Source organism: Pimephales promelas, chromosome 3 (genome assembly GCF_988280905.1).
Source record: "Pimephales promelas chromosome 3, fPimPro1.hap1.1, whole genome shotgun sequence".
In the NCBI taxonomy this organism is placed as follows: Eukaryota; Metazoa; Chordata; class Actinopteri; order Cypriniformes; family Leuciscidae; genus Pimephales; species Pimephales promelas.
The window spans coordinates 17,129,592-17,244,069 of NC_142771.1; the positions used below are offsets into that span (position 1 = coordinate 17,129,592).

Sequence of the window (114,478 nt, forward strand, 5' to 3'; positions counted from 1 at the left end):
TTAATTACGGACCTTATTCAGAATCCAAAACTGCTATTCTAAAACAAGAACGGAAGCTGAGTGCTAAATGGCAGACAATACCCTATAAATGTATGAAAATATACTTTTGTACTAGGCTATAACTTACAAGAAATAGCCAACAGACTTTAAAACTAGACAAATGAATACACGGCCTAAATAAAACAGATCTGAATGACATATGACATTTGCTTAAGTGTAGTGTCCAAACAAGCTCAACCACATAACTGCAAGCCCTTAATGATCCAAATCGCGTGCAGTCACGTGACATTTTTATCTCCATGCATCACTATATTGCTGTGTCTTTAAAGGGGTCTTAAAGACACAATAACTACAAAACTCTCAAATTTAAAATATTCATCAGCAGGCTAACTTCCGATTCAATCGCACTATACCGCCTTCGTTCAGCACCTTTGAGCCTGACAGCTCCAAACGATGCACTTAAAGCAAAGATTCACCCAAAAATGAAAATGTTGTCATAATTTACTCACCCCATGTCGTTCCAAACCTGTGTGAATTTCCCTCTTCTGGGGAATAAAAATGAAGACATTGTGAAGAATATTTCAACTTGTTGCCTACATAGTTGCAAAACAACATTGGACTTCAATGATATAAAAAATCTATACTTTTTGTGCCGCAGAAGACAGAAATGCATTCAAATGTGGAACGACATGAGGACGGCTAAATGATGACAGAACTTTAATTTCTGGATGAACTATCCCTTTGAGTACGAATCAGGCGCTACTTAAAGTAAGGCATATGTGACGCTTTTTGCTTATTTTATTAATGCCAGCATATTCGGTCTGGTAACGGTGATTTTTTTATATTATAAAATTAGTATAGACCAAATAATCTTACTATTTTTCAATTAATTGTCTTCTTAAAAATGAATGCATTTTCCTCATATACTTATACGGCACTGAAACGCTTTCATCTCTATTATAAACTGTAGACCTCTGCAATTTGGGGACATAAGGATTCTAATGATTGACTTCCAAAAATACAAACATCAAACACCAAGGAACAATCAGGGTTGGCCTATCTCAACGGGGAAGCCACTGTGACAGTATGCAAAGGGAGGTCGATCTTAATTCTCCATAACAAAAAAGTACAAAGGCCGGTCGGAGACCAAAGACAATTTAACACCTCCCTCTGTCCGCGCGCCCCGGCGGCGCCTCAGCGGATAGAGCGCGTCTCTCATTAGTACACAAGATGGGACGACCTGAAAGGTGCAGAGGTGAGGGAGGGGGGTGGACAGCGACTACAAAAACAACTCATCTTTTCCTTCATAAACGAACTTGGCTCGGAAGACAAGAGTGACGAGAGAAAATTCCTTTTTTTGGCTATAGGCCCTTGTCTGGGACTGTTTTGAGGACTATGAGAAGCGTGTGAAAATCCTTTGGGGGAATATCTGGATTGCGGACGTGATATAAACGATAAAATGCGTAAGTAGCCAACAACATCCACATTTCAACAGCAAGCTGAGAGGAACATGCACAATTTTTTCCATGTCGTTTAAGCAGGCCTGCTAGGCTGCTACTGTACAAAATCAACATCGGTGTAGCGAGTTTATTTCATTAATTAACTTTGGGGCTTTACGGAAACCCCCCCTCTTTCTCCTTGTAAATAAGATGTTCGCAAAGTAAACGAATGCCTAATGTGAAGTAAATTTTCAGTAGCAGAGGGCAGGGAGTCGCCAGTGTCCACTGTTGCTCATGCTGACAGTGATCAAGGAGAGGAAGAGTGCCCTCGTATTTCACTACTGAATGGGATAGACCAGAGTCGGCGGCACCGGACTGCTTTCACGAGGGAGCAGCTGACCCGTCTTGAGCAAGAATACTGCAAAGAAAGTTACGTGTCTCGACCCAGACGATGCGAACTGGCGGCAGCGCTTAACTTGCCCGAGACCACAATAAAGGTAATTCACTGCGCAGACCTTTTCATGCCACCCAACCTCTAGCCCAACAGGCAGCATTTAAAGAGTTTGCTATTAAAAAGGGTTCATCTCAGTATACATTTTAGACTAACATCTGCAATCCACGAAAGTCTACTGAAGTAGAATTTTTCATTTAGAGTTTAAGAGAGGGTTGTTTGTGTTTTGTGAGGCTGGGGGTTACAGACAAGCCAAGAAGCCATAAAAGACACCGGATCTGATATCCCTGCTGAAACTGAAAATTTGGTTACATCTACCATTAGCTACCTAATCCCACCAACATGCTGTGTCCTTCACTAAGACCCTTCATCGCTCTATTTTATTATAGGTCTGGTTCCAGAACAGGAGGATGAAGGACAAGAGGCAGCGTCACAGTCTGCACTGGCCTAACCCACTGGACCCAAACCTGTGTGCCTTCATGGTGAGTCAGGCGGCTGCTGGACTCCCCTACCCACTGCTGCCCCGCTTACCCCTTCATCTATACTCTCATCTTGGCATGGGTAGCCTCCCTGGTTTTTCAAACCCCTACAGCGCCACCACAAGGCCAGTGGACACTTTACACCTCCCTCCTTCGACCTACCCCTGGCTAGGTGGACTTCCACAGCCGGCTCTCTATTCCCCTGTCCAGACAATGCACCATCCAGCAGGATGCCACTGTCCCCATTGCCTGCACTGGAGACCGGACCACCTGCTCAAACCTATAGTGGTGGAGCTAGGACAGGCACGCTGCCCAAAACCTTCGGCAGTGCTTCAGGATAATGGGATAGAGAGGCATTTACCATTATAAAATGGATAGTTCACGCAAAAATGAAAATTCCACATTGTTTACTAAACCTCCATGACATTTTCTACAGTGGGACACAAAAGAATATATTTTGAAGATTATTTTGCCCATTCAATGACATTTCTGTGGATGTTTTGTATTTATCGTCTTATTCAAATTCTAGATAATGTCACTCTTGAAGAACTATTTGTTGTTTATCGTATTGTAATATAAATAACAGTTTGGTTTACTTTCTTAAAATACCTGATCTTTTGAAGTTTGTTCAACATTTTTCATATTGACATTTCTGTGCCTGAACACTGTGTACATAATGCTTTCCAAAAATATATATGACAAAATTGACTATTAAAAATATTTATGGAAACATTTTACTTAATGTATTGCTGCCTTTTTCTTAATAAAAATATAATTGACACAAAACAGTTAATGCTGTACTCATTAACATCCTCAAGAATTCATAAAGCTGAATTCACACCAACAATTTTGTCATTGTTTAACACCAACCTGGTGACCAAACAGCACTGTAATCTTAAAGACTACTTATCAACTTACAGACACAAAGCTCCTGTCATTATACTCCTTGCTAGACACCAGCAAGGTGCTGAATTATGATCTTGAAAATCTAAAATCAAACAGCCTGTAACCAGACAAAACATCAACAGGTGGACAGGGGTGTCTGAGACTCTAGAGCCTCAAAGATCTTGCTCTAATATATAATGTCTGCAAGTGTGCTAGTAAAACGCCTGAATTAATGCATAAAATGACATAAAATGCAGGCAGCAAAATGGATTTGCCACACTGATTGTCTTGAATTTATGTATAATTGTATACACATGTACGGTTCAAAAGTTTTCAAAAAAACTTTTTTGAAAGAAAACACTTTTACTCAGCAAGGAAGCATTTAATTGATCAAAAGTGGCAGTAAATATATTTATAATATACAAAACCTTTTTCTTATGAACTTCCTGATCACCAAAATCACATTTCCATAAACATTAAGCCGCACAACTTTTTTCAACATTGATAATAGCAAGAAATGTTTCTTGAGCAGCATATCATCATATTAGAATGATTTCTGAAGGATCATGTGGCACTGAAGAATTATAGTAATGATGCCGAAAATTCAGATTTGATCACAGGAATAAATTACATTTTAAAATATAAAAATAGAAAACAGTTATTTTAAACTGTCATAATATTTCATAATATTACTGTCGACAAGCATAAATCCCACAAACACCAAAGTTTTGAACGGTAGTATTCATTGTTTAATCCACTGCTAATATTGTCAATGAAATTATGGCAGTCATGACTTTTAAGAAATAACACATACACACCCCAGCTTTCAACACACTCCATTGGAAATTAAGAATTAAGCAGTTTGAAGGTGAACATGTCCATATCCAGGTGTGTGGGCTTATTTTACCTCCACCTGCTACAGGTGAACTCTAGTTGAAAGGCTTCTCAATCTGTGTCTCAGCGTAAATAAACCAGCGTCTGGCTTGTGTCATGATAACCCTTACAAGAACATGAGCTGAGTGCCCTACATTCAAATTTATTTGTAGCTATATATACAAAAACAATGTTTGTGATGTAAAAACTTCAGGGTTGCTGCTTCATATGTATGAATTACTAAAGGTATTTGCAAGAAATGTCATAGCATTGCTTTAGACATGCAGAATGCATTTAAAAACATGGTTTGTAAAATGATAATAATTACACAAAATGAATAATTAATATGGATGCTTGCAACATTGTCACATCTATGCATGTTTAGAGGTGTAAAAAACAACACTTTGGATGCTTAGATCATTAGAGACATCAGCAGTACCCTTGTCTGAGTCTGACAATAACTCAATGGGTGACGTCTGCAGTAAATCCTTGGCAATAGGTGGGAAATGACAGTAAAGAAAAACAACTGTTCTTGTGAATTGCGAGTGATGTGGTAAATTGGGACAGACTGTAAAAAGAATCTGCTCTGGGGACTGTGGGTACACTGATTGAGCACACAGTAGTGGATCCTCTTTTGTCTGGAGAGCACTACCGTGTGATTTTTACAACTTCCTTCTAACACTGCCTCGGCCTTGAGGGAGTCAGAGGTGGACAGGTTGACATGATGACTGCAAGTTCTCCATAAACCTTCCTCATCCAGCCTCAGTATATAAATATATTACGTAAAAATATGCCTCTTCTTATTTCCAATATTTGAAACATTTTAAAGAACATTTTATTGGGTAGTTCTGAAGTAACAGAAGTAGTTGCAAACTATGTCAATTATGTTTGTTTGAACTTTCTATTCATCAAAGAATCCTGTTTTCAACATTGATAATAATACATTTGAATAATACAATTGATGTTTCGTGAGCAGCAAATCATTTAATGCTTTCTCAAGGATCACGTGGCAGCTTTGCCATCACATCACATTTTTATTTTACAATATTACTGGTTTACTGTATTTTTGATCAAATAAATATATAGCCTATACCCAGTGTTGGGTGTTATGCATTACTATTTCATTACTGTTATTTAATCACTATTCCCTTGAAAAACTAAGAAGGGATAACTCTTACGTTTTCTGTAATTTAATTAGAGTCACTTTATAGACTACATAACAATTCTAGATCCTATCCTACAATATATTTTATTAACATTGCAAAGAACCAACAGGAAAATAAATGTGTGCCTGAACAAGCAGCATAAAAACAATAGTGAATTTAATATAAAAATTAAACGTCTCATGATAAAATGCGTTTTTAATGTAACCTTCTCTCTTTAAAGTCCCTGTAAAGTCAAAATTAAGTATATGTTTTGAGTTTTTCACACCACAGAAAAATGTGTAATTAGTCACCCAGCCAAATTTGAATGATAAAAAAAGTCGGGAAGTACATAAAATAAGCTATCAGATCATGAAAAAATGAGAAGATTCTCTGCTCTCAAACGCTGGGGGCGTGTCCGCTGGCTGTGCTGAAACCACGCCCACTCACGGGAAAGCTGTTGACGGTGATATTAGCTGATTAGCTTTTGGAGACGGGAGGATATATGAGAACAATTAAATAGCATGATGTTACACACTCCAGTACAGTAGGCGGCGGTATGCACTTCAAAGTTGGTTGCAATCCGCCATTTTTCGAGAGAAGAAGAAGAAGAGACGGGAGGATGAACACTGAGGTGGGAGATCGTCGTTTCGGCCCCGTTCACCAGTAACAGCGGATTATCAGCGAATTATCAGTGAATCCAAGTTGTCTCTGAGGAAAGTTTATAAATCGATCCAGTGTAAAATGATCACTACAGAGGCGGGTGTTGGGGGTGATCCTTAGCTCTTCATCAAGGTAACGTTAGGCTCTCTAAAAACCTCTTCTTGATGTGATTGTTTTTAGGGGAATTTAAATGAAGATACCGATCTGTTTTGTACATGTTCGCATCCAGGTTGTAGCCCATGCATGTCCGTGTCGAAGGCATAGCTAGCTAGAAAACTGTAGGCTTAGCTGTACTAGTAACTAATAGTACTGACAGTCACTCGCGTCGCGATTGAGCGGTAATTGCGAATGTGCTCGGGGAGTGTTATTGTGTGTAAGGGGAGAGATCAGACTCTGTGCGTCATCAAATAGGGGGGTGTCCAGCAGCTCATGGGCTCCAGTGCGTCATCGAGCCCTGTTTTAGCCCCGCCCAATTAGTCCGTAAAATTTCAATGGTGAAAAACTGTTTAACGGTCTAACTCCACATTTCAGTACTTCACAGTTCACAGACTTTGTAATATGTTTTAGCAATACATATGTAACATTTATAATGTGTTTAGAACCTTTTTGTAGAATTGACTTTACAGGGACTTTAAATTCATCGGGCAGTTAAAGAACAAGGGTATGTTTACATAAAAACGATGTTCTAAAAACAGAAGACAACATTTTCAAAACGATCCCATTCACACAGATCTGCGAAAATGACTAAAAATTCTGTATGCATGCCAAGTCAGTAGGTGGCGATGGCACTTTGTCAAGAAACACCCCGCGCTCACATAATACACGTGCCCATGATATCACCATTTTCACAAAGTCAAGTTTTTGTTGTTTACGTGGAGATGGTAAAGGCATTGTTAAAAGGACGATAAAACTGTTTTCAAAAGCTTGCATTTTCAGGCCCTCAAAACGCCACTGTCATGTGTAAACGTCACATGTCTACTCTTTTGTTGTTCATTTGGTCATTAGTACAGTAAGAGAGAGTCATTAGTACAGTAATCTGATTACACTGTTGGAGATCTAATTAGTTGCCATCAATAATAATTTTTAGAACTAAGTATCCAACACTGTTTACAGCCTTGGTGAATAAAAGACTTCTTTCAAAACTTGAAAAAAAAAAAAAAACCTACCAATCCAAACTTTTAAATAGTTGTGTATACATGTTTCCACCATGCCTGAAAATGACTTAGCTTTTTCCAAGAATCTTCCAGTCCTGGACTTCCCACACTGTCACTGGCCACCCATCCTCATTTTTGCTGATTTTGCCTCCACATGAACAAAAACTCAAAGAGGCCAAAAGTGTTGAAGGTATGAATGGCACAGGTACAGTACAAGATTATCACCCAAATAAAACACAAGTAAATGTGATGCTATTTGGCTTATAAAACAGCAGCAAACATGCTCTGGCTCAAGCATTAGATTTCTTCATTCACATTCTCGTTCCCTCATGTGGAGTTTAAAATAATGTTTATAAATTCATGCTTTAAATGGGCAAACTTGCAATTGGCTGTTGCGTCACTCGCATTTGTGTGCGTGATATTTTGGGCGGAGTTACGTCACGTCTCCACCAGCAGAGTTTCACATCTCTCCTGCTGGTAAGTTGCATCAAAAAGTGCTGCGTCATTAAAAAACTGAGTTTATGTTTTAAAGTACAAGGATGGGTTTTAATACTGCACACAAGTTTATTTCATGTATCTGTCAGTCCCTAGCTCTGTCAGTCGAGTCAAATGTGTTATTTGCGATGGTGAATGACTGTGCTTGTTAATCTGCTTGTGAACTCCGATTCTCTGTTGATTCCATTTAAGATCTGTGAGCAACATTTGATGCGTGAATGCACTGCCCACTCACCAGTTTTTGGTTGTTTGTCTCAGGTATGTTTTTATATTCGAATTTGTCATGTTCTGTGTATAAATGTATTTGCTGAGTCAGTTAATTGTTAGCATTAACACAGGTGCTGTGTGCTCACAGTAACGCAGACATTTTAGGTGGCTGTTCTTGTCTTTCTGTATTCCATTTTATACCAAAAATATTATAAAATGATGGTTCCTTAAATTTATTGTCTGTCTGCAATTGTAAATTGATGAGAAATAAGAACAGAAACGGTGATAAATACTTTATTTCTTTAATGTATGTCTTATTTTGAGTTGTATTACACTATGTGATCACTTTGTAAAATGTACCAGCAGAGTTTCACATCTCTCCTGCTGATCTGTGAGCAACATTTGATGCATGAATGCACTGCCCACTAACCAGTCTTTGGTTGTTAAACCAGTCTCAGTCTGTTTGTCCCAGGCTTAGTATAGAATATTCTTGAGTGACCATCCACCTGCTCTCAGTGTGATTTCCCTCCACCCAAACACACACAGTCACACTCAGACAACATCAAGTACACACTACATTCACTTCAAGAGGCCCAAAGCAAGAAAGGGAGAGAAAGGGTGAAAAGTGATTGAAAAGAATAGTTTACTTTTTTTGGGTCACACACTTTAACTTGAAATTAAGTCAATTTTGAAGTTAATTACGGAAAATGAACTCTCAGAGACACATTAGCACCTCAGGGAAACCAGTAGTCTATCTTATCCACCTTATTCTGCTCTAAACAATGGGCGCCGCCATGACAACAACTCCGGTTGTCAACTTCCGGTTCGAGTCTAGTCTATAATTTTTTGCCATGTGTTTTAGATTGTGTCATCCTCACATCGCTAAACTAAATAGAAAAAAAAAAACTCTCGGTGAAAGGCAACTAGTGCGTGCATCCTCTTCCTTATTTACACCAGCGCTGCGGATGCGGACTGTGTGATGTCATCACTCAAGCCAATTCCATTGGCTCTTTTAATTGTACTCGAAGACGATTGGCTCCCTAGTGTGATCCCCATTCAGTCAACGTCGACTACTTCTGACGTTCTCGACTGAAAGGGAAGTCCCTTTGGAGGGACCTTGTCCTTTGGAAATTTGTAGATTTTATGACCAGATAATGCAATATTAATTTAAGTAAACTGCCTATGATGTTTCCCAAGCAAATACCAGAAAACACAGTTCATATACATCATCTCTGAATCATCCCAATCACTTGAACAAATGAAAATCTGACCTTGTCTTTTCTTAAATAATACTACAGGATAGCTTCAGTAGTGTTCTCAGTTCTGTAATCTTGTACCATTTGTGATAGCATAATTAGTCATACATGCTGAAATACTTCTAAGATAGAAAAAGCAAAGGAAAGCAAGCAAGAGAGTTAATATGACTATGTATGATGTATCTATATTGTTGCTAGGACAAAGCTTTATTGCAGCAGTAAAATCTACAGGCTTGGCCTGTGTCAACTGAAGCTATTTAAGTACTGTAAAACTCAGATATAGAGTGATGAAATCTGTCTGTGTCAAGTTGTCTGTCTTTTTTTTTTAACTGTCTTTTCAGAGTGAGTAAACATTTAAATAGTGAAGATCATTCAGACAGAACATTTCTGTCTTTTCTTAGAAGACTCTGAGAAGTCTTGTCTTCCTTATGATGTATTCAAGTGAAACAAACAAGAAAAAAATGTAGGGCCGGACTTTATTTTGTCTATAGGAAAATGATTGGATGGTTGTGTTCTGCTTATGAATTTTAAATAAACAATGATGTGCATGAATATATCTATTATAAATAATACAATGTTACATAAAAGGAACAAGAATTGTGTATTTTGGCAATTGTCATTATATTTACATTTATGCTTTTATCCAAAGCAACTTATAAATGAGAAGAGCAATAGAAGAAATCAAACTACCAATATGACAGCAATGTGCAAGTCCTGTGACCAGTCCCATTTAGTCTAGCACAATATACGTCGCAAGGTGTTTTTTTAATAGATATAGAATAATAAGTATTAGTATTAATGTGTCAAGTATTGACGGACAAGATGTGTCTTTAGCTGTTTCTTGAAGATGCTCGGGTTGAGTTGACTGAGGGAACAGTCAAGGTAAAGGTCAGTGAAAGTAATTTTGTGCCTCTTTGGGATGGTAACACAATGTCACATAGGTCTGAAATAGTGAGTTTGGGTACAGGGGTGTGGAGCCAGTGGTTGTTCTGTAGCCAAACATCAGTGCCTTGAATTTGATGTGAGCAGCGATTGGCAACCATTGCAAGTTTATGAGGAGAAGTGTGACGTGTGCTCTCTTCGGCTTGTTAAAGACCACTCTTGCTGTAGCATTCTGGATCAGTTGCAGAGGTTTGACAGAGCAAGCTGGAAGGCCTGCCAAGAGAGCATTACAATAGTCCAGTCTGGATAGAACAAGAGCTTGGACAAGGAGGAGTTGTCTAGCATGCTCCGATATGAACGGCCTAATCCTCCTAAAGTTGTATAGGGCAAATTTGCAGGACCGGTCAGTTCAAGCAAGTTCTAGTGTAGTTCAACTAATCACCAATCAAAACTCCATGGTTCCCAGGCTGTCCTGGATGTAGTTATGGATTATGAACCTAGCTGAATAGAGAAGTTGTGATTGAGTGTTGGGTTGGCCAAGACCACATTCTGTCTTTGAAGAATGTGACTACAAAGTCGTCAACTGTTAGGGTTGATGAAGGAGGACGAGGGTAAAGAAGAGATGAGAAGGTTTTAAAAAGCATGCAAGAATCAACAAAATTATGTTGATTCTTGCATGCTTTTCAAAACCTTTTTTGTGGTAGTAAGTCATTTTATCAGTAGAGACATTAGCAGAGAATGAAGTCTGACGGTTTCGGGACAAACTTGAACTATTAGCATCTAGTGATGAGAGCTGATAAGGGAGGGAAGTGTGGATGAGACCAAAGAGGACAGGCGGGAGGGTGAGATTGAGCAGTTTACGCCAAAAGATGACTTGTGGAGGTGTGTGTTGTTTTCTGCATGTGCCAGGTTTATCCCTTTTCCACCAACAAGAACCAGGTGCTGGTTCAGAGCTTGAGCTAATGCTGGTTCGGAGTTGGTTCGGCTAACGAGCTTTCAGAGAACCGGTTTGCCTTTCCACAGGCTAGAGAGCCATATCTTATGTCACTGTATACATCACGTTGCCCCGCAACACTAGCACAGCACACACAAACACACCAGGCTTGTTCGAGATGGTTCGTCACTGTGAATCTCAAACTGCGAGAGCGATTCGAAAAAACATTAGAAAAAGATTCGATTCAAAAGCAGGAGTCGTAAACTCTCCAAACACTCCCGCAGCTCCGATCAGTCCACGCCGCTCCGATGCATTTCAAACAAGCCTTCCATCAACATTGGCGGTTGTTGCGTTATTATTTATGCTCATGACTTTGCAAACCTACATCGGTATCCAAACACTGCGATCCAGCATGTCCGTGCAGCTCGCTGTAACTCGCCGCATTAACGGAGATTACAATCGAGCTGCTATTAGCATGATTAGCTGCTATTTAAAAAATGTGGGTCACAAGTTTCTATTCGTCTTGTTGGTCACGGTAACCCCGCCCCACAGATTCCACACGCTCTTGGACAAAAGACTGTTGCAGTTTTTTGGCCTTCCCCATTTTATTCCCTCAGAATTTTAGGCTCCTGAAAGTCCTCCTGACACCTACTTCGAAGAGAAAGACTGAAATGTTGCATTGATAACACCTACCTTTTCACTACTGTATCAGAACAAATAGCTATTTTAACAAGTACATATTTACACTGAACTAAACAAAGAAAGCACCAATCACTTTCTCTGCAAACTGCAATGACGTCTGCAGGCAAACACAGCTACAAAATGCCATGCTATGGCAAATATCCACAAGTCTATCAATCTAGCCTACTTGTTTGGGAAACCTGCAAACATAATGCCAAGATAGTTAATAGACTTTTTAGAAAAATTCAAAAGGTCATGGGAGAGAGATTACAACAAAAATATGAATGAGTTATTTGAGCTGGATGCTGATGGAATGCACAATGAAAAAAAAAAAACACACACAATGTAATATTTTTAGACAGTGCTTTTTTTAAAAATTAACTCATCGAGACTCATAACATGGTGAACTTTGGCAATGCTACAAATATTTTTTATATTGTGAAACATCTGCTCCGTCAGAAGAAAGAGAGACAAACACGTAGAGAGAAAACAATAAACTTGCATATACGCATACCAGGTCTTGGGGAACGATATGATGTTCTTTAGGAAAATGTTCATTCATTAAAATGTTTTGGACCAATAACATATGTCAGTCATTACAAGGAAATGGATCATCTTTAGTAGGGGTGGGCACAACATCAACACAACACCAGACACCAGTTCAATTAAAAATTTCTACTAAAGGGAGAATAAACAGGTTGTAACAATTGCAAGAAAGGGGAGGATTTGATTTGCTCAGGTTTCAGGGCAATATTAAAACTGTGGAACAAAGATGTAAACAATCAAATAAAAAAAAAATCTGCGCATCATAGAGTCCCTGCAGCTGTTTAATCAGTGAGCCGGTCATTTCACAGCTGTATTGCATAGATTATAGGAAATGTACCAGCACATTTGTGGATCCCTATCAGGTTGACTAACCTGATAGTGAATGTTAATTGAGTACCCCAGAGACAGGACAGGTTGGCCCTGAATCATTTTCATTGGTCCCATCTAGTGCTGCCTTTAGGCCATATGGTATTTTTGCACCACACTGTAGATAGATAACAGAATGGTAAAATGCATGCATGCAAATTGGAGATGTCTTATTGTCCCTTATTGTCTTCTTCACTCACTTCTCACTTCTTCACTCCTGAACTCACTCCCTTATTACACACCTGTCATTGTCTTCATCATCAATGTCACCTCGTTATTGTTCACTTGTCTCTGTATTTAAGTTCCTTCAGCCTAGTTAGTCTTTGTCAGTTATCGTCACGTAATGTTACCTAACTTGTGTGTGTACCCTCTGTCCGTTTGCCTGCCTGTATCAGTTTGAGTTCAGTAAATGTTTTTATTGGAGCCTTTTGACTTAGTCTCTCCTTCAACCTGCAGCACACCTGTGACAATAGATTTCATTTCATTTCAAAAACTTTATTTATCCCCATGGGGCAATTGCAAGACCTGTGGATTAGTACAAATAACTCTTTCATAAAAAAGATAAAGATAGCCATATAAATAAATAAACAAATGGACAGATATACTGTATATCAACATTGGCAACAAATCCAAGCAGCATTTACCAAATGATATCGGCAGGATTAATTTGATTGTAGTATAAGTAAATGGATTCAGGCATAATAAGCTCATAGTCCGATCTTGCAAATATCCATAAATCACTAAAAAAGTGAGCACGAAGTAACTAAAGTCTGAAGATTGGTTCAGAATTAAAACAATTTACCTTCTAGTTTCAACAGAATTAACTATTTGAAAATGTTGTATTAAAGTGACTCTTCAACCCTCTAAAGCCTGATCTTACTAAATAATATTGAGAAATTGTATTGAACCTTTAGACAAAAAGTATAAGATATGTCAGTCTATTGCAGCTCATATATGATATAGGATAACATGGAGCTCATACTTTGGGAGGGGGGAAAAAAACAAGTTTTTTTTCAGAGGCCCAATGCAATTTCGTGCATTTGCTGATATTTATATGGCAAAAAGTAAGATAGCTTATGTAAATCAATAAGAGCTTTATAGTAGACTCCTATAGAGCATATCTGTTGTCACTCTATCTGCCAATAATATGCCTTTAATGCTTAGTTTGATCAAAGCTCAGTGGTTTTTATTGTGGGGGGCCAAAACATATAATGCAATGCAATATAATGATGATTGAGGGATAAACAAATAAACTTTCCTCAAAAGCATTTTAACATGATTTTTCTTCAAATATGTCTGTGTAATCAAGTAAACCTTGCTTCAGTCCAATAAGTGTTCATTTGGAAATTTTATAAACAATATAAAAGTTATTCTTATACAGTTGCTTTATAAAAATCATTAAACATTTCACAGCAATTGTGTTACACACGTTGAAGGGGGTTTTTAAGAATTACACTAAAAGGCCTTTGACTTGCTGAAATAAAGTAAAAAAACTATTCATCAAAAAGCATGCAGTAGATTGTGTACAACATCTTTCTTTTTCAAAGATTTGATCATGTTGATATTTAAATATGCCAGAATTAAAGCTTTATAGGGTTAATCTACAGAAAGTATGTTATTAATAATAAGTCCTAAATGTTAGTTTACATGCGTCTAGTTTCACGCTGAGCTGATTAACGGTTGGGAGACCGTTCATTCATGTCTTTGTTAATATAGCTTGTTAACTGCTTGCATCCTTTTACTGTGGGTTAATGTGCATACAGAGTTGTGGTTGTGTCCTGTGGTTGACGACACATGCCTCAAAACTACATCTGACTTCTGTCAACCTGTTAAGTTCAGCCACAACCTTATCTGTTAAATGTCCATGATCGCATATAAATGGCAAGAAATGCATGCCAGTGGGAATATTTGCAGTCTGGAATGCTATAGGCCAACTGATGTGGTTGTATACTACAGTTGTTGTTGTGTGTTAAAAAGCAATGGCTTCCGTGTTATCAGTGTGTGCTACGAACTGGTGAGCTGGATCAAACACACCAGTAACTGAATCTAGAGCCTGCTTGTACACTGAGCCTGCATGAGGCATGCCACAATTTTATGGGCCTTCAGAGTCTATGGCCTTCACAGAACATGAGGATCTCCCAGGGTCCTAGAGTCCCCACCGACATGAATACAATACTTTTGGATAAATTCAGTTTCATTAAAGAGAAGGCAATTTTAACATTGAGCCTAATTTTTGTACATTTGGAGTGCTGTCAGTACAGACAAAAACGACAAAAATCGGTGTTGCCTACACCGTGTTATCCTCTTTTTTTAAAATTCGCACCCTGTTGACTTCAATGGGGCAAGTTCTAAACCTGCTTTTAGCCTCTTAACATCCTTGATCTGTCATTACGTGCACAGCCATATGAGTGGTGTTATTAAGAGTGACCACGGTCAATCTGACTGCAGTAGATGTGAAAGATATTAATAAAAAGGACGTTAATTCAGCCTGCTCACATACCTGTATTTACTTCCTGTTTTCGGTCGGAGTCTATGGTAGTCAATTGTCGAGTTCGCGCGTGCGATCACAGTTAACTAAGCAACAGTGGAGACTCAGACTGTCATCTGTCAGCCGATGACGGTGCTGTGTGGTGTTCTAAGGCTATCAGCTCAAATGGATAGTTCATTCGAATCAGATGTTGAAACATCATTTAGTTACCAGTGATCGCGTGCACAATTGTCTTATACTGTCTTACATTGTATCTCCCCTTTTTGTTTATTTTTTCCTTTTCTTTTTCTTTCTTTCTTTCGTTGTTGTTGTTGCCTTTTAGTGTTGTGTCTGATATTATTTATTGTATTTGAAAAAAGCAAAATTCCCAACCCCCCCAAATAAAAAATATACTAACACTAAAAATACAAAATATTGTGACATTATAATATAAGAACAAAGAGGATAACAGAACATAACTGAACGGAACCGGAAACTATAGTGACCGTTTGATGACCATGTTTTAGGTCTTAAAATACAATTTTAGGCTTTCCACTTCAGAATTTCACGTTTAATTCAATTTGAGAAATTTATTATAGCCTATAAATTTGTTTCAGTCTAGATTGTTCCACGAATATAGCCTTCGTCACTTTCGGAATTATACCTTATATAGCCTATTATTTGTATCAAGTATAGCTCCTTTATTCCTTTAATTCAGATTCGGGCATGGGCCCGGGGGTTGGTAAAACAAACATATATCCCATGAATTCTTGTTCAATTTAAATAGGCGAACCACCATATCAAATAAAATGTACGGTTGCTTGTTTTCTTTAGTTCCGATAGTTACCTCCTTGGCGCATCGCCATTGAAAGGCGCGATAATGCCGCTTTGGACATGGCGTGAAATCATGTGTAGATTAATTCGCAATGTTTTATGGGAAAGAATAGTACTTGGCTAACACTAGGCTCTCTCTTTTCAAATATTTTCAAAAAATTTGTTGTACTATTATACTATGTATTACTATTTAATATTGGAGTTGGTTAATTCAAGACCTTAAACACTTTATTGAAGAATTTCCAGCAATATCTGCAGAACGTTAATGGGATAATTTAACTACTCCCGGAAGCCAGGCCTTAGGGCGATCACGATTGTTTTGTAGCCTAGGCTACAGCCAATATTTCTGGTATTTTCAGGGATTCAAAAATAAAACACTTTTTTCTTCATTACGATTTAAGATATCGACAGAGGCATTCTTATATCTACCTATATCTACAGAGCCCATGTCTTAAACAGTTTATGTTTTCGATTAAATTAATTTAAGTTTTAATTTAAGTTTATTAAATTGCTGAGACAAATCCTCCACCAGACACCTGCATTTCATTTCAGATTGTTTAGTCGTTTTTTGTTAAATATTTGTCTTCTGATTATTACAGTAAATGAGAAAGCTCTGGCACCCTATTTTGTCTGTATTTTTGACTCTTTTTCTAGACATGGACTTGTATTTGTCTCATAAAGTGAATACAGCCTACATTCAGCAAGGTCATATTTGATTAGAAATTAATAAACACATGTACGTTGATTTTTACTTTCATTTTTCATATAGCAGTCAGAACATGTTATGATAGGCTATGTGTTAGTGGAATCTGCCTGTTTAGTGCTTCATGCATTTGCTGATGTTCTCTTTTGAACTTTTAGCAACAGACCAACTATTAAATAATAATACTATACAATGTGATTGAAATGTGACAAGGATATCTTCAATATCATTAAAAGCTCAATGCCTTTTCTTTTAGTGCAGATCAAAGATACCGTAAGTGCTGCTTTTTAAACAGTTTTTTAAACAATATATTCTGCTGCCTAAAACTCGTTTGAATTCGCTGGTGTATATGATGCTGCTTTGAAAACCAGTAAAGAAGCCCTGTCTATTATCCAGAGTGTCTCTCATGCCATCTACTGGTCAACAGCACACATGGAATCAGATTCTTCCTTTGCCTTTGCAAGCATATATTTAAATGATTGACACCATTGTCAAAATGCATCAATATTATACACTGAGACTGGAGCATTGGTGTCTTTGGTTTGATTCCATGCCTTTGGTATCTTAGAAATTGTAACATTCAGTACAGCACAATAGATGCCTATTGGGCTGGAAATGGAGGTTCTTGCGCGTCAACATTCTTTCACCAATGGAACAAATACTGTTGCTCCGATGACATCAGACTATAAAACCTTTTTGGTTCTAAATGGAACCTGTAATTTTTAGAAGTGCAAGGCAAAAAGAATTGTGTTTTAAATAGATAGTTCAGTCAAAAATTAAAATTCTGTCATCATTTACTCATCCTCGTGTCTTTACAAACCTGTATGACTTATCTGTGGAACACATCAGAAGATATTTTGAAAAATGTTGGTAACCAAACAGTTTTGGTAATGATTGACTTCCATGGAAAAAAATCAACAGACATTTCTCAAATTATCTGCTTTTATATTCCACAAAAGAAAGTCATGTTGGTGTTTTGAATTTAGTCATTTCTTCTGTAAAGTCTTCACCAGTGATGTCGACACAATATATAATTTCCATATTTTTGGGTGCACTACCCCTTTAATGCTTTTTATCTCTCTCTATTATATAATTTATTTAATCTGCATTTCACTTCAGCTTTGCTTGTACTTGAGACTTGTTTTGTGCACTGCAAATATTGTTGGGTTTGATGACAAGTTTGTGCTGTTCCTCAATGAACATTGCTTTGAAACACTAAAATAATACAAAGACAATTATGCAACATAATGTGTTGACCTCACTGGTGAAGATCTTACAGAATAAATGAATAAATTCAAAACACCAACATGACTTTCTTTAAACAATTAATCCTGCTATGCTTTCCTAAAACTGTCAAAATAAAGGAGGCAGGATTAAATTGAATTGTGATTGGCCCGCCTGTAAAAATCATACACCCTGATAGTAATTAAGCAAGAGGGCGATCTGACTTTCTGCGGTAGGGGAAGAGTCTTAAAAAAGGCTCAGCTCTTGTAAACAGCATCAGAGGGGGCTCATTCAGACCAACCTGCATCATTCACATGCCACTTATTACTCGTTCCCCAACCGTTAAGCCTTCTCTCTGCGTTGTAAAAAAAGGTGTGCACCAGCATGCAGTAAAGAAATCTGCAATAAACAGCCTTCACTGGAACTACACAAGAGCCCGATCTTTAACTCCACTGGCTCTGAGTCCTTCAGCAGCCTCTTGAATGTCATGGGGAATGTGAGATATTTTAACAGGGCTTGAGCTGGTGCACTGGGTACAAAGGGATGATCTTAACCCTTAGGAGACAAACATGCAACTGTGATTACATTGCACAGAGTAGCCTGTAGCTTCTGTTTAGAACTGCTTATAACTGATGGCTGTACAGTATGATGACATTAGATATAATTTCTGAAAGGAACATTATATCCAAATAATTCACTTCTAATAGCTGAGCTACTGACCAGGCCTTGAACGTCAAATAGATAAATGCACACTCACAAAAAAAAAAAAAACAGAGCTATTGTAATGGTGAGTGATGTGTTTAAAGGGCCCTCCCGTGAGTTAAAGTATCTCTGTGCAAATTTCCATGCACCACCCAGGCGCAACTCATCCGTATTTGGGTGCGTGCACCCCTTAACCAGGAGCAGACATCAAACGAGGGCTCATAAACAGGCCAGGTTTGTAGAGACTGCAACCTAAGACATGGCTTTCATCGTTCATACTATTTGGGGGGAACCCTGGGGGGTCTGGAAGGAGAGGGATGCTGGACACGGGAGTGGTTTTTATAGACAGGTACTGTAACCGGAGAGCACTGCTCCTGCCTGCTTCAGTGTCACCCGCTTTCTTTACAGACAGGCAGCTGGCCATAACCAGTGCCTGCCTCCGGGCATCACGTCACACCACCCTCTGCTCTCAACCTCCCTCGTTCACGCACTCACTCTCCCTCTGCTTGGTAAGCAGGAATAGAAATGACCACGAGACCGATACACTGTAAATCTGAATTAGCTAGCATCATATCACAATTTCTTAATCAAAAGTAATTCAAAGTAGCAGAACTGTCAGATTTTTATTTTTAAAACTAGCTAACTTGAAATATTTGAGTACGCTAAAGGCACTCACACTATACGCGATAACCAGGCTGATTTTGGGCCCAATTGAACCCTTCCAAAAATCAAAGTCCCGATTGTCTTGATGGTTCTACAAGTCATCTTAATGTTCCTGTGGTGTGAGGTGTGTTGGGCCAGCCTCATACGTTTAGCTTAAAATTATCATGTAATCTTAAATTCTCAACTTTACTATTTTTTAGAAGCTGAAACATTACTAGCTTCAGTAATCAATCAATACATTGATTAGCATAGCATTGCTGAATGAGTCAGGCAATATAGAACGTTTAACATTAAGATCATACTGAATTAAGCTCATACTCGTCATAATGATGTTTTGGTTTTTTTTTTCCTCCTGTCTCCTATGCTCACTAAGGCTTTTCTTGATCAAATATTTCATTATCACAGTTAAAAGTTGTTGCTTAATATATTTTTGTGGAAACCATTGTTCTTTTTTCTGGATTTATTTGAATATTTTTATATATAAATGTCTGTATTCTAATTTTCAATCAGTTGAATGCATCCTTGATGAATAAAAGTATACATTTTCTTAAAAAAAAAAAAACCTTTTGAACATAATCTATTTTCTTTTTTTAAGCCATTATAGGGACCTCCGGTTAAAATTGATCACTATTAGGCCTATGTGTAATCTTTATGGGTGTTTTAGCTATATGATTATGTGTTTTGTACTCATAATTATAATAAAAATGTATTTCAACAACCAGTCGCACCAAGTTTTATGTTGTTATGAATTGATGAACCAATTAGTCCTTAAAGGGATAGTTCACTTTGAAATTAATTTTTGATGTTTTAGCTTACCTCAAGGGCATCCAAGATGTAGGTGTCTTTGTTTCCACAGTATTTTCAATTTTGATATTTTTAGGTCAAACCGTTCTTGTCTGTCAGATAATGCAGGTTTATGGTCACCACCTCAAAGAGCATGCACAGAGAAGTCCAAATTAAACATGTTGATTTAATGCCAGTAAATGTAAGTACACATTGATGGCCTAAGACACAAAACAAGCGGTTTGTGTGAGAAAACGAACAGTATTTATATCGTTTTACCTCTTGTAACCACAGCCACGTCCAAGTGATCTAAGAGCGCGGACGCTTTCGGTCTGTGCATGTGCCCGAAGTGATCTCTCACGCGTGTACGTCACTCATTGTTTACACAGAGATTTCTGAAGTTTACCCTTTAACTGTGAAGATCTAAACATATTTAGATATACATGAAACCACAACGGAAGACAATTTCTATACATCAACAGACAACGTTGAATTTTTTTCCGCAACCGCGTATACGTCACTTCCGTCACTTCACTACGTCACTTCAACTTCCGGCTGATGGACTTCCCCTTGATTGTTGATTCCAACAATGCCGGTGCTGGATAAACAGCCAGCATGCGTGTGACAGCAGGCTGCAGTAGGCTAAATTATTTACGACATCAGTAATGGACAATTCAGCTTTCAACCTGTAGGGGGACCGAAGAGGAAAAGTTCCTTGGTGTTGCTTTAACTTGCCTCTTCACATTGTCTGTATTCAGACAGCTAGATATGGCAATATGGATTCACTAATGTTTCCTTTATGGAGTAGAAGTTAATGTTATCAACAGATCAAAACCTTTATTCGTCAACAAGAGTTGGGTAAATTAATTGCATAATTTATAACAAAAAGAAAACAAAACCCACTTTTATTGGTTAATCTTGTACAAATCTTGAAATCAATAAGCTCTAAAAGTTAATTCATTATATCAATATGTATTCTGGATTTCTTTGAAAAAATGTGTTTTCTATAAACCATATTTATTAATTTACTTCTTTGCTGATCTATTATTGGTGATGGTTGAGGACATTCCCCATATAAAGCCCTTTAAATGTAAATGTACTGAATTATTATTATTATTAAATATTTTACATTTTTAATATATTTGTATTTATTTATCTACATAATAAATTGGAAAGATAATGCAATTAAGGCATTAAAGAAATGAGATATAAATGTAGTGATAACTAGCAGTGGCAAACATATGAGACTCTTAGTAACACATAGACACCACGGGGGGCAGTATTGAGTAACTAACTAAATAAAATTCAAAACAGCTCTCCTGTGTTTTTTCAGATGGTATATCTGGTCAGCATTGGCCTCAGTGTGCAAATTTTACTGCAAATGATAGGAACATTAAAGGGAGGAATATAATAAGAATAAAGACCAAATTATGATTGTATGAGTGGTATTAGAGTGGACCATATAGTGATTTTTTTTTTCCTAGCATTATTTTGTTTGTTTAAATACTGCCATGGAATCTACATCCTGTAGTGTTGGATGAGATTACTAACACTAGACCAATGATTGTGAAAGTGTCAGCCAACCTGAAACCACGTCATCATGTCTGCAGGAGCAAGGTGGCCATTTTCTCTCCCTCTTCTTCTTCTGAGTGAGACCTATAAATCAATACACAGCCCGCACCTTCCCTCCTCCCACCCAGTGCTTTCAATTAATCCAAATGATTTCTACAGGAAATCCGAAGGGCCAATCAATTCACCTGCACATTTCAATACTCTGCCCAATCCGTCCGTGGCTCACGCACGCCTCCATTGCTCTTGTAAAAACATTATTAATTGCTGCTCCAGCGAGCCATCCATCTTCCACGACCTCAGCAAGGGGGCCAAGCAGGCAGTGCGCAGCCCAGGAGTGTAATAATACTTTGAATGACTGCTCAGGCTCTTCACATCCCTCTCAGCCCATTAAAAAAACAGCAGCAGCTCCTCGGGAAAGCACTTGCTCACTGCGCTGACAGGGAAGAAGCTGATGTCTGTGAGAAAAGCTTTGTGGGGGATGGTTATGAAAAGAATCGGAGGCATTAGTTCTATTGATTATGTGGCTTTTCTGTATTATTTTTGTGCTGTTATGGAGTGGCTGAATACTTCCTGAGCGCAGCAGTTGGGAGGTTTTAAGGTGTTTGATCCCCAACAAACCTTTAACTTGAGTCTGACATAAGATATTGGTTCATGTAAGTGAGTGTATCTAATGTTCAGATGTGTGTGTGTGAATGTGTAACATCAAAAGGACGAGATGAGCCTTATTTACAAGAAGCTGTAACCAAGTTTTTCCCTCCCCCATCTGTCTCTTTTTCTCTCTCCCTCTCAAGCCAAAAATGAACAGCTGGTCTGTGGACTCAAAAGGTTTTCTTTTTCTAAAGCCAAAAAACAAAACAACACATAGACACACTCACACACACACACACACACACAGCTAGTCGTTGTCTGCACTGTTATCCATAAGGAGACTATGCAACAACAGAACAATCATAAATCTGATCTATCAAATTAAACATGTGTACAAGTCGATTACTAGAAGTACAACTAGACCACATCTGTATACAAAACACTTTCATTGTTCCTTCAAGGAAATAAAGGCCTGGGACGACGGACGGATAGATAGATGTTGATTCAAAGAACTGAAATGATTTTTTTCATAAAACCTCAGCAAAGTTTAGACACGTCCATTCAGTGACAACTCCTTTTGCATGCAACATGTTCGTGTTACAGTGAAAGATTCACGTGACTATAGACTTGTACTAAAATTAGCCTGTGCATATCACTCCGTCACCAACTACTCTGTCATAGTGATCTACCTCCCACATACTATCTTCTGTATCGACAGTTTGTCCCATGAAGATGATTCATGGACATGATTTGATGTGCTAAGAGCTGGCTCAGTGCAGCAGATGCAGTGATCAACCCTACATGCTCACAGGCCGTGTTAAAAGATGGTTTGTACATAGTATCATGCAGAGAACATTGTGAAGGCTGTGCCAATCAATTAGCACACTGCCTCGTTTGTCAAGGTTGAGGCCCGGGAAATAAGCCTAGCTGGCCTGTTAAGAGCCTATTGATTTTACCCTGCCTATACATTCAGAGGATACTGGGAATAGTCCAAGACCAGATGTATAAGAGAACGTACAGTGTTGAATGAATTAGCATTTGCAGCAGATTTGTGACCAGTCTTGCACTTTATGTGACAAACAATTGAGTGTAAAAGTACTAAGTAGTGCTGGTCATAGTAGATTAGCACAAAATGAATGGGCGTCACATTTCATAGATGTACAACATTATCTTTCTAAGGCCACCACAATCCATCTGTACCTTAAAAAAAGTGCTCTTTGACCTTGCACGACAAATTCTCCCTACCAAATGTTTAGTGATACTTCCTCATGTAATCATTTTTACTCTGTTTCTTATTTGAGATGCAATATGCATGTATTTGTATTGAATTATTTTTATTGAATTACTATGTATTTATCACAACACTATATAAATTTACATATGTATACTGTATGTATGTATAACTAGTATTTTTTTCTTGTTTTCCAGTTTGCAAAAGACCTTCAAGTATATGATAAATGTAATTGATAAATGTACTTGAGAGGCAACACAGCATAAATAACACAATAAGATCATTGACATCTAAACTATAAAGAAGTCATTTTTTGTAGTGAAACGGGCCACTTTTTTAAAATCTTCGAGTCTATATAAATATATTTAAATGTATACATACAAAATACTGTAGATCTTTTATATGAAAACAAAAACATTTATTAGCCATTCTACATTTGGTTTGTTTTGCCACAAGTCACAAATGGGTGATTCGGTCGTATCATGTTTAAGATGGTGCATGGGAGAAGTATTATAATTATGTGACAAAGTTAAGTATTCAATAAAATAAGAATATCCTTTGTATGTATTTGATGCATGGATGCAGCTCCAGTTGCTGTCAGGGTGGACTGAAGGGAACCTTTCCTTTTGGTTCACTGGAATGTCCTGTTTGTGTCAGCTGTCAGTCATTCATAAACAGATCCACAAGCATGAAGTCAAACTCATTATCATTCTGTGAGCATAATTATAGTTAATTAGTGAAGCTTTTTGTTGGAAGTTGATAAAGTGATTTAGTTTAATACAGGAAAGGCAAACAGGGATTGAGTCTCTTCCTCAAGGACAACATTTTGCTAGATAGGGTCTCTGATCTTAGGGAGACAAATTCTGCAATGTTTGTGTTCAGTACCTCTTCAAAATCACATTGTTATAGAAATCTACCAGTGTGGAAAACAGTATATGAAATACCTAACGCATTTTCACCAAAGGCGTCACCTTTTGACCATGCTTCAATATTTGACGCTTTAGGCGCCCTTTAGCGTCAGTTACATGAAGCGATCCTACGGCGTCAAAGCTGACGTGGGTAGGTTTAGGTCTGGGGTAGCAGCCCATTCTCACCCCCAAGGCGTCACTTAACTGACGCCTTGGGAAGCATTTGGACATGCTTCAATATGTGACGCTTTAGGCGCCTTTTAGCGTCAGTTAGATGACGCCCTAGGATCGCGTGTACCCTACCCCCACCCCACGCCTAAACCTAACCGCGTCCTCTAACAGACGCTTTCCTTTAGCGTCAGTTAGATGACGCCGTAGGATCGCGTCATGTAAGTGACGCTAAAGGGCGCCTAAAACGTCAAATATTGAAGCATGGTCAAAGGTGACGCCTTGGGGTGAGAATGCGTTGTCAGTTAGATGACGCCCTAGGATCGCGTGTACCCTACCCCCACCCCATACCTAAACCTAACCGCGTCCTCTAACAGACGCTTTCCTTAACGCGTCAGTTAGATGACGCCGTAGGATCGCGTCATGTAAGTGACGCTAAAGGGCGCCTAAAACGTCAAATATTGAAGCATGGTCAAAGGTGACGCCTTGGGGTGAGAATGCGTTGGGGGTAGGGGTAGGGGTAGGGTTACACGCGATCCTAGGGCATCATCTGGCTGTATGAAGGGCGCCTAAAGCGTCAGATATTGACAACGCATTCTCACCCCAAGGCGTCACCTTTGACCATGCTTCAATATTTGACGTTTTAGGCGCCCTTTAGCGTCACTTACATGACGCGATCCTACGGCGTCATCTAACTGACGCTAAAGGAAAGCGTCAGTTAGAGGACGCGGTTAGGTTTAGGTGTGGGGTGGGGGTAGGGTACACGCGATCCTAGGGCGTCATCTAACTGACGCTAAAGGGCGCCTAAAGCGTCAGATATTGAAGCATGTCCAAATGCTTCCCAAGGCGTCAGTTAGGTGACGCCTTGGGAGTGAGAATGGGCTGATATTGAAGCATGGTCAAAATGCTTCCCAATGCGTCAGTTAGCCTTGGGGGTGAGAATGGGCTACCACCTTAAAATGTTTAGGCATCCAAGCTACTGCCCTTGATATATTAAAAACAATCACTGGACACATTTCTCAATACATAGGTTGCTTTTTAAACTCTTCACACAGTTCTCCTAGAGCAGTTAATTCCACATTTAAAACACACTAAAACAAAACACTTCATACATGTCTCAAATAAACTAAATTTTCCGTAACGTTGTCGCTCAACAAACACACTTTGTCAATCATAAAAACACTAACATCAGGTATAGCATTGTACAAGTTTTTTTCTTTTGAAAACAATCTTCACAACACAAGAATGAAACTACTGTTCACTGCAGGATGTTCCATGGCCCTTGTTTGCACTACAGTACACTATTAATTGTTCCTCTTTTGAATGGGTAAACTGAAAGACTACTTGTCTAGGCGTTCAGTTACATCTAATTGTTTAGTGTTTAATTTTTTTAGATTCGGAATATATTATGGTAGGCTATTTTTACTGTAGAAAGTATGGTGTTTGTGTTTATAAGAAAATAATTCAAATGTCATTGCTGAATAGAATGGAATTCTATTCACTGTTTATGGAATTCACTGTTTATCCCTAGACTGCTGTTGTGATCACTGTGTGAAGAAGAGTTCTGAAAAGTGATTTAAGTCATGAGAGGTGTGTTCTAGCGATTGTAAAAAAAAAAAAAAAAAAAAAAAAAAAAAAAAAAAACTGTTTGTCGAGCCTATAGCAAAGTGCATCACTCAACAATCATTTGGTATTGCAGATGCGCCCCTTACTGGCAGAAGTATGGAACTGTCTCCTAAAACTTACTGTGGAAAACCCTGAAATGGTCTGTTATAAATAAATACTATTTATATTATATTTATATATGGTGAATGTCGCGGGTTTTGCTTATTTTGCTGTAGTAGGCTATCGGGCATTTGAAAATACTTTAGCTGTGCGTTTCCTGAAGGAAAAAAAATGCACACCTTCGTCACTGGACTATCGTCAACCAATCAGAATCAAGCATGTAACAGTCCGTATAAATAAGCAATATCACACGAGTAAAGAAGTCCCATGAGGCTCTTAGCAAGACTTTGAGCTCTGAACATGTCTAAACAACTTTTCAAATAGGCTCTATGTTTATAAGAGAAATGCTGTGGAAATGCTAAACAAAAGCAAGCGAAATGATACAAATTGTGAAACGGTTTCCGTGTGATAAGCCTACGAGTAATATCAGGCACGGCTGAAAAAGGCTCTCAGCCTATAGGCAACGGTCCAAAGTCCTTCTATTCACACAGTGAGACTATTTTCATTTTTAAAATGTGTACACGTATTGATATGTTTGTTGATAAAGCACTTGACACATGTAGTGTGTAATTACAATCACAATGGATATCATTCTGAATGTGCCCATAAGTCTATGCTTCATGCAGTTGTGGCTCTTTGTGGAAAACCTCGCCAGCTTTAGCTTGTAAAGTTCAGTAATTTATTCCCCCTGTCATCTGTAAAACTTATCAAATCTACCTCCTGCTGAGAGAGCGGCTAAACTCTTAGAAAGGCTCTGTTTCTGGAATATTCGTTATACATATTTAAATTCCAATAGGATGCAACATTAAAAGAGTATCAGAGTAAATTCGACGTGCTCATAAAAATTAAGGCTTTTATGAAATAACACTTTCTGTTTAAATCCTCAGAGGAAATCCTTTTAGAATCCATTGTTTTATCTCACGCCGCACACCTTTGATGAATTGCAAACTGTATCTAATGTCTTAAAAACAAGCTAAAAATCTGTGGAAGCTTTGGATGAATTATTGTGCAGTGAAACACATATACTTGATGGATGTGTTCTGCTTCATTTTCTGTTTAATCAATGACACAAGGGCTGCTTTGTGTGAGTGGAATCTAAGGCTATTTCAGTTATTAACATACGCACAACACATGCACATAATGGAAATCAGAGAAATTTGATATAACTTGTCAGCTATAACTAAACCTGAAATGAATGACAGCAGTAATAAAAAAATGATATGCATGAACATCTATGCATTAAATATTTAGATATCAGATAGGCTAATAAACCATATTCATTTTCTTCTGTCATTCATTCAACATCATAATCAGTTCTAAATGATGTGATTGTGAACCATAAACATGTTTCCAATGTTTCCAAGAATTCACAATTCAGCCTTTAGAGTTTCGTACAGTGGTTTCATACATATATCCGGACACCAGATGAAAAATGTTAGAGAAAATTTTTTGTTTTCTTTTCCAAAAGATGAAGGAAAGATTTCGATTTGATTTATCATGCCCATAATCCATAAAAAGTCATGTTCAGACAGGCAGTTAAAATGATATAGACGCACAGGTAGAGTATAAAGGAAAGTTATATAGAGAAAGGTGAAGTTCACACCAGACAGAGGTATGCAAGTCTCAAACACTAAAAGAAGCTGTCAGATATAATACTGCACATCACATGAATGAATAAAGACTCAAACGTATGGGACATGGCCAGGTTACATCTGAATCTTTCTCTAGTCAGCTGTAATAGAATACATTATTGTAACAGGCGTGAATTTGCCAATATAAATTGAATGTTAAAAAATATACATTAAATGTATTATTTTAGCCTTACTAAGTATCTTGACTGTATATATTTAATGCAAATTTTGTTGATTTTACTTTTAAATGTTTTACAGCCATCACATGATAAATACATCATTTTACGCAGTTAACTCTTTTAAAACTTGAATTTTTGGGGAGGGGTTTTAGGGCCCAATTTAGTACCAAAAAATATTGTTCTAAAATATTAAAAATGGTATTGATTGCTGATCACAAAATTTGGAATAGCTTCTGAATTCAGTGGGAAATGAATTGATGTTCTTAATAAGATGGTTTAATGATAATCGACTTTTACATATCTAAAAAAAGTTCATAATATTTAGCAATCAGCAAAGTAATAATAAAGCTAAAAATATTATTAATAATGAGGAAATAGAAAGAGTAGGCCTATATCATTATTCATTTTTGGGTGTTATAATAGATCATTAATTATGCTGGAAACCACATATAAATAATGTAAAAACAGAAAATGTCTAAACCCATTGCAATATTAAATAGAATAAAACATATTTTGAATCATTCTATGTATTGTATTGTTCGCTCATTCCATTCATTACTTATTGTGTGGAGGTCCGGGGTCATACATTTCATACTAATATAAATTCAATATATATGTTACAAAATAGAGCAATAAGTATTGTAAAACGGGCTGACTATTGTGTACCATCAAATATATAATTTATTAATTTACAAGCTTTAAAAATTGTTGACGTTTTAGTTTTACACTGCACAGATAATGTATAAAGTATATAATGATTTACTTCCAAATTGTATTCAGAGACTGTTCGAAATAAGAGACAGTCAGTATAAAGTAAGAGAAATAGCCTATGTATAAATAAATAAATAATTAAATAAGGGCAGGAACTAATACAAAAATAGATTTTTTTAAAAAAGAGAAAATTTGCTATAAGGAATTAAAATTGTGTATTTATTTCACTCTGTAAAGTTAAAACAATGTGATGAATAATTATACAACTCAATATGAATTATTTGTGTATGTAATATTAAATAAATTGTAATAATAGCCTTATAATAACCTTTATGTATACATTTTTGAAATGGTCTTGTTTTTTTTTTGTTTTTTGTATCAAATCCAGAGAGAAAAGTGACACTCATTAGATAAATATGTAAGGGTAGGGCATAATAAGCAAATACTTCGACCTTTTATGGTTATTATGTAAAAAATATTCTTTATTAGCTATGGAAAATTATCTGTGAGGACAGAAATACATTTTTGTTTAATTGAAATACAATAGCAGGGCTAAAGACTATATCACTTTGAAACAAAATCTGGTCCGTAATGGGGGGAGAGAGAGAAAAACAGATGCAGCCAACTACAGTTGTATCAGCATGATCCAGTGTGAATCTGTAGAGAGAGCTGAGGAGGACATCTTTACACCAGAGGGGGCAGCATACAACTACTGTTACCTGTAACATATTCTTTAAGTGACTGGAATATTACATTTAGAGAGAAATTCAGAATAGATCAACATAAGACCTTCGTGATCATGGTTATAGAGATGGCTTGTCTCTATAATCATGACAAAACCATTTCTCAAAAATAAAAAACGTAGATTTATACAAAATATGCTTATTATTCCATATTAAACACCTGTTTGGTGAGTAGCTAGTTTTGTTCCAAGAAGCATCTGTTTATGAAAATTAGATCGTTTAAAAGTAAATTTGGTAGAGCAAAAGGGACTGAAGACCACCAACCTGGTGGAAAAGTAAGGGTTATAAAAACTCTTAATGTAAAAATGTGCAAAGTTATCCTGCTCAGCCCTGCTACTTTTACACATATTTCACTCAGGAAAGATTGGTACAGATCGCCCTCTAGAGATATCCAACGGCTATTGAAATTCAATTATTTTTTCTTCTTCTTCTAGGGTTTATTGGTGGTTAGCAAAAAACGAACTGGTGCACCACCGCCTTCAACTGTTATGGCGTGTGGACCTATTGTGTCTAGGCTATTTAAAAATAACGATATCCTCTCACTTAAATAAATTTCTTTAAGAAATTGAAACTATAAATTATAACACCGATCTTTTGACTATTTTCCCAGAAGACCAATTAAATCAAAGCTTATTTTCATCTCTCCTAATATTTGGATCAAATTTCTTCTTTCTCTTTCATATTTCTGACAGGATATCATGACATGTTCTACTGCGTATTCCTGCACACAGAACTCACATTTCCCTGAGTTATGTTTACATACGGTATTTAATACAGTGTTACAGTTCACCCCATAGACATATTATGTCTATGGTTCACCCCATAGATGTATATATTATGTATATGGTTCACCCCGTCCTCTAAAATCTAAAAGGCGGGATTTCCACCCAAAGCATCCAATAGAAACATGGGACACGGGATGCGATTCCTGACCTTCCCGGTGTTCTTCCTTAAATAATTTAAACCAATCACAGAGAAGCCGTCTTCTTGTCAAAGCACATCATTGGGTATGTATATGTATTGACGTCCCTCGTCGCCAATCAGAGGAGGACATTGTGACGCTCTGCCCAATCACAAACGAGGACGTAGTTCCGAAGCTTATAAATTACAAGGTGACAAGTTTCACGGCGTACTACTCATTGCCTTTAGCTGTAAGCTTGTCCCTGTTACCCCGGGCCCTTGTGTGCTGGATCTAATCGGTGAGTCAGGTTATCTCTACATTCATCTAAATTCACATAGTGGGGAACTTAGCTTATTAAAATAGGAGAATTTCCGGAAGTTTCTGATCCGGCTAAAATAATTGCGGTGCCGTTCAGTGAAGCGCGTTGCTAATGCTTCGCTAGCCGCTTGTCAAAGTCATTTCGAATGAATGAATGAATGAGTCAGTCTGCGATCAAGTCTGAAGGACTTAACCAGAAGAGCAACTGGCAAATAACGCTTAAGCTCATTCGCGTCACGATTTACTATTGCTTTTTCAATGCACGGAGGTTTAATTCTCCTATTGCTCGTGACACTTGCAAAATGTCTGACTCGCGCTGGGCCCGTATCAGCCTGAAAGCTCGCACTGCTCCTCAGCCTTTCAAGCGCAAGCGTTTTAATACTTTAATGACATTTAGTTACAGTTTGTCTGCTGCCATGTTTAAATGCCATTTATATGCGTTTGTTTCAAGTAAGTTACCATTCAAAGCTATTGGTGACCTTCACTATCCAGCTTGTCCGCGGGAGCTTTCTGCGGCTTAGAACTCAAATTAACCTTAGACCCAAATTAACCATAGATTATTAGTCATTTTGTACTTGATTATGTGTTTTTAGGCAAGTAGCTTGGCCCTTGTGCTCAGGCTGTTCAAACGGTTGTCCAAAGGTGACCTGAAATAAGTCTAAATAGTCAACCAAAGTAAATATGAATATTTAATGCAAACGTGCATTAACTTCCACTCAACAGACATAAGTTACATACTTTCTTGATGGAGTTAGTGCTGTTGTCACAATGTTGACCGTTTTATCAGGCTCTAATAACTTCAGATTTAATGGCTGACTCTATCCCTCAAAGCTTGTGTTGGCTGTTTTCAGTACAGTAGTACAACATGACCTTTTTGCTGTCATCTGTATGACCACTGACTTAAAGGGGGTGTGCTCTCGGCATAAGGAAGTTTTGCACCCACTGTGGCTGGAGGTTTTTTTGTCAAAGCAGGTTTGGGTCCCTTATATGCATAAAGGCCATCTGTCATTTGGGTGCTACAGAAAGGATGAAACGGTTATAAACTGTTTGTGGGGTGGTGGAAATGCACTGATGGCTTGGCTTAATTAAATCAGAAGTCACTTCAGTTGCTGGAAGAGTTGTAATCATATTTATCTCCAGTATTGATGCCACAAACTGCTCTTGGTGCATCAGGTTCTTGTTGCCCACTGTGATTCACTATGCTTAAATTTTAGGATCAGGTGATGCATGGCATGAAATCGTATGTTGATGACACTGATGTTCTTTTCTTTCACCTGTCTAACATCTGTCTTCTCCACAGGCTTCAAACATGTACGCATGTGCTAAGTTTGTCACCTCACCTGCTGTGGTATGTATTCAAGCTCTAATGTCACATTCTTTTGGCTGTTTCAAAAAATTACTTTAATGACATTTTTAGAGTCTTCTATTTTCTTACTTCCAAGGAAACGATTGTCTATGTGTTCGAACCGCATTTATCATGCATTTAAAAGCTTCAATTAAATGTTCACTTTTACTCAAAACAACTTAAAACAGAAGACCATATTCATTGTGATACCAAGTTTATTCGAAAGCTAGATTAGAAGACAAGATAGAGCAGAGGAAAATTAGATGACTTTTTCTTTGTGTGCATTGATTTGAGATCGATTTCAGTTAAATTGATCAAATTAATGTGAATTTGAAACATGGTTTGGTAATAGAAAGCATATGCCATCATAGATGTTAAATAAGTTAGTGTGAAATTTAGTTCTTTCTTCCTTTTTAGGTCCGTGGAGGATCCAGGGTTTTGGCCCGGCCTGTTTCAGTCGTGTTCAACAGACCTGAAGCAAGAACTGAACAGGTAAAAAATAAAAAAGTGCCATCTGAGTACTTTGCCTGCTTCTCTTGCACATGCTTAAATTGTTTGCCCTCCCTTTCAGGCAGCACTGTTGCCAGTCAGCGAAGCAAGCCTTCTCAACCTAACCCGGGGTTTCCAGACCAGCGCTGTATCCAGAGATATCGACACAGCGGCCAAGTTCATTGGTGCTGGTGCTGCCACGGTGGGTGTGGCCGGATCTGGAGCTGGAATCGGGACGGTGTTCGGCAGTCTTATTATTGGCTATGCCAGGTAATCAAACTTTAAAATTAGCCTCTTAAAATTGATTTGTTATATGTAGCTTGTGGCTAATCACATTTTCTTTTACAGGAATCCCTCCCTGAAACAGCAGCTCTTTTCCTACGCCATTTTGGGCTTCGCTCTGTCCGAGGCCATGGGTCTGTTCTGTCTGATGGTGGCATTCCTCATCCTTTTCGCCATGTAATTTGGATGTCTTTTCTTCAAAGCAGTTCGACTCCCTTGATCTGGAGATTGGAACTGACATGCAGCTTAGGCCGTGGCACCGCCATTCCAACAAAACTACAAGAAACTCTCCCTTTTTGTGTTCCCCTGTACCGGTTTTCTCTATCTGAACGTTTTATGTAAGAACTCCCTTCACATAAGACCATCTGAATAAATGGTTGAAATCTGTTTGCTTTTGTTTGTTTTTTCTTCTATGAGAATGTAGAGTCTGAGAGAAGGTAGACTAGCCTGGTGTTTTTTGTAAACCATATTGGATTTGGGTTGACTGACTTTAAAAGTCAATCTAAATCATCTGACTCTTTGTAGAGATTTGCATTGCACTCTTAACATTTATTTAAATGTATCAAATTAAATTTACTAGCTCACTATGAACCTCCTGATTATATGCAATATTGAGACGTGTGCACAAATAGGCAAGTGTTTAACAATGTTCTGCAGAATCTCAAAAGTTCTGCTTCTGAGAAAGTTTGACAACCTAACTGAAGATGCTTCAAACTTTTTTTTCCCCAGTACAGTTAGTGGAGCTAAGATGGTGAAATCTGTAATTGTGTTATGCATAGTTACTACTTCTGTAATGTTTCTTTGATCAATGGTTTTAGTCATATTTTTTCATCAAATTTAGTTGATCTGACAACCATTGCATTATACATGTAAATATTGATTAACTTGTTTTTCATGAGCGCACCACAAACTAAGAACTAGTTAGAATATGCATACCAATTGAAGGTCCCATTTGTCCACTGTGGGTGGTGCTCCATCCATAACCCTTACAAAAATTATCCATAGTTTTCTTATAGGAAAAGTGTAGTAACCATAGTTTTTTTTTTTTTTTTGGCAGATTGATTACTATTTGTACCACAGTTTTACTAAATGCTGTGGTAAATGTGTAGTTACCAAAGCCGTGGTTAATTTTCGTGGAGCTGGGCAAGGTCAAGCTCAACCAATGCCGTCCAGAGATGTTGGTGCTGGATTTTACTTGGCTCTCTGCATTGAGCACCTTTTTTAGAAGTCAGGCTTCTGATCGCATATTGACTCGGTTCTGGGCCAGCTCTTATTTAGTGAATCAAAAACATGCAACTTGACCATAGGAACGTACGTGACCCATGAGCGTGACCGATGTAGTCCGATTCCACAACGAATGACTCTTATGAAATGATTCATTTTAGCGAATCATTGCGACCAAAAATGTCCGATTCCCAGGTCTACTACTCGCTTACTTAACATTTCAAACACATTTTGAGTTTTCTTATAACCAAATATAATTAAATATGAATTAAAATTTATATTATCCAAATTCGTATTCAATAAATGTACATAAATAGTGTTTAATGGAACCAGAATCGTTTAACTTTCTTACAACTCCCATTGAATCTCCTCAAGGAGTGCACCGCTAGATGGCGCTGCTTCCTTCTTGAATGAGAAGGAAGTGAACATAGTGAAGAGAAATGAAACAACATTGGTAAACAGGCCAGGCCGAGCGAGGGGAATCTACGTTTACGTGCGTTTAGACCTTAAACTCAGTTATTCATTAATGTGAATGTTAAATGCGCAGCTATTTCGACTGATACATTAAAACCAGAGCTGCTTTCGACACAGGGTGTTATAGTTGAGATCGGTAACGTTAGAGGGAAACGGGAAAATATGTAGGAGTCATTTCTCTCTTCCTGCCCTCCTCCACTTGCCTCCGAGCGAGGAGAAACAGAAACCGCAGAAGAAACTGACTGATCTGACAGCTGATCAAACAGTTCGCGGCTGCTTCGCTCTCATCGACGATGGCGGATAGCGTTGGGGAGGAGAAGGCCAACGGTTCGGTGGGGTCGGTGCAGGGCCACGGAGCGCAGTTCTCCGCGAGTTTGGGTAATTCTGGACCTGGGCATTCATCAGCGTCCCCCCCGCCTCTGGCAGAGACCGGCCTGTCCGTGATCGCTCCCGGGATCCCGCACACCATCAGCCCGGCCGTGGAGAGCGGACTCGGTCTGCTGACCCATGCGCTCGACTCCACGCTCCCCGGGGCCCTTCCTCCATCCCTGCCGCCCGGTATCGGATCAGGAGTCCCGGCCGGAGCGGGCCTCCTATCCCAAATTCACGCCACCTCCTGGGATCCCACGTTAAGCACCGACTGGGACAACGAGAAGGCGTCTCAGCAGTGTATACTCCGCATAAAAAGGTACTTTTGCACTATCCTATAGGATCTGTATTTGTTTGGGGAAGTGTAAGACAACTTTTTAAAGTTATCCTGCGTGTAAACGGTTGAATTTACTTTCTAATCCAAACATGGTGAAAGGAATGAGCCGATTTATATTTACGGGTTATTTACATTTTTGTAGTCTAATTAATATTTAACATTGAACCGAAAACAACATGTTCATTTCATAAATGGAAAGTTGTTTAATTTGTTTTCATCTTAGGTATGCAATACTTGCATGAGAATTAATTATACAAAGTTTAGTTTGCAATGCACTTACTTTACTCGCTTGTGAGCATTATTATTGAGCATTATAATTTTCTGATGAATGCACTTATAATTGTGTAGTTGGGTATCAGACATCCACCAAATTGTGGTGTTTCCTGTCAGTACATTCAACCAGTCCTGTCAAAATTTTTTAGTTATTAATTATTGGTAATAAATATATTTATAGCCTTAATGTTGTTCAAACTAATGACCAGTCAATCTCTACTAGCCTGGCATTCTCAAACCTTTTCCAGCCAAATGTTACAATTGTGTCTGCAGATTAACCTGTCATAGGCGCGACTGCCTTTTTATAAGGTGCAACAATGTTGCTACTCTCGGGAATTGCAGTGACTTTGGCATTGATCAGACGTCCCCAGCGGACTAATAATGAAAATGTGGACACGAAAATGGAAACGCTCAGTTACAATGAGTCAGTTGTGTTTGTGTAGTTTGGCTCTGTAGTACAGGCATCTGATGATTTTCTTGGCAGGGTGTGTGTACTGTGTGTGGCTTCTGCTTCCTCCTTGAGCTTTGACAAAAATGGCGCACACTGCCAGCCACAGATATTTCTTCATGTATGAGTGATCCCTCTGTTTTTAACGATTCTAAACACACTTTTTTTTTCATTTAGAGACATCATGTCCATCTATAAAGAACCTCCTCCGGGTATGTTTGTCGTTCCTGATCCTCACGACATGACCAAGGTAATCATCAGCAACAGAGGTCGCTGAAATATCACCATGAAAAGTCCCTCACAATTATGGTTATATTTCTGCAACATCTGTGTTCCCTCCCGCTATCCTTCCTTAGTGCATTAGGTTTCATGAAATAACAAAGCACAATACTTCTACAGCATTTATTATTCTAGATTAATGTTCATTTTTATAAACTAGTGTTCAAACTGTTTTTTTTTTTCACACTTTTATTCGTCAAAGATTAAGCATTAAAGTAAATTCTTCTACATTGTCGCAAAAGAAATATATTCCAAATAAATTATGTTCTTATGAACTTTATATTCATCAAACCATTTCCGCAAAAATGGGAATCAGCACAACTGTATTCAGCATTGATAATAATAAGAATCATATTATAATGCTATTATAAAAAAATGATAATATTATATAATCATATTATAATGATTTCTGAAGGATGTGCGTAAGGATGCTAAAAATTCAGCTTTGACCTCACAGGAATAAATTAGTTTAAATTATATTCAAATTGAAAAAAAAAATTAATTTGTAATAACATTTATAAATATTACTGTATTTTTGATCACATAAATGAAGCTTTTATGAGCCCAACAGAAACTTCAAGAAACATTTTAAAAACTTTACAGACCCCTAATGTAAATTTGTACTGTACAATGTAATGTAATGTATATGTGTATATACATTTGTTAAAGTATTATTTACAGCAGTAGTATATTTCGAAATTGTCCTAAATTATTTAATGCTGTAAAAAATGATGGAAATTGCTGTAGTTGAAAGCATGTCTGTGGTTATTCTCCCATATAAAGCCTCCTCCTGTCTCCACAGATTCACGCCCTCATCACCGGCCCCTTCGACACACCATATGAGGGTGGCTTCTTCCTCTTCCTGTTCCGCTGTCCCCCTGACTATCCCATCCACCCTCCACGTGTCAAACTAATCACTACAGGGCACAACACCGTTCGTTTCAACCCCAACTTCTACCGCAACGGCAAAGTTTGCCTGAGCATCCTCGGGTAAGAGTCATTTCTTGTTTAGGCTTTGATTGATTCTCACAGATATCTTACTTCACTCTGAAACTTAAGTGTTCACACCAAGGACGATAACTATAAAGTTTTGGTTATCATTCTAATTCTTTGAGTATAAGAAAGTCCACACCATAACTATAACAATAATGTCACAGAGGATCAATATCATTGAAATCACTGGAGTTATTTATTTATTTTTTTCAGTTGATAAACGATAAAGACATTAAAGGAGTAGTTCACTTTTCAAAAAACTTTTGCTGATAATTTACTCACCCCCATGTCATCCAAGATGTACATGTCTTTCTTTCTTAGGTCGAAAAGAAATTAAGGTTTTTGATGAAAACATTCCAGCATTTTTCTCCATATAATGGACTTCAGTGGTAACCAAAGGGTTCAAGGTCCAAAAGACAGTTTCAGTGCAAACTGTTCAAAGGGTTTTAAACGATTCCAGACGATGAATAAGGGTCTTATCAAGCGAAACGATCGCTCATTTAAAAAAAAAAAATGGACCTTGAACCGTTTGGTTCCCACTGAAGTGCATTATATGGAGAAAAATGCTGGAATGTTTTCATCAAAAGCCTTAATTTCTTTTCGACTGAAGAATGAATGACATGGACATCTTGGATGACACGGGGGTAAGTAAATTATCAGCAAAGTTTTTTTCAAAAGTGAACTGATCAAAAATCCACCCGACCGACAGAGTTGAAGCATTTAAAGCGGTAGACCGCAGCATGGTGTGGACGCTTGTATAGTTATCATTGGAATCAATTTTAGGAGAATATCTTTATAGTTTAAATCGTTTTGTCTCAATACGATCTGATATTGATTCTCTTAACCAGGGATGCATATTTGCAGATACACCAAAAAATTCTGCAATAGATTACACAACAACAACAAAAATACACTTTAGTTTTTTGAAATAGTTGTATAATTAAAGAAAGAAAATCAAGTCACACATGAGCTCAATAATCTGATAACCGCTTATGACATGCAACAGTCAAGAAAGACTATATAAAGGTGTCTCTTACAAATATATGGGTGTTGTTGTTTTTTTAAATAACTAACATGTATATAAATGTGTGTGTGTGTATATATATAATGTGTATGTTAGTCATTTTTCCAATATCAATCCATATCAATGTATTGTTACCCTTAGTAGATGCTAATATAGTTAGCTTTATAGTTATCGTTCTTGGTATGAATGAGCTTTTACTCAGATCCTAGCTGTTTCTTTCTACAGCACTTGGACTGGTCCCGCGTGGAGTCCCGCCCAGAGCATCTCCTCTGTTCTCATATCCATACAGTCCCTAATGACGGAGAACCCTTACCACAATGAGCCAGGCTTTGAGCAGGTACGACTGCTCCCACTTTCTTGCTTTAGAAGGTCCCTGTGCTGTGCTTTATTTGGTTCACAGTGAATGCGATTGTTTATTTGTCTGTTTGCTAGGAAAGGCACCCAGGAGACAGCAAAAACTACAACGAGTGTATCCGTCACGAGACCATGCGAGTTGCTGTGTGCGATATGCTAGAGGGTAAAGTGCCGTGTCCCGAGGCCTTGTGGTGAGTGATGATACCTCAGCCATTTTGCATAATCATGGTCCTTTTTAAAAGGCGTGTTGGCCGGAGTGTACTATTTATTAGTATTGCAATTTATTAATTTTCTTAGGAAATGATATAACTCAACAAAAAAAACATGACTTTTTTAATAGTCAGGCCTGAATCCATTTTAGAGTTTTTATCTAAAGCATATTTTTTAAACTTATTGTTTTTTTTAATATATTGCTTTTTTAATAACTTAGTCGCCATGAAAATAGCCAAGGAAGCTTGCATGGCGTTAAAACACAGACCGATCAACAATTTATTAAATGCACTGTTTTTCTGCTCCTAGGAGCGTGATGGAGAAGTCATTCCTGGAGTACTATGATTTCTATGAGGGGGTCTGCAAAGAACGTCTGCACCTCCAAGGGCAGAACATGCAGGTGATGACTGTTTGTAAATGTACTTTGCTACATTTTCATGTTGTGGATTTGTCACTTCGATTGTCATCATAACATTAGAAATACAACCTTATGCAAACATGTATGCACGTGTTATGATATTACACATGTTCCTATTTGCTGTGGTGAGTCATTCATGTCAGCATTTACAGAAGACCAACAAGAACAAAGAATCTGAGGTACTGCCACAACTCCTAGTAAAGAGTACTTGAGTTTAGCTGAATCACTGACTGCAGCTTCCATTCGCCTGCAGCCATTTCTGTGGGATTTCCAGAGTTGTTATTGTCCTCAAGTGAATTGTCCTCCTATGAATCAGTATTCAGGCATTTGTAGTCGTGTCACATACGACTGTTTTGGAACTGTTATACAGACGTGGTTAAATTGTATTGTCTTTTGTTTGATTTGGACTTACTTTTTCTATAGTGTTGTGGTTTTGTGCTGATATATATATATAGCAGGTCAAAAAACGACTACTGTTTTATATATATATATATATATATATGAAGAGTTCAGATACAAAAGCCTCTAAATGCCATTTGAAATTTTCTTCTTTAATGATGATTTTTATCAAACTTGTTTTGTTTAAGTTCAGTAATTTCTCTTAAATAACAACTAATAGGTAATTATCATTGCCATTTAAGTGAAATCACTGAACTTAAATATGCAAGCTTGATAAAAATTATCATTCTAGAAGAAAATTTCAAATGGCACTTAGAGGCTTTTGCATCTGAACTCTTCATATATATATATATATATATATATATATATATATTATCATGATTAATATTTTTGTGCAAACCATAAGGATTCTTTGATGAATTGAAAGAAATAAAAACAACATTTATTTGAACTAGAATGTATTTGTAAAATTATAAATGCCTTTACTGGCACTTTTGATCACTTTAATGCATCCTTGATAAATAAAAGTATTTATTTCTTTCCCAAAAATAAGAGCATTGACCCCAAACTTTTGAATTATGGTGTATACCGTGTTATACAGTGGGGAGAACAAGTATTTGACACTGCCGATTTTGCAGGTTTTCCCACTTTACAAAGCATGTAGAAGTCTGTGATTTTGATCATAGGTCTTCAACTGTGAGTGACGGAATCTAAAACAAAAATCCAGAAAATCGCATTGGTTAGGTCGAACCGTTCGTGCCTGTCAGTCAGATAATGCAGGTCTATGGTCACCACCTCAAAGAGCATGCACAGAGAAGTCTTACGTAAACATGATTTAATGACTCATAAATGTAAGCAAGAACGGTTTGACCTAAAAATATCAAAATTGAATCTACTGCGGAAACAAAGACACCTACATCTTGGATGCCTTTGAGGTAAGCTAAAACATACCAAACATTTATTTCAAAGTGAACTATCCCTTTAAGGTCCGCTTTTCTGATGTATCAAATACTTATTTCATGCAGTAAAAGGCAAATTAATTATTTAAATCATATAATGTGATTTTCTGGATTTGTTTTTAGATTCCGTCATTCACAGTTGAAGAGTACCTATGATAAAAATTACAGACTTCTACATGCTTTATAAGTGGGAAAACCTGCAAAATTGGCAGTATCAAATACTTGTTCTCCGCACTGTGTATATAACATTTTTTGCTGTTTTGCAACTTTATAGTTGGCTCCTGAGTGTAGTTTAATATCCTAAACGTGTTTTGTTCCTTCACTTTTGTTCCCCCGTCAAATGTTTGTATTTCTTGCAGGATCCTTTTGGGGAGAAGAGAGGACGTTTTGACTACCAGGGTCTGTTGACTCGTCTCAGAGCCATCCAGAGGCGATTGCGGGAAAAGTGCCCGCCAGAGGACAACGACGGCGACTCTGACTCGGACACCAGCTCGTCCGGCACCGACCCGGACAGTCAGGGCAGCTCACAGCCTTAGAGTGCCCTCTAGGGGTGCACAGCGAGCAAAGGTTAGATCGTTTCCCTTTACCTGCAGCTCCGGACTCCTCAAGCGAGCACAGATCCAAGAAGAGCCGGAAAAAAAAAAAACTGGAGAATCTGCTCACGGAGAACAGAGATTCTGTTTCTTCTGATTGGTTAATATTTTTGCTCTTGCTCCTTGTGTGCTGGCCAATGACTGCCATTTTGTTTTGCTGTTAATTTTTTTTCCCTGATGGACAAGAGGTTCAGGCAGGGCAGGAGGGGGAATGAGGGCCTTGCATATAGATGTATGTGTGCGTGTGTACATTTGTAAGTGACAGAGATGTATACGCCGGCTTCTCAGCAGGCCAACACAGCCTCTATCTTTCGAGTCCATGTTTCTCTGTCTCTTGCTGCATCCATTGTAGAGCTAAACAGGAAAAAAAGAAGTTGTATGAAGACAGATAATTCATTATGATAATAAAATCACTCTTTAAACGAACCAGTTTATTTGCAAATGCACACATTTCTTTTTTTTTTTTTTGCTCCACTGTTTCTTTATAGTCTAATCAAAATGTTTGTTTTTCACTTATGGAATCATTCAAATAAATCTTAAATTGGGATACAAATTCATAATGAATAGAACACCACAGTTTAAGAGCAAGAAAAACGGATGCAACTTTAAAGAAATGTACATATGACTATATAGAGAACTTTTATTTTAATGTTCAATGTTCTTAAAATGCTATTGAACTGGTTAAAGTAACAGCAGCCTGCCAAGCACTCGTGGGAAAGGTTGCCTTTTGAGTGTCGGTTTCGTTTGGTGAACTCAAGTCTGTCTAATTGTGAAGCTGTTGAGTGTAAAAAGAGACATCTGTTCTGTAATTGTTCTGGGAATACTCCTGCATTTTCAATAAGACAGAAACACACTTTTACAAGCTTTTTGTTGTAATTTCACAGCAGTTTCCACCCCAGCCTCTGATCAAAGTGTCCCTCGATACTGCTACAAATGTCCTTCTCTTTACCGGGGATACTGTGGTCACTTGTGTCATCATATGCAAAGGGATGAAGCTCCCTAGTTCAGATTTGGAGAAAAGGAATGGGATCATATCCAACCATTAATTGACACCATGGTTCTACCTATGCTCCGATTAGTTTTCATGAGAGTCCACCGAAATATTTTGCAACAATCTTTTGAAATCCATCCCTTTAAATAGCAGGCATTTAATTTCCCACAGCATGCTAAACACAACCAAAATGGCAGCTTTTACTTTTCTTTGTACATGTACATTTTTAACGCGTTCTATCCATGGAAAAGCAGACTATATTTAAGACCTATACTGAGTGATTAACCATACACACACACACACACACACACAAAACTACTTTAGCAAAGTTATACTTTTTTCATTCGGGCTAAGTATAGTTCTGGGGTTTTTGCATGTGCTATCATTCTGATTTCTCTTGAGTGAGAGAATATATTCTGGTCTAGGACATCATATGTTGATTAAACAGCACTGTTAGGTTGCTTGACTCTTAAGTCTATTTTTCTCTTCTAGAACGCCCTGCAACAGGAAACAGTTCCTTAACTGTGAGTTTGACTTTGTGATGTATTAATGCTTTTCCCTTGTTAGCGAAATAAGAATGAATTATGTAAATAATTAATGTATCGATCAATTGCAACTATAAGGAAAAATATATATAAAATTGATTCTGATTACCTCTCTTTGATTGCTTTTGTTTGTTTGACATACTATTTTAATCATTCATAATGGCAGTGGGAATGTATATTATATTTCACACGTAATATTTCACTCATAATTCTCTTAATTTTATATGTTGAGGTTTTTTTTCTTTAATTATAAAAGTTATAAAATAAATGCATTCTATGGTCAAAGTGATTCATGACTGTGGGATTTTCATAGTAATTAAAAAAAAAGAAAAAATACTACTCTAATTACAGTGCCTTTACATTTTTTTTTTTTTTTTTTGTGAATTTAAAATTAAATAAGAATATATTCTTTACCATTTAAAAGTGTGGGGTCACAAAAAAATGTATTACGGTTTCCACAAAAATATTAAGTAGCACAACTGTTTTCAACACTGATAATAATCAGAAATGTTTCCTGAGCAGCAAATCATATTAGAACGTTTTCTGAAGGGTTAATGTGACACTGAAGGCTGTAGTAATGATGCGGAAAATTGAGCTTTTCCATTAGGTTACAGGAATAAATTACATTTTACAATATAATGAAACAATACAATATATTATTGTTTTACAATATTTCTGGTTAAATAAATACATCTTTAATAAACATAATATATAATATAATAATAACTCAAAGAATGACTGTGACTAATTTGGACAATTAGGATTTTAATTTAAATGTCTTGAGGTGATCTGTTTAGTCCACATCAGATCAACACAAAAAAAATGAGTTATATTTTAGTTTCAGGGCACCAGAAAATATTCCTAATGTTTTTTTAAAATCTCAGCAATCTGACTATATAAAAAAAGTATCCCATAAATGAGCACTTTACTGTAAGTACAATCGCTCTCGTCTTAGGTCCACTGCTACAGTATTGTTGAGAGGTCATTAGGGGGCAGTCGTGCGTCGTGTTTGTCACCACAGAGCACAATCCAACTGGATCGTATTGAAAAACCTGTTGATCGTCACACGTGTGAAAGATTGGGATTACTGCCAAAAAATCTGAATTCTTGATTATGTTTGGCTAAATTGTTAGATGTGCTTTTATAGAGGCAACTTTATATGAATCCTGAAGTTATGTCCACAACTTATATCTCTGTAGTATGTGATGTGCAATGTAATATAGCCCAATGCATTAAAACATTTTTTTTATATATATATATAATTGAGAAATACTGTCTCTATTGTGGTTTGAAATGCCAGCAAGCAGTTTATATCCTCTCCCCTTATACATCAGAAGACATTAAACTCTTAATAAGAGCAGCTGTTCGTTAGGTTAAAATTGTCTTGGTCACTGTAAAAAATATTGTTGGTTTGACTTTAAAATTTTAAGTTTGTTGAAATAAAAAAATAGTTAATGAAATTAAGATTTGTTTAATCAACAGAAACTCAATGTTATCTGAATCACATAAATTATCTTAGTTGATTTGACAAAATACATTTTTTGACAAATCATGAAAATTATTTTTTACAGTGTGGACATGTTCAGCTCTTAAATATCTTCAACATCTCCTGAGTAATCACTTAAAAACTCTTAAAAAATATAATTTTCCATTCTTAATTTGCTGTGCCCTCCTAGGTAAAAAATCTCTAGTCAACTGTGAAAGTGAAGATTGAAGAAGTTGTTCTCCAACATGAATACATTGTAATGCACATAACTTGTTGTGTAGTAAGTGTGATTACTACTTGGGTATCTGTTGCTAAATAATTGAGCTTATTAGTTCTCAAAAGATCTTTGGTAAACAGAAACACAAGATTCAGCCCTCAATCGAATGATAGATTCCTTCGGTTTTAAATTTGTTTCCTTTCAAAAGGAGACCCATCTGCTTTCGTAATGAAGTCACTCATATTAATTATAGGCAATATTTAATCTTTCATCTATATATCATAAGTGTATGTGTGTATGGCAAGCCGTTTTAACTTTTATTCATTTCCAGGATATACATTTTTGATATCAACAATTAAATTTTTTTGAATATCAACAATTTAATTGCTGATATCTGTAATTGTATTTTCAATAGTGAAATGTCATTCAAAATACATTTTTGATATCAAGAATTGATTTTTTACTAGCAGAAATATCATTTTTGATATCAATAATTACATTGTTACTAGTAAAAATGTGAATTCCTGTTATCAATAATTAAATTGTCACTAGTTGAAATATCTATTCTTGATATCAACAATTCAGTTGCTACTAGTACATTTTTTTTATTTTGAAAATGTATTTCTGATATCAATATAATTTCAGATACCTAAAATGGCTTTCTTACTAGTAACAGTCACATTCATGATATCAGAAATTAACATTATCACTAGTGAAAATTGAATTATTGATATCAAAAATGAACATTGTTACTAGTAGCAATTAAATTGTTGATGTCAAGAATAGACATTTCAACTAGTAACAATTTAATTCTTGATATCAAAAATAAAGGTTTTTACTAGTAAGAATTGCATTTCTGATGTGTGAAATCGGTATTTCAACTAGTAAGAAATGAATTGTTGATATGAACAAGTGGTTTTGATTGGCAGCCTATGGTGACATTTCACTAGCGAAAATACAATTACAGATATCAACAATAATAATTTTTACTAGTTTAAAGTCAATTGTTGATAACAAGAATTATAATTTTAACTATAGTGAAAATGTAATTGTTGATATCAAGAATTAGCATTGTTACTAGTGGAAATGTTATTCCTGACATCCAAAATTTTCATTGTTACTAGGAGAAATCTAATTCCTTATATCAATTAGTATCATTTTAACTAGTGAAAATGTAGTTGTTGATATCAAGAATTCATATCCTGCGAATGATTAAAAGTCAGAACGGCTTGCCTTTTGCCATTCCCAGGATATAGATTGTTAATATCAAGAATTATAGCTTTTACTAGTTGAAATTCAACTGTTATTATAGTTTTTATAAGTTAAAATTGAATTGTTGAAATCAAGAATGGCAATTTTTACTAGTAGAAATGTAGTTCCTGATATCAAAAATTGACATTGTTACTAGAAGAAATGTAATTCCTGATATCAATAACTTTTATTTTTACTAGTGAAAATGTAATTGTTGAAATCAGGCGAATGATTAAAAGTTAAAACGGCTTGCCACAATGTGTGTGTCTTTGGTTTTTTGGCACATCATCAGCTACTGCCTCATGAATTGTGACTAACTTTTTTTCCCACGACAACATATGAAATTTTTTCACCAATACATCATAAGTGTAGTTTATTGTGTGTGTCTTTGGTTTTGCCACATTCACTGCCTCGTGAATAGTGACTAACTTTTCTTTTCCCACGACAACATTGGAACTAAATGGGGAGGGGCAATGGAAGTTAACGTTTCATGACGTCACGTCACTATCAGCAGTAGCAATCAGAAATTCTCAGCAAACGAACCAATAGGCTACAACAACACACGCATGCGACATACCAACACGAAAGTTAAACATGACAACAAAAGGCCCCGCGATGGGCGGTAAACCACAATTTTATGGCACACAACTACAAAACAGCAGTTCCGTTATAAAGGAAGTTAGCAGAGGAAGTCGTGAGGTTAGATATTGGGGGTGTCTGTGTTTTTTATGCTGCGTACATGTAAAGAATTGTGGCAATTATTGTTTGTGCGATAACAAGGCGTTATTTGAATCATAACATGTATTGCTCTGAAAACGCCCTGTGAACGGTTGAGTTTTACACTTATTCGTTCATTTAGCCTATGAAAACGCTTTATTTTCTAAAATGAATTATTCACTTTAGAAAACTTATTTAACATGCATCAAATTCTATTTGACTAATTTTTCGTTATAGCAAACTGTTTATTTAATTCCTACAATTATTATAAAGAGGTAAATGTTTTGATTGTTGTAACTGATTGACTTTGCACCTCCAAAACATTTGATTAGCTCGTTAAATACGCAGAACACAAATAAACAATTTGATTGGTCTTGTTTACGGTCTGGGTTAAGATAATCCAACGTGACTTTTATTTAACTCACAATGTAGCCTATATACCTATTATTAAATATGCCATAGGCTACTCATCCCTTTTTAGTCTTTGTTATTTGTTGTCTTTAAACATGTGCCTCGAGCAGCCCAAATAACAAACAAGCAATAGTGAAAAGATTAAGAATCTAATGTTTAGCTGTGCTCGAAAATAACAATTAAGCTCACAACAGTAGCCTATAACACAATATTTCGTTTTACTTCGTTGGCTCGGTTATTTTTCTGTTTTCTCGCGTTGAAAATCGCTATGTAAATTTTCTTTAAATCGCTATGTCTTTGTCAGTTATCATTTGTACACGTGACTATATAAATAAATTCAATACAGCCTACACGAACTTTGAGCATCAGTTATGTGTAACTCTTGTGCAACACAACTGTCGTATCCAAGTGACTTTTTATGAATGAAATGTGTGGTAAACAACATCGTTTTAACATGACAAGTAACATCAGCCTGGCAAAAAAATCAAGTCAACGAAATTCACTATGATTCGTTACCTAAGGCGTATACAGTATTTATCAGTCACTTGGGATTTCTCCCATAATGTTGCTAAAGAAAAAGTCACTGTTGTTCGCAGGAAATCTGATTACATGAATTGCCTCATCATAAATTAATTCAGTTAATGGAGCTTCATGTGGTCATGTAAACAAATGCAAGAAATAAATGATAATGTGTACTTTAAATAAACACGTATAACACCTATAATGTTCAATTCTCTTAGAGGCTCAGTTTTTTGGAATTGCATTATCTCAAAATGCCCACTTGGTGGAAGCAGCCACGTGCAAGTCATTGCCTTAGTGGGCATAACATAACCTGCTTCAAACAGCAAAATCGTATAGCTGTATCGGTCTATTTACGGTTTTGAGCGTTAAACAAACTTTGTTTTGTTTTTTGACAAATTTATATGGAAAACTGTCGATACAACAGTTGGTAGACTATATTACATCTCTGATATGAGAGCCAACCACCGTTGAAAGCTTTTTTTGTCCAACGCTCGCGCTACATGTAAATCGGTCTTATTTGACATTTCTTAAAGAAGCAAAATTGTTTTATTGTCTTCATATGCTCAGTACTGTATAATTTCTTCAGATTTGTTGACAAAAACATACTTTGATAAACGTGAATCGAATGATATAGCTTGGACGAGGGAAATGCAACAACTGGTGTTGAGTGTAATTCTTCACGTTGCACGCGTGCAGGGGTGTGTTTTGCACGTCACCAGCTTAGAGGACAAGCACTGTTCTGATTGGACACACCCTCCACCCTCTCCATTTTGTGGAAAATCGCATGTATCTTCAAGTTGCTGATCATTAAAACTATTACTTTGTCGTTACAAAACGGATATCGAATATTCAATGTAATATCTTCGAGAAGTTAAACACAGTTGAGGAACTGATGATATGAATCAGTCAGGTACTTCAACAACAGCGCGTGCATTGAACATTCTTTCTTTCTTTCTTTCTTTCTTTCTTTCTTTCTTTCTTTCTTTCTTTCTTTCTTTCTTTCTTTCTTTCTTTCTTTCTTTCTTTCTTTCTTTCTTTCTTTCTTTCTTTCTTTCTTTCTTGTAAGTCAAATTCACTCCGTTTTTAAACCTGTTATGAAAACTTTATTTTCAAAAAAAGCTTGCATGATTAAACTTGCAGTGGTATTTTTTATTGTGCTAATTTTTTATTTTAAATGTGCTTGTATTGTGCGTGTTAATTAGCCTACATATTTAAATAGTTAAAATTGCTTATATATTGTGCTATAAACTACTTTGTTGTAGTTAGAAATTACTTTTCCTATAGGCTTCAAATATGTTGTTATACTGTTAACTTGCACCGTATTTGTAAGAAAAATATATGTCTTATTTGATTAAACTTTAGTGATTTCATTGTGAGATTAGATTAGAACTTAAATATTTATTAGAATAAAATAAACTAGAAACTTTTTTGTCAGGGGTTGGATTAGGCTATATTAATACTACTTCCATTTTTTAACATTTAAATTGCATGTAACATGAAACTGCTTGTAATATAATGTAAATAAATAGTATTTATTTATTTACACTCAGCTTTCTCAATCAAACATATTTTTATAAATCCACAAGTCTCTTTGTGGTTTGGATAGGCTATACATTTGTTTACTGTTTAAGAGACATTTCCTTTTTTTTTTAATGTCTTTAGATGAGCTAAAACTGGGAACATTTTTAGATTTATACATATTTTAGAAATGAAATTGAAGACCGTTTGAAACAATTAATTCTAAATTCACAGTGTATAGATATGCTACAAAACTGTTTTAGGAGTTGGAAACAACACCTAATCGTATTTCTTCATTGTGGCTTACTGCTTAGATTAATAAAGCTGGATTTACTGGGTTTTACAAATCCAGATTATATTGTGTTATTGCTAAGACAGCAAAGAGGGTCTCACATCATTTGAGTGGCATCATGGGAAATGAAAGAGAACTGCCAATCAATCTCTTATCATTCACTTCCTCCAAGAGGGCAGAAATTACATCACTCTTATCAAGTGTTTAAATAATCCAATCTTCTTTCTAAGAAGTTGTTAAATATAAAACATTATTTGTAGTATTCCAAGAGAGAGAAAACCTAATTTTAAACTTTGAAAACTTTCAATCAGCTTTGATGCTGTTGTTATTTTTGTGCAGTCATGACTGCTTAAACTAAGACTGAAATCTTCGTTTTGATTACTTTTTGTAACATTTTTATTCAAATTTGTAAAGCATGCATGAATTTTAACTACAATTTCAGATATTTAAAATAGATAAAACTATCTATTTTTAAAGGCTTAATTTGAAGTATAGGTTTAATCTGGCTATATTTCACACCAAAAAAATATTTATTATCCACATGTGTTATTTTTCCAAAATTTAATTAGACTGTTTATTTACAATTTACAAATTTTAGATCAATTTAAATTATTTATGTTAAGCAACTAGCTACTTCTTCAATCAATGTATTATTACATTTAATCTATTTAATAATTGATAAAAAGTTAATAATGATCTATAATCTTTTTTTTCCATAAGGAGAAATAGACAGATGCAAGCATGGATAACAAAAGAGGCAAGCAAACAGTTTTGAAAAAATTCAGGAAACCAGAAGTAATGAAGTCTCAAACTTCTCTCACTGTTAGACCTTCTTCTGCAAAAGTCTTCAGCTGATCATGAGTTGAACAAATATGACCTTCCTGTGATATGACCTTTCTGTGTTGTAGAAAAACTTTGAGACAAATTTTGTTCTATAAAAATTTTACAATAAAATGGAAGTAGGTTACATGCAATAATGTATTTCTGCCTTCCATTGGTTATAGGCTACCTTTTTTTATAGTTAGTAACATTTCTTACTTTTTTCTTTCCGTAAAAATGCTGATTACAGTTCTACTGATAACGTAAATAATAATGAACTAAGTTTTCCAGCTATAGTCTTCCTTTTACATGTTTCCTTATAGGCATGTAAGCCAATCAGACAACCAATACTAAGTTCTTTATATATATATATATATATATATATATATATATATATATATATATTTGTATATGTATTATTTTGTGTCTTTCTGAAATTAAGTTACAATGCTCATTTCTTTCTCCTAAAAGTAACATAAAGTTACTGAAATTAGTTGAATAACATGTAGATGGTAAATAAACATACTTCACACTATTCTTAGTTATACTTCTTTTCAGAACTTCCTTCCCACCATGCTTTGTTTTTTTCCTCAGAGCGAGACCTTAAATCATACCTGATCATACCTTAAAAACAGCTGTTATAAATAAAACAATTATTTTTGTCAAATAAACTGCATTTTGTAAAGAATATCAAGAGACAGTTTTCATTGATGCACCATTAAACTCGAAAGTCCTTGTTGTCCTGGATGAGCTCCATGCCTGTGGTCCCCCTCACCCAGTAAAGAGATGCCCTACCCCCACATCAGCCATCCTGCACCCCCCTCACAGTGTGTGGTCAGGTCACAATCTCAAATCACACCAATTCTTTCACAGGACCACAAACTACACCCCCTTGCAACAGTTTCTCTTTACAGAATGTAACACACAGGAATATAAAAAGAAATTAATATGCAATGCAAGATACTATAACTGCAGTATTGCTTAGCCACTGTTGCAATTAAAAGAATATGGCCAACACATGGTTTTGACTTAATATCTTTAAAGCTAACTCAGTCTGTACAACCATTAAAAAAAGCAGCTTCTAGCTGAGTTTAGACAGAGGCCATCAAAAGAGTGACCCCTTTATTTATTAATAGTTCTACCTTGTATGTCAGATGTGTTACAACAGAGACATCAGCATGATATGTAGCTGAATGCTTAGTCCGTATATTCGTATAGCCTACGTTTGCTGATAGACGGAAGTATGGCCCTATGCACGACAAAGCGTGTGTGTTTATGAATTGTGGTGGATGTAGGACACGTATAAAAAAGAGCATAATAATCTGGAAGAATTTTGCACGATGCAGTCTTTATTTACATTGATAACAGGAAGGGTTGTGCGAGATTCATGTGTGCGCATTAGGGAATACATTAATCCAGGCAAAAATAACGCTGATATATCACTAGTCACTACAGACGTGTTAAACAGTTCAGACACGCATACAAATTCGCCCTTTGTCAACTCATCGGAATCAACCAAGTTGTGCTTCCTTACGGAATGGCCACGCCAAACATGCGCGTAGCTCGAGGGCCATGGAGAAATGGGTTTTATGCAGAATCTGCTCCTTATTTCAATGTTGGTCAAAATACTCGTCATTATGCACCAGTTATGGACTAATTGTAGACTGCCTGCTAGACGTGAATCATTCATCATCCTTGTTGTAATGGACGGGAAGCCATTTTCTCAAAGTGAGCCGGTACTGCCGCCACGTGTACAATTTCAGAGACACGTAACCGCTTGAAATTCCCATCTGATTTGCGTTTAATTCATTTGAAAGGGGTTTTGAGGTCGGATTTTTCTGACCTGAGTATATAGCTGAGAAAAGCCTCGCAAAGAGACATCATATACAGGGGGTGTGCAGACAATAGGCAAAGCAACAGTTGCTCGCTTCCTGTTGGTAGGCGGTGTCCTCGAGTCGACTCTAGGCCCTGCTGTCTCAACAACTCCCCCATTTTGAATCAGTTGTTGTACCTTCTTCTTATGTCTTGGTTTGACGCAACATGGAGGTGAGCATGAGAACTTACGAGATCTCAGTCGAAATGAGTCTCCCTCTCTAGTTTTGGAGCTGACCTGTTAAAGTAAAACTGGATTCTGCGTTACCCGCTCGGCCAAGTTCCCAAGAGCCGAATTAAAAAGGATACAGTGTTTCAATAAAACCATCATGAATATGTTTGTCACTGCTTCGTGTTTACTCCACCTCAAAAATGTTTGCCATAAACTTTGGTTGTAAAACTACTCTAATTAAATATTTTACTTCACCGCCCTGGTCGTGACCCACAGCTAACAATGCCATGTACATATTACATAAAGGCTATTGGTTTTAGTAGTAGAAATAGCCTACGTGTTTTCGTGATCAACTTCAGTCGCGAAACTGCAGACTAGCAAGCGAGTATTACAAAGGTTAGGCTAGTAGCCTTTCAAAGCTAGCCGAGCAACATCATATATAGGGGGTTTATTTGCACATAAACTTGCACAAAATATAAAATTACACTAAATGGCCCTTTGTCCTGAAAATTGTGTCTCAGTGGAATCCGAAGAATTCAGATGAATGTAGAAACAAAAGGTTAAAAGAAAAGCAGCTCTCGTGACATAAAGCTCATAAGCAAATCTGAAGCATGTGTGGGCTCGTGTGTATGTCTGTAAGAAATGCATGCAGAGAGGATATACGGTGCAATGTACAGAGAATGTTCCTGTCTTTCCAAGCACAGCCAGCTTGAGAGAGAGCGCGCGCACGATAGAGAGAGCGGAGGACCGGCCCCTTTCTCTAGCTACTCGGAGACCACGTGGTTTCTTCTTTGCAAACAAAAAAAATTAGTAAATTCGACTCGGTTTTTAGAGGCGGTGCCATCGCCAAGCGGTAGGATCTGTGTGACAGTGCAGGGTACAGCTTTAGGTTGAGGGGCAGCGAGAGGAAAGAATTTCTCCCGATCCCGCTATATATATAGGCTACTCGCACCACTATTCCATCGTAACAAACGTCAGCTTAATTCAAACTGTTATCATTTCTACAGCGTGCTGGGAATTCGAAGGTTGCTACAGTGAAGAATATTTACCACTCGCCTGCAGGACTTAATCAGGCTACAACGTTACTGTTAGTCGAACTTTCCCCTTTTTATTTTGGATTGTCTTGCTGTTTGATTTTTTTTTCTCTCTACACGTTTTTAATTCCAACCGGTTGACATTTGCACGATTTTATATATCTGCGGGTGTCTTGGTCCTTTTTCAAAAATAAGAACGTTTTGACGGAAAGTTTTATTTTCATTTCTATTTTTGGGGGGAACATTACAGTCTTTCCACGATGAACAAGCTATATATTGGAAATCTCAATGAAAACGTGACCGCTGAAGACTTGGTTAAAACCTTTGAAGATTACAAGATTCCATACTCTGGACAGTTTCTCATGAAAACTGGCTATGCGTTTGTTGATTGCCCAGACGACCAATGGGCAATGAAAGCGATTGAAACATTTTCGGGTGAGTTAATTGAATTTAATGGGCCTTTCTTTAATGACTTGCTCTTGTTAACCTCCCATGAGCGTTTGGGATGTTTATAATTCAAATTCTACTGTTTTACTGAAGATTTCGAGAATATTGTGAAAGTGAATTGATGCTATACTTATGTTGCCATTGAAGTCAGGCCAATGTAAGGCTATATAGCGCAAAGGTGCCTGAGATAGTGAACTTTTTAAGTGCAGAGTGTTTGGAGACACTGAAAGCATTCATGCACACATCAACCACGACTTACTTTCTTTGCTCTGACCGGTTTAAAACGTGCTTTACATTTTACTCTGAAAAATAACTGTAACCCACATTTAGCGTCGTTGTGGTTGTAAGCTGTAGATCGTAGTTCTTCTAAACTCAGTCTTTAGGTTTAGTCCAGCCTACCCGGCACAGCTATAGAATCAGGTCTCACCCCTCCCCCTTTTGGCTAATAGGCCAGTGGAGCTAAAATGTAACATGTTTCCTGAAGCCCCTGTTCAGTTAACAGGCACAATACTGTGGGATATATCCGACCATATATCATTCTTGTATCTGACTTCTACAATGCAATTTCACTGTATCTGTCCTACAGACCCCAAAATATGTATCTCCTCGCTTCTCCACATATGTAGCATGTGACGTGTGCTCTATAGCACGAAGGTCGCCATGCCGATAAGGATCCAGTTAAAACTATACCAACCACAAGAAAGTCACGGTCAAGATTAATTCATCTTCAGCTGTTCTTTTAATATACCTCCTATTAGGTCTCAACTATGACAGATACTAGGCTACACATAGCCTATGGATTCTGTCATACAGTTGATGCAAATAGTTTGTGCAGCCCTGAGCAATGACCCTTGAAAGCGTCCTACGAATTCTTTCCCTTAACCAGTGCCAACCAAAAAAATAAAAATAAAAAAATAAAAAAAATAAAAACAATTTTAGTTTGATTACTTTTTAATAACACGTAGGCCTACCCTTTGCAACCTCGAACGATCATTAAGCTATTCGCAATGCAAGTAAAAAATACCGTTCTCTTCACACAGGAAAGTGTAACAGACAATAGGCTATAACGAAGCAAATATAAAAATCTTCAAGGTACACATTTAATCTTTAAATGCAACGTATTTTTACTAAAGTCGACTTTGATTATGGGGGCCTTTTAAGGAAGCTGGAGCATGGCTTCATTTGATAGTTGGTTAAAAATAGAAAAATAATAATTTGTTTCCCTTTTGCAGGTAAAGTGGAACTTCACGGCAAACGAATTGAGGTCGAACATTCTGTCCCTAAAAAGCAGAGGTATTCGTTTTCTCATTCAACAATTGTTTGCATAATGTAAAAGCTGAATGCATGTCGTGGCGGTAGTAGTACAACTATGTGTAATATTGTCACCAGGATCTCGCTTTGTGCTTAAATTGTGGATCTGTTTGATTGAAACAGTTAAGTTGCTGGTACTTTTTGGGAGCATATCTTTCTATATGAGAATATTCTTTGTTTCTCTTCACGTGATGGATGTTATAGCCTAGTGCTTGGGTGTTCAAGTGGCATATGCTCTTAGCGTTACACCACGTGCTGTTAGTTACTACAGCGCTATATAACACTCGTCTCATGCGTTTATATTTGTGAAACGTATACAATGCTGTTCTCCGTAGTCATTTCAATCACATGTTCCCTGTGTTGATTAGGCCTCGGCCTACTGCAAGGCCTAGGCCTCGGTGCTGGATTCGTTTAAACTGTTCATGCTACACAGATTTAGTTTTCTAGCCCGCTGTGGTTTAGAAGCTGCTATTACTTCGGAACACCGTCGTTGCTGTTACTTTTGTGCGGATATTTAAAGGAAAGACTTCATATGGAACGTCGCTTCAGGTCAGAGCAGGAGAAACAAAGCAGTTTTAAAGAATTGTTGCCTAAACGATCATCTATCCGCATCACTGACAATGGTTACGAGTAAATCTGAATGTCAGAGCACAATTTTTGTTGTTTTAAATTAAAAAGAACTTCAGAAATATATTTATTTGTGCTTTGGGAGCTTGCACGGCGCGCAGAAAACTGTTAATGTGGAACAAAAAGGTCTCCCCTCCTTCGTCCCCACCCAAATCAACTCTCCTTCTTCCCCCTTTACACCCTAAACGGATTTTTCTTAAACGTGCAAACTACACCTGGCGTAATTCGCGGGTATGGCGCTTTAAAATGTTGCATCATGTGAGGACGATCATTTGTGCTAAATAATAGGCTATAAATAAACAATTAGCAGGTAATGTTTAATTCGTCTTCTCATATATGTTTGGAAAATTGTGTGGGAGGTACAGTTTACAGGTACAGTTTGTCTATATTGTGAATCAGCGCTTTGTTTGTGTTCCCCATGTTAACACATTTTAGCTATGAATCTGTTTACTGCTGATAGGCGTGTTGTGAGAAAACGTATGATATGCTTTGCAACAGTTACGGAAATCCTGATATTACCCTATATGTATAAAATAGCTGTTTTTGATTTTTTTTTTTTATGTGTGTGACGCAGATGCAGAATGTGTATCAATTGTATATGCTACTGATCAAGCGCACTTTTTTAAGGTGGGTTATTGATGATTGTGTTTAAATGGACCTTGATGGCATAAGCTACGTTGTGAGCTACGTTGTGATTAGTGTTGGGAGGCCAACGTTACAATGATAGTATGACACGTGGTCGCCATTAATGTGAAGAGTAGCTAACCAACGTCAGCAATTGAGAAAATGGCGCACAATGTATCCCTCAGTCGCAGGCTCCGTTTGAAAGCAGCTGGGATATTCATATGAATGGGTGTATGTACATATCCCTTACTTGTTCATTTGATAGCGCCATGTTAAACAGTTTACTAATCCGTGAGATGATCCTGGATATAATTGGTAGGTGATATATTTTAGACAAAACACGTTTTGCTCTTAAACTCGCATATTTTGCCATTTACGTTTTTACTTAAGGGACTTTTTTCCCCTGTGTGCGTATGCTAATTTTAGAATTCGTATAGTCTGCCTTAGTGAGACGCTGTGTGGTTCTTTTGATTTTTGCAAATTCCAAGTAACCAGAACACACACACACAAAAACACTGAGTTGTGGAAAATGAATTAGAAATGTTAATTAGAGTGGAACTGTTACTCGTCGCCATCTTGATAAACCTTATTGTGGGACTGGCCTCTGAGGTGTGTGGCTTTAAAAAGCAACGCACACCCCCAAGTCAGCATATATGTTGCTTTGACCCTTTGTTTTGTATGCTTATGTCCTGGTGAAATTGCACTCTGACCAAATAAAAAAAAATTCTTGCACATTTGTGCATTCACATATTCAACTGCTATACGTTTCATTTGTTGGTTTGGGGAAATGTGAATGCAGGATAAGTAACAAGATTTGGGGAGGGGTATGGGGGTCAGAGCAGATCCTTTCCTATTGTGCACACCCCTTGCGTATGGTAACGGTGTCTGTCTTATGTAAGTGCTCATACGTAAAATCAGAAATGTATTTTGTTGATGACATCTTATTGTTGCAAATAAACATATTGCTTGTCAAAACAACAAGGCCACCAATAGCGGGTAAGGTATTAAGAGCATTTTTTTCTGGTTGTTTAAGGTGTTTGTTGGTAAAACTGAAGTTAAATGTGAGGAAAAAATACAGTGAAGACCATAGAGGTTGTATTGGTGAGTAAGCCATAATGTTTTGTGCATAGAGCTGTGTGGGCGGCTCCACGTCTCACGCCTTGAGTTTCTCCTTGCTTTATGTAATGTTGCATTGGTGTGACGGGGCCATTTGCAATGGGTTGATGGGCCACTTTTGAAGTTCTTAGGCAGGAGAGATTTTAAGACAAGGGGAAGAGCCACACCTTTATGACAATACCGGGTGTTAAAAGTGTAACAATTGCCCTCCCCCTTTTTTCAAATGCAACTCTGCACGTTCCCTTCCCCTTGTAAACGCCTATATATCAAGATCCAGAAATCAACATGGGTTTTGCTGAAAAAAAATTTCATAGTAACAAAACATGGATGCATATTGACAAATTTTGGCACCATGGTAAATATTTCGTGTACTTAACAATGCAGCAAAGAAGTAGTGCAAGAGTCCAGTATGGTGCAATTTCATAAATAGAACTGCAACTGAAATCTGTATTTTTAAAAAAAAGTGAAAAGTGAATTATTATTTTCAAAACGGCAGTCTAAAACAATGCTGCACATCTGATTTTATGTGTGTTTGAGAAGTAGGAAATAAAATGATTTACTGACGCTCATAGAGCTATAACTTTCATTAGTTTGATTAAACAGGATTGTAAAGACCTGTTGAATTATGTGTAACATTGGTAGGTTCTCTCTGTTGGGATGTTTTTGATGGTTTTTGATCTCATGAAGTTCCATATTATAACCGTTCAGTAAAACTCAGCTGATTTTTCTTTCAGGTGCTTACATTTGGAGAAAGCTAGACAATAACATTTACCATGGCCCATGTTTGCTGCCACACCTACTTTGATTCAATTACAACACAATTATAATTTTAAAGAACCAAAAATGGATTATCTTCTGTCTTTAATAATGTAATTATAAGGGAGTGCCTGTTTTATGTGGTTGTTGTTTTTCTTTAAATACAAAGGAATGCACCCAGTATCTAGCTAATTCTTTGGTTGATTCAACTGGAGGAAAAACTACAGACTTGTAGTAGGATATCTTCTCTTTGAAATAATAGCAGTTTTGAAAAAGCAGCTCCCAAGTAAGGATTTGTGCAAGAAGCTACGTCTCACCAGACCTTTGCAAAGTGGATTTAGCGGAAAAAAGAGAAAGCTTCGGATTTGAATCAAATCACAGCGTTTGGCCGGGTAAATAAAAGAGCGTGTTGCGATTGCATGCTCAGGCAGTCTGAAGCCACACTTGCCTGATCTGTCCTCTCTCTCCCTCACTCGTTCTCTCGCTGGCTCCCTCCCTCCTCTTCCCTCTGTCCTTTTCTCTCCATCTCCGCTTGTGATCGTAGTACTACAGAAGGCAGGGGGAGGGGTTTTTACGGAGAAGGAGGTGCGACCAATCGGGGCCCAGGAACACCTGTGTGCAGTTTCTCAGAAGCCGTTGACGGTGCTGCACGCGAGGCAACCTCGTTCTCATTCTTCCTCGCTTTCACTCTCAGCAGCGTGCTTGCTTGCGTGCTGTTTTTTCCCTTTTATTTTCCTGGCTTGCACTTATGCTCTGTCTGTCTCTTTCTTTTGCTCTTTCCCTCTCTTTGTCCCTCTGTGTTGCATATGCTGTCTGTCTTTAAGCTGCAAGACATGCATTTTTGATTGATTCCCACATTTGCAGGGTTGCAGATTCAGAATGTGCAGTCAAATGCTCGTCAGTTCGGTCATATGACGTCGTACTTGCAGGGCTTGCCTGAGCAGGAAGAGGGAGGAGAGGAGGAAAAAAAAGAGAGCAGATAAGAAGAGAAGAGGAGAAGAGGGGGTGGGGATTGAGGAGGGAATGCACAGCAGCACTTCCTTGTGGGCTTCCCTTTTTCTGCCGTTACGGAGAGCGATTCTCTCAAAACGCCTGTTGTTTTGAACAGATAAAAAAGAAAAGAGAGATGGAGAATGAGGGACAAAGGATAAATACTCATGGCACGTAGACATACTAAAAATGTGAAGGTTAAGTGTGTGCTGTGCCTTTAAGAGCACCCCTCCCATTTTAACCCCTTCCTAATGTGTCCTCTTCTCTCCCCCTTTCCCACTTTTGAACCATCTGTGCTGTGTTATTTGAAAAGGATCGAAGTCCCTTTACCTCATCTTTGGACTATTCATTCAGTAGTGCAAGCACACCCAATGGTTTTTTAAAAATTTAAAAATTTGATGGTTTTGTGTAATGGGGTTAAAATAGGCAATGTAAGTGAGTGTTTGTGTTGAGAGATTTCTCCCAATAAGCATTTCTTATCTGTATAAGCGCCTGTGCTGAGGAAGGATTTGGATAGAGTAAGTAAGAGCTGGTTCTTGTTCACTCAAACGTCAAGGAACCAGTAATGGAGCATACGAATATTTTATCCCTCACTTTCCATTTGACAACATTTGTTCGGAGATGAATACATTAACCGCAGAGTCTTGCTGTCATGAGGCAGCGTGAACAGGTGGATGGGACTTGGCTTGAAGTTCAAATCATTGGTTGGCGCCATTTTGCAGCATGGCTGCCCAAGTTGCTGTGGGACGGGTTTCAGGTTCTTGCCTGATTCAAAAGATTTTTTTTTTTTTTTTTTTTTTTTTTTTACAGCATGTATAAAATGTAAAATGTTAATTATGTTATATTTGGAACAGAATTTGAGCATTTACATATTTAAATTGTAATAATGGATTAAATTTGACTTCTGTAGGAGCAAACAAAAGAACCTTTTTTTGTTTTTGTCTTGTTTTGAATGTTCAGTTTGCATTTTTTTTCTTCTACAGAACGGTGCAGTGTGGCATTAGAGCAGTCTATGCATGTGGCTCTGTATTTTTGTTTTTTGGTGTGTGTGTGTGTGTGTGTGGGAGAGATGTGAGACTAGGGGTGTTTCCCAAGGGGGAAAAAAACTTCATGGTGGTTTAGCCTTCAGAAGTATGGGCCCCCCTGTTTGACCCCCCCCCCCCACACACACACACACACACACCCCGATTACTCTTTATTTCTCTGTTGAACTGGTTGTTCTGCAGGCGTAGCCATCATAAACACTGGTTGGGATCTTAAAATCCTTTACATTTTTCTTCCTTTCCTTCCCTTCCCTTCCCCCCCAAAATGGACAAATGAACCTGTATTGAATGCCTGGGGTCATAGTACATATGATGTTGACAGAATGTTGACACAAGCGCCTTAAACTGATTAATATTCATCCAAGTTCTCATTGCATATTTAAATCCTCTGCTTGTTTAAGAGCGAAATAGCCTAAGTGAAGTGTGTTCCAAATTGGTTTTGTTGCACTGTAAATAATGAAGCTATTTTGCACATTGTTCTTCTGCAGGATGTGTGTTAAAATGCTGCTGGCTTAAATTCCTGTGCTATTTGTGCTCCTGATCCTGCTTGGGTGATACAAACCCATGCGCAAGCACAGCAATTAAAATGATTGTGATTCTACATAATATTTAGTCGATATTTTTTTTTTTATATTTAACCTCTCTATATTTGAATGATTAGTGTAAAAACTAATAAAAGATACAAGCTTTGGTTTGTTTTCCTCTGTCTTTGTGTGCTTTTAAAATGTTAGTTTAACAGCACGCTTAAGAAATGTCTTCAACTTAAAAAATTTTTTTTTTTTTGTCCTGTTACTGAAACACGACCTCACATTTATAGTATCGTTTCTTTGGAATTGCGTTATGATAGAAGTAAACTGGTCATCACCATCATAGGATGGGGAAAACTATAGGCTTGTTGCATTTCTATGTGGCTTTTAATAATTTCTTGTGAAGTTGTCAGCTTCCAGCACGAAAACAACTTTTCTGTCATGCATGCTCCTATTAATAGCTTTACTCTTTTAGTGAACTGATCAAGCAAGTAATTGTTTCTTGCACCTACAAATAATTATGAACTAAATTAATATCCTAGTTAGTGTTGTCAAAAAACTCGGTACTTCGGTACCAAGTCGGTACTAAAAAAAAAAAAATGTTACGGTACCAGCTTTTCTAGGTACCGAATACCAGGTTCGTCCAGTTCTGTTCTAGACGCGATGTCTGAAACGTGCACAGTTGCGTCCTCTTCATAACGCTGATATGGCTCTCTCTCTCTGAATCCACTTGTTGAAACGAAAGGAGGAAAGAGCCACATATGGAAATATTTTGGATTAGGCTAATGTCACGTTGCCATAAGAGGCCGATTACATGCAAATTCGCAATTTCAAATATAGGCGCGATTCAAGCGCGCTCCTAATAAAAACTCGTTGGCGTTGCATAGCAACGACAGACGCCGCGTGAGAGCAAGCGCTTTGGAAAGAATAAGCACGCGCAAAAATATAATTTAAAAACACGCGCGACATGTGAACGGCCTCTAAAGTCCTTTCGGGGTAGTTTTATGAGTACATGAGCACAGTAGTATCCACCCGACACCAGAGTACTACTGGTATTAGTATTGTCATTTAATGTCAGTGCCAGTTCTAGGCGTATTCTTGCCTTTATAACTCAGCAGGTTTAAAAAGCCTTTTTAAAATTAAATATGAATGCAGTTTTAGATTAATAAAAGGACAGTCAAGTCAAATAAAACATGTTTTATGGTAATGCTACAAAGATACCATTCATAAACATTACTTAGTTATCAACACATTGAGTGAACAATATATTTTTACAACATTAATTAATGTTTGAAAATGTTATTTATTACAAACACCTGATTGTTAATGTTTGTTCACTTAATTCATTGTGCATTAAATAAATAATGGATTAAAACTTTACAAACATATTAAAAATGTGTTAGTGTATAATATTGTTTATTTTAGGTCATTTTATCTAATCTTTTTCTAAAGTGTTTATAATACAAATGTACAGTTTCCATACTTGTAACCGTGATAAACACTTAAATATATGTAAATTTAAACTAAGCTTTGGTACCGAAATTGGTACCGAGAACCGTGAATTTTAACTGGTATCGGTACCGAATACTGAAATTTTGGTACCGTGACAACACTAATCCTAGTAGGTTCCATTTGTTTTTGTACATTGCAACGTAAAAGCAACAGAAAATTTAAAAACTCTTTCTCTCACTGTTTCATTAATAATTCAAAATGAGATAAATCCCAGAAAATGTAAAAATGAGGATATGAGTCAAGTCCTACAGAATTGCATTACTTCTGTATTAAGACCACATATTAGAACAGGGAAAATGTAGCTTATTTTCTCTTTAGTGACTACCTTCCCTCTGTCTTTGTACGTATAAATAATGTATGCGTTTACATAATGTATGCATGTATATAATGTATGTTTTAGAGAGCAGTGTGCCAGTAAAACTATATTAATTTGATGCTGACCTGCCATTGCTAGCTGTTCACACCTAATAAACCGAACTCTTGAAGTCAGCGTGAAATGAAAATACACCATCTCTATTTCTTCTCCAATCATTTGGTATGCTTGAACCTTGTAGTTCCCAAAATCTCAAAATCCAATCAACATCAATGGATAGGTAGATACATAGTCCCCATCCTATTTTTTTCCTTTGCGATCAGCCGTTACACTTGTATGTACATCACAATATGGAAGAAAAGATCTGTCGCTGCTTCTTTAACCTTGCGACCTTAATGTTTGTTTGCTTTGAAATGGAATTGGCCCTAAACTCAAAGTTTTGATTTTGATGTTAATAGTATTATCAGTCCATCGTTGGCCCTCCATTAGCTCAAGAATGGTTACTGTCTGTGCAAAATTATTAGTGAGGTCCATATTCTTTTTTTTTTTTTTGGTAGTTGAATGCTATTACCAGTTTTTGAGCTAGCAGTCAAATGTTAATCTAAAAAAATGAACAAAAGTTGTGTCATTTTCTTCATTTTGCTATTCACCAAAAAAATTCGCCCTAGATGTGGAAGCATGAAAGTAGCAAAGAATCTATGGCGTGTTCACCCTTTCCCCTCCGTGAGGCCATAGAGATCAGTCATCACTGTTCTTCTCTTTTTTTTTATGCTACTTTCTCTCTATTTCTCTCCATATCCCTCCCCCTTTCTTCCTTCACATTGCAATTCCCTTCTTAGTCCAAATCACTTAAAATGGAGCCTCTAGATCACATGACCTCATAACAGGCATGTGCTGGTATGGTCATGCTATCCTTCCTACACACACACACACACACACACACACACACACGCATTTTAAAAGCATAGAGTGGGGGAAGGGCTGCCAATACCCCCCTTAGACCTACATGGAGTTATACCTTCCCCTTAATACAGAAACATGCAGCGTAGAGCGTATCCTTCTCAGGTGGAGGAGAGCAGTGTGTGTATGTATAGTTGACTAACATTTTCAGATAAGCTGGCTGATAGTGCTTCTCATTTTGGACATTGATGTGATATTCAAAGCAATATTTCAGTGGACTTTATGAAAATTGATAACTCAATGCAGTCAAACTGATAATTTCAGTGCAATCAAGCTGTCCATTCAGATACAACTTAGGATGTTGTGAAATAGAGCTGACCTGGAATTGATTTCAAATTTAAAGTCTCTTGCAAAAAATAAAAAATAAATTTGTGGATGCCATACTATTTTCTCTGTACAGTTAGTTTTAAAAAATGCTGTTCTTTGTTCTATGATACTGTTTAATATAGTTGTAAAGTGTTTAGGAAATGAATTGTGGTCACATGTTGAAATTGTTACTTTGTGTAGCTTATTGTTTAGACTTGTTTTCTTATGACAACTTTTGTTTTGATTTCCCCACAGTATCCTCTGTTTACTCATGAGGCCCCTGTTATGTCGACTGCTGAGCATTTTACTAATTTTAACCCTTTTGAAGAACACCCCCCTCAAAAAAGTTTTATACTGCAAACAGCAATTTCTATTCATGAATGAATTTAAGTAAATAGAAGAAGGGAGAAAGGAAAGATAGTGAAGACACCAGTGAGAAGAGAATGTTGTCAGTCGCTTCATTCAATTGAGGTTCACTGTCCGAGTTTGGTGAATTTAAAAGAAGCAAATGAAAAGAATGATCTCATACTTAGCAAGAAGAGGGACTTTGAAATGGAGAAGGATGCCAAAGTGTTTCATTGTTGTGACTTGTATGGGGGAAAAACAAGAAAACAATTTATTAGACTATTATTATTTATAATAGCTACAAATTGTTGCATTTTATTTAGAGTGGTAAATCATTGTTTTGATACCTTACATTTAGTATGGTAATTATCCCCCCCCCCACCCCACCCTTCTGAAAAAATGTTTTAAACTGTCTGTGTAAAGATCCTGAAAAAGTAAGTGGCAGAGAGATTTTGGATTTTAAGTGGCAGAGAGGTTTTTGGATTTTTAGCTCTTGTTTTTAAACTGCATTAATAAAATAAACTTTAAGACAACATTTCAGAGTCCTTAGTTTCTTTTTTATTAACATTGGTTTATTGGCTATTTTGTTTGGTTTTATTTCATTTTCCTTAAGTTTAACGTTTCATTATTTTGTTTGCTTTAATTGAACAAATCTGTTAAATTAATTTACATTCAAAACAAAACTGTTGCTACCATGCATTGCAGTTGCAAAGTGCACACTTGTAATTTAACATCTTGTTTCTAACAGTGCAACAAATGAAATGATTATGAGCAATGAAAATTGTGAATATTTTTTTAATTTGTTAGACAATGTTAGATTAATTGTGAATTAGGACATTTTGAAAAGGCTTAGTTTAAATAAAGGGGATTGGAAGATTAACAAAATAACCATATGAATTTGATAGTTACATATTTATTTAAAGAAACATATTTTCTGTCTTTCTTTGGTCTTATTTCTTTTAATTCAAATAATTCAGAGACTTTGGAACGAACGTAAATGTGCAAAGTCTCTGTCTATAATAAATGATGCAGGGTTTGTTTGTTCAGTTTATAAAGATGAAGTGGGAATATTTTTTTTTTTTTTTGGTCTTCATACTAAGATTCAGTTTTATATATGATGGCGACATTTCCATAAACAATGCTGATTTTCGTTCATGTTTATAATAGCCTAGCAAATGTGGGATCAAGAAAAACTTCTAGAGGTGTGAGGACACATGTTGATGTTTGTTTGACTTTTTACAAAATATATGACCATGAAAAACCAAAAAGGGAAAAGAAAATGTAAACGCTGCTTTATTCAGGTTGAAAATGAGTAGGCCTTGGGAAATGGAAATGTATGTAACCTATAAGATAATATCAGACTTTTCCATACACAGGGCATGTTCTTTCACATTTTGCAATCTTTTAGATAAGTAGACTTTTCACTCCAGTGAGTCAAATTATCTAACTTTTCACAAGAATGTGAAATAGTTATCATATGACAGCTTGCAACTCTATAGATAGCCTACTGAACGAATAAATTATTTAGTCTTAGTCTAGATGCAAATAATCATGTTGATTACATAATCATAACGAAATCATTTATTGTAAATTATTGCCGTGCTTTTTATAGCGTGTTTTATGACCAGAACGCGATGGAAACTAATCATTTGCGAATCTTTATGGTAGAGCACGGTAAATCCATAGGCTACTTTAATAACAAGCATGCGTGCTCTTAAAGAGGACAGCACTGGAAGCAATGCCAATCGTGACAAAATCGTTATTAAACCGTGCTGAGTCAGGTGCACTGCATTGTGGCACTTATAGCGTGGATGCACAGCTCGGATCTGTAAGAGACAGTTTCTGTTCCGTTACACACACCCCATTTCCTCGTCAACGTGCAGCAGCTCTGCTCTTCTCGACCAACCCCCTCCGTTGCTACGGGGTGGGCGGTACGGTGACTGAGCGCACCGCCTCTTTCACGACGCTGTAGTACTCTCGAGTAGCCCGGTGACTTTATGAATGAAGGCAGGTCTCCCCCTCACTGCCTGCGAGAAGCTGAAGCCACCGTAAAGGCGAGTGATCAAGAAGCGCGAGCGTTTGCTTCTGCTGCACTGCAGGCAGGCAGGCAAATTCACATCGCCAATAAATTCGCTGCTCATTGCCGTTTAACGCGGAATAGTGCACTTTATTGTTGCATGAACTGTAATGCAATTCATATGCACGTTGATCTCCCATTGCATTTACATAACAGCGGACACTACAACGGTACAATGTAGTTTCAAATGAGAGTATGATTTCATTAAATGAAATGGCAACATTAGCTACTCAGCCCTTTTTTATTTATTTGCTATTTGCACATGCACCTTGGTGTTTATGGATTTTTTGCAATAGCATTACGACACACCACATTTCGCTCTGTGCTGACATGAATGGCAATCCGGCTCCTATATGTTAGGCTTCCTATAGTTTTCTAGCACATTCTGCGCCTGCCCATGTGACTGAGTTTCACATTGTGGTAAATTGGGCGTTGTCAGTGGAAGCTAGATGGCTGAACGTAGATACACATGGTTGAGATATATCCAGGCCCACGTTATTCTCAGATAAAATGTCCATCTGGTTTTGTAGCCTGCTGTGATGAGAGAATCGAATTAGCTGTGTTGCTTGACTTAAACGTCTCGTAGGCTACCTGTGCGCATTGGGTGCTTAAACATTAGCCTACAAAAGAACTCGTCTTAAAAGGCGGGTATGCTTTCGTGTATTATGGTAAAGCCTACTACGTGCTTGATTCACATTTAAGTAATTTGTGTATAGCCTATTATACAGTTAAAGGTTGGTTTGTTATGGCACCTCATTTTGACTTTATTTAGCTAAACCATTTTTATTTTATTAATTAAAGCCGTCTGGTAAAAAAAAAAAATAATAATAATACATTTTGTTGAAACACGCTCTTCAAGCAAAATCCGACACATTAAGCTAATAAATCTGCATATCCATTCCGTAAATTCGTAGGCGCCTACGGTGTAAAATATTTTAACAATTATGCTGTTTTTTTTATTATTATTTGACATTTTTTAACACTTTAAAATGTAAGTCACATAGTGTATAATTAAATATGACCCATATAAATTGCTATAGATTGAGAGAACTGCTTTATTGACTTAAAAGCTGTTTTTTTTCCAAGTTATTTTTCCGCCACCGCGAGTGAGTGACAGTAGGTTAACTTAAACGAAACAGCATGAGACAGACACATTTTGAAAATCCATTAACAAATGTGATTATTTGATTAAATTGAGCATGTGTATTTTCCAAAAGCAGCTCTTTTGAGGCTGAACAAGCGTGTTTCACCCTGTGTTCACTTGGCTCTCATGAAACCGCGAACACACGAGACGAGGAGAGGGAGGAATAATTATACAGATTTTAGGTAAACTGTATTCAACACTGGAGTGTCAGGATAATTTATATCGTTTACAAAATCGATTAAAGTAGCCCACAGAAGTCATTTGCAGCCTGTTGTGATGTTTGTCAGATTATGCCTCGGTAGTTAAGCGTCATCATTTTTAGGCTATCTACTTATATCTTGCTAATGTTCTTTGTAAAATAACTTTAAACGTCTAATTAATATAGGCTAAACAATACAAATGTATTATTTGGTCATAATGAGTTCAATTTATGTCTGTTCCTTCAGTTTCGTCAGTCATGCTGTCCCATGCTCTCTAGCAAGGCTACTCATGAGTCACAAAATGGAGGCGCTCAAACGCTTCATCCATCTTCTGCACGCCGAGTAGGACACAGCAGAGCCAAGCGTGAACTTTGACCCAAAACTAAGGGCATATTGCCTTTGTAAACTAAACGGAGTTGTAACGGTCTACAGTTGTTTCTCACTTTTACCACCCCCAAACCAACCCCACCTTATAGGGGGGAAATGCATAGGCTAGCCTATGGAGTTTTCAGGAAGACGCACTCTTGTGCGTATTTTCTCTGAATAGTCGAGGCTATGCCACGCACACTTTACGTAAATAGTAGGCCTATCGTTCAAGTTGAGTGAGGATTGTTTGCAACAATTACGTGTGTTCAACTAATAAAACATTTAGACAGTGCCTTCTGTCATTGCTGCTGATGAGTTATGATTCAGGCAACGCCCCTTTTTCAACAAGCCTGCTTACTTGCCCGTTCTGTGCTAATTTAAAAAAAAATATTTTGATCTCCAAGTTTGTCAATTTCAATGCATCACAATTTAATAAAGATTTTAATCTTTTCTTTTTTATGTTTTGTCCCCCCCCCCCCACCTTTTAAAAGAGCCGCTATACCTCAGCATAATCTGCGGCCTCTTTGAAAAGTTCAATTGTTTGCTAGTAACCTCAGTCCTCTGCCCTACCCTGCCCTATGGCTCTTTTTTAAAGTCCCGGCCAAAGCGTTCCTCATCCACATTGGGGTCAAAGGTTGAGATGCAAGGTTGAGAACAACTTGCAGAAAAAAACTCTTTGTCGATGAGATGAAATCTCTCTCTGTTTCTCTCTCTCTCTCTTGCTCTCCATTCCCCATGGTTCCTCATCTCACTCAAATGGCCGAGAGAGAGAGGATGACGGATGAGAGGGAGGGGTGTTTCACATGATAATGTGCAGGAAAGGACCTCAGGTTCTCTTCGCTTCACCCCCACCGGCTGCCGTTTCAGAGGCATTGCATTCCTCAGCTGAGCATGTCGCTCCTTGCATACTTTGACATGCTTACAAGTTTGCAGCAGAAAGCAGAGTGGTTTCCCTATATAATCTATCCTGTTAAGCTCATGCAAGTAAAAAATAATTTAAGTACTACATTCTAAATACATTTTCATATCATTTGGATTTACTTTCAGTGATTTTATATTTGCCTAATAATTCTGAACTTTTTAAAAAAAAAATTAATCATCTTTCAACAATTTGGTTTATAGATAATTCACACAAAATGTGAAAATGGTATGGTAATTCATGCATTTTTATCAGATTTGAATCATTTTCCACTATAGCATTCAAATGCTTTTTTTTCTCATGACAAATAAGTGAAGTCTTAAGTGGTTTATATATCATATTTTTTTTTATTGCACAGGATTTAATAAAAAAAAAAAAAAAATTAGTCCTTGAGCCGAGTAGAACATGCCGAAAACTATGACTCTTCAATTTCATTTGAGAAGCATCTAAGCTTCAGACTAAACTTTGCAAAGGTTTTAAACTGTTTGTGTCATCACATTTAGTTCATTTCTCTCCTCTTTTGTTTTTTTAAACATCATTTGCACCTTATTATTACCACAGCCTGGTATATGTGGAGAATGGCAATCTTGTGAGGTTCTGATGAAAGCAGTACAGTCTCTTTCTTTTTTTCCTTCCTCATTGCTTCATTGCAATAATATTTGTACAATTCTGATTAAAATTGTACATCTAATAGCAAAACATGTCTGTCTGCTTGTTTAGATGTCTGTGTGTCCATGAAGGTTTGAACTAAACATACCTTGCAGCTTCTCAAATCTTTGTGTTTGTCAAAAAGACACTAAACAGTCACTTTTGCATGGACCGTGAAAATTGTACATACTCCACTCTATTGCGTCCATGAGAGTACGTATTTGTCTTAGATCAATTTAGCCAACGTCCTCTTCTCTCCTGTTACATTTTAATGGTTTGAATGGCAACAGATACATCTCTATTCTTAGTAAATGTGCCACCAAATTGTGCAGTTGCAGCATTGTCACTGTTTTCAGACGGCATTTATTTGCATTCATGTATTTATGTATCTCTTATAATTTGATGCATTTGTAGTTTAATATGAATACACTTTCTCCTCATATTTCCTGATTTTAAAAACAAAACTTTTAGAGGATTTTTTTATTCTTTTTGAGCAGCTATTTAATTGAGAGGAAACATTAAAATGCATTTTCACGCACACACACAAAAAACATTAGGGACTTTGTCTTTTCAGTATGAGGCTCAAGTCTCAGTTTTGGTTAAAGACAGACTGTGTCCACCCCTGCCATGCTATTGGCCATCACCCATGTTCAATGGCTTAAGGCGGGGGATTTATTTTTATGGCTTTCATTGTTATACGACTGTTTTGCTGGGGCCGTCAGTAAGCAATATATCCCCCCTTTTGCTTTCTTCTTCTGGTATGTTACGGGTTGCATCAGCATGTGTTGATTGCTAAGCTTCGGGAGTGACCTTTCACCTCTCGGAGGAATAGGGCAAGGGGAAAAAAAGCAGAACGGGGAGGGGGTGGGAAGGCCTATCAGGTAATGCAGAGCAGAAAGCTCCACAGGGAGGAGTGTAGAAAGAGAAACAGAGTGAGAAGAAAGCAGGAAAAAGGGGGGATGGGATGTCTGTTATTTCTGGTAAAGTTGTCTAACCATCTCTGCTACTCTCTACACCACTTTGATTTATTGCTTAACCCTTGCTGTTCCATTCAAAGCCTGGAACCACCGCCTCTGACTCCCCCCCCCCCCCCCCAGACGAGAGGGTATCTCCAATGGCTCTCTACACAGCCTACAGACTGAACCCTGATCCTTGTCCTTAACTTTATTACGAGGATGTTTTTGTTGACTTGAGGAACCTCCATGTCCATCTAGACCTTAAGCAGCTTACAACGTCCCTCCACGGACTGGTTGTTACGCAAAGAGCGGGAAAGGGAGGTGTGTATCTTGGGATCCGCCCCTTCCCCTCCCACACTTACCCGCCATTTTCAGTGTTGGCTGCAAAGGCCTTGCTGTATGAAGCTTCACTGGCAGTTTACTGACTGAAGATCTGTTTCATGTCCTACCTCTGTAAAACCACAGTGTGTCATGTATGTTGAAGAAAAAAGGTTTAGCATTTTGTAATTTCAGTTATGGCTGTATATCATTTTTTTTTACATGCAATTTCATTATCTTCAGTATAGAATTTTTTTGTTGTTGTTGTTGCTGTCAGGAGAATGCATGTTACATGTAACTAATTCGTACTATAGTTATTTAGAGTAAAATAAGATTTGCTTATTAAAATAAAAAAAAAATGTTTCAGCTGAAAAAAGTAAGCTACTTTTATTTACACCAATTTAATTAGCCTTAAAATAACACTTTTGTGTGTGTGTGTGTGTAGCAAACTTTTTTTTTCTTTGCAAAACCATATCAACTTTCCTGTTGAAACGCTTAGTTTTTACCATATAAAAAAAAAAAACAATATATATAATTTGGTGCAGTGTGACTGTTTTCAGACCAGCAGTGTTTTTAGCCCAAATTGGAGGTTTAAGTCTTTTAGTTTTATGTTTAATAAAGTTCTAGCAAAAACTTTTTGAAAGAATCTGGGATGCCATAGTATTTCATGCAAGTTGATATTTTGCTACTTGAATATGTGGACAGTTTAGCTGGTAAGTTTGGTTGATTTTACTGGTCAACAATGCATGTGTAGTTTTTTTTTTTTTACTCCTTAGATGCCTTAAAAACTTACCTTGAAGACTGTGTTTGTGTGTGTTTGTGTGTGTGTGGTGAATGAATGAATGAATGAATGATGGAGGAGGGGTTAAGAATGTGAGTGATTAAGTTTCTATGTGCATATTGTTTCTTTCTTTCTTTTTTGTCTCTTTCTTTCTGTCTCTGCTTCTGCTTATCTTCTCCCGTTTGTTTTCTATCAACTTCACATCTGATTGGCTGAGGTGGAAATGTGAGGTGGAAATGGCTGAAAGCTCAAAGAGGCTTTTGACTTCTAAGGGGTGTTTTTTTTTTTTTTTTTTTTTTGACTTCCTGTGTGCTTGGTTTCCTGTTGGACCTCTCATAGAGTGGGTCTGGAATTGGTTTATTAATTTCTGTTAGATCACTACATTTTTGTAGCCTTGAGTTCAATAATTAAATGTCAATTCTGTTCTTGCACTATGATATGGATAAATATACCTAAGTAAATTTACAAGTATGTGAATATTGTAAACTACAATTTAACCTCATGTTTTTGTCTCTATTAAATCTCCAAAGTTGTTAGTTTAAAAAAAAAAAGTACTTCGTCAATGCTCCTTCCTCAAACTAGTGTTCCTTTGTTTAAAAAATCCCTCACACACAGTTGACAGAAAAAGATTCCTAGTGTCTAAAGCTTTTGAGATGATTGCATGGTAAGGTTTGTAGAGCAGACACAATTCAGTTTTTTAAAAGCAACATATCTGTTGAGACTAAATGGAGTGCAATGTTTTGGGAAGCATGTTTATTATCCTCGACAACATGCATTTGTCTTCCAGATTTGTGTCTTCTTCTTTGACAGGCCATATGCTCATCAAAAGTGGTTTGGTGGATTGTAGCGCTTTTCACACGCACCTGTGTAGTGCTTACAGTGTAGGAGTCTGCCTGCGTGTTTAATGTCAGCGAAACATTTGTTCTCTGCACTTTAGTGTTGTTTGTTTTAAATGTTGAGTGTTGTGAGTGTGTTTTGTATATGTACACACTTATCGCTTCATGATTTTTATGTATAAAAATGTATAGGCTAACAAATTTTAACGTGGTATGTAAAAGTTTTGGATACCACAGTAAAATATGTTATACATTTTGTTGATTTATCAAATAAGACAAACTAGTCCTAAGGTGCATGTAAAAGAGTGTCAGCAGGCAGGTGAGTTTAGTGTGTGTGTGTGTGTGATATTCCAGGGATTCGGACTCTGGGAGTGTGTTTTTGAATCTAAGATAAGATGTGTCTCCATCTGATGAAGATGGCCCTGCTGATTCCTCCAAGCCAACTGAGAGACTGGTCCATTATGCATCTGGATATGCTGGAGGTCTTATTAATGTTTTGTGAAGAGGGTGGTGGTGCACCTGCTTTATATGTGTGGGGGTTTACTTGGCTATAGTTGTTAGCTTAACAAACACACAAAAAATCCACATCAGTTAGTATAATGTATATGTCTATATATATACAAATAATTGATGTGAAAATTAGACTAAACTTGTATATTTTTAAATGAGCAATTATGAAATTACATTTTTATACATTTATAATACAATATGCAGCTCTAATATTTAAATGTACAATTATTTTTTAATATTATTGCTATAATCGAATATAAATTAATTTCACTAGCATTCAAACATTTGGAATTTTCAGATTTTTAAATGTTTTAAAAGAAGTCTCTAATGTTCATCAAGGCTGCATTTATTTGAAAAAAAAAAACAAAACAATTTAAAGTAACTTTTCTTTGTTAGTAAAATTTTCAGCATCATTACTCCAGTTTTCAGTGTCGCATAAATCTTTTTAATATGCTGATTGGATACTTAAACATTTATCTATTATTATTACAGCCCATTCTCACCCCCAAGGCGTCACTTAACTGACGCCTTGGGAAGCATTTGGACATGCTTCAATATCTGACGCTTTAGGCGCCCTTTAGCGTCAGTAAGATGACGCCCTAGGATCGCGTGTACCCTACCCCCACCCCACACCTAAACCTAACCGCGTCCTCTAACAGACGCTTTCCTTTAGCGTCAGTTAGATGACGCTGTAGGATCGCGTCATGTAAGTGACGCTAAAGGGCGCCTAAAACGTCAAATATTGAAGCATGGTCAAAGGTGACGCCTTGGGGTGAGAATGCGTTGATTATTAATATTGAAAACAGTTGTGCTGCTTTTTTTTTAATAATATTTTTATGAAATCTTTTTTTTTCTACGGAATAATTATTTCTCAAGAGTCTTTGAATATAAAGTTCAAGAGAACAGCTTTTATTTTAAATAAATATTTTCAAATAAATAAATAAATAAATAAATATATATATATATATATAGATCACTTTTGATCAATTTAATGCATCTTTGGTGAATAAAAGTATTAATTTCTGAAAAAGTCTTACTGATCCCAAACTTTAGAATAGAAGTGCATGGTATGGCCTCATTTAGAATGTGAAGTAAATGTGTTTGTGTGGTATGGAGGAACTGAATGTGCTTAACTGTGTCAAGACGTATAGTTCTTTCCCCTTTAAGTTTTTTTTTTTCATGTGCTACCGTGTGTGTGTGTGGAACGGAAAGAGTTTTGCTAGATGCTCCAGCTAGTATGAATTTAAGATCTCTTTACTGAAAGACCAAACAATTGTGGATTTTTTTTAAATGATAATAATAATAATATATGATTATTGATTAAACTTCTGCTATAGTCTCTGGTGAATCTTGTCTCAAGAAAAGCCAGAAACTCACCTTACCTTAATTGTCCAAATGAGTCTAATTAGGGAAATGCTTCAAAAAAGGCTGCACACTAACAATGGAGGGAAACCATTTGCAAGATAAAACACTGCTTTAATGAATATGTAGCATATACGTTTTGGTTACATGTAACCTCTCTCAATGCTTAGTTGAGAAAGGTCACGTGACTGAAATTTTTAACACCCCCCCCCCCCATATTCGATTAGAATATTATCTCAAGCCATGGACATCCATCCATCCATCGATCTTCTTCTGCTAGCCATAGACATGTCTATACTTTTTGTAAACTTCATATTTGCACTGCTGACGCTCTCGGACATACCAACCCTTACACACACACACACACACACTCCCCCTAATGCTAATCGCTTGCATACTGTGCCCTCACCTTTGACCCTTGTAGGGGGTGAATCTCTCTCTTTTTTTTCTTCCATTCTTTTCTATCCTTGTTCTTGTTATTGGTCTTTTTATTCGCATTTTGATCGTCTTTGTAGTGCTGTGTGAGTTTGAAATTTCTGTTTCAATGCGTGTTGAGATTCCTGTTTTAACTTAAGCCAAATCTAAACATAGCTTTTATTTGCCACGCCATAAAATACAGAAAAATCCCATGCAACTCTTTCTGGAGAATTTGAGCATGTTAACAGATTTGTGGTTAGTGTCCCATCATCCACTGCTCCGTGGCTGGCCGTGAGGCCTGAAGCACTACAGGTCAAGTCAGAAATGTTTTGGTCTCTAAACAATGGAAAAGAGACTGAAAGGGGTGTCAGTCCTCCTCGCCTCTTTCATGTGGCCGTGATTTCCATTCCGTTGACCATACAGATTGATCAGATTGGTCAGAGACTTGGTGGGATGTGACATGATGGGTTTAAATGGATTCAAAGGTGTCAAACAAGAAGGATGTTTTTCAGCAGTGGGGGTGGGGATGAAAAAGTCTGTTGCGGGTATGTGGTGACTGTGGGTGGGATGCGGAAGCATCGGTTTGGGGGATGGGTTCGGGAACGAGGTGATTGATCAGTGGGAGAGCGAACAGATTGGTGGTGTTTGTGTGGCCTTTGCCTTTTGTTAAAATTTGTTGTATCTTTAGGTGCTTTTCTGCTCTTAATTTACTTGAAACACACTGGAAGGCATGTTGCTTTCATCTTGAACTGTGAATGATATTGGAAGACAACAAAAGAAGAAAGCACATTCTCTAATATCTTAAGCACATGCTCCAAGGAATGGCTTTTATTTATTTATTTATTTTTTAACAAATTGGAAAATACACGATTCAATTTGGTTTCGTGTGGCCTGGCCACGCTCACATTGCTGGTCTCTGTGGTGTGAAACACCCTCGCAGGATTCTTTTTCCCTTGATTGGCTGTTTTGCCCGCCATTTGCATGAAGGGAGGTAGAAAGTGAGCAAACAGCGCCATTTTCTTTGCTTGTCAACCATTGGACGTCAACCTTGCAGAGTTCAGAGGTCTTTAGGGTTCTGGTCTCAGTCACCAGAACAGAGTTTCAGGCCCCTCCCAAATAACCCACCCCTGACACTCATTTCCCTCCTTCATCCTAAACGCATACATTGCATCAGAAGGTTGCTGCTACGCCCCCTAGAGGTTCCAGAGTGCTCTGGTATGTGTAGGTTAACTGGATAACAGTCTCCTCTTAATTGTGCCATTGTTATGGTGGAGCAGTGCTGTGCTGCACTTCTCAATTGGACTTTATAGTTGATCACTTTTTCCTTTTTTTATCCCTCATTTTATTCATTGCTTTGACATTGCTTTAGTTACTTGCTCTTCTTTTTCTCACACTCTCTTTCTCGACCAATGATTTTGGAAGCTTCCGGGGCAGCTGTCATTGAACTACATCAGTGTCTAGTTTCAATATACACATTCAGTCTCTTCTCTCTCTCTTTTCTCTGCTCATTCAGCCTCATTTCCACAAACGCCGAGCAGGACAGATGCCTCCCAAGCATTTATGTTCCCAACTATAAATAAGAGATTCCCGAATCATATCACTTTGAGATATTTTCATTGACCTTACATGTTCTGCCCTTGGTTTTGAGATGATGCTAATGTTTTAAATGAGAATGTCCTTTTCTTCGATTAATGCATCTAAAGTTAATCAATACCTTCAAATGAAAACACTTTTTTAAGCACAAAATTTGCAATGTTAAAAAAAGTACTTGATTTATATCTGCTCACTCTTGTGGCATGTGAAAGAATAAAAGTGTTAATGTCAGAGCTAAATTTAAGTACCCTTTATGATGGAAGTTACTGTTCAGATGGATTTATCCCTGTTCTGACTTTGACTTTCACCTTTCCATGCTTTCTCTTGCCACATCATTTAGATGTAGACAAGACCGGGACCTTTCTGAACGGTGGTCGCCAGCGTAAATCAGAATTTGGATGACGTTGAATCACCAGATGTCATTAGTGTAATTAGTTTTAATGTGATTGTGGGTGTAAACTTGAGAGCAGTTTTTGTTGAAAATGTCTGCGGCTGTGACCGCTTCTGACAATTTGTATTGGATATATTGATGGCACTTGTTTCATCTAGCAAAGTTTGCGAGGGGGGAACCTTTTCTAAACCTCGTTTTCTCTTCATTTCTTTCTCTGCAGGACCAGAAAACTCCAGATCAGAAACATTCCACCACACCTACAGTGGGAGGTGAGTGTGTGTCCATGTCTGTTCTGACCGTAAGACCGTCTCAGTTTTTCTTAATCGACACGATGCTCTTCGCCCAAATTTAGACAGGGTGGCTCTTTTCCAGACATGGCTTAATCCTTGAAAAAAAATTGTGCTTTTCTCCGTTCATACTTTCACACAGTATCTTAAGTTTGACCTAAAAAAAAACATGTACAACAAGGTAAATGCATACCGGTAGTCGTTTCTGCAACACTCACGTCACCGAACAGAAATTTCAACATTGTATTTTACATTGGTCAGACAAACATAATCTCACCACAAACCAATTATGCCGTTTTGTGCTGGTTGGGATGCTCAAACAAATCAATGCCAACTGGGTTGTAAAATGTGAGGGAATTTTGTTTTATATAATGAAATTAGTCCTGTTATCAATATCATATACAAAATACATGACTGTTAATTTAGTCTGAGACTACTTTTAATCTGAGGTTTTTACTGAGTTACCAAAAAGTTTTCAGAGATTTGTGGAAAATTAAGCTACAAATGGCTTACTTAAAGGAGTTGTTCACTTTTTAAAAAACTTTTGCTGATAATTTACTCACCCCCATGTTATCCAAGATGTCCATGTCTTTCTTTCTTCAGTCGAAAAGAAATTAAGGTTTTTGATGAAAATATTCCAGGATTTTTCACCATATAATGCACATTAATGGGAACCAAATCAAGGTCCAAAAGACAGTTTCAGTGCAAACTGCAAACTGTTCAAAGGGCTTTAAACGATTCAAAAAGACGAATAAGGGTCTTATCAAGTGAAACGATCGCTCATTTAAAAAAAACAAAAACAAAGTTTAAGTTTTATAAGCTCAAATGGTCGCCTTGCTCTGTTCTGTGTGAGACTCCCGTTTGAACTCGTTCATCAAAATGAACTAATATTTTCCCAAATCAATTCGTTCATTTCGTTCGTTGAATGAACCAAATGACATGAAAAAAAGATTCGTTTATTTTGATAAACGAGTTTGAACAGGAGTCACGGATGCGTATCACAGAACAGAGCAAGGCGAGCATTTGAGCTTATAAAACTTAAACTTTGTGTTTTTTTAATGATTGATCGTTTCACTTGATAAGACCCTTATTGGTTGTAAGAGATTGTTTAAAGCCCTTTGAACAGTTTGCGCTGAAACTGTCTTTTGGACCTTGAACCGTTTGGTTTCCAGTAAAGTGCATTATATGGAGAAAATCCTGGAATGTTTTCATCAAAAACCTTAATTTCTTTTCGACTGAAAAAAGAAAGACGTGGATATCTTGGATGACATGGGGGTGAGTAAATTATCAGCAAAAGTTTTTTTTTAAAAGTGAACTACTCCTTTAAACCTGTCTGCATATACTGCCAGAATACGAGAATGCATGTTAAGATTTTGTACATTTACTTGGTAAGGTAAATGACTTAAGATGTTCAGTTTTGTTTTCTGCAAAAAATTAATAATGTCAAATTAAGTGAGTTTATGCTTAAAACAAGAAAGTCGCTGTCTCTGCACATTCTGTTGGATTACGTGAAATTGTAAAAGACAAATTTTTTTCAGCCTCTTCCAAAATGAAACCTGAAACAGCCTTTTTATTTAAATGTAAATGTTCTAATACTTATGTGGACAAAACTGCATCTTAATAATTATATCATCTGTGCAATTCTGTCACTTTGGTGCAAATTTCTGACTCTGAATAGTGACATTTGAACTTTCCCTTTACATGTTCTGGCAAGGGCAGTGCCCTGTGTTGGTTTAAACTCAGAGTTTTACCCATGTCATTCAGGTTAGGTGATCTGCGCGTGATTATGAGATTACACCATCAACATACAGAGTGTGGGTGTGGCACAGTGCGTGTTTTATCCATGGTTGTTGTACTGCCTGACTTTTGTTCTTGCGGGGCGGGGTCTTTCTTGGCACGTCTCCAGCAAGCCCCACTTCTGCCAGCCACTTGTGCCAATGTCAGCCACTAGGAGGCTAAACCCCGGTGGCAAAAAACAATCTGATGCCAATTGGGTTTGGTGTAGTCCTGTTTGACAGATGTTAAGTTCTGTATGGAACTTAAGCCTGTTATTATCATACACAGAATCACATACCTGATTATTTTCGTTTGGGATGAGACAAGTTTTGATATGAGTCTGAGAATTCTGGGAGGTCCTGATAGTTTAAAAACGTTTTAAACTACAGATGACTTGTCCTCTTGGCTACACTCATTAAAATTATAGGCTACAAAAGGGGGTTTCCATAGAGATACCATAGAAGAACCTATTTTGATTCCCCAAACAAACTGTCAAAGAACAGTTCTTAAAAGAATAATTTTTTTCTTTTAATAATCTAAAGAACTTTTTCAATTGTTCTTCATGTCACCAGATGTCATTAAATGACCTTTTGTTTTTAAGAGTGTAGCTTCATTAAACAAATTATACACTGGGAGAAAACTGCTGATGTAAGTAATTTGAGTCTCTATTTCTTTTGTGAAACCAAACAGTTGGAGCCTTCCTGAAAACCATTACAAAAATCTATTTTTTAAAATCAAGATACATTTACTTGAGAAGGAAAAATGTGCACAAAATAATTGAATTATTTTTCTTATCTCATTGACCGATAGTTTTTCTTGTTTTAAGCATAAACTCACTGAACATCTCGGGGCTTCTTTTCTGAAAAATGTATCATCAAGTAATTTTGCTTCCAAAATAAATGTCTTTTTTTTTTTTTACTGGAAAACAAGACAAAAATACAGTAATTTTTCCTTGTGTTCATTTCATCCTTTTTTATCCATTGCAGGTTCTTGATGGTCTGCTTGCCCAGTATGGAACTGTAGAGAACTGTGAACAAGGTAAAATAATACCTGGAGAGTCATTTGTTTTGAATGGACATTGAAGGAAATTATTGACAGACTAATTCATAATGAACACTTGGACATGTTACTAATTATTTTACAGTATCAGTAAGTAGTTTACACTCTGCTTCTCTCTCTGTTCCTATTTTTCCCCATAGTGAATACAGAGAGTGAGACTGCAGTTGTGAACGTCACATATGGGACACGGGAGCATGCTAGACAGTGAGTGTACTTTGCCCTGCAACCTTAATTTAAAGCAAGTGTTTAATTTTTCCACTAGTGTGTGTCACCAAATAGATTTCCCTGTCTTCCATTGGTCAAACAGATAGCCCCTCCCCCAAATCACACCATTGGTTGAGAGAATGTCACTGTGCTGGGTTGGTCTGGATTTTCAGTGTTTTGAAAGCACCACTGTTTTCAATTTTTAGAACACCCCCCAAAAAATATTTGACAAATGACTTTTTGCATTTTAAGATGGGATAAAGTTTTTTAGCACAAAAGTTTCTGATTTAAGCTTTATAAATGACTGTTTAATGTTTGTTTAATATCTACTTAAACCACCACACGCCTTCTCATTGAGAGATTTTGTTGTTTGAGGGTGACACCTACTGGCTAAATATGAGATGTGTCAGACTGGATTCTTCATCGGATCAATTCATGATGTTTCTTAACCTTTAAGGCAAATCACTTCTATTGAACTATGAATTATCCATATGTTTTAATCTCTGTGCATTAAATCAGTTAGCATTCATCCACACCACAGTGACATTTTCACCAAAAAGACTGTTACTATAAACCCTGCATTCATGCATATTATTTATGTATTTCGTCCCAAAGAGCTATTCAGAAGCTCAACGGTTACCAATTTGAGAACAACGCCCTGCGTGTGTCATACATCCCCGACGAGAACTCTGAGGTCGACTCTCAACGTGGCCCAGACAATGGCCGTCGCCCTGGATACGGTCCACGAGGAAACCGCCAGATGTCCCCTGGTTCAGGAATCCCCTCCAAACATCAGCACGCTGACATCCCTCTCAGGCTTCTGGTTCCCACGCAATACGTGGGTGCCATCATTGGCAAGGAGGGCGCCACCATCCGTAACATCACCAAGCAAACGCAGAGCAAGTGAGTGATTGACTCGAAGTGTGATTTTATGGTAAATGTTTAATGGAATGGAACAGACACTAATTTAATTTAAAAGAAGAGTTCACTCATGGCGCTCCACACCTGTGTGATTTTTAAGATGTGTTTTGTTTTTGCTTGTGCCTTTTGTAGGTTTTATTCACTGTCTGATGCGTAACATTTACAACACATCCCTCTCTTCTCCTCTCATCTCTTAGGATTGATGTGCATCGTAAAGAGAACGCAGGTGCCGCAGAAAAGCCCATAAGTATCCATTCTACCCCAGAGGGCTGTTCATCTGCCTGCCGCATGATCCTGGAAATCATGAACCAGGAGGCCAAGGACACCAAAACGTGAGTGATGAATGATAGGTTTACACACTTAGTCAAGTCCAGAACAGTGATTCCTTACACCTTTCATTGCAAGTACAATATACACTACCTTTCACAAGTTTGGGGTCTTAATTCAAATAAAAATTAACTGATTACAACTGACTGTAAAGACCTTTATATATTGCTACAAAATATTTATTTTTCAAATAAATGCTGTTCTTTTGAACTTTCTATTCATCAAAGAACCCTGAAAAATGTTAAACAGCATGACTCTTTTCAACATTGATAATATACAGTAGATGTTTCTTGATCAGCAAATCATCATATTAGAATCATGTGACACTGAAGACTGGAGACATGATGCTGGAGAAAACAGCATTGCCTTCAGAGGAATACATTACATTTTTTTTTGTTATTTTAAATTGTAACATTTCACCAAATTACTGTTTTCACTGTACTTTTGATCAAATAAATGGTGAGCGTAGGAGACTTTCAAAAACATTTATGTTCCCCCATGTGGTCAATAATTTTATCCCTTAAAACTCATCTTTTTGATCACCAAAATTACACATTTAAATGTTTTTTCCCGAGAAAACCGAAAATCCATGCCTTAAAATAGCTTGAATATAACTACTACACCCTTGCTTTATTTAGTATATGTTAATCAATGAACATGCAAATGAGCCCTGCCTCCACTCGATGTATCAGAATGATAAAGCGTTTTCAACAACGTTGGACAACTAACACTAAATAATACTATTAGACTTGCTTGACTGTGTTATCAAACAGCTAATAATGTTTTGCTAATGTTACACAAACCATGTATCCGTTCCCCATCTCAGAGTCAGGCAGCTGCCTTCAAACAATCAGCATTCGTAGAAATGCTTAGAACAACTCAGAATGTCAGTGGAGAAAGCCATCATAACATTGTAACATCATATACATAACAGTATATGTTTATATTCATATTAGATTCATATCAACAGAAAAAATATACAATGATAATCTGGCTTCTTGAGACTCCCCAGCTAAACTATACATAGTTATATATGCTAAAGCCCACCCATATGTTGATGTGTTTGGTTACAAATTAGTCTGTGACGTCAGAAACACCAGCGATGTCAAACCGCGCCTTTAGATCATAGTTTTAAAGAGAAAATACTCAGCAATGGTGTTTACTTATGAATTTACACATGGTTTGTCTTCAAGCATATTGAAAACACCCCATCTAGACATATAAAAACATTTACAGTATTTTAAAATGTTTAATTTTCCTCAAAACCCATAGTTGTCAGTGTTTGTTCATGTCTACTCTCAGATCTTTATTAACAATCTTAATTCGTTTCTGGTAGTGCTGATGAGGTGCCTCTGAAGGTTCTTGCTCACAACAACTTTGTTGGCCGTTTGATCGGCAAAGAGGGACGCAACCTGAAGAAAGTGGAACAAGACACTGATACCAAGATCACAATTTCACCGTAAGCTATGAAAGGACACAATAAAAATAATGGAAGGAACCAACCAGCGGCCTAATTTTGTACTGAGCTGCTTTAACACGATTGGTAGCATTTATATATTGAATGTCTCTCACTGCAGACTGCAGGATCTGACCCTTTATAACCCAGAGAGGACCATTACAGTGAAGGGCTCGATCGAAGCCTGCTGCCTGGCGGAACAGGAGATCATGAAGAAAGTGCGAGAGGCATACGACAATGACATCGCTGCAATGAATGTGAGTTTTCGTAAGATAAAAAAAAAAGTGTATTTCTTTGTAAGTGTAACTTACTTGGCCACGAAACATTAATTTGAAGCCTAATCTGAATCTACATTGCCTTTTCATCCAGCAACAGACTCACCTGATCCCTGGACTAAACCTGGGAGCCATTGGCCTCTTCCCGCCGTCCTCTGCCATGCCGCCCCCTTCCCTCGGAAACTCTGTGCCTGGTCCTCCCTATGGCCCTATGGGGGTAAGACCAATTTTCTCATTATTCATTACTTAGTTTTAAAAATCATAGATACTGGTGTCACATAAAGTTCACACTACAGGATTTTAAGCCCGATTTGAATCGTTGAGCTCGCCGACAGGTCAGGGTGTTATCGCGTGCAAATTGCGGGGGATTAGCGGGCGATGAACATTTGCCAATCTGTTAGTATGAAAGAGCCAACAACGCAGCGAAAACGCTCGCAGACGCCTCACAGACGCGACGCCGAGCCCAGAAAAATATCTAGCCTGCTAGATATCACTGAGATTGAGTCGCACGACGGCTCTGGATGTCATGAGTACAGCCAATCATAGCAATGCATGGGTTGAGGACACCAGGTAAATCTCGGTTTTTATATATATATATATATTTTTTTTGCATTTTTTTTTTTCTCAGAGCAGATCGTTGCGCAAACAGTGTGCAGCAACAGTGTTTCTGTCTGACGTCCATATTCGTGTGTTGTGTTCTCTTCTTCACTGGGTATAGGCGCACGTGCTGTTTCGCGTCATTTCTGGTTCGTTTTATTGCTGGTTTTTCATGACAAAACGTGGTTTGTAGACAAGATAGAATCGTTGGGTGACAGAGTTGTTGTCAACTTGTTATTTATTTGATTATTTTCATGATTTAGACCGTACCATATTACTGAAACAGCTCTCATTAGAGTCAAAAATGATTTGCTCTTCTCATCCGATCGTGGTTGTATCTCTATGTAGTGCGTTGTCAACTTGTGTCGTGAGTGACCTCCTGTTGTGGATCAATCACGTTGTGTTGTGTGGTGTGAACAGCTCAACAACTTGAACACTCCGAGTCCTGATTTCACTGAGAGCAAGTCATGTAGTGTGAACCGCACAGTTCAGCCCGACGTTTTAAAATCATGTAGTGTGAACTAGGCTTTACTAGGCCTCTTGTGGCATCTTTACTTTTATTATGGTCTGTAAGCACAATTCTTTATAGGGGGTGTTCAGTTCACCATATGTTGCGATGTGATAGTTACTTGTTTTGTGTCTCCCTACAGGCCGCTGAACAGGAGACCGTCCACGTGTACATCCCAGCCCAAGCCGTGGGAGCCCTTATTGGCAAGAAGGGACAGCATATCAAGCAGCTAAGCCGTTTTGCTGGAGCATCTATTAAGGTAACTTTTATGAAAATGCATTGTGGGGGGTGGGAATAAGTGTTTGTATTCTGCTCAAAATTCTATTCTTATTATCATTAATGTTGAAAACAGTTGTGTGGCTTAATATTTTTATGGTCACTGGTCATCTCAGATCTATGGAAGCTTGTTTCCGTCACAGAATGGAAAATAAAAAATGTAATTGCGACTTTTTATCTCACAATTCTGACTTTTTTCCTCACAATTACGAGTTTACATCTTGCAATTCTGACTTTATTTCTCAGAAATGTGAGTTGTAAAGTCAGAATTGTGTGTTATAAAGTCAGAAATGCGTGATATAATGTCAGAATTGCGGGATATAAGTTAAGAATTGCTAGATATAAAGTCACAATTGTGTGTTATAAAGTCAGAAATGCGTGATATAATGTCAGAATTGTGAGATAAATTCAGAATTGCAAGATATAAAGTCACAATTGCGAGATATAAAGTCAGAATTGCGAGATATAAATTCAGAATTGCGTGATATAAAGTCGCAAATTGTGTGTTAAAGTCAGAATTGCAAAATATAAAGTTCTGAGAAAAGATGTCAGAATTTCGACATAATAACTCGCAATTCTGAGATATAAAGTCAGAATTGCGAGATGTAAACTCGCAACTGTGAGAAAAAAGTCAGAATTGTTTTTCTCAGAATTGTGACTTTATATCACGCAATTCTGACTTTACAACAGGAAATTACGACTTTATTTCTCTCATTTGTCACTTTATTTCTCACAATTCTGACTTCATATCTCGCAATTGTAAGATAAAAAGTCACAATTATCTTTTTCTTTTTTTTTATTCAGTGGCGGAAACAAGCATCCATACAGATCAAATATTGTGTTGATATGTCATTTAAAATATTGAGGTTTATGTTCCCTTTTCCTGAAGGACATCTCAAATGCATTTTTCCTCAGATTGCACCAGCAGAGGCTCCAGACTCGAAAATGCGAATGGTCATCGTGACAGGGCCTCCTGAGGCCCAATTCAAGGTTTGCATGAATGCATGGTTTGCAAAGTCATTTCAGATAAATTTTTTTAATTAATTTGTTGTCAGGAAGACCTTCAATAGATACACAAGTCAATTAACAAGTCCTATGTGTTTTAGGCTCAAGGCAGAATATACGGTAAGCTGAAGGAGGAGAACTTCTTTGGCCCCAAAGAGGAGGTGAAGTTGGAGACGCACATCAAAGTAGCAGCTGCAGCAGCAGGAAGAGTCATCGGAAAGGGCGGGAAAACTGTAAGTCGTACGTCGTTTAACATATTGCTGATAGATGTCAGATGAAAAGTATCCATAAAGTTACTTCATGAAATGAAATGAAATGTTGGAGACTGATTACAGAGAACTATTACAGAGAAAATTGCTTATTAGGGGTGCACAATATATTGGTGGCAAACAGTATGTGGTGGCTGATTTTACTTGGTGTATAATTACATATGTTTAACCCGATGAATCAAGAAGTCCATGACAGGGTTGCCAGTTTCACATTTTTTCAATACATCAAACATTATTTGTTCTAATGATCATAAAGAGCTACTTTTAAATCTCAGCTTTTAACTTCTTTCCAATCTATCAAGAAATATTAATATTAAAGGGTCCTGTATTTATGTAAATGTGTGTGTATTCCTGTGATGTCAAAGCATCATTACTCCAGTCTACAGTGGCAGATGATCCTAATGAAATAATTCAAATATGCTGCTTTTCTGCTTCCCAAAAAAATATTGTTATAACAATTATCAATGTTGAAAACGGTTTTGTTGCTTATTTTTGTGTAGAAACTGTGACAAATTTGATACAAGAATAAAGAATTTATTCTAAGAATTTATACAAGAATTTAAAAAGAATAAAATGGAAAAGAAGGTTCAAAACAAAAGGATTCATTTGCAAAATACAATTTCAGATCTCAACATAAATGGATCTACTACTGTCAGTTTTTATCAATTTAATGCATCTTTGCTGAATACATTTGAATTTCTTTAAAAAAATATTGAAGTGTAGGTGTATGTGTGTATATATTTGCGCGTGTGTGTGTGTGTATATATATATATATATATATACATATATGTATATAAGGATTTTTTTAAAGAAATTCAAATGTATTTAGCAAAAATGCATTAAATTGATAAAAACTGATCAAAAATTTGTAATGAAATTTTTTTCTTAATTTGTGTGTGTGTGTGTGTGTGTGTATATATATATATATATTACAAATTAAGAAAATTTTTTTTTCTATATGTGTGTCATTTGAATGCATCAAATTAAGAAGAAGTGAGAACTTAAGTAATTAAAAGGAAAAAAATGATTGAATGTACTGATCAATACTGCTGCTGATTTCATTGGTCAGGTAAATGAACTGCAGAACCTCACCGCTGCTGAAGTAGTGGTTCCCCGAGAGCAAACCCCTGATGAGCAAGACCAGGTCATCGTCAAAATCATCGGCCACTTTTACGCAAGTCAGGTTAGTGGCTTATCTTTCTGTATTCTCTGAACAAATGTACTTTGTTGACATTTCATTTGGCTAGAATGTTACAGAAACTTGGCAGACAGTGCTAAAATGCTGTTTTTTGTTGTTGTTGTTTCCCCTCTAGTTGGCGCAGAGGAAGATCAGGGACATTTTGACACAAGTCAAGCAGCAGCAAAAAGGAGGTATGGGAGGCCAGCAGGGGCCCCATCCGCAGGTCATGACTGAGCCGGGGTCCCCGCAGGGACTGGCACAAGAACCCAGGAGGAAGTGAGAGGCCGGGGCCGCTACCCAGTCAGACGGACAGACAAACGAGCGGACTGACTGAGAGAGAGAGAGAGAGTGACACAGACCCAGCGGTAGACAGGGAGAAATGAGCAGCAAACTGAGAGGAAATTAAAAAGAGGACAAAAGACAAAAAAAAAAAAAACACATGCCTGAGAGAGAAAGAGGACACAAGTTTAGTGAAAATGAACTAGAAAAAAGAGTGATTTTTCTAAAGAAGAGAGATAACTAGAAAACAGAGACCAGATGCCAGGCCAGGTGGAGTGACTGAGGATGGCGAGGAGGTCCGTCAGAGCGGAGCGCCCTCTAGTGAGAGCTTTTATACTTAGCCGCTTATTAGGAATAAGGCATAATGAAGGTCCCGCAAAAGTTCAGCTACTTAGGACCCTCCGCCATCAGCAGTCACTTCAAAATTTTAACTGTTTTTTTTAAAGATAGAGATATATGTATAGAAATGTTTATTCAGAGGTATTATTAATGAAATGCAGTGAGGTAGAGATGGGAGAGAGAAAGAGAGCAGAGAATCAGTCCAATTTATTAGTGGGTGTGGTCACCAATCAGGTGACTTCTCCCTACCTATCAGAGATGAGGGGAGGGGCCAAAGTTGTTAACACTGCTCTTGAAGTCCCCCACGCTAAACTGTGGGGGTGACGAGATGAAAAAAAAAAAGAGAGGTTGTAAATATAATCTTCATGACTTTGAGTTGAGATGCTGCACGTTTAACCGTCTGCAATCGCGCACCTGGTTTGAGAGGGTTGCGGCATTTTTCGGAGGCTTCCCTTTCAGGCCGCGTGCCGTTTGACCGGCGGTACGTGCGGCGAGAGTTCAGTAAGCGTGTGGGCTAAAGGTGACCCCTGCAGTTGTATTGCAGTGGCTCAGCTTTGATGTGCGGATGCCCAACAATCCCGCCCTAAACCACGCCAGCGATGATCGCTGCAGCGCCGCCCACACCCAAACGGCATATTTTATATATATTATATATATATGATATGTGAGTTAACCTGGCCCCTCATTGCATTGGAGCAGGCAGACGGAGAAATGGAGCGTACCGTAATTTCAGAAAAGGAGACTTTGAGCATCTTTTTTAAAAGCGTGTTTCGCTTTTAGGAATGTGTGATTACGTATCCGCTTTTTCAAAAAAAAGCATTTGTCATCTGTAAACCTGGCCTTCAGACGTGGTGTTCTGTTTTTCCTGAGAATAAATGTGCTGTAAAAATATGCCGAATCAACTGAGGACAGTCGTCCTGAATGCCAGGTTTGATTGACAAGGTACAGCCTCCACAAACCTGCCTTTAGGTCAAAGGTCAAGAGCAGGGGACAGCAAAGTTTCTGTGCTCTCTCTCTCTCTCGCCCACTTTGTTCGACATTTGCCGATGAGGTTGCCAGGGTCCTGGCTTTTCTCACTGAACCTAGAACAGATTAGACAAAATGAATTAAGAAAAAAACAAAAAAACTACCTCAGGGTATTGTTACCTCAGTATTCCTAATTTTGTTGTTATTTTCTTTTTCTTTTTTATTTCCCCCCTTTTTTTGCTTGCTGGTGTTTTATATAAAAGCTGATAGTCTTGAATATTTTATTTTTTTAAGGAAGAAATATTTTGAATTTTTTCCCATTATTTTTCTTTTTTGGTATGCGTGTTTGGGAGAGTGTAATTGAGGTTTTTTTTCCCTCACCTGAGCTCAGAAGGACTCCTAGGAAAAATGATGAATTGTTTTGTGAGTCTCGCAAGGCCAGCCTGGGGGTCCTTGAAGAGTCACACTTGAAATCACTGGCCAATGGGACTTAGGACGGATCTTACCATCTCTTACTGGTGCATAATGAACGTTGCCAAACCACAGGAATCAAATTGACGCTAATGTGTATGTTTGTTGTACAAGCTGACTGTAGAAAACAAAATGGCCTTTTTTCTAACTTGTGCCATTTTATTTTTGCACCTGTGGTGTGATCTTGTTCATTCTGCACTAAAGGACTTTTGACATCATTGGTTGGCTTACTTGAAAGGGCTTGACTTACTCGGCATGCTAAAAAAACGAAAGCATGTCGACCATCATCTGCCCGAAGACACTGAATGTGAACGATTTAACATCTTTTCTTTTTTTCTTTTGGATGGAGTCTTGTCCTTCGCCATTGTCCCTGTGCAAGTGTGCGTGAGTGCGTTTACTAATTGAGTTTGAGTGTTAAATCTTTTTTTTTGTTGGGGAAGTGGTTTGGGTGTTTTAAAAAGGCAGACACATAGAAAAACTCTATGACCTCGGTCGTACTCATTTTTTAAAAACTGACTGAGAACAAAAGGTACCTTTTGAAAAACGGGAGGCAAAAAATATTGAAAGAAACAAATCAACAAAATAAAAGCATTCACATCTCTCAAATTTAAACCTGTAAATAATTTGTTCGACGGAACAATCGGTGGGGGCGGGATAATTGTTTGTATTTTTTTAGAATAAAATACTAATTGGATAAAGGAAGGAAAGACTTTTAGCCGTTAAAGATGGATGGACACTGCCAGACCGCGTTCTTTCAGGTTCCATTCAGACATCTGCGAAGGGTTTGCCAGCATGTTCACGTGCTTTAACAGATCAAGGTCTTTTAATTTAGTTTTTTGTTTTACAAAAGCTTCCCTTTTTCACACTAGTCTTCTGATTTCTGCTTGAGGATTGAACTTGTCAATGACTTGTCAATACATACTGCTCTTCAGGCAGGAAAGAAGCGTCTGTCCTGTTCCAGCCCATAGATTTCTGTCAGACACCAAGACACACTCACACACTTCTGCTCTGTTCAGACTGCAGCAGCCTTTTTGTTTTGACCTTTTTGTTTTTCTTTTAGACAGCAAGCTTTATTTGGACATGACATCTGGTTGTGAACTGTTTCATCAATAAAAGACAAAAAAAATAAAATAAATAAATAAATATACATATATATGTGAGCGAGGATTATTAACATAACCGCAGATCTCCAAGAACTAACATAGTTTAAAAAAACAACAACAACGAAATAGTTGATATGTTATTGTAATTGCATTTGTCTTTTTTTTTTTAATTATTATTACTTTTTGGGTGAAAGGTATAAGCGATGATATGGAGATGCCCTGGACAGATTCAGTGGACATTTTGATTTAGATGTCCCCTTCTTTTTCAACCCCCACTCACCACTCGCTACCTTCATCCGCTCGTTTTTTTTGCGTTAGTTGTATCCGATTCAAGAGACATTAGTTCTGGAATAGAACGCCCTCTCTCACGCTGGCCTCGTTTGTGACTGTTTTCTCGATTCAGTTCAGTCGTTTGATGTTGAATTTCTTTGCGATATTATTTTTACTCGTTCATTTTCTCAAATTGTCTCCATTCATGTAGTTTGATCGGGGAGAAACCTAGCTATAATCCAGAGTTCTTTATGCAGCTCTTACATTGCTACTAGCTCATTTGAAATACTAACAAATGATTCATTCTTCATGTTATACCTGTGCCAAACTGGGGTTCTCTTTGTGTTTTGTTGTTGTACTACTCCAGAACTAATTAAGTCTGTAAGCAGTCAGGAATGGATGCAGTGCTATATATGAGATACACGGTTCCCTGAGGACCGCGAGTCGACTTCCTGTTTGGCACTTGGAAACGTTTTCTCCTATCCTTTTTATTTCCAGGTCCTCCACACGTTGTTGTTGTTGTTGTTGTTGTTGTTTTGGTGGTGGGGAGGGCTTGAACAAGCAGTAGAACAGTTTCGCTAGCATACTTGAGCTTGGGGAAAAAAGATAGTATGTTGTTAACTTATGCAATTCTGTGACGAGTCAAAGGAGTTTGTCACACGGACTGTTAAGTGTCCACTGGGAAAAGTTGCATTGCAGTGCATAGATTTACATGTAGACCACAGGTTGAAGCGCAGCTTATAGTTGGGTGTGATTATCATATCGACGTTGCATGCCACTGTTGTATCTCACCGTGTTAGTTTCTGGCCTCTCCTTATGGAAAACATTTGGGTGCTACAGATGACGACTCAAACCTCACATAACTAGGAACGCTACCTCAAGACTTAGCCATAAGATTGTTTTTATCAAGCAGACGAGAGCGAAAGTGCATGTTACATTTTACTTTTGAGTTTTAATTTATTTCGAGCTTTTCATTTCTGTAGACGTTTGGCTAGAATAGCCTGCTAGTCATAGCCTAGAGCTTCGAGTTGGGCGGGGTGGCAGGACGGGAAACGGATGTGTGGTGTGATGGTTTGCTCGGGAGGAGGAGGAACCTGTGAAATTCGGTTAGTGCACAATTAAGCTCAATTAGAATTCTCCCCACATCATGGCACAGATGTAACTCGACCAGCGTTCGTAGAGTGACTGAGGATTTCGGTGTAGACGAAACCCACACTTGTGCCTGTTGCGCTATCTTCTCTGTGTCCTTTCCCACCTCGACGGCACCACCACTACCTCCACGCCATGCAGCCTTGACCCCAAGAACGATCCTTACTGTTTAAAAGCCCTTTTCTCGCTGATCTTTAAAGCAGCTTCAGTTTTTTTTTCTTGTTTTGTTGTTGCTGAAACTAGATTTAAATCAGCAATAAAATGGCAATTCTGCCCGGAGCTTCTACTAACTTTCTGTCCTAATCGTTTTATGATTTCACAGCCTGAATCAAAAGGTCTGTAACCACGTGTTTTTAATTTCTTTTCTTTTTTTCTTTTTTTTTGGTTGATCTACCTCTTAGAATAAAGACAAACACATAGGACATGACATAAAAGTTAAAAAAAAAAGACACAAAAAGTAAATTTAGAAAATGTTAGGCTTAATGAATCAATAATAAATGACTTAAACAAATGGGTAGCAACATCTCCATATACTGATAGGAGTCTTTTACTTCCAAAGATGGTTTTTCTTCAGTTGTTTTTGAAATTGTTCTGGATGAATTTGGAAATGGAATAGATATGTGGGAGGGGAAATAACATAAAAATGTCAATTTCACTATCCAGTCTCTTTTCCCCCCCATTATTATTAAACTGACTTTTTTTTAACTTACAAATTCATCTTTCTATTTGATTTATGTTTCTGATGGCTTTTTAAGAAATGACATAGGATTGTATCTCTTATGTTTGCAATAGAATTTCCTCTCTTTTTCTCTGTGAACCGCAACATAGTATCTTTTCAGGCCACACAGAGCAGCATGATGTTGAAATTGTTTTCATTTTTATTGTTTCATTTCACCTGTAATAATGCAACAGGAGAGTGAAGGTTGGTTGAAATAAATAGGGCACATTTTAGGGGGATGAGAGAGGAAGGAGACTACCTTTATCAGACTATCCCTTCACCCTTCTCACAGCAGGTGCCACAGACATTATCGGGACTTTCAGCCTCTGCCTGCCTGATGTTCTTTGATTCTCATCCACTATTGTTTGAACTCCTTGTAAAGAATACAGAGCATAGATATGAATGTGACAATAAAAGATGAGTAAACTGGTGTCCTCTTGTGTCTGGACTGTGTTTGTGTTCACTTGGGCACATCTAGCTTTGTCTGTCATATTTTACAAACATATTGTTTGATATAAAGTAGGTTATACAGCTGAATAGACTGTAGAGTCAGTTTTGTCCATAAAAGATTTAAATTACAGTTTAACACCTAATGTTAATGCGAAGGTTGAGGTATAAAATTGACATAAACGCAGCTAATTTTTTTCCCAGAAATTATAGAATCAATGTAAATTAGGCTATTTAATCATGGATTTGTTGTAAATCTGTTGTTGGTCCAATTGCACAAATTCTCTCTATGATGTTGTATTTTAGTTTTAAAAAGATATTATGGATAAATTTGAAAGAATTCTGGTATCCTAACATAAGAGACAGCACAGATTTATACTGAGGTGTTCTCATAAGGATTTTTAGAAATCAGGGGAAATTGTGATATTTTGAAAATAATAACATTTGTTACATTTATTGCATTTTCATAACGTTTTTTGAAGAATTGTTTTATTGCATAAATGTTGCTGAAAAGCATGTAGCTAGGCTAACGGGTTCCAGTCTGACAGCTGTGGTCTCCTAATCGGAAAAACAAGACATGCGTTGACGATAGAAAACTTATACAGGCTAATAATCTTCATTAAAATAATACTAATAATCTGACTACCTTTTTGAAGTTTTGCAATTAAGACATGAGCCTTAATCCAGTAAGATAGCTCTCCCGCGGTTTAATCGTGGAATAGAATAGATTGTCCAGCATCTCTACATTTTAACTTGTTAATTTTCGAGTTTTATTCAGCTAAAAATCGTAATGATGAGCGACTGAAATGGAACTGCTTAACTTTCTTTAGCTACTGAATGACAACACTTTTGATATATTCTACACATTACTATACGCATTAAAATTGTATTTATTTAAGTATTTATTTAAATAGACTAAATCAATGTAAAAGACGTAACACAACCCAGAAACGTTTTTGTTTTGATTATTAAAACAAATAGACTAAATATAATGTACACATATTTATTTCATGCTATGAAAAGGCTATATTGTAAAAAACACTAATGTATTGTTTTTTGGCTGTACATTCCATAGATATAACCATATATGGTAGATTCAAGTCTTATTTTTTACAGCGTGTTTCATTCATGGACAATGATTGGTTGACGTTTGTGACGAAGCCTAACAGTTCTAGCCAATCAGCGTTAGGCGGGTAAGTTTCAAAACACAAATGGCGACGGTGAGAGGCGAAGCGTGAGTATTATCTTACAAACTGGAAAAAGACGTTTATAAGAACTAATTTTACGGTGTTTTATACTTTTTTATTTATGCTAATAGGAATCAATGGTTCACTTGAAAATGATTTTATGTGTGTGGTTGAAAGTACAAGGCCTGAAAATGTATTTCTTTACAAAGTCACCGTTGTAATTGTAATGTTAGTTTAGGTATTTTTGTTACAGAGAAACGATAGCCATTAAGTTAGTAATGGGTTTGGGTTTGCATCCAAACCACCCGTTCTCATAATTCTGTAACGTTATAACTCATGTTTGTGACAGCGTACATTTTTTGCTACGTCACTGAAAAAACACCTGAGCAACTTTCACAAGGTCATTGATGAATTAAATAATGCCCTTCTTTATGTAAGAAAATATATGTGCACGAGAGTGACAACCCTAATGCATCACTTTAGTTAATTGATAATTGTATGTAAGTTACAGGGATTGGTTTCCTTTTTTTAAGTAAAGTTTCCTTTGGGATCTGCTAATTCATGCATATCAAAGCCTTTTTTCCCATGGTAGTTTTTAAAGACAGTATATGAATAATAGTCTAATGAATAAAATAAATAATAGTCTCTCCTTTCAGACTTCTGGAAAGGACTGACCCTTCCTTCTTGAAATCATGCAACACCACCGAACTACAGGAAACAGGAGAGGGAGAAATTATGGCTCCTTATCTGATGGTAAATTTTGAGTTTTGTTATAGATAACTGCAGTTTATGATGATGATGTCCCTTTAAAAAAAACACTGCTATGAAAAAAATTATATAGGATTTCCTTTAATTCATGTAATAAAACATTGAAGTTTTAAACTAAGTCACCATGAAATCAGTATAGACAATTATTTTTCTTTTTTTTTATGGAATATTGCAGTATTTATTCTAAATGATTTGCTCATGCACATCACTGTTTTGTTCATTTCAACTTTAACCTTTAATCAAAACAACTTAATTCCCTTCCTTTTGCAATGACATGTCTTTTCTCTGATGATGTTTTTCTTGATGTGAGGGCGGGGCAACCTGTCACTCACATGACATCACAGCTATTAACTACAACCATCCAATCAATTCCAGATGGACAAAATCAAGTATCACTCTAATGTTTCTTGTTTTCTTGCCTTATCACTCGCATATACATCACAAGGAAGAAAAGACTATAACAACTTGCGTTTCGTGCCGACTTTAAGGCATTTGTTTGTGCGCGTAGGACTGCAGGCGGAAACAGAAGCATATATTCAGGCAGCTGTGTGTGGTCTATGACATGGTCCAGCTGCTGGCAGGTCTGGAGTCAGTGGATCAGCTGCTGAATGAGCCATGTTCCCAAAACCCAGGTAACACACACATCATGAACATTTGTACATGACTGCTTATTGCTAAACAAAGCAGTGAAATTATGCGTTGATTTGGGTGCACAGGTAATGAAGCTCGTTCTGCATGGAAGGCTTTAAAAGCAGAATATCAGGAGAGAGTTCAGGAGGTGGAAAGGCTGATCAGTGCTTTCCAGGTCCGCATGGAAGAGCTTCAGGGTAAACGGCAGAAACTGGAGACTCTACTGTCCACTCTACAGATAAAGGTAATCAGACTTCTTTCTTTTATCAATAAATGAATCTGATTGATCAAACTAATTTAGATTAATCTGATGAAAAGCCAGTTTGGCTGATTTTTGTTGCCCTTAAAAAACTCTAACTATGATAGAATGAGAGACCACTTTTATGATGTAGTTTTATGCAGCTATACATGAAGCTTCATACTTACATTTTCATGTGGTTGTATTGTACATTAAATCTCGTTCTCGTTCAGAAGGACGAGTGCAAAGAGAAGGAGAGAATCACAGCTAAACAAAATCAGAGAGCTGAGGTAAGACATCCATTTACTTTATACTTCTTGATTTCACTAGTTCGCTCCAATAATTTCATCTTTTCTTCACCAAAATGAAGCTTTGGGACAGACTGGTTGAATCAAATTGTTTAAATTCTCATTCCGTATTCTCACACACAGAAACAAATCAGCTTTCAGTTGGAAGATTCCCTCCAGGCAGCCCAGAAGGCCTTGAATGTGTGTGATGTTCATCTGTCTAAGCTCAAGAATGAATTTGAAAGACAGCAGGCTCAAATTAGTGATTGGACTCTATTAAGGGACAGGTGAGTTTTTATACACTACCGTTGAAAAGGTTGGGGTCAGTTTCTTTTGTTACAGAAATTAATAATTAATGAAACTATTATTCAGAAAGGATGCATCAAATTGATCAAAAAGGACAAAAATAATAATAATGTTACAAAGTGTGTCTATTTTGATTGTTAGATTGTTGTGACTGATTACACTGCCACGCTAATAATAAACTCCCCTTTTTCAGGCTGCAAACCTTGGTCACAGCGACTCACAGAAATATGCAGTATAGGCTGCTCTCAGTCACTCCCTCTGAGCTGTGCCTTGAGCTCTTGCCTCGTGCTGCTGAAAAATCTCTTGAACCGCTACGTGTTTCTGTCACCATGACAGCCAGTGACGAGTTCCATCTTCAGGTACTGTCTCTCACATCATATATTTCTATAAGTGATGCTGAGAGTGCTGAAATGTGAAGTAAGGGATGAGGATTTATCATAAAACATACTTTGTTCATGCACTTATATGTAGTGCAGAAGATACTTTTTTGTATTTTTGTTGTGTGTGTGTATATATATATATATATATATATATATATATATATATGTGTGTGTGTGTGTGTTTAGATATGTGTATACTATATATGTATGTGCATACTATATGTATGTATATACATAAAAAAAATATGTTGAAACGACAATGTATTTACGTTGTGACGTAATGAGCTTCTATTTATGTCATTATAAAAAAAGTTTTTGAAGATTTTAACATTTTTCAAGATTAACATTTATTGTTACTGTTTGAAATAACTATTGAAAATCTTTTAAATGGTAGTGGTCATATGGTGGTGGTCAAATTATATAACTAAATCTTTGATTTTGTCAGTACTTAGAGCTAATACTCCTCTAGAACTACATTTCTTTTAAAGGGCTACTCCACTTTTTTTGGAAATAGACTCATTTTACAACTCCCCCAGAGTTAAAACAGTTGGGTTTTACGGTTTTCGAATCCATTCAGCCGATTTTCTGATATTTAGAAGAATATCAGTAACCAGATAGCATCTGGTCCTATTGACTTTCCTACTATGGAATGGATTCGAAAACGGTAAAACCCAACTGTTTAACTCTGGGGGAGTTGTAAAATTAGGCTTTTTCCAAAATAGTAGAGTGTCCCTTTAAAGGACAACTCCGGCGCAAAATGAACCTTTGGTCTAATTACACATTGCTACCTAGTCAACCGTTATCTGAGATTTGTTTTCATGATTGCCGAATGTAAATAGTTTTATCTCTAAAAACAGTTTAGCCTATAACGCTAGTTCAATGCTAGTATATAGGGCATAGACTAGAGTAATGACAAATAAAAATCGCTTGTTATTACCACTAACAAGGCTCAAAATAGCCCCACACCAAAACGACAGCATAACAAGGGTCCCTACATTCAAACCGAAGCGTTGAGAACTTTGTCAGTGTCCACACAGTTTAATAAGAAGATATTTTATACACACAGTAAATTTCGCGAATACAGGAAGAAGCCATCTTTGAAAAATAGTCTCTACCAGTCGATCTACGAACGCCGATCCAAGTGCGCTGAACTGTGCAGAATCTCATATGATCCGTTGTTTCCAGAAGAAACACAAACACAAACCGTTTACTTGTCTTCAATATGTACACGTAGCCTACTATTCGCGCTCACCTTATCACCTTATTCACATCTCACCAGCGCACTTGGATCGGCGTTCGTAGATCGACTGGTAGAGACTATTTTTCCAAGATGGCTTCTTCCTGAATTCGCGAAATTTAAACATCTGCTTATTAAACTGTATGGACACTGGCAAAGTTCTCAATGCTTCGGTTTGAATGTAGGGACTCTTTTTATGCTGTCGTGTTACTGTGGGGCTATTTTGAGCCTTTTTAGTGGTAATAACAAGCGATTTTTATTTGTCATTACTCTATGCCCTATATACTAGCATTATACTAGCGTTATAGGCTAAACTGTTTTTAGAGATAAAACTATTTACATTCGGCAATCATGAAAACAAATCTCAGATAACGGTTGACTAGGTAACAATGTGTAATTAGACTAAAGGTTCATTTTGCGCCGGAGTTGTCCTTTAAGTTTTACCTGGTTTTCGTTGTGCTTCATGACATTATTTGAATGTACATCTTTCCTGTCTGCAGGTGTTTCAGGGAACGGCTGGCCTGGTAGAGGAGGCGGTGAACGGCCCGATTAGGCAAGTGAGTGCCGCTCTTGTGGAGGTGATGGAGCGGTACATAAGTCAAGGAGAGATGCTGTCTGAGATTCAGGCTCTTCACTCCAGGTACATTTTCTTAAAGTATAATCAATCATATCAAATGCTGATAAAGAAGAAGGTCAAAAACCCAAAGGCATCATACAACTCATCCTCAAATCTTACTGTAACCTGTAAAATGTGTGACGGCTGCATAGTCTTGTCTTCATTCAGCATGTTTTGCTCAAAATAAGTGTCCTAATACTGATAAGCAGACACTATTTGATGGACAGGGTCATAAAAATTCTGTCAATCTATTATTACCCGTGATTTTATCCAGCTGATGAATGATAAATAGAAAAACATTGACAGCCAATCAGAATACATCCTGCTGTAAAGAGCCTGTGCATTTAAAGTGACAGACAAGCACGCGCTTAGAATAAACAGAACAATGCCGTCCGTTGGTGTGGACGTTAATATAGTTGTCTTTATATTTATCGTTCTTGGTGTGAACGGGCCTTAAAACACAAGATTTTGTGCCTGAATGAGTTGAAATGAACTCTGCAATATTACAAAATACAATTGGCTTTATGCACAGCTGCATTCCTTCCTGAACTTCAGCCAGCACCTTGTTTCCTGTCTGCCATTATTGGGCAAACTTGATTAATTCAGGTGTTAATTAATTTGTCCAATAATGGCAGACAGGAAACAAGGAGCTGGCTGAATTTCAGGAAGTAGTGCAGCTGCACATAAAGCCCATTTCGGTTAAAATATGAATTACAGTTACATGTTACAACAGATCTCCCTCAGTGTAATCTGGAAAAATGATGGACAGCCTTCAGATTTTTTTGTCACTTCTAAAAACATTCAATTATGGAATATATTCGGTTGGCACTAGCTGCTGCAGAATGTTCTAATTTAAGTTATGAACTGTAAGGATGAAAATCAAATCAATTCAAATGAGCTTTATTGGCATGTTCGAAACTCAGAAGCGAAGACCATGAGACTTGTTTGTATCATTAAAAACACGAGCTGTCAGTAGCTGCAGTCATCAAGTCTAATTATAGCAGTATACATTGTAGTTTATATACATTTCAAGGGGGGTGGGATTACACAGTGGTGGCATGTAAATGAAAGGCAGGAGTCAGCTAGGTTCCCCCAGTCCTGATCTCATCTCATCAGCATAAGTCTCATTCAAATACATTGATAATCAGCCTAACTATTCAACAACTGAGCCAGGGGTTCCCCAGAGCCAAATAAAGACTGAGTCTCAGTAATCTGATTCATTTAACTTACAATAGAGAGATTAGGACTGGCAGGAATCTCATGCTTAACAGCTGATATCATCATCATCATAACCTTAAATGCTAAATTCAATTTACTCTACGTTAGTTTTTCATGTTATGTTGTGTAAGGACATAAGATCAGCAGATCTTATACAGATTCTTAAAATTGTAATCCTATACATGACTGTGTACTAAAATACCACAATATTAGACGTATAGATAAATAAAAAAAAAACATTTCCATATTATACATAAATATATCGCAATAAATAATAGAGTAGTTTAAAGGGAAAAGAGGGTTAAGCCCTTGTCCCCTCATATGATGACATGCTGGGTATGATTAAAGGCAAGATTTTATCATCTCATACATGTATTTTAAGTGTAACCATAACCATTAAACCCTTTTACTTTCAAATGTTTTAAATAGCTTTAAATTTGGTATTAACATGAATGTGCTTTCTATTACAATACAATATCGTCAAACTATAGCAATGCTCTCACACATTTTTTGCTGTTATAAATGCACTTATTTCCTTCGTTGGTATAAGTAGCGGTGGGTGGCAATAGACAAGAAATGTTAATGTTTCTACCATCTTTCTGATAACGTTTCTTTAGTCGTTTGGCAATCCTGCATCCTGAACGCCTCTAGTGAAACCACCCTTACACAACACCCGAACTCAGCATTACTACTTTTCTGCAATGAAAGGGGATACTTGTCTTGCATGAAGAATAATTTTCGTTTGTTTCATCAGGTTTGCGATTGATTGGTGTCCTGCTGAAAAGCTTCTGATCTTTCTCAAGACTGCGACCACCGTATGTCACCTGAGGGTTGAGGAGGGTTACCCATCACATGGTCGAGCCACTCTCCTGTCTGTGAGAAAAGACGGCAATCTGTTTGATATCACCAATCTACAGGTAAGGAAGAGTGAAAAGGTTTGGTTTCAATTCGCTGATCCATGTTGTATGTCCACTTTATAAATATTGTGCCATGTTTAAATTTTATTTTATTTATTTCATTAAATTTAATGACCACCATCTAGTATAAGATAGATAGATAGATGGCACATATTTTACAACCTGACCTAGCCATGCTATGTAAAAACATAAAAAAAGATTATTTCACAAAGTTTAAAATTATTTCACCAATCAAATTAATGTTGGTTATATTAATTTCCTTAACTTAACCGTGTAGAATTCTTTTGAAGGTATTATTTTATTATAGTTTTATTGTGAACAATTGTATCATCCTGACATTTTTTACTTCATGCGCCCCTTAACAATATCAAAATAGACTTTAATATATAATTTGCTCATCATAGAAGAGATGCATTGAAGTCATTTCATTATATTATAAGAGGTCAAGATGTTTCCAGCTCAGATCGTTGTAACATGTTTTTTCCTAATTAATTTCTGAGTTCAGTTTGTTCATTAATAAATGACTCTTTCAGCCCTCAGAGCAACATCCTGTCCTGACAGAGTGGCTTGAGTTTCTCTCCTCCAATCCGAACATCTGATGTGAACGTCAAAATGTACTTCTGCCCTAACTCAGAAAGGAAGATCTCCATCACGTATGTCTTGAGTCAGAGTCTACTCTGCATTGTGCAGTTCTAGTTGCATTGTTGATATATACATGAATATCTGCATTGTGTTTTTGTACGTATTGTGAGTTATAAAGTGCTTTCAGTCTTTACCTAACCAACCCAGACTGTCTTTATAATTAGTTTGCATAAAATTGCTCTTCACCCGTATAAAAGGATTGAGTATTTAAATTTGAGACTCATTACATGTTTTCATGTAGATATGAGCTCTGCGTTATTCTGTCAGTAATTACAGGAGGTCACATGTTTGTGTAAATAAAATTGATCTAAAATGTATTAAATGGCATCTCGTTTGACTTTTGCGCATCTACTCTTGTTTTTAACACTAGAGGGCAGCGCTATGTAAGCACCACATGCACATTCCATATGCTGTTGTCTGACATAACAGGTTAGGTAACAAGTTAGACTTCTTAAAGCTTGGTCTTTTGCTGCCTGGACATTTAATCCTCCCTTTTTTTAGTTCTTTACTACACAGTTGTATGAATCTTTTTTTTTTTTTTTCATTTTTAAATTACATGAGTCGTATGAGTCGTACATTTCCGACTCATACATGTAAATCACGTTGGCCTCTGGCCACCCCCGAGCTTGTTAAGAAAAGAGATCAAATTCAGTCTTATTTTTTTTTTCTTCACATGGTTATTCTGATATACTCTACTTGGCACTTAGAGCATGACTCCACATTCTGTTCCAGTTATCCGCCCTCTGGTGCTACACAACAGGAGCTGCTCTTATTGGCCAAATAAGATGTGAGGTTTGTTCTGGATTTGGCCAATAGGGAGCTGTGAAACTGATTATGAGGGCACAATGACCCAGTTCTGGGTCCATGTGTGTGTGGACAGCTCATTCTGCTGTCTGTAATGAGATAGGGCCTGGACTCTGCGCTGTGCTTTGACAATTGTCTTTGTGGATCAGACTCCATGTCTAACAGGGAAAACTAAGACGGGTCTTGGCAAATAATGACAAAGATCTTGTCAGTGGTGTTTGCTTGCCCTAGCAAGGTGAAACATATTTTCCCCTCATTATTCCACATTCGTTCATATGTTAAAAAATAGTATATACTGTTAAACTTAATGTACTATGTTTATTTATATTTACTATAAATGAGGTAGGTATTATATTTTTTCCCACTTTTTTTTAATCATTTTCTACTTGTGTTGACTTACTATAATTAAATATTTTAATAGTATAATAACCATTTGCAAGAACTTTTAGATGCTTTAGCTATTTAGATTTCATTGTCTGTTAGGGTTGCAGTATTAAATGTCCCATTCATTTTTGTAAATTTCCAATGTTATTCCGTTCTTTAATTGCTGTTTGAATGCAAGTCTCATTTGCTCACTATGGAGGAATGTATTTAATTAAATACAGTAAAGATATTAATATTGTGAAATATTGTACCATGTAAAAAAAAAAATCTAATTTAATTTATTCCTGTCATGTCAAATCTGAATTGAGCATCACTAGTCCAGCCTTCAGTCTCACATGATCCTTCAGAAATAATTTGGTGTTCAAACAAATATTATTATAATGTTGAAAACAGTAGTAGTTGTGCTGCTTTATATACAGTATATATATATATATATATATATATATATACAAATATTATTATAATTAATGTTGAAAACAGTAGTAGTTGTGCTGCTTTATATACAGTATATATATATAATTATTGTTAATTATTATTAATTATTATTATTATTTAAATTTTTTTTGACACTATGATTCTTTGAATGAGAAGTTCAAAAGAACAGCATTTATGTGAAATGAAAAATCTGTTGTAAAATTATAAATGTCTTTACTGTCCCTTTTGATTAATTGAATATGTCTTTGCTGAATACATGTATTAATTTATTTTAAAAATCCATACTAACCCCAAACTTTTGAACAGCATATTGTACTAATTGAATTACCTATTGTCAGATAACACTACTGTCCTATTTAATTGCAGCACTTATGGAAATTAAAGAATTGGCATAATTTCCTGTATTCTATATTTGTTCACACATCAGCTCTCACTAGAGGACAGAAATGATCTCTTGACACTGAAAAGCAACTTATTAGTATGTATAGTAGTACACTATATATAATACTTAATATTATATATACATTCTGTATATATAATTGATATATCATTTCATTTGTTTTTATACAATTTTTATTCTTTTACAATAAACATGTTCAGTACACAGGTAAACCAAGATTTATTCGACACATTCGGTTTTTCGTCATGGAAAAAAAAGACAACACGCAGCACTCTTGTTTCATAAAATGGCTTTATGAAGTAAAAGACAACTGAAATACATGTCGGAAGTTCTATAATATGCATATACTCTACTTCTATGTCTGTGCTCATATTTATATATCATCTGCGTTGAGCATGTGAACTTTACAAAAAAATATATATATTATACATTTGAAAACATTTAAAGTATGTATATCATATTTACAAATATTTTTAGTGTCACAGGGATGTGAATATGCATGAAGGTTCATACCACGTATAGCTTGTCATTTGCATCATTGCTAAAATGATTCAATCTCTGAGTGTGGGTGTAGCGGGAACCCAGGCCTGGATATGAGGAGACGCTCTGATCTGCTGCTGTTGTCTCCTCTCTGGAAGTGGCCTGGAGATCCTTCTGGCCTGGCTGTGAAGCCTTGCAAGAAACATTTTGCACTTGTTCCCTATGCAGATGCAGTCTGAATGTGAGTGTTTTTTTTCTGCTTCATTATTACCACCCATTTCGAGTAAGCAATGACATGTGGCTCAAAGACCCCTTTAACTGCCCTAAATATAGTTAGTTAGCCATAAAGGCTACTGACCGACCTTTAGACACCAAAGTATCCCTTCAAATGTGTCATCAAGTGCTTTTAAGTGCCAAATGCATTGGTTTGTTTTCTGGTTTGTTCTCTTGGAACGGGTTCTAATGTTTGTACCCTTTTTTTGCCTTGCAGTCAAGCAGCGGCGACCCACTTTTACTCATGGCAGTGGTTTGCAACCTCAGACGTCAATGCGGAAAGAGAGCAGTTTCTCCGAGTGCATGTTATTCAACGTGCGCAGGTCAGGAAGTTTGAGCAGCAGCTTAGTGAATCGGGAGGAGTCGCAAGGGGTGTTGTTGTTGACGAGGGTTCGGAGAGCCCGGATTAGACTTTCCTGAAGCATCTCCACTGAATTCACATTTTCAGTCCCAGAACGGTCTGTTCAAAAGAAACAAACAATGAGAGACCAAAATAATTAGTGGATCAAACTAATGTACTTTCTATATGATATACTGTATGTAGTGTCAAGCCATTAAAGGGATGGTTCACTCAAATTTAAATTGTCATTGTTTATGCATTTCTTCTGTGGAAGATATTTTTAAAAACGCCTCGGTGTTTGTTCACACAGTGAAGGACAATGGGGTCCGATGTTGTTTTGGGCACCATTGACTTCAATTGTATAAACAATATTTCAAAATATATATATATATTTTTTTTTTTTGCGCAGAAGAAAGCAAGTCATGCATTGCAAGTTTAACCAAAACTTAATAAAGATAATTCATCAAATAAAGTGATCATATATCTTGATTCATTGGATTTGCTTGATTCCTATGGATTTGTTTTATAACACCTTCATGACCTTTTTGGCTCTTCTACCTGGACATCCAGTAGAGACACAGAAATCTCTCAAGGTTTCATTAAAAATATCCTAATTTTTCATTGTAAGATTAAGTGAAGTCTAATTTGCTTGAAACACTGTAAGGTTGGGTAAATGATGACAGATTTATCATTGAGTGAATAATCCTTTTAATACTACTAATATGCAACCTACCTGCAGAAACCAGCACCACTGCAGTGAAGAGTCCCAGTTCTTCTGCTGAGAGCTCTAATGAGTTGAGTTTCTCACTGAAGTCAAACATGGTTCCCAGCAAATCACCCATGCCCATGCCTTTCAGAGCCTCCAATCTGTAGGTGGCGCCTGAGATGAACGTAACAGTCTTCTCTTTTACGTTGAACAGCGAGGAGAAGCGTACCATGAGGACCTGAAGGAGAGATTCAAAAATAAAGCATACTTAGTAAAACCTAATTTGGCATTGTGGCCTTTTTTTATATTTGACAAAAGTCTGATTGACTTACCTCAAATGTTCCGGCCTTCAACAAAGTGACCTGGTCGTTTTGGGATAGAGAGCTAAACCCTGGGATGTGTTTGGCGAACTCCACCACCTCTCGCACAGCTGGGGTGAAGCTGAGAGAGAACTCCTCCCAAATTTCTTGGGGTGTTTTGTTAGGGTCCGAGGAAGGATGCATGTTCATTGGACAAGCCTGGAAAAAAGAAATCCGTTCAAAATCAAAAGTCCAAGACTTCTTTACTTGGTACTCGGAGCATATCGTTAGAATACCAAAGGTCTTACCAGCAGAATCTCCTTGCGTTTTTTCCACGGACAGTTCTGACCCTGTGAGCTGCTGTTTAAGTCTTGACTGTGGCTTACGCCGTAGAGGTTACTATTTGGAGATCGCTGGCCGTTGTTATTGTGCTGCTGATGTTGTCCAGGTGCTTGGGAGGCTTGAAAATGGAGGCCGTTTTCTGATGGCACCTCGAAGTTGTTGCAATGATGAGCAACATTATTATCATGGTGGTAGATGGTGTTGTGGCCATTGGGATGGTATCCAGCCATGCAGCGGTTGTTGCTTCGGTTGTCCAGCTCGCCGTTGTGAGGCAGCAGCGCTGAACCTAACTTATCATGAGCGTAGACGAAGGTCTCGCGGTGTGCCCGGGTAATGGCGGCGATGGTTTTGTCTACACCTGGGCTGGAGCACAGTGGTGGAGAAGAGGCAAGAGGTGGGGAGCTCTGAGCCGGTTGCACCGTTGGGGATGTTGGGCCCGGGGGGAATGAGGTTGGTTCTACGGCCACTGCGGGGGGCTGGGGTTGCGGCCCCACTGTAAGGCCTGGGCAAGGAGATGAGGAAGTGGCGGCTGGGGACGAAGAAGAGCAGGGGGTGTTTGATGTGATGCTCGCCAGCTGGAATTCAGTCTGAAGCTGGTTGTTCACCATGTTGTTCATGGCGTTCTGCATCTCGGCTAGCATACGCTGCTTCTCGCGTTTTGGGATGCGACCAAAACGAACAGCTGGGGGTTAAAAAAAAGTACAGAAAATGTCATATTGATGTATGTTCTACTTAGAACCCTTTCCAGGGATGTAGGAAGTATTGGTACTATATCTGATATTGGGTGGTATTTTAGATTTTTTTTATTTTATCCATATTTGCTGAAATTGGAAATGCTCATTTCCACAGTCAGTCAGAATTAATATCAGTGCATCCCTAAACTTTTATGTTTCTCTGTGTTTCTCCAAGCTTGGTTGTCTTGATACTCACCATCTCGGGACATTCCCACGGACAGACACTTTTTGAAACGGCACTGCTGGCACCGGTTCCGGTTGATCCTCATAATGGTACAAGTTTCATTCTTCAGGCACTTTTTGTACTGGATGTTCTGCTGGATGCTGCGTCGAAAGAATCCCTGTGCAACATGCAGATAATGTTAGTTTTTTGTTTAAACGAAAGCTCTAATTAAAAATTCTTTTTTCTTATATGTAAACAGACGCTATTTTCTTACCTTGCAGCCCTCACAGGCATGGACCCCATAGTGAAAACCAGAAGCCACATCGCCACACACTTTGCACAGCAAAACCATTCCATTCAGCTCTGGAAGGAAAGTCAGATGTTCTAGTCGTTCTCCTGGATACCATACTGTCCATTGATCAGGTAAAGCATGGTTTTTATCACTTACTAGTAAGAGTGGCAACTGATTTGTTGGGTGAATTGCGTGCACTTCCAACATCATCACGGCCTCTTGGGGATCCACCAGAGCATGATGAGCTTCCCTCCTCTCCTGATCCAGAACTCGAGCTGCTGCTGCTGCTGCTGCTGCTGGTGTACATCCGTGAGGAATCATGGGATCCATTAGGGGAGGGTGGGAATGAAGAGCCAAAGCAGGGTTGCGTAAAGGACTGCAGGCTGCTGTTGGAATTCTCACTGTACATGGACACGGGGCTGGTGCGGTTGGGAGAGCCTCCGCACGATCCGATGTATGATATCACCCCACCTAGAAATGAAAAAGAAAAGTACACTTACTAGATTGCTCCCAAACAAAAAGTGAGAGAGGCCCACCGAGAGGGAGTTGAAAATGTTGTCAGGTATTTTGTTTTTTCCTCCTCCCTAAAACAGTCTTGTGGGTACATCCTCATAAAAATGTTCCCATAAATACCTCTCTCATGGATTACATGTGGTTTCACTGAAACAGATGGTGCTAAGGAAGTTGAGAGAATCTGTCCTGGTGGAAAATAGGAATACTTTCTAGGAATTGTTATTGTAAACTGGGTGGGGACATTAAAAAATTCCAGCGACCACTCCCTTTTTTCCTGAGCTTGTGTCTCAGAGGGCCTTTTTTTGTGGTTTATAGTTTCACTGGCAGCGATAAACTATGTGAGCCAGCCACATTTGACTCATGACATTTCTGTGTATCAAATGGACAACTCTGCATGTGTTGGTAGCACATGCCCAGACATGTGCATTGATAAATAACATTTACAACTCTGTTTTTGTTTGACTTGCATCCTGTTTATTAGTTTGCATCATCAGCTCAAATCAGATAAGATTAGTCAACTTTGCTCTTAAGGAACTGTGCAGTGTGTTAGAGTTTACAACAACAGGCATTGACTCTAGCATGTATACTATTCCCTAGAGTCCAATACTTTCCTGCTGCCTATCCTAACCTTTGGTCTCCTGAAGTTAAACTCAGTATCCATTGCTCATGTTTTACTGTTTCCTCCTGCACACCAAATCACTGTGCTTGATGTAGGAAGACACATCATGGTCATATTCCATGATGACAATGTCAAGATTGGTTGGGATCATTTTCACACATGCATTGGCACCTCTGACTCCAGACCTATTTCAGTGAAAGTCTTTGAGATGTGCCGGAGGAGGCTTTACAGAGTGCTAGACTCTTGCATTGTCAATTTTAGATAAAAATTTATTTCCAGAAAGTGGTGCATCAATTTTTGGTCAAGATCTTGTTTTGACAATGCAAGAGTTAAGCACTCTGCAGAGTGCTCTTATTTCAGTGTTAAGCAGTGGATATCAAAGTGTTTTTCATGTTTAATCTTTACAACATTTTACATGCCAAACCAATTAGAAGTTACATAATGTGCACTAGCACAAAAGGTCAAGAAGTCACTGTGTCAGGTGGAGCAGCAACATGGAAACGCTAGTGTCACAAATTAAATTAAATTAGATCCACTAGACTGGTTTAGACTTTGAGTTCGTTGTGGATGTTTCTGTTATAGTTACAAGGCAGCAGTGGTTTTAGATCTTCACCCTGCTTATGTTCAAAAACGTGCTTCCTCTGGCTCCTAATGTTTTTTAATCTAAACACTTAAGACTTTCCTAAACGTTCTGTCAAAGGAAATACTTGTGTAAGCACAACAGGGGCGCGTGTGAGCTGTTCAGGCGGATCATTGGGGGAGCACGCCTCCCCTCCACGTGCGCCACACAAGGACAGCCCTTCAACGAGACTCCGTTCATTAGGCACGCCCCTCAAAACACACACCCGCGCCGCTTTTTTAAACATGCAATGAGCAAGCTTTTTGCTCTACATTAAGACTAATTCATTATATTTGTCTCTTAAGCTCAAAACTGGGCACAGCAGTGAATTTACGCCAGGTAAAGGGCGAGTACGATTCGCACCTGAATTTCCCCCACTTACCAACACAGTGATTAATTTTTTTTTTAATAAATGGTTGCTATTTGTGGTATCAGAATTTTTTTTTTTACTGTTTTACTGGGGAGTGATACGAGAAAAATAACGCAAGCACAGATGTACGATAAGGTATAAACAGTGTTGCTATGGGCAACAGTCATTATCAATGGATATTTGATTTCAGAATGAACGACTGACCAATCACTATCGAGCGTTTAGAAATGGCAGTTTTCGAACTATGTATTCAATTAATCTGGACTAGAGATGAAACATCATAGTCATGGAGCATATAAAACAATTTCTTCTTTGTTGTATCATAAACAAAATTAGCCATATTATTGTTCATATTCCAAGATAAATCTAATAATATGTTTAAACACTATGTTAATTAATGGAAATAGGGGATATTTTGTGACGTAATCATGTCAGAGGAAAGAGGAAAAAACTGTTACGTTAAACTGGATCAATTTCATGTCCGTTTTGAAGTGAACACGTTGTTAACGTGATGCCCACCCCCGCGTCTCACTCTTCGGGCCAATCGCAGCGCGCACATGGCTCACACTGCAGCGTCACACACGGGTTCGCGCTGGGAGGACAGACACGCATCGCAAGGCGGAATTATGTAATGAGCGCCAAAGCTTACCAATAGTAGGCGGAGAGAGAAGAATGAAAACAAAAAGCACATGGCTATGCTCGGCGGTCCATGTGAATCGAGAGAGGATATTCGACGCTCGCCTGCATCACAGGGATGTCCGTACACCTGACTTTTCAGTTATGACCTAGTTCCCCTAATTTCACGAGAACACACTGTCTTAACTCGTGATGTCCTTGCCTGCGTCATATTCATTCTATCTATATCGCGAACTTTTCTCACGTTAAAAATTACGCATACCTACTGTTAACACTCGTTTCACACATGAAGGCACTTTTATCAAGAAATAATGAACTATCTACACATTCGAAATATTTGTTATGTCATTAACCATCTTCGTGATTATTTGTTTCAGAAGAATACAATATAAAAACGATAATTCGGCAAGCCCTGATACGTCGATTAACTGTCAAATCCGGCATTAGGAAAAATTATACCCTATCCCTATATATAGGCTAGCTGTGACGTTTCACCGCAACAAGCAATAATTAGGCTATAGCCTATATTTAGTTTGTGGACCATTTGCCCAACAGTCATAATGCAACACATTTATGAACATGCAAGTTGATAATGATTAAGCAGAAAGTTTAAACAAATCGCTGAGCCAGACTGATTCTTAAAGCATCAAGAGACTCTTACCTGTGTTGTTTGTGTCTACTGCTGTCGTCATGTTGAGGTCCAGTAAAGTCATGCAAGTGTTTGACAATTTCCAATGCAACACCCTGAGTGGAGATGCACTCTCTTTAGATTCACTTCTGTTTTTCTTTACGATAAAGTCATAACTGCCAATAATGGCTCTCCTTAAATCGCATAGGTGCGCGTCTGCTATAAGCTCGTGAAATATGTTCAAGGCTGCGCAAAGACGTCAGTGAAATGTGGATCATTCAATGAAAATGTATCACAAGCCAGTGCGCCTGTCCTGTCACTCGCCCAATCTGTGTCGCTCTGAACTGTTCCGTCAAGTCTGCCCGGTTTTGCTTAGACTGCTTCGTTAAGGAGCATCCTTGGATGAGACGAGCGCAGGCGCACCCACTTCACCGCCGCTGCACGAGGCTCGAAATGTGTACATGTGACCTCAGCGAAAACCTCGTGGCCCAGTGACACACTTTCTCCAGAACACATTTCTGTACGAATTTTAAAACTCCCCACGCACGTGCTGCCTCAAGTTAAAGAGTTTGAAATCGACTGATGTCAAGAGGAATTGTTTGTATTACTGTGACTGCTTGCGTTTTACGCGTGAAAGTGTTTTTTGTAAAAGGAGAAGTTTTCAGTTCAAGGGATATAGACTTCTTGGAAGTTTTTTTTTTTTAATGTTTCAGTCTCTATAGAGGAAAAATCTTTGCTCCCACTACTCAAACAATGCAATATTTCATGACAAAACGTCGGTGTTGGATGAAATGCAGATATTATTACTCCAGTAAGAGTATAAGTATTAAAAGTACTGATCGATTAACAATGTTTATCATTTATTTAGCCAGCACTAGTCAACAACACTAAGAAATATTAGTGCAGACATTTAATTTGGATTGATCTTCAAATAGGTAAACTTTCTATTTAAACTTAGTAGACATTCAATTCCAGACATGTCAAATGAATAGTTTAGTGTGATTTGTGAACCAACCAGAATAGAACCAAGGCATTCACTTGCTTCTCAAAAGGGCTGGTGATTCCTTCATTTTGAAATAACGAGGATATAATGCAGCTTTGGAATGAAGTAAAGTAAAAGTTTCCCAAAATAATACTCTGACAAAGTATTGCTACTCGACTACATTTCTAACTTTTTCAAACGTCTCATGCTGTTATCTTAATATTTGGCATAAGAAAATTCCTCTGTGTTTCTATATGCAAACAATTATTGTGAGTTATAAGTAGCCTATGTTAATTGTTGAAAAGTATTTTGATTGTTATATATTCCATATTAGCAAAGACTCTAGAGTGAATAAACAGTATATCCGGGACATCACTGTAATTACAGAAGAAGAAAGTGGAAAAATGTCTCAGATGAGGAGGGCCCTAGGATCTGGTTATGTGCAGGGGACTGGATTTTTCTTAGTTGGACACATTGCACACATAGAAATATCAGAAAATGGACCTATATTATCATGCCAAATGTGTTTATTTTCATAATTTTCACGCTGGAATAACATTAAATTAACCATATGATTTAATTAAATGTGCTACCACCAATTCATGTGGACACATACGGACATTTATGGTTTAAACCATTGAGTTGTAAGGTAAAATACTCTCTCTCTCTCTCTCTCTCTCTCTCTCTCTCACTCACACACACACACACACACACACACACACACACACACACACACACACACACACCCTCTTTAGCCTAATTATTAAAAATGCTGGGTTGTTTTAACCCAACTTTGGGTCAAATATGGACAAACCCAAACGTTGGGTTAAAAAAATTTAATTAAAAAATGTAACCCAATTGCTGAGTTTGTCCATATTTCACTTTAGTAACTTGTGCTCACCAGGTTTACAATGCACGATCGATCAAAATGTCTAAAGTCGTGTTTAGAAGTTATTTTGGCACTTCCTGCGCTTTTTCGGCTTTTGGGGCTATTTTAATTTTATTTTCAAAAACAACGATTCACCTCCAAACTCAGTTCTCACTGTGTCCCAGATAGAGCGTCTCCCCGGAGAAAAACTGACCAGCTTTTGGAAGGCCATTATCCTCTTTTGGGGGCTCCGGCAGGCACGTGTCTTAGAATAAAATCGTGCTACTTAAATAGACCATCTCGCCGCAATAAGCTGAATCGCTTCCATCCGTAACATCACTTAGCTTGTGGCACTGCACGAGCCACTTGTTGCATTCACGTGAATCTCTCGAGCGCCTTATTGCAGGAATGATTAATCATTCTCAACAGTATAACAACACTGCGTGACACTGCACGTGACAAACAATGCGGCGAGTGGAAAAACATAACAGGATTCATTGGTGTGGCGAAGATCTGTTTGCACCAAGAGTTGCCTGATGTATTGAACTGACCACGCCTTTTCTATTTTTGGACCATATCTTTATGGCAATTTTCTGAATATTTTTGGTGGTTGCTGGTTGTGTATATATGTCACGAAGATGGGATAATAACAGCGCCACTGCAAAGACGAGATGAAGTTTTCGTCACGTTTGCCCACCACGTTACCTGCATCAAACACCATGAGACCGGGAGCGCACACTTAATCGCATGAGTGGACTAAGCTGCACACGCAGACTCCCGCGTTTCACAGCTACGGCACTACTGAGTTTGACAAGTCAGTCACTAAGTTTGACAAGTCTCTGAGTTCACATGCAATCTCACTCCGTACCCTGCCCCCAACTCACATACAACACTGGTCTGTAGGCTATATTCCGACCAGTGATGTGGGTGCTGAATAGGCCTGCCAAAAACTATTGCAGTAACTTTCGTTAATATTAATTAAATATTGTATTTATTTCCGATTAAAAATAAATAAAGAAATAATATTTCTGCAATAAGAAAATTATTTATGTTATTAGCCTGTTCGATTTTAAGGTGACCCGTCAAAAACCTTAAAAATCTCGACTCTCCAGAAAGCACCACACCTTGTCAGCCGTGCATATTTTTAGCAATGACGATTTACAACGTGCAGCATGATAATCATCATTTGACTCATAATCTGAATTGTAGTTTCATCCTTGTGCCTATTCGTCCTCTCTGTGTTGTCTGACTGGCGCAACTGCGCTCGTGCTCGACCACGTGAGGAAGTCACACTCATATTAGCCTCTCAACATTGCACTTTCCCTCCATCATCTGGGCACACCAAAGGCGGCAGCAGAGCCAAGACTGTCTTTGTTGGTAAAATAGGGATGCATGTTTTTAGAGTGAGCAAAAACACAGTCTCATGAAGATGCGTATCTATACCACGAGTGTCATTTCTCGTGGCATTTATACGCCAAAAGTGTTTTTTCCGTGTATATGGTACGCACTAAAAAACCCTGGGTTAGGTTTAGGGGGGAGGGGGGTGGGGAGTTCGTGCGTATTATACGCAAAAAAGTGCGTATCATATGTACGCGAAAATCGCGTGCCAAATACACGCAAAAACTGTTTTTGGCGTATAAATGCCACGAGAAATGACATTCGTGCCATAGACACGAACTTTCATGAGATCGGGCTGGAATTATTGACACGGAGCTGGTTTTCTTAAAATGAATGTTTCATATAATTACAGATAAGTAGATTTTAACAGGGGTTATAATCCTTTCCTTTCTATAATCACAAACATTCGCTTATTATTCACGTGGTAAAATAAACAGACACTAGCCATAGCCAAAGGGTCCAAATGAGGAGGTAACCATGGCAACAGTGGGCTGCTCGTGCGCTTCTCAGCATCTAACTGGTAAAAGGCCTTTAGGCTAAACTTCTGCCATTATAAGCACACACTCCTGGGGGAAAAAAGTAGGCCATGCCAAAATATTTATCGGTCTTTTTTGTTTAATCACAAATTAGGAAATTAGCATTAATCACATAAATAATTAGCATATAGGTTACTGTAGATAAAGTATGCTAACTTGGTGCAGAATAGCCTTCCCCAACTTGCAGACAGATTTTTACAGGAAGAAGAGTTGTTGTTTTAGTCAATGTTAATTGCTTCAAACAGTTCATGAGTAACTGAAAAATGCTTCCCAAGTTCGTTTGAGTTTAATGTGAGACCATTCACTATCTGGTTCAAATCTGGACTTTGACCAGCCAGGCCAAAACATGAGCTTATCTATCAGATGACATTTTTCAACAAGTCAAGTCAATGCTCCCTAAATAATGGCTTCACTTTCACACATGCCCAAAATGCAAAAAACAACTCATTTCATTTGTGGGAATGCAACCAAAGCATTAAAGGGATACTTCAGGATTTAGCATTAACCTTTGTATTAGTAGAAAACCTGTAGTATTTTCGAATTATCATGCTTTCCACCCTCATATGCCCCCGAGTCGAGAGATTTTTTTTTTTTTTTTTTTTGGTCTGGAAAAAATCCTGATTTTCCCACACAACTTCCCATAATCTCCGGAAAATGTATTCTGACTTTGATGTTTTTCTGAGACCACAATGGCTTTATTATGTCTATTATGTCAAAATTTCTGACCAATGATTTGTGGTTAAGACAAAAGCTTTTTGGGGTTTGGCCCAAATTGTTTTCCTGCTTAAACGAGATGAATAGCCTAGGCTATATGAATTATGTTCTTTTATAAATTCATAAAAGTATAACAATAAAGACAATCACTGGAAACAAATGTTTTATATACATATAACATGGCTATATCATCATTACAATCAAGTTTCAAAACGCGAAGACTAAGCTTTATGAATGTAGGTCACTTTGAGCCGCCTCCTAACCTACTGTCCGCGTGACTCAATAAAGCTCCAGCGACTGCTTTCTTTCCCACAGTTGCTACTTTAATCACATATTCCTAAATAATGGCTTCACTTAGAATGATCCGGTGTTCGTTAATCCTTTTCTCACGAGCCTCATTTTAAGATTTTCGGTTCTGA

The 114,478-nt window shown here is 37.4% G+C and overlaps 6 protein-coding genes across 7 annotated transcripts; 5 read left to right on the forward strand and 1 right to left on the reverse strand.

Annotated features, from left to right (window-relative positions):
- The first annotated feature begins 1,230 nt into the window (after positions 1-1,230).
- eve1 (even-skipped-like1) lies at positions 1,231-3,066 on the forward strand. The gene is given in 4 exon segments (XM_089128030.1): positions 1,231-1,247; positions 1,684-1,936; positions 2,280-2,651; positions 2,654-3,066. Coding segments are annotated over 4 exon segments (699 nt in total). The 3' UTR covers positions 2,711-3,066.
- A 27,196-nt stretch (positions 3,067-30,262) lies between these two features.
- On the forward strand, positions 30,263-33,007 carry atp5mc1 (ATP synthase membrane subunit c locus 1). The gene is made up of 5 exons (XM_039687756.2): positions 30,263-30,484; positions 31,805-31,852; positions 32,267-32,341; positions 32,421-32,608; positions 32,687-33,007. The coding sequence occupies exons 2-5, from the start codon at positions 31,814-31,816 to the stop codon at positions 32,799-32,801; spliced, it is 417 nt and encodes a 138-aa protein (XP_039543690.1). The 5' UTR covers positions 30,263-30,484; positions 31,805-31,813; the 3' UTR covers positions 32,802-33,007.
- A 1,286-nt stretch (positions 33,008-34,293) lies between these two features.
- Positions 34,294-41,397, forward strand: ube2z (ubiquitin-conjugating enzyme E2Z). Its single transcript, XM_039685737.2, has 7 exons — positions 34,294-35,006; positions 35,923-35,995; positions 36,827-37,014; positions 38,267-38,378; positions 38,474-38,586; positions 38,915-39,005; positions 40,741-41,397. Exons 1-7 carry the CDS (start codon positions 34,612-34,614, stop codon positions 40,915-40,917), a joined length of 1,149 nt encoding a protein of 382 aa, XP_039541671.1. The 5' UTR covers positions 34,294-34,611; the 3' UTR covers positions 40,918-41,397.
- An 11,235-nt stretch (positions 41,398-52,632) lies between these two features.
- Positions 52,633-92,081, forward strand: igf2bp1 (insulin-like growth factor 2 mRNA binding protein 1). 2 transcript variants are annotated; one of them, XM_039685738.2, is made up of 15 exons: positions 52,633-53,256; positions 54,501-54,561; positions 76,437-76,485; positions 79,266-79,317; positions 79,479-79,542; positions 80,158-80,445; positions 80,661-80,795; positions 82,127-82,249; positions 82,368-82,503; positions 82,616-82,738; positions 83,769-83,885; positions 84,818-84,892; positions 85,009-85,140; positions 86,246-86,359; positions 86,490-92,081. In XM_039685738.2, the coding sequence occupies exons 1-15, from the start codon at positions 53,082-53,084 to the stop codon at positions 86,634-86,636; spliced, it is 1,791 nt and encodes a 596-aa protein (XP_039541672.2). In that variant the 5' UTR covers positions 52,633-53,081; the 3' UTR covers positions 86,637-92,081. The 2 variants fall into 2 exon arrangements, with proteins under 2 accessions (XP_039541672.2, XP_039541673.2); XM_039685739.2 differs by having other exon boundaries at positions 82,622-82,738.
- Positions 92,082-93,249: 1,168 nt separating this feature from the next.
- LOC120488982 (uncharacterized) lies at positions 93,250-100,861 on the forward strand. The gene is made up of 10 exons (XM_039685605.2): positions 93,250-93,332; positions 93,942-94,038; positions 94,562-94,685; positions 94,770-94,927; positions 95,155-95,211; positions 95,353-95,495; positions 95,708-95,873; positions 97,632-97,771; positions 99,720-99,882; positions 100,416-100,861. Exons 1-10 carry the CDS (start codon positions 93,310-93,312, stop codon positions 100,479-100,481), a joined length of 1,137 nt encoding a protein of 378 aa, XP_039541539.2. The 5' UTR covers positions 93,250-93,309; the 3' UTR covers positions 100,482-100,861.
- A 1,958-nt stretch (positions 100,862-102,819) lies between these two features.
- On the reverse strand, positions 102,820-109,970 carry nr1d1 (nuclear receptor subfamily 1, group d, member 1). Its single transcript, XM_039686070.2, has 8 exons — positions 109,595-109,970; positions 106,333-106,647; positions 106,159-106,247; positions 105,918-106,062; positions 104,954-105,669; positions 104,679-104,864; positions 104,374-104,584; positions 102,820-103,760 (listed from the first exon to the last, which is right to left on the reverse strand). Exons 1-8 carry the CDS (start codon positions 109,644-109,646, stop codon positions 103,564-103,566), a joined length of 1,911 nt encoding a protein of 636 aa, XP_039542004.2. The 5' UTR covers positions 109,647-109,970; the 3' UTR covers positions 102,820-103,563.
- Positions 109,971-114,478: the final 4,508 nt, after the last annotated feature.

Coding starts and splice junctions, on each gene's coding strand:
- atp5mc1 (XM_039687756.2), top strand. CDS start 31,814: ATGTACGCATGTGCTAAGTTTGTCACCTCACCTGCTGTG. Junction 31,853..32,266: donor TTGTCACCTCACCTGCTGTG/GTATGTATTCAA, acceptor CTTCCTTTTTAG/GTCCGTGGAGGATCCAGGGT. Junction 32,342..32,420: donor CTGAAGCAAGAACTGAACAG/GTAAAAAATAAA, acceptor CCTCCCTTTCAG/GCAGCACTGTTGCCAGTCAG.
- ube2z (XM_039685737.2), top strand. CDS start 34,612: ATGGCGGATAGCGTTGGGGAGGAGAAGGCCAACGGTTCGGTGGGGTCG. Junction 35,007..35,922: donor TGTATACTCCGCATAAAAAG/GTACTTTTGCAC, acceptor TTTTTCATTTAG/AGACATCATGTCCATCTATA. Junction 38,379..38,473: donor ATGAGCCAGGCTTTGAGCAG/GTACGACTGCTC, acceptor TCTGTTTGCTAG/GAAAGGCACCCAGGAGACAG.
- igf2bp1 (XM_039685738.2), top strand. CDS start 53,082: ATGAACAAGCTATATATTGGAAATCTCAATGAAAACGTGACCGCTGAA. Junction 80,446..80,660: donor ACCAAGCAAACGCAGAGCAA/GTGAGTGATTGA, acceptor CTCATCTCTTAG/GATTGATGTGCATCGTAAAG. Junction 82,504..82,615: donor ATGACATCGCTGCAATGAAT/GTGAGTTTTCGT, acceptor CTTTTCATCCAG/CAACAGACTCACCTGATCCC.
- LOC120488982 (XM_039685605.2), top strand. CDS start 93,310: ATGGCGACGGTGAGAGGCGAAGC. Junction 95,496..95,707: donor TGGACTCTATTAAGGGACAG/GTGAGTTTTTAT, acceptor CCCCTTTTTCAG/GCTGCAAACCTTGGTCACAG. Junction 97,772..99,719: donor ATTCAGGCTCTTCACTCCAG/GTACATTTTCTT, acceptor TTGTTTCATCAG/GTTTGCGATTGATTGGTGTC.
- nr1d1 (XM_039686070.2), bottom strand. CDS start 109,646: ATGACTTTACTGGACCTCAACATGACGACAGCAGTAGACACAAACAAC. Junction 106,648..109,594: donor AGTAGACACAAACAACACAG/GTAAGAGTCTCT, acceptor TTTCATTTCTAG/GTGGGGTGATATCATACATC. Junction 104,585..104,678: donor TGAAGGCCGGAACATTTGAG/GTAAGTCAATCA, acceptor TCTCTCCTTCAG/GTCCTCATGGTACGCTTCTC.